Source organism: Tenrec ecaudatus, chromosome 4, assembly GCF_050624435.1.
Source record: "Tenrec ecaudatus isolate mTenEca1 chromosome 4, mTenEca1.hap1, whole genome shotgun sequence".
Taxonomy (NCBI): Eukaryota; Metazoa; Chordata; class Mammalia; order Afrosoricida; family Tenrecidae; genus Tenrec; species Tenrec ecaudatus.
This window is the reverse complement of record NC_134533.1, coordinates 139,049,745-139,193,923: the sequence shown is the minus strand read 5'-3', so window position 1 is coordinate 139,193,923 and position 144,179 is coordinate 139,049,745. Positions and strand designations below refer to the sequence as shown.

At 48.8% G+C, this 144,179-nt stretch overlaps 1 protein-coding gene across 1 annotated transcript; it reads left to right on the top strand.

Annotated features, from left to right (window-relative positions):
• The first annotated feature begins 56,290 nt into the window (after positions 1-56,290).
• On the top strand, positions 56,291-131,474 carry SPSB4 (splA/ryanodine receptor domain and SOCS box containing 4). The gene is made up of 2 exons (XM_075548834.1): positions 56,291-57,126; positions 130,249-131,474. Exons 1-2 carry the CDS (start codon positions 56,433-56,435, stop codon positions 130,374-130,376), a joined length of 822 nt encoding a protein of 273 aa, XP_075404949.1. The 5' UTR covers positions 56,291-56,432; the 3' UTR covers positions 130,377-131,474.
• Positions 131,475-144,179: the final 12,705 nt, after the last annotated feature.

Sequence of the window (144,179 nt, the reverse complement as noted above, 5' to 3'; positions counted from 1 at the left end):
GGGGTGGCCCCATGGGGACTGCTGCTGCTGGGAGGCCACCTGGGAGCTATCAGCACCCTGCCATGTTCCTTGGAGCCACGTGGCTCTGCATTCATGGCCTGTGATTTCCCCGCTTCCCACTTCACCTTTCTGTGTCATCAGCCTGCAATGATGTGAGGCTGAAAAGGGTTCTGGTTATCACTGGACACATAGTCTTGAGTTGGACTGGGCTAGGATGCCTTATTGATACAATGTTCTTTGTTATAATATGCAGGTATAAATGTTTTGTTCTCTAGACAACTCCACCTAAGACAAATGCAACCATCCCCTTTATGGCATTGGCCGATGATGTTCCAGTCAAAGATCTCAACTTGAGCCCAGAGGTGTTTGAGGATTTAGGAGATTACTTAATGATTTTTTACAAGAAAGGAGGCAAAAAATGCATGGACATTTCAGTCATTAATTTACATTTCAATCATTAATTTAAATCCCTAAAATTCTTCTTTTAATTTAAAAATAATATCAAACATCCAGAAAAGTTGGAAGAATAGTCAAAAGAATGCCCTTATGCCAATCACATAGAGCTAGTTTCCTAGTGCCGCACAAAATGCCATAGCAGTAGTTTCAAACAACAGGTATGGCCACTTATGGTAGAAAGAAGCATTCCCCTTCTGTATTAGGCTGGATTGTCCAAAGAAACAAGACCAGTGCCATTCATTTATGTATAAGGATGACCTTTATCTCAATAAGTAATTTTTTCAAAATCACTTTTGGGGACTCTTAGAACTCTTATGTTAATCCATACATCAATTATATCAAACACATTTGTACATATGTTGCCACCATCCTTTTCAAAACATTTTCTTTCTACTTGAGCCTTGGTATCAGCTCTTCATTTTTATCCTCCCTCTCCTATACTCCCTTCCTCATGAAGCCTTTATAATTTATAAATTATAATTATTTTCATATCTTATACAACTGCTGTTTCTATTGTTTGCTCCTGGGGGGGGGGCAGTTATGTGTCCGTCATTGTGATAGGTTCGCCCTTTCACTCCCATACCTTTCCCCTACCCTTATGGTATCACTACTCCCATTATTGATCCTGAGGGATTTGTCTGTCCTGGATTCCATGTGTTGAGAGCTCTTACCTATACCAGTGCACATACTCTGGTCTAGCTGGATTCATAAGGTAGAATTGGGGTCATGACAGTGGTGGAGAGGAAGCAGTAAAGAACTACAGAAATATTGTATGTTCCATCGTGCTATACTGTGCCCTGGGTGGCTTGTCCCTTCCTTGTGACCCTTCTGTAAGGGGATGTCCATTTGTCTACAGATGGGCTTTGGGTCTCCACTCCACTTCCCATCTCCACCTTATTTGCAACGATATGATTGTTCTGGGTCTTCTGATGCCTGATAGCTGATCCCATTGGCACCTCATGATCATACAGGCTGGTGTGCTTCTTCCATGTGGGCTTTGTTGCTTCCCAGCTAGATGGCCACTTGTTTATCTTCAAGGCTTTAAGATCTGAGATGCTATATCTTTTGATAGCCAGGTACCATCAGCTTTATTCACCACAAGAAGGCATCCCAGCCCAGTCCAATTCAAGGCTATAAGGCCAATGCTAGGAAGTGCCCTCTTCAGACTAATATAACTTCAAGCTGATGACACAGAAAGATGATGCCTGGATGCAAGGAGATTATAGGCCAGTGGGTGCAGAGGCATGTAGATCCAAAGTGGGTAGAAACATGGCAGGGCGCTGACAGCTACAGGGTCAGGCTGCCCACAGGGGGCTGCCACTAGAGGAGGACACAGAGTCCCAGCAAACATGAAGCAGAACAGCCAGAGATAGAGAGGAGTCCCCAATGTCTCTCTTACAAAAAGACTGCATTTACCAGGAAGCATCACCCTGCTGTGACCTGATTGACAGATTGGACTCTGCCCCTTCACATGTACAAGCTGACATAAGATCGAACTACCAGCCCAACAAGAACTAGACAACAGTGCCATTTATCAACACTATTATTTAATAATGGATTGCAACTCTGATTCAGAGCAAAAAGACAAGAAAAGGAAGCAAAAGGCGTCAAACTTGACAAAGAAGTATATTTTCTTTTTCTGTAGATGATATAATACAAACACAGAAAACCCCAAACGTTCAATGAGCATACCCCTAGAACATGAAAAATCAGTCTGAGTTGTTTACATTGTTGAAGAGAACTATGAAGAGGAAATCTATTTACAATAGACACCTAAAGGATGAAATATCTATTGTGTCTGCATATCTATCTAGATAAGGTAGGTGGGTGGCACAAACAATCCTGGAGGAGTAAACAAGGTGACCAACAATTCCAGGGGGGACACAGGAGAGGGGCAGGGAGAGAAAGGAAGTGGCTGTTAACAAAACCAGGGACAAAGAAACAAGAGATCTAAAATCGATGGCGAGGAGGGCATAGGATGCCTGGTGGGGCTTGATCAAGGGCAATGTAACCAAGAGGAATTACTGAAACACGAATGAAGGTCTGACATGATAGTGAGACAAGAGGAAAGTAAAAGGAAGTAGAGGAAAGTACTAGGAGACAAAGGACATTTACAGAGGTTTAAATATAGGCACGTATATAAGAAAATATATTTTATATAACTATAGGGACATCCATCTATGTACATATATTTCTATTTTAAATATTAAGGTCACAGATGGACATTGGGCCTCCATTTAAGTACTTCCTCAACACAAGAACACTTTGTTCTCATAACCTGGTATTCTACTAGACTCACCTTCCTGTCACGATCGCTGAAGAAAAAAATGGGTTCATAAGCAAATGTGGTGATGAAAGCTGATGGTGTCTGGCTATCAAAAGATATAACATCTGGTGTCTTAAAGGCTTGAAGATAAACAAGCGTCCATTTAGCTGAGAAGCAACAAAGTCCACATTGGAAGAAGCGCACCATCCTGTGTGATAATGAGGTGTTGAAGGGATAAGGTATCCGGCATTAAAGACCCAGAACCAAAAAATCATACCAATGTGAATGAGTAGTGCGGAGTGGAGACCAAAAGTCCATCTGTAGATAATTGGACATCCCTTACAGAGGGGTCACAAGGAAGAGATGAGCCAGTCAGGGTGCAGTATAGCACCAATGAAACATACAAATTTTGTCTAAATCTTTAATGCTCCACCCCCCTACACACACTATCATGACCCCAATTCTACCTTACAAATCTGTCTAGACCAGAGCATATAGCAGGTAGAGATAAGAAATGGAAGCACAGGAAATCCAGGACAGATAAATCCCTCAGGACCAATAATGAGAGTAGCGATACCAGGAGGGGAAGAGGACAGTGGGTGGAGAAAGGGAGAACTGATCACAATGATCTCCATGTAACCTCCTCCAAGAGGGACGGACAACAGAAATGTGGGTGATAGGAGACATTGGTCAGTGTAAGACATGAAAACACACACACACACACACACACACATATATAAATTATCAAGGGTTCATGAGGGAGGGAGGATGAGGGATAGGGAAATGAGCTGATATCAAAGGCTCAAGTAGAAAGAAAATGTTGGACTTCCAGGAAGGTGTCAAAGGAATGACACATACCAGAGGGACTCCACAGAATCCAGCCCAGGATAGTTGTTTAGAGTGAACTTTAACACAGCTGGAATGTAGGAGGAGCATCGTAAAGATAAGTAGGCACAGATCCATGAGGTTTTGAGGGGTTATGGCCTTTTGGCTTACCTCAGTGGAAGCCAGCTGGGGCTTGACCTTGGCCCAGCCACTGTCTCTGCCGGAGAAAGGAGCACTTGGAGCCTGTAGGGGGGATCTTGGTATCAACACAGCCACAGTTTGCCCCTGCCTGCCTAAGGGCAGGCACAGAACTCTTGCAGCTCCACTGGCAGGGATTGGGGTTCAGCTACCTTATTGCTTCTGTTTATATCTCTGCTCTCAGTTCACCCACAGTCCTGGGGGGCTGCACAGGGGCTTTTTTATTGGTATAGCCACAGCTTGCCACCGCGGCCTCGGGGCAGGGACTAAACCCTCCCAGCTCCACAGGCAGGGATCAGCTACATTGTTGCTTTTATTTACATCTCTGCTCTCTGTCCTCCCACAGTCTTTGAGGGCTGCACAGCAGAATGGCTCAACAGGGAGTGAGACTCGGATACACAGTTACTTTTGTTTCCCTCTCTTCCTTATATTCCTGCACAGTCTAAACGGTCTTACTTAAAAAAATTTTTCCCTCCTCTTTGTCTCTTTCCTGTTCTCTCACACTCCGCTGTTAACCTCCAGACCACTCCCCTTAGCCTAGGGTATTTGTATCTGCACCACTTCCAGCTAGATGAGCTCCACCCTGTGTAGCTAGCCCGAGGCTAGTGAAAGCCTGCTTTCCTTCCAGGGGATACTCTGACCAACTTCTCAACGGGGAATTCCTGCCAGTGTACTTGGGGGCACAAGGCAGCTCTGCTAACAATACTCATCAACATTCAAAGCTGTTGCAGGAACCTCGGCCAACCTTTTTAACACCAAAGCAGGCCACCCACCAGCCTTCTGGGGAACTCCCCTGATAGGGAAGCCACAGGAAGATAAAGTGGTAGGTTAATCCCATAGTAAAACTAGCTGTAGGCAGTTTGAAGAAGCATTCCTACAAGTCTCCCAGAGAGCCAGTGCTCTTCAACTCCCTGGAAAATGGCACCTGGCCCCTCTAAAACAACACAACCAAAACAGCCTTTAGACCCAACAACCTCAATGAAAAAACAGGAGAAACAAAAGGCAATGGCAGAAGATGTCCCGAACATAACAACATCCACAGAAGAAGCAGACATTGAGCTACAACAGAAAGAAATGTTCAGAATGCTGCTTGGGGGGAAACAATACAGAAAAAGGATGAAATGATAGAGGAGATAAAGGTCATACACCAAAGGGAAACACAGGAGCTTATAGAGGAGATAACAAAAACCAGTACCAGAAACACTGACCTCAAGAAGTGACTAGAAGAATCAGAGAACTGCATCAGTGACTTGGAGGACAGCCAAGCATACTTTAACAAACGTGCACAAAAACCCAATAAGATCATCAGAGAAGCTGAAGAAAACCTAAGAGCTATGTCTGATGCTATTAAGCGGAACATTAGAATTATTGGCTTACTAGAGGAAGACACAACCAAGAAGTCATCTACAACAATAGTGAGAGAATTCTTGGAGGAAAACTTACCCAGCTTAATGAATGAAAACCAGGCAAACATTCAGGAGGCTGAAAGAAGACCAACTAGATTGTATTCCAAGAAGAAGTCACCAAGACACATAATAGTTAAACTATCCAACTTTGAAGAAAAGGAGAAAATCACAAGAGCAGCTACAGAAAAACAAGCAATCACATATAAATGTTCCCAAATAAGAACATGCTCAGACCTATCAGCAGAAACTATGAAGAAGTGGAGAGAGTGGAGTAACATATTCCAAAAATTGAAGGAAAACTATGCAAACCCATGAATACACTACCCAGCCAAATTATCGATCAAGATAGAGAAGTAAGAGTCTTGCCAGACAAGGAAAATCTCAAAAAATATGTTAGAAGAAACCCATCTGTACAAAAGATCCTTGCGAACCCAGTATGGACAGAAGAACAACACTCACCAAGCATATATAAGACACTACCACACAGAACAACCTCACTCAGAGGGCAACAAAGAGAAAACACACCCCAAGATAGTATTGGCTTAAAGATGGAAAGAAGTACACAAACACACACACAAATACACACACACATGTACAACACACTAATGAGAAAGGAAAGTAGGAAAACTCCCAACACAAAAGGTATAAGATGACATTACAGAGTCCGCAGATGGAGATAATAACCCTGAATATCAATGGTCTAAAGGCATTAAAAGACTGAGACTAGCAGACTGGCTTAGAAAACATAACCCATCACACTGTTACCCACAGGAGGCACAGCTCAAGGTTACAGATAAAAATAGGTTGAGAATCAAAGGCTGGAGAAAGACACACCAAGCAAACAGGAATTAAAAAAAGAGAAGGCGTTGCAATCCTAATCTTGGATAAAATTGACCTCAAAGTGGAAATCATACAACAAGATAAGGAGGGACACTATATAATGCTCAAGGGAATGGTAGACAAAGAACCACTAAGCATTGTAAACATATATTCCCTGAATGAGTGACCCGCTGAATACAACCAAACACTCCAACAGATTAAAAAAGAAATCACAGCCTCAACAATTATAGTGAATGACTTCAATACACAAGTCTCGGAGAAAGATAGAGCACAGAGAAAAAACCTCCACAAGGAGACTAGAAATCTAAATACCACAATTAGACAATTTGACCTGATAAACATTTACAGAGCTTTTCATCCAAATGAAGAAATTTGCATTCTTTTCAAGTGCACATGAACGTATTCGAAGATAGACCACATGGTGGTGCATAAGGTGAATCGAGGTAAATTTAAGCACATTGGAATCATACAGACCTCTCTCTCTGACCACTGTGCCATAAGGCTGGAAATCAACAAAAGGAAGACGAAGAAAACAAGAGCAAGCAATTGGGTGATGAATAACTCTCTACTGCAAAAGGAGTGCACACTGGCGCAGAACAGAGATGAAATTAGGAAATTTCTAGAAATGAATGAGAATGAGCACACGACATACCAAAACTTATGGGACAAAGCAAAGGCAGTCATCAGAGGAAGTTTCATAGCAATACATGCACACCTGAGAAAGGAAGAGAGACTCATGATATGCTGGCACAAAATTTACAAAAACTAGAGCAGCGTCAGCAGGAGAATCCTACTACAAGCAAAAGAAAATATAAAAATCAGGACTGACATTCAGGAGAGGGAGAATAAGAAAACTATGGAAAGAATTAATACTGCTAAAATATGGTTCTTTGAAAAGATAAACAGAATCAATAAACCACTGGCAAACCTAACCAAAGAAAGGAGGGAACAAATTTCAATAGCAAGAATAAGGGATGAAAGAGGGGACATTACAACAGACCCTAATGAAATAAAAAGGATAGTTAGACAGTACTATGAAGGATTGTACTCCAATGAATTCAACAATTTGGAAGACATGGACAAATTCTTGGGGGGGAAAATCCCTCCTTAGACTATTCCCAAAGGACATCAAGAATCTCAACAGACCCATAGCAATAGAAGAAATAGAAAAGGTTATCAAGGAATTACCAACAAAACATCCCCTGGACCAGATAGCTTCACTAGAGAATTCTACCAAGCATTTAGGGAAGAACTAACACCAATCTACACAAACTCTTCCAGAACATAGAAAAAGATGGCAAACTCCCGAACTCATTCTATGAAGCTATTATAACTGATACCAAAACCGGGCAAGGATCCCACAAGAATCTAGAACTACAGACCAATATCCCCAATGAACACTGATGCAAAAATCCTTAACAAAATACTGGCCAATAGAATACAAAAGTATATTAAACAAACAATTCACCATGACCAAGTGGGATTCATACCAGAGATGCAGGGATGGTTCAACATATGAAAGACCATTGGTATTATTTGTCACATTGACATGAAAAACTATAAGAACCACATGATAATGCTGATAGATGCAGAAAAAGCATTCGACAACATCCAACACCAATTTCTGTTTAAGACACTTGAGAAGATAGGAATGGAAGGAAAACAAGCGATATATGAAAAACCAACAGCCAACGTAGTAGTCAATAGAGAAAAGACAAACACAATCCCACTGAAAATGGGGATGAGATAAGGATGCCCCTTGTCCCCACTCTTATTTAATATCGTGCTGGCGGTTTTAGCTAACAGCATAAGGCAAAGAAGTGATATCAAAAGTATTCGTCTGGTAGAGGTGAAATTATCGTTATTTGCCGATGATATGATTTTATATATGGAAAATCCCAAAAGTTCCACAAAGGGAGTACTGGAAGCATTTGAGGAGTTTGGCTGAGTGTCAGGATACAAGATCAACAAACAAGTCCATTGGACTGTTCTACACATTGGATAAGACCACAGAAGAGGAGATCAAAAAGGTAGTACCCTTCACAATAGCCAAATACAAATGGAAATATCTAGGGATATACTTGATTAAAAGAACAAAATATCTATATGGGGAAAATTACAGAACACTATTGCAAGAAACCAACAGCAACCTCAACAAATGGAAGAATATCCATGCTCGTGGATTGGAAGCCTCAATATAGTCAAGATGTCAGTTCTGCCAAAGGCACTATATAAGTTTAATGCAATCCTGATACAACTACCTCATCTATCTTCAAAGAAATGGAAAAACTGATTACCAACTTCATATGGAGAGGGAAGACCCCAGAATTTGCAGAGAACTCCTCAAGAAGGACACGGTGGGAGGGCTTGCTTTACCTGACATTAACAGATATCATACAGCCACATTGGCCAAAACTGTATGGTATTGACTTAATGACAGATACTCAGAACAATGGAAAAGAACTGAAAACCCAGAAATAAAATCATCAGCATATATACAACTGATCTTCGATAAGGGCCCCAAAAATATCCAATGGGAAGTGGATGCCCTTGTTAACAAGTGATGCAGGGAAAAAAATGGATATTTACCTGCAGAAAAATGAAACAAGATCCTTATCTCACCCCATGCACAAGACTAGACTCAAGGTAGATCACAGACCTTGAAGTTAAACCCCAAACTATTAGGGCATCAATGAGGGAATTGCGACCAACTGAGAACTTTGGCACAGGGATACATACATAGGCTATCAGAAATAGGGAAGGAAACAAACACAGAGGAGGCACAAATTGACAAATTGGATATCAGGAAGATAAAACACATGTGTACATCAAAAGAATTTACCAAGAGAGTAATAAGAAAGTCTATGGAGTAGGAAAACATCTTCAGCAATGACACATCAGACAAGGCCTTATTACTAAAATCATAAATACTCTGCTAGCTTTCAAAAAGCAAAAAACTAATTTCCCACTTGAGAGGTGGGCAAAGGACTTGAACAGAAGTATCATAGGGGCAGAAATCCGAATGGTCAACAAAAATATGAGAAAATGTTCCCGATCCTTAGCTATAAGAGAAATGCAAATTAAAACAACAATGATGTACCACCTAACACCCTCAAAGGTAGCCTAATTCAAAAAATCAGAAAGTAACAGTTTTTGGAAGGGCTTTGGGGAGACAGGAACTCTCATCCACTGCTGGTAGACTTGTAAGTATGTAAGACCACTATGGAAATCGATCTGGCGATATCTAAAACAGATGGAAATCGAGTTACCATATGACCCAGCAATCGCCCTACTGGGCATATACCCAGAAGAGGCAAGAAACAAACGACAGCCAGACATCTGTGCTCCAATTTTCATTGCAGCACAGTTCACAATTGCAAGGAGTTGGAAACAACCCAAATTTCCATCAACTGACAAGTGGATTAAAAAACTGTGGTATATACATACAGTAGAGTACTATGCATCGCTAAAAAACAGTGATGAACGTATGAGGCACATTGCTGCATGGTAAGATCTAGAGGAAATCATGCTACGCAAAGTAAGTCAGGCACAAAAGGACAAGTACAACATGAGTCTGCTGAGGTAAGCATTAAAAAAATGCAAAAGGGGCATAGGGGAAAAGCTACTGTATACAAACATTCTTGGGGTGAGGACCATGTAGCATGGCAGGGACCAGATCAAATGAAGGGATGCACATGGTAGAGGATGTGGGGAAAGGAAAAAAAAGATGAAAAAAAGGAAGAAATGGGTAGTGGGGGCACAGGGCGCTAACTCACCTAATGGGAGGGTATTGTTTATATCTCCACAGGGAGAGACAAGACTTCAACCCAGTGCCCCAAGGTGTGAACGCAGCAGTCTGGCATGGAGTAGGGAACCAGTGGAGAGGTCTGGGGGGCTGGCCCTAGTCCCAAATACTAAGTGGACGCCTGCCCCTGCCCCCAAAAGAATTTATTTTTTAGGACGGCATTGAATCTGCAGCTCCGGGAGAGGGGCATATCTGATCAGAACACACAGGAGCAGATGAAGGGGGAGGAGGAGAGAGTGGAGCACATCCTGGCCCACCAGGTTTTGAGAATGATGACCCCAATTAGAGCAGGCAGTCCACAGAGAGGACCACATGGTCAGCCCCACTATGAGACATGACTCCCCTCACTGACCCATGACCCTGCGGGATACAGCACCGGAGACACAGTTTGGGAATTGCACCTTATCTGATCCTGCCACACTGAGACAAAACACTAAGGGGGTGCAACAGAACAGCAAGGGAATGGAACGGCGAGGTCCCCAAGGAATGCTGACGGTGGACTTTGGGGCCAGGATGTGGTGCCCCAACAGACTGGACTGGAAACACTCCTAAAGGCCAACATACAATCCCTGAACTAACTACAAGCTTTTCTTTCTTGTGTCTTTTGTCTTTGATTTGTTGTTTTTTTGTTGTGTATTGTTGCTTGGTTTTGCTCTGTGTTGTTATTGTGCATGTTATTATCTCCGCAGATCTATCTAAAGAAAATAGGCTGGATGAATAATCTGGAGGAGAAAACAATGGGACCGACAGTGTGGGGGGAGGTCAGATGCTCACAGGCATCCTCCCTGAGAGGGATCACTTGCCAGACTATAGTAGGCCCCACTCCCTGCTGTTAAGGACAATGGATGCCTGCAGTTATCTATTTGGTTCTTTAGGTGGGGTTTACACCCTACTGATAATGGTTCCTATGGAGATCCAGAGAACAGGTTAAAGTTAAGCTGCCATCCCAAATCTAGGATCTGCCCATCTTATCACATGTATACCCCCAACTCCTCCCTTCTTATTGCATGTATGTCCCTAGAACAACCCCTCTCACTGCTGGGTAATGTAGTGTAACCCCTTTCTGTGACATAGGTCTTTACCTGTAATCAGTGGGTTTGCATGCCCCCAGAAGGTATATAGGCCTGGGTTAGCAAGAGAGAGGTCTCTCTCACAGGTCTCTCTTCCCCCTCTCCTCTCCTCTGTTTCCCTTTCCCCTCTCTCTATGTGGACCACCAAGCGGGGCTGAGGTGAGCATGCTACTATGAAATGTGTCTAACTGCATTATTGTAATGTCCCTTCTATCGTTCATGCTCTTGATGACTTTAATATAATATATATACATCTCAACCATACAATTGTGCTTATTGAACCCAAGATTCATGGTGGGGGCTGGCCCTCCCAAACTCATACCACACCGACAGTTCCGGGGAACATGGAAAAGGGAGAGGTGGGGGGAAAGGAAGTGGTGGGGACTGAGCATGATAGTGGGACAGGAGGAAAGTCAAGGGAAATAGGGGAAAGAGCTGGGAGGCAAAGGGCATTTATAGAGGTCTAGATAAAGACATGTACATATGCAAATATATATATGAGAATGGGGAAATAGAGTTATGTGCCTATATTTATAGGTTTAGTATTAAGGTAGCAAAAGGACATTGGGCCTCCACTCAAGTACTCCCTCAATGCAAGAATACTTTCTTCTATTAAGTTGGCATTCTATGATGCTCACCTTCCCAGCACAACCACTGAAGACAAAGAGGGTGAATAAGCAAATGTGGTGAAGAAACTGATGGTGCCTGGATATCAAAAGATATTGCGTCTGGGGTCTTAAAGGCTTGAAGATAAACAAGCGGCTATCTAGCCCAGAAGCAACAAAATCCACATGGAAGAACATACCAGCCTGTGTGATCACAAGGTGCCAAAGGGATCAGTTATCAGGCATCAAAGAACAAAAAATCATATCATTGGGTGCACACCCCCATGATACGATCGCTGAGGACAAATGGGTGCATAAGTAAATGTGGCGAAGAAAGCTGATGGTGCCTGGCTATCAAAAGGTATAGCATATGGGGTCTTAAAGGCTTGAAGGTAAACAAGCAGCCATCTGCTCAGAAGCAACACAACTTACATGGAAGAAGCACACCAGCCTGTGCGATCATGAGGTGTCCACAGATCAGGTATTCAGGTATCATCAGAACAAAAAAAATCTTACCATAGTGAATGAGGTGGGTAGTGCAGAATGGAGACCCAAAGACTATTTGTCGGCCACTGGAGATCCCCAGGGGAGGAAATGAGCCAGTCAAAGTGCAGTGTAGCAACGATGAAAAATACAACTTTCCTCTAGTTCCTAAATGCTTCCTTATCCTCTCCCCCCCAACTATCATGATCCGAATTCTACCTCGCAAGTCTGGCTAGACCAGAGGATGTACACTGGTACAGATAGGAACTGGAAACACAGGGAATCCAGGGCAGATGGTCCCTTTAGGACCAGTGGTGTGAGTGACGATACTGGGAGGGTAGAGGGAGAGTGGGTTGAAAAGAGGGAACTGATTACAAGGATCTACGTGTGACTTCCTCCCTGGGGAATGGACCATAGAAAAGTTGGTTAAGGGAGACGTCGGACAGGGCAAGATATGACAAAATAATAATTTATAAATTATCAAGGGCTCATGAGGGTGGGAGGAGCAGGGAGGGAGGGGGAAAAGTGAAGACCTGATGCCAGGGGCTTAAGTGGAGAGCAAATATTTTGATAATGATGAAGGAAATGGATATACAGGTGTGCTTTACACAATTGATATATGTATGTATTGTGATAAGAGTTGCACGAGCCCCTAATAAAATGAATTAAAAAAAAGAAAGAAAATATTCTGCAAATGACCGCAACAAATGTACCAATGTGTTTGACACAATGGATGTACATGTGGATTGTTATAAAAGTTTTATGAGCCCCCAATAAAATGATTTTAAAAAATAATACATCTAACTAGAGATACAAAAGTCCTATGCAAAGAAATCTACAAGAAGCTAAAAGAAACCCACTAGGTTTATGGTAGGAGAAGAACATATCAGGTTCAAGGATAGGAGAAAAATCTGGGTAAAATATTGAATAATACAGGAAGCATTAAATGAAGATTGAAGGAATACAGAGGTACCATTCCATTCTGGTAGACATTCAACCACTTCAAGAGGTAGCATATGATCAAGACCCAATAGTACTGAAGGAAAAAGTCCAAGACACATTGAAGGCATTAGTGAAATTCAGGGCTCTAGAAATTGATAGAACACCAACTGCAATGTTTCAACAAGCTGATGAAGCACTGGAAGCACTTACTGTCTATGCCTAGAAATTTGGAAGACAGCTACCTGGCTGGGGAAACAGCTGGAAGAGATCCATGTTTGTGCCCATTCCAAAGAAAAGTGACCTAGCAGAATGTGGGAAATTTCAAACAATATCATTAATATCACATGCAAGTAAAATTTTCTGAAGAAAATTTAAAGCAGCTTCAGCAAAAATTGACAAGGAGCTGCCAGAAATTCAACCCAGATTCAGAAGTTGTGGAACAGGGTACATCATTCCTAATACCAGATAGACCTTAGGTCAAAGCAGAGACTACCAGAAAAATATTTTCTTGAGCTTCATTGACTATGCAAAGACATCCAACTGTAAGGCTCATAATTAACTATGGGTCACATTGAGAAGAATAAGAATTCCAGAACATTTGGTTCCTTGTGCTCATATGGAACCTACATATGGAGCAAGAGGCAGTCATTCGAACAGAATAAGGGCATATTGCATGACTTAAAATCAGGAAAGGTGTGCTTCAAGATTGTCTCTTTTCTTTCTTTCTTTCTTTTCCTCAAGATTCTATCCTTTCAACATAGGTATTCTATCTGTGTGTTGAGCAAATAACCCAAGAACTGGCCTACATGAAGAAAGCAGCAACAAGTTTGGGGGAAGAAGACTTAGTAATACTCCAAAATATGTAGGTGACTCATCCTTGTGTGCTGAAAACAAGAACACTTGATGATAAAAATAAGGACTGTTGCCTTCAGTATGGATTACAACTCGAAGTTTAGAAGACCAAATCAACTGGACCAGTAGGTAGCATCATGATCAATGGGGAGAAGATTAAAATTGTCAAGGATTTCATCTTGCTTAGACCCACAGTCAATGCTCATGAAAGGAGTAATGAAGAAATCATGCAATGAATTACACTTGGCAAATCTACACAAGACCTCTTTGAAGTGTTAAAGAGCAAACCTGTCCCTTTGACGATTACGGCTTGCCTGACCTGAACCATGTTTCCAACCGCTTTATAGACATGAGTAAGGAAGAGTGCAGAAGAACTGATGCATTTGAATTACAGTGTTGTTGAAGAATATTAAAAGTACCCTGGTCTGCAAAAAAGAACAAACAAAACTGTACAACAAACAAGTACAGCCAGAATGTTCCTTAGAAGTGAGGCTGGTGATACATCTCACAAGCATGTTATCATGGTTGTTATTCGAAGAGACCAGTTCCGGGAAAAGGATATCATGTTTGATAAAATAGAGCATCAGGGGAAAAGAGGAAGGTCCTCAATGAGATGGATCAGCAGAATGGCCATAGCCATGGGCTCAAGCAGAATGATTGTGAGAATGACACACACCAGACAGTGTTTTGTATAGTATATTTCGGGTCACTATGAGTCAGAACCCACTCGACAGCATGAGCAACAGCCACAACAGTGAATAGAAAGAGTTAACATTGTGAAAATATGACCTACAGATATCATGCAATCCCGATCCAGATTCCAACATCATTTTTAAAGAGATGGAAAAACTTATCACCAACTTTGTATGGAAAGGAAGGAGGTCCCAGGTCTGCAAAGCACGAGTAAAGAAGAAGAAATTGTTAGGTCTCACATTTCCTTATCTCAACATGTACTACACAGCCATGATAGTAAAACAACACCAACAACAAACAACACAGGTCTCGGCACAATGATACCTATGTAGACCAGTGGAACAGACTTGAGAACCCAGATGCAAATCCATTTACCTATGGACAGCTGACAAAGGGCTGAAATGCATCAAAGGAAGAAAACGTTGTCTCATTGACAGATGGTGTTGGCAAAACTGGATATCTACAAGGGGTACTCCACCCCAACCAACAAAGAAACAAAAGCTCCGCTAGGTGGAGCTTTCTAGAACGCATTTTGCCCCCTGCTAGGTGAGCATCCAGGAACTCGCTCTGAGTTAGTGCACCCAGTGACATCACCTGGGAAGGTTCCCTTGGGTCACAGTGAATTTTTTGGTAAAAGTAGCTACTCTCAAACCTCATTTTTTGTGATGGCCAAGTTAAGAGAACAGCATTTGGCTGTGCAATTTTATTTCTTGCTCCAGAAAAATACTACAGAAACTGTTGTGATGATGAACACAGCTAACAAGGACCTCAGTGTATTGCCATATCAATATATGTACATACACCAATACCTCTGTTTATGAATTAATGTATTTACATGAGTGCACACCTATGCTTATCCCTCTACCCATAGCTTTGCTTCCTAGATCGTTCCTCTCCCAAGAGACTCTAGCATATTTCCTCTTCCGTTTTGTTGATCAAAATTCGTTTTGACCACAATTTGTTCACATGCCTATTCCCGAGTCACCCACTAGCAGAGGAAACACAGGCACCAGAAGGTGCTGCAAACAGTTAGGACTCGCTGCCTGAAGTTAGGTCTGTTGCCTTCACATGCTAACTATTGTTCTGCTAGCACAGACGGGGCAGAGAGAGTCTTGGGTGGCAACCAATAGTGATTTGCCACACACATTCTGGATGCTATTTGAAGAGCACTGAAAGTGTTTGTGAGAGCTTGGGGGTGGGAGGGAGGCTAGAAGCAAGCTAAGAGGGTCCTGTCAGACCCAGGAGAGAGAAGATAAGGCTTGAACCTGGAAGTCAGCTAGGACATACTACTCATGAAATCAGTCTAGTCTTTTTCAAATCTCTAGTCTGTAACATTTCCCTGGATAATTCCTTTCCAATATGCATTGTCTAGTGTCAACAGAATGCTAGCGGTGTAACCATAGGTTATTAACCTGCCTGAGCCTCCCCAGGCCTCTTCTTGGCTCCAGAAGAAAGATGAAAGGCTATCTTTATGCACACTGAACCTTTCCAAATGTGATTCCTGATCAATGCCTTGAACCAATGACATGTATTTCTTTGGTTGGCAATTACATATTCCTTTGAATGCTACAGGAATCCCAGGTCTTTTTAATAGATAGGTTTGTAATTACAGTTTCCATCTTAAACCACTTTATTTTCTGAGGGAATGTCAAGGACATAATGAGATAATTCACTGAAAAAGATGAAATGCTTGACTACTGCACAGGTAATAGCTGACAAAAAAGTCTCAGGTGGTACTATACCAGGCAGTGTGCAATGTATGACTTTCATTTGTGTGGGTGGGATATGTTCCCATGTACTAATCTCCAACATGATTATAGCCGCCGTCCTCACTGGCAACTTCACTTGGCCCCTCTCAGCAGAGGCGGGTGTAGTGGGTTAAGTATTGGGCTACCAAGCACAAGGTCAAAGGTCCAAACCCCCAACTGCTCCAAAGGAGAAAGATGAGTTCATTTTCTCAGTGCATCGAGGAAGCCTAGGTCCCAACCCTGGAAATTGCCAATCATTGGGAATAAACATAGGCACCTGACACATCAGTGCACCAAGGATAAGCAGGGTAAAGATTCGGTACCTGAAATACAAGTGCCACTTCGAACTATACCCATCCTCCCTCTGCTCAGATCCCTGCCCTCACGCTGCCAGGCTTCGATGGCCACCCAGCCCACTGGGACTGGATTACCCTTCTCTTGTGTATGAGTAGACCAAGAGTCTGCTTGTTGTTGTTGGGTTCTATGCAGCCGGTTCTGACTCATACTGACCCTACGGACAACCGGACAAAACCCTGCCCAGATCTGTGCCATCCTCTTCATCGTTCTTATGTCTGAGCCCATTGCTGCAGCCACTGTGCCAGTTTATCTCATCGAAGGTCTTTCTCTTCCCAGCAGCCCCACTGTGTCCTTTTCCAGGGACTGGTCTCTCCCGGTGACATGCTCAAAGTACATGAGAAGAAGTCTTGCCACCCTTGCTTCTAAGAAGGACTCTAGCTGGACTGCTTCCAAGACTCATTTGTTTGTCCCTTTGGCAGTCTGTGGCACTTCCAAGATTCCTCGCCAGCACCGCTATTCAATGCAACAGTTCTTCTCCAGTCTTTCTATTCAAAGGGCAACTTCCACGTGCAGAAGATGTGATTGAGAACACGGACTTGGATTAAGCCACCTTAATTCTCAAAGTAACATCCTTGCTTTTCAACACTTGAAAGAGATGCTCTGCCTCAGGTTTACCCAAGGCAATGCATTGTGTGAGCTCTTGACTGCTGCTTCATGAGCTCTGATTGTGGATCCAAGCAAGATGAAATCCTTCATGTCAACCTTTCCTCCATTTATCATGCTGTTTCTAATTGGTCCAGTCATGAAGACTCTGGTTTTCTTTACCTTGGGCTGTAATTCACACTGAAGGCTGCCATCCTTGATCTGCATCAGCAAGGGCTTCAAGTTTTCCTCACTTTCAGCAAGCTAGGTTGTATCATCTGCGTACCGAAGGTTGTTAATAAGCTTTCTTTCAATCCTGATGCAGAATTCTTCTTTATATAATCCAGCTTTTCTGGTGATTTGCTCAGCCTACAGATTGAATAAGCATAGTGAGAGGATACAGCCCTGATGCACACCTTCATAATTTTAGACCATGTAGTATCCCCTTGTTCTGTGCACACAACTGCTTCTTGACGCATGCACAGGGTCCCCATGAGCACAATGATGGTGCACAATGAAGAATCCCCATTCTCCTCAACACTATCCATAGTTTCGCATGATCCACACAGTTGACTGACTTTTCAGTCAATAAAACACAAGTAAACATTTTTCTGGTATTATTTGCTTTCAGCCAAGATGTATCTGACATCAGCAACAATATTCCTTGTTCCACTTCCTCTTCTGAATCTGGCCTGAACCTCTGGCAGCTCTCTATCAATACACTGCTGAAACTATTGCTGGATAATCTTCAGCAAAATTTTACTTGCATGTGATGTTAATAATCTCAAACCAAAACCAAACTCATGGCCATCGAGTCAATTCTGGCTCCTGTGACCCTATAGGACAGAGTAGACCTGCCCTTGTGGATTACCGAGACTGGTAACTTTTTATAGGAGTGGAAAAACACGTCTTTATATTGTGGAGCAGCTGGTGGGATATTAATGATATTGTTTTACAATTTGAACATTCTGTTGGGTCATCTTTCTTTGGAATGTGTACAAATATGGATCTTTTCCAGTCAGTTGGCCAAATTCCTAGGCACAGACTAGTGAGTGCTTTCAGTGTTTCATCTGCTTGGTGACGTATATCAATTGGTATCCCCATCCATTCTGGGTGTCTTGCTTTTTGGCTAATGCTTTCAATGCAACTTGAACTTCTTCCTTCAGCACCATTGGTTCTTCCTCATATACTACCTCCTGAAATGGTTGAACTTGAGGAGTTCTTTTTTGTACAGTGACTCCGTGTATTCGTTCGACCTTCTTAAAATATACTTCCTGCATTGTTCAATATTTTGCCCACAGAATCTTTCAAATTGAAATTTGAGGCTTGAATTTTTTTCTTGAGTTCATTTAAGATATGCTGAGTGTGTTCTTCCTTTTTGGTTTCTACTAGGCAATAGTAAACCAAGTGGACAAAAAATATATTCTTGAGCTAAAGGAGGTGCTAGAAAAGGCCGGGCAGTATAGTGGGTAACATGTTGGGCTACTAACCACAAAGTCAGCAGTTCAAAGCCACCAGCTGCTCCACCAGAGAACAATGAGGTTTTCTATTTCCATAAAGTTTTAGAATCTTGAAGACCCACAGAGACCCTGGCATATAGCATCACTATGGGTCAGAATTAACTCAACGGCAGTAAGAAAGGGCACATTTGCTCATGCTAATGAACACATTGCTCATGCTCAAACTCCCAGCAAAGTATCGCCTACAACAACATGTACTGGGGAATTTATTTGGAAAAAAACTCTTGATAGCATCCACCAGCTGTGGTCAAGCACAAAACTGTTCCAGATGATCAGCTCCCTCTTCAGGAAGAAGACCGTAACCCTTTCCCTGCCAGAACTCCACGAGAGGCATCTGGTTTTCAGGATGGCAATGTGATCTGCTTTAGCTAATAGAATATCAGAGATACAACAGACACAGTGTCAGAACAGAAAGGTTTAAAGTATTTTGATGGTGGATTTGGCCTCATGCTCTTGTCCACAGGAGAGCAGCCCATCTGAGGTGATGCTGAGCTAGCCACCCGAATCCCAGAACGGGAAAGCCCAGTGGTGCCTAAGACTGAGGCAGGCTGAGCCGAGTGGTGACATGTTGAGTTGAACAAACCAATAGACCCATTGCTATAGAAATGCTAGTGCCTGTAAACCACTGAGGCGTGGGAGCTGTTTGTGGCCTCGGTGAAACACGACTAATACAGGCAGTCCCTGGGTTGTGAGCATCTGACTTATACCCTATAGGCAATGTCGACTCGCTCTTTCACGTTGTGGAAATTTACATCATTTCAAAATGATTCGACCAACCCCTATGCTCAACAAATCACTTTCACTTGTTGCAAGTGCTGCGTTTAAATCATTGAAAAGATTCCTGTGCCTTTTCTTGTACCAAAGGAAAGCTAAATAAGAACTGTGTATACCTGCAAATCAGACTAGACCAGAGCGTGTGTACTGGTACAGACAAGAGCCCGCAACACAGCGAATCCAGGACCCCTCAGGACCAATACTGAGAGTAGTGCTATTAGGAGGGTAAGGGAAGGCCGGGCGTAAGGGAGAACCGATCACAATGATTAATATATGGTCCCTTCCCAAGGGGACAGACAACAGAAAAGTAGGTGAATGGAGACAGCGGTGAGTGTAGGACATGAACAAAAAATTATAAATTATGAAGGGTTCATGGAGGAGGGTGGGTGGGGGAGGGAGGGAAAAATGAGGAGCTATCTGATACCAAGGGCCCAAGAAAGAAGGTGTTTTGAAAAAGATTATGGCAAAATATGTACAGATGTGCTTGACACAATGGATACATGTATGGATTGTGATATAAAAGCTATAAGAGACCCCAAGAAAATTTAAAAATAATAAAAAATAAATTTTTAAAAAGAACTGTGTACACCTGTTCTGACTTCATGAACACAGTCTTAAAGACGCAGTTAGGGACAGATCTCGTTCAGACCCAGGGGATCCGCCAGATATTAACATTGATTGAGCACTTGCTCCGTGCTGGCACTGTCCGACATAATTTACATGTGTTCTTTCGCTCAAAACTCATATTAATCTAGTAAAATATTGTTTCGGACAGGAATTTCTATTATAAACATCAGAAAATGACTCTGGCTGTTTTATGTGCAAAAGGGACACACTTCTATTTCTGGCCAATAATCTGGATGTACCTCACATGTGGAAGAAGCAAAAAATATAAAATAATGGTTCTCAGGATAGTGGATAACAGGCAATGAAGGGCAGTGTTTGCTGAGAGACAGGAAACAAGCCTGATCATTCTGGCAATTGCTCCTCCCCCCCGACTCCCCCCCCCCCCCCCCCCCAGTCTGAGGAGAGTTTCCAGGTCATTGCACCGGAGCGAGCAAGCCAGACAGAACTGGGAAGTCGCACTGATTTATGAATCTGGAGCTGGAGTCCGGGAGGCCATGAAGGAGGAGGCTGCACCCAGAGAGGACGATGGGGGTGGCAGAGTCCCCTTGGAGCAGGCAATGAGTATAGATAAGCCTACAGCAGAACACACACCAAACCCACACCAAAGTCATCGTGTGCGCGCCAGTACCGACTCACAAAGATCCTACAGGGAAGAGTCAGCTTCCCTCTGCGCGTTCCCGAGGCTGTGAATCTTTACAGGTGCAGAAATGGCTGGTGGTTTCTTAAGGCTGACTGCTATGAGCAGCTCAACACACAATGCACACTGCCACCAGGGCTCCAGGAAACGGATTTGAGAACACCAATCCCAGAGAGCACACAGGAAGGCAAACAGTGTTGGTGCCCCGAGTCAGAGCGGACACTGAGTGAAATATTCAGAAGGATTTTGCGTCCATAATGGGGGGAAAGACTACACTAACGCTGCTCCGGTCCTACTCAACAACGATGAAAGCTAAAACAATGTCCACATCCTAGAACAGACACCAAGAATATTATCAGAAATTAAAAAATATCCAGTCAACAGGTAAAACGTAAAATGGCTGCTATTGAATTAAAAAAAAAAAGGTGTGATTATATAAAACCAATCATCTCCTGAGATTTCGTTTCTTGGTGTGGAGGTTTAGGTTTAGGCTTATGGTTTCATGGGGCAATTCAATTATTGTCCTAACATTATCTTCAGGGCAGCTGTTGTGCCCGAGGTCTTCAAGGCTTGGATAGAGCCATCCAAGGTCAACTGATCTCCATTCACCTACAGCAACAGAGGAAGGAGAACAGGCAGAGGAAGGGGGCTAGGTGACCACGGCCACCTGTGCTTTGAAATCAGAACTGGACGGCGTCTGGCTGCCGTTATTGAATGTTTGAATACAAGGCTCAGTAGAAGAATCTTGATCCAAAGAATGTGGGTAAATGTCACATTCTCACGGGATCCAGCCTGTCTGAAACATTGTGGCTGATGAACCCCTGAAGCTGTCGCCCTGAAATCATATTTGAACTTCAACCTGGACCAAAACGGCTCCTGGAGTCTTTCTTAATCCAACCAATTCGCACTGCCCTGAGGTCATTCCCACTGGGGCAGAACAGAATAGTCCCTGTGGGTTTCTGAGGTGGATTCCATGAATATTTGACATTTGTACCTTTTTTATTTTGAGGTAAAACATTCTAAATTTATGGATAAAAAAGATAAATCAGTTTTTGTTTCATATTTTTGGTGAGGAGTATACATGTTTGGGTTTGTGTTCCATGATTTATTATATCTTTCAAAAAGAAAGGTAAAATACTTTTCAGACACACAAAAGCTGGAAGAATTCACGACCAACTGACCCGCACTATAAGAAATGTTAAAAATAGCTCTTCAGGCAGAAAGGACATCACACCAGTTGATAATATGGGTCTATGCAAAGGGATGAAGAACACCTACAATGTCATTATGTGTGTAAACATACGGGCTTTAAAATGTCATTTAAATCTCTTTAAGAGGTACACACTTATGTAAAAAAAACCATATATATCTAAAATGATATACACACAATAAGTTATAGCCAATAAATGAACAATGGGATAAAGTATATTGATAAAAAGATCTAATCAAAAGGAAGAAAGAAGAGAAGAAAAGGGCCTAGGAGCAGACGGCACAAAAGGAAACAAATAGTAAGATGACAGGATTAAAGCAAACCACATCAGTCATGGCATTAAATAGACTGTAGACTGAACACCTCAATCAACAGGCAGACTTTATCCAAACAGATGACAAATCAAGTCACAAGTATATACTTCCCATAAGAAGTTCACTTTAAATATAAATACACATATATGAAGGTATACCCCCCAAAATTGGAATTTTTTTCAAAGCTATTTATTATTATTATTTTTTACAAAACAACCTTATCCCCTTCAAAGTACCCTCTATTACACTTAGTACATTTGTAAAATCTGCGATTCCATTCTTGAAAATATTTTTCAAACTCATCTGTTTGGATGGCTGACAGCACCTCCCTCGTTTTTTTCTTCACCTCTTCTAAGTTGGCAAGTTGCTATCCTTTAAGTTGCTCTTCATTCGTGGAAACAAAAAGAAGTCACATGAAGCGAGGTCAGGTGAGTAAGGAAAGTGGGGAAAGAGAGGCTTGCTGTTTTTTGCCCCAAACTGGCACACTGAGATGTCTACGTGAGCAGGTACGTTGTCATGGTGGCAAAACCAGTCCCCCATCTGCCACAAATCAGGCAATTTTGGTTGCTCATTGTTATGCAATCTTTTCAGAACCTCTAAATAGAAAGCTTGATTAACAGTCTGACCTGATGGAATAAATTCCAAATGCCCTGTCCCCCTCACATCAAAGAAACAAATGATGCATTCATGTCTTGTTGCAATGGGTTAAAGTCTGTACCTCTCTCCCTCCCTTCCCTTGGGTGGGTTAATGCCCTGTTCCCCCACTGCCCATGTCTTTTTAATTTTTCCTTCTTTTCCCCTCCCTTTTACTTGGCTTCCATATGTGTCCCTGGATTTGGCTGGCCCCTGACATAGTACCTGAACAGGCATGAAGCAGGGAACCAATAAGAGAGGTCTGTGGGGCCAGCCCCAATCCCAATTACATGGACCCCCTCACCCCCACCCCCACCAAATACTTCCCTTTCCAGAAGAATGCACTACAGAGGACAGCACTGAAGCTACAGCTCAGGGAAAGGGGCGCATCTGATCAGAGCACACACAAGCAAACGTAGATGGAAGGAGAGAGAGTGGGACACATCCTGGCCCACAAAGACTCGAGGATGATATTTCTGCTCAGAGCACCTAATGCACAGAGAGGACCATAGGGCTAGCCCCACCATGAGACTAGGCATTCCTCACTGCCCCATTGCATTACAAGGGACAACAGTGGAGGCACAGTGCGGGAATTGTGCCCCTTCTGACCCCACCACCCTGTGGCAAAACGCTAAGGGTATGCAACAGAGCAGCAAGGGGACAAAGCAATGAAATCCCCAGGGAGTACCAAAAATAGACTTTGGGGCCAGGGCATGGCACGCCATCAGACTCAACCGAAAAATACTCCTAAAGGTCAACAAACATACCTGGAACTATTTATAGGCTTTCCTTTTTTGTCATTTGTTGTTGTTGTTGTTTGTTTTTGTGCTTATTATCGTCTCTGCATTATCTATATAAGATAGCAGGATAAACAATCTGGAGGAGAAAACAACTGGACCAACAGTTCAGGGGTGACATGGGAGGGGGGAGTCAGGGAAAGAAAGTGAGTGTTAACAAACACAGGGACAAGGGAACAACAAGTGATCTAAAATCGATGGTGTAGGAGGCCTGGTAGGGCTTAATCAAGGGCAATGTAGGTGAGAGGAATTACTGAAACCCAAATGAAGGCTGAGCATGATAGTGGGGCAAGCAGAAAGTAAAAGGATATATAGGAAAGAACTAGGAGGCAAAGGGCATTTATAGAGGTCTAAATGCAGGCATGTACATATGAAAATATATTTATATATGATAAGGACATAGATCCATGTACTTATATTTATGTTAAGTATTAACATTGGGCCTCTACTCAAGTACTCAAGTACTCCCTAAAAGCATGAACACTTTTTCTAATAGCCTGGCATTCCGTGATGTTCACCTTCCCAACACAATCGCTGAAGGCAAAATGGGTGCATAGTAAATGTGGTAAAGAAAGCTGATGGTGCCCGACTATCAAAGATATAGCATCTGGAGTCTTAACTGCTTGAAGATAAACAAGCGGCCATCTAGCTGAGAATCAACAAAGCCCACGTCGAAGAAGCGCACCAGTGTGTGTGAACATGAGGTTTCAATGGGATCAGGTATCAGGCAACACAGACCCAGAACAAAAAATCTTATCAATTGAATGAGGAGGAGTGCGGAGTGGAGACCCAAAGCCCAGCTGTAAATAATTGGACATCCCCTTACAGAAGGGTCACAAGGAAGAGACAAGCCAGACAGGGTGTAGTATAGCACCGATGAAACATGCAACTTTTCTCTATGTCTTTAATGCTTCCTCCCCCACACTATCATGGCCCCAATTCTACCTTACAAATTTCTATCATGACCCCAATTGTACCATACAAATCTGTCTAGACCACAGCATGTACACGGGTACAGATAAGAGCTTGAAACACAGGGAGTCTAGGATAGATAAACCAATAATGAGAGTAGTGATACTAGGAGGCTAAGGGGAAGGTGGGGGGAGAAAAGGGGAACAGATCACAATGATCTACATACAGGGGGATGGACAACAGAAGAGTGGGTGAAGGGAGACATCAGTCAGTGTAAGACATGAAATAATAACAACAATTTATAATTATCAAAGGTTGGGATTGGGGAGAAGGGACTGATACCAAGAGATCAAGTAGAAAGAAAATGTTTTGAAAATGACTATGGCAATAAAATAAAATGATGAGGGCAACAAATATACAAATGGATGCATGTACGCATTGTGATAAGAGTTGTATGAGCCCCAATAAAATATTTTTTTTTAAAAAAAGGAAGGAAGAGGATGTTTTGAAGCTAATTGTGGGAGCAATTGTAAAATATGCTTGACATGCTTGAACTATAGATTGACACGATACCCGTATTACCTACCAATAAAATGGTTTTGGAGGAAAAAGTGAGAAAAAAAACCAAAACAAATGAGCAGTGGGGTTTTTTGTATACCCCCTTATATGTTAAAGATGAAAGGATGGGGAAATATATACTATTCTGACACTATTAAGGAGTTGGAAAGGTTATATTAATATCAAACAAAGTACATTTTAGATGTATTGAATCAGAAAAGGCACAAAGAAGGTCAATTTATAACGGAACACAGCAACCAAAACATGCATGCCCCTAACCAAAAGTATGGAACATAAAAGGGTAGAATGGCAAGAAACAGAAGATAAATCTACAATTATCATATAGATGTCAACGTCTTTCTCTCAAACTCGGTAGTACAAGTAGACAGAGAATCAGGAGACAGAAGAGTGGTATGAGGCTAGTAACCAGCTTGGCCTAATTGCCAGTTATAAGACACTCCACCCAACAGCAGCATAACCCACACTCTTGTCAAGTGCATATCAAACATTCACAAAGCTTAGCTATGTCCAAAGTCATACAACAAGTTCCCATAAATGTGAGAGTGTTCAAATCATATAAAGAATGTACTTTGACCACAATGGAATTAAATTTAGAATCAATTACTAGAATGATATGTGGAAAATCTCCAAATATTTTAAAATAAAACAGCACACCTTCAAATATCCTTTGAGTCAAAGCAGATCATTTTTTAAAATTATGAGGCATCTTGATCTGAATTAAATTGAAACACAACACAGCAAAATTGGTAAGATGCAGCTAAAGCAGAACATAGAAGAAAATCTACAGCATTAACTGGCTGCATTAAAAATGAACAATGGAAACAAATGGACCCCAAGTAAGCAGAAGCAAAAGATAAAAAAGAACAGAACAAAAATGAGTGATACATAATCGAGGAATACAATAGAGACAGTAAATGTAGCCAAAAGTTTCATTTATTTGAAATATGACAGAATGAACAGGAAAGCCGGAGAAATGACACAAATGGTTAATATTGGGAATGAGAAAGGTGAGAAAATAACCAGGTTCTACCAGCATTAGAAGGGTAAAGGAAATATCGTGAACAACTTAAAGACAACATGGGAGTCTTCGGGTGAAATGCACAGAGACTACTGCAAAGATCGGAGTCAGAAATGAGCTGCTGGGGGAACACTTGAGTGCCGGGCTACTAAGGGAAAGACTTGTGAAAGCCCGTGCCCTCTGACAACCTGCTCATTGCCACTCTGCTCTGACAGATGTGAGGGTGCTATGAGTCGAGCCAACTAGGGAGCAACAGATTTTTTTACAATTTTATTGGCACATAATCCACATATCATCCAAGAGTTCAATCATATCGAGAAAAATTGTACAATCTTATACAATCAATTTTAGAATACCACCCCCATGGTTGAATCATCTTTAACATGAGTTGTGTAAACACAATCAGCCCCCTCTCCGCACTCCCACATTCATTGTTTACACTCCAAATCCCCCCACCCTCCCCATCTCCCATCCCCCACTCCTACATCCCTGGAAACCCTTTGCATGGGTTATTGTCTTTACGCATCTACTCCTGTGCTTTGCAATCTGGTAAACCGAACAGAAACAATAAAACACAAACATGAAATAGTGTGGGAAGGAGAAGATAATGATAATATAAGGATAAAAATACAAATAATGAGTAATAGAGAAGAGACCACCTTCAATATTTAAAAGCCAGGGAAGACATGTTTGTCACTGAACAAGCAAGAGCTATTTGCTCCTGGAACAACGCAGGTTGGGTCAAGAGGGAGGTCAGTTGACCAAGTATCAAGTCTACCCAGATTAACCAATTTGACAATGATCTCGATCTGATAGTAACCCCTGCCTGCGGCCAGAGGGGATCTGCCAGTGGCTTAATCTGAGCAGATACGCTGCAGATCTGTTTTGGGTCCCCACAGTCCTCCATAACCTTCTAAAAATTGGGTGTTCGTAATTTTAGCTCTGATACTTTTCCCTTCGTCATATTTCAACTTTGTCTTTGTCATCTTTGGATCACACAGGCTGGGGTGCTTCTTCTATGTGGGCTTAGTTGAATCCTCGCTTAGATGGCTGCTTGTTTGAATACAAGCCTTTGAGACCCCAGACATTAATCCAATTGGTAGCAAGGACACCATCTGCTCCCTTCACCACACTGTGCTGCAGCACCCTTCTCTTCATGGGTCATTTCATGAAGGGGAGTATGGAGCAGGGCCATGTGATCAGAACTAACTCTTCTTGGATTGGTGCTAGAGTTAAGTAGGAGCCCAGAATACACATGCTTGTCAATGGGATCTGCATGACTGAGGTTTACTCTGGTGGTTGTATTATGACAAAATCAAAACCACATAAGACCAACTACAGCAACAACAGCAACAACCCAACCAGCAAACAAACAAACAAAAACAAGGTAAAAGCAGGAAAACGAAAAACTATATAAGCAAAAATGTACAACATTGTCAATTATCCCCTGGGACTTAAGGCGATTGGACTGATGACATCATCAATTTTCCCAATGACACAACACACCACACACAGTTGATATGAAGAGTCTATGGGAAAACAGTTCCACCTTGAGCCACAGCCCATGAACGGTTGGCCCATACAATTCAGTCTCCCATTCTATTGAGCTCTGTTCACCCTAAGTATGGGGATTGGTGTCAGGGGGTAACTTCTTGGACCAATTCTTCCAAGTGTGAATCCTTGCCCAACAGATTAAAACCTGTCATGTCACTGCTAGCCATCAAAGCACTAAATATATGATAATTTTGGGTCCCTTTCCATTGGACACCTACCAACCCGGGGGTTCCCCTCAAGGTCCAATGACCACCACTACCAGTCACTGAGGCAGCCCCTCTCTGCTTCCTCTCCCATCTGAGTACCCCAGCCCCCAGTCCAACGGTGCAGGCAACTTTGAGACAGGGCTCAGTTCATTCAGCGTGGCCTCTGTGTTCAGTCCTTCTGGTGCAGCCCTGCATTATGCATGCTGCCTGCACAGTCAGCGCCCAGGGTCATCATGTGTTTAGTCCACGGCATGGCTCACCGAGGGGTGGGTAGAGTCATATTAGTCGTGTCTAACAGGAACATAAAATCTAGATCATTGTCTTCCTAGCTTCCCTACAATCATTGTTAGCATGTGAGGTTCCCTATAGTCACCAACAGAATGCTCAGCTTCTCTTCCAAAATGCAGGTATCCTTCTCCCCTGGTCTTAGCTGGGTTTTCTGGCCAGGATCTCCTTCCATTCCTGTTGGGTCCCCTTGATTTGCCCCAGCCTTGTCTCTATGGAGTACAGCCTCAAGTGGATGGTCATCTCCCACGCCCCGCCCTCTTGAAGGAGTGACCCCAGACAATGTGAGGTCTCCCTCTTCAAGTTGGCTCTTGTGAATTTCGCCAAAGGGAGGTGATGTATGGTTCACAGCCAGTGGGTAGCTTTCTCCCCCTTTGTTCAGGAATTGGTTCCCAAGATTTGTTTAATTGGTGTCTCCTTATATTAGCAAACTCATACTGTACTTGTCCTTTTGTGATTGACTTACTTCATTCAGCACAATGGTTTCCAGGACATCCCATGTCATGTATTATTTCATGCTTTCATCATTGTTTTTTCTTTTAATGATAACATATTCCACAAGTAAATGAGATGGGACATAATTCTTGAAAGACAACTACCAAAGTTGACACAAGAAGAAATAGATGGCCATGATACCTGTTAAATAACTTGCATTTATATTTTAAGAGCTGCCTGGTCATTAAGATCAAATAAAACAAAACAAAAGACCTGGCCATTAGAAGAAAAACCAAACCAAACAACAAAACCAAAAAAACTCCAGAGACAAATTGCTTCACTGGTGAATTCCATGAAAAACGTAGGGAGGAAGTAGTACTATTTCTACCAAAACTCTTTCAGAATACAGAGCAAGAGGAAGCACTTCTCAAACCATCCACTGAAGCCAGCACCCATGTGATGTAAAAGCCAGACAAATTTATTACAAGCGGGAAAGCATAGACCCAAATCCCTCATTAACCTCCTTAAACAATTTTACCACTTGAATCAGCAATGCCCTGTGTGGTAGTTACAGAATCTGTTGTCAATTTGAGACTTACGAGGGAAGGGGTGGAGTTTAGCCTGTCAATCCTCAGTTGGAGGTGCTAAGGAGATAAATAGCTCATTGGAGGTAGGACACAAGCTCACTCTCTGTGAGATATGCTTGTTGAGAAGCCACATGGAGCTACCCGGATGCAGCCAGAGTCCTGGGAGCTGGAGGAGCCACATGGAGATCCATGCCAGCGCTGAGAGGCTCCTACCACCACTAAGTCCACAGGACAGCCTGTGATCTTCTTGCATTTGGTGTCATTGCATGGCTGTGTGAGTCAGAAGAAGAATTTATGGACTAGTATTGACATATGGGGTAATATCGGACTTATGGACTTGATCTCGACTGGGATGGGATGTAGTCTCAATATTCAATTGCTCTTGTATATCAATTTATTTCTTACACACACATGGGTGTCTGCGAATTTGTTTCTCTAGTCTACCCAGACTAACACACACTAAAATGATATCATGACAAGTCGGGGTTTATCCTAAGAATGTAAGTCAGTTCTACATTCCAAACTCTTATCAGTGTAATTCACTAGTTGAACAGATTAAAATAAAAAGGGGGCATTGGAACTCACAAGGCTGAAGAATCAGACACAGAAAAAGAAAACTTAAACAAAACCCACCAGTAGAGCCATTGTTGGAGTCATGGGTTTTATAACCCAGTCAAGTGAGGATTTCATTGCTGCTCCCAACACTGATCATTGGACACATTAGCAATGGACACCACTGTGAATGATACATCTGAAATCTGGATTTTGGTGCTGCCCACCTTACATCCATCGAGATGAATTCGCTACAACTTTCCTTGCTTTTTTGAATAACTGCTTGGGGCTTCAAGTGCCTGACAGGGAGGTTCTAATTGACCTGTCAGGTATAGTGAAGATGACAGTAGGGGTTCTTGGCTGCCAGCAATAAAATCTACTCCAGCTACATCACACAGGTGGTAATTTATTGTGCATATAGCTCATAGTTATTGAGGTTGCTGATATCTAGACTCGGAGTTTTCAGGAATGTGCTTGTAACCACACTGCAGAACAGGCTGATAAGGAAGCTGCTGCCATGGCTGGGATCAGGAAACTGCCACGGTGGCCACTGAGTTTAGAAACAAGCTGCCCCACCTCCCTGACACCAGGCTGAACGGAGGAGTGCTTTAGGCCTAGAGTTTCCTCAAACAGCTCAATTCTGAATTACATAGGAGTGTTTGTTTGACAGAACCCAGATGGTGGCTGCATCCGGTGCCAAGGGATGCTTGGGAATGTAGGGTATTTTGTCTGTTTGGTTTTACCAAAATAAGATGTGTAAAGAGTTTTCAATAATTTTGGTGATTCATGAAGGAATGCTGGAGTCTATTAATGGGAAGTGGCTCTGCTTCCTACTCAGATTCATGGGGTGGGGAGTACCCTAAATGCAGGGTGATGGTTCACCTTCACCTACTGATGTCTCTAGAGATTGGTACTCATTAATTTCATTTTACAGATTAGAATCTGAGCCTCCCCAATGTTTGGGAACTTGTAGGAGTGGGTTTGGTTTTGGTTTTATGGTTGTACAAAGATAGTCTGAAGGATAAGCATTTGCTCAATCCTCCTATTTAACACTTCCTTTAATCCTCACGGTTATATGTGAAAGATAAGGCATTTTTAATAAAAGCAGATTGCAGAGATTAATTAAAAGTGTAAAAATCTTTGGGGGAGGGTGGATGTGAACCTGTTGTAACCCCCCCCCATGCCCTTGCAGCAAGGCAGCTCTAGGACAGCAGCATTCCAGGCCTCCCTTGTTTACACGTGGCTGCGCATGCTTGCAGTATTCTTTCTGCTCATTTTATGAGGGGCTCATACAACTCTTTTCACAATCCGCACATACATCAGTTGTGTCCAGCACATTTGTACATATGTTGCCATCATCATTCCCAAAACACCTGCTTTCTACTTGAGCCCTTGGTACCAGCTCCTCATTTTCCCCCTCCCTCCCCGCTCCCTCTCCCCCTGAACCCTTGATAATTTATAATTATTTTATCATATCTTACACCATCCAACATCTCCCTCACCCAGTTCTCTGCTGTCTGTCCTCCAGGGAGGAAGTTACATGTAGACCTTGTCATCTGTTCCCCCTTTCTCCCTCACCCTCCCTCCACCTTCCTGATATCGCCACTCTCACCACTGATCCTGAGGGGTTCATCTGTCCTGGATTCCCTGTATTTCCAGTTCCTATCCATGCCAGTGTAGCAACAATGAAACATACAATTTTCCTCTAGTTCTTGAACGCTTCCTCCCCCCACACTATCATGATTCCAATTCTACCTTACATAACCGGCTGGACCAGAGATGTGCGATTACAGTATTCTTTACCAGTATTGTAGCCCACACTAAGTTCAAGATGAGCGTGGCCTCTCTGTCTCTGACCCCAAACCTCTCATCTTTCTTGCTGTAGGTGAACTCAAGGATGCTTGTGTTTGTGAACTCAACATGGCTGCCAAGAGTATGGGGACCGCTAGTCTCACCAGATCGGACGTTCTAAGAAGGACAGGGGAATGGAATGGGGTAGAATCAGGACACAAATCACTGGAGTCCAAGGAATGGCATTGGGGCTTTCTGGGTCAACCATTTTTGTCTCTCCAGACTGAGGCAAATGACTTTTCATGCATATATTCACCCCTGCTCTGTGATTGGATTGAAATACTTTTTAGCTTTATGTTGATGAATTGACCTGTGCTGTACAGTCAAAACAGTAGGCAGGACCCAGAAACCCTAGCCCTAAGAAATGACCTAAGAAATCATTAGCATAGATGTACCAGACTACCTGTGCACCAAGTGACCCGTTCAAGTATGTTCATAGCAATACTGTTCATAGCAGCCCCAAACTTTTGGAATAGATAGTCTTTGAAAGAAGTGTGTGTGTGTGTGTGTGTGTGTGTGTGTGTGTGTGTGTAGGTATTGAGACCACTGGGTCTCAGCAGTTGGGATTATCTACAAAAGAATGGGGTGTAGGGTCAGTATACAAATCATTTATCTGTATATATGATCCCAAGGAAATGGCGTTGAGAGGGTCAATCATTTTTGTCCCATAGATGACGCAAATTACTTTTGATGTGCACAGACACACTTGTGTTGATTCCAACTCATGACCACCTCAGGCTTTACATAGTAGTATCGCTCCCTAGGATTTTCTTGGCTGTAATGTGTATAGAAGCAGAGCGGTGGCCTTCTGTTGTGGCACTGCCTGGCGGGTTCCAACCACCTTTAGGTTAGTGGGCAATTGCAAGACTGGGAAATCCAGGGATCTTATTGAGCATAACCAACACACACACACACATACACACACACACACTCACACACTCACACACTCACAGCCATCATGTGGATTCCAACTCACAGCACCCCGGCAGAACTGGGTAGATCTGCCCTGTGGGTTTCCGAAACTAGTGGTTTCGAGCTGCTGACCTTGTTGTGGTCAGCAAGCAGGCCAAGTGTAGCCCACTATGCCATCAGGGCTCCTTCGACCAGAAAACCAAAACAGAACATATGAAGAGTCAGCTGTTATTCATGGTGGCCCCACTGTGTGTCAGAGTAGACAGTGCTCAGTAGGGTTTCCACCGCTGATCTTTCAGGAGATTACCTTTCTTCCAAAGTATCTGGGTGGGGAAGAACCTTCACCCTGCAGTTAGTAGAACACTTAGCTGTCTGTGCCACCCACGGGTGACATGGGTCAGCAGGTGACTCTGGAAAGAGACCAAAGGCAACTCTGGAAGTCTAGGTAAACTTTTACTTTCTCCAGGAAGAGCAGATGCCAGGCGCACCCTCGGCGCCTCTGCTCTGGCCACGCCCTCTTCTTGTCGCTCTGCTCCGACAGGTTAGAAAGCCGTCCCCCATCCGCGCACATAGCCAGCGGAACGGACACAGACCTCATTGCGCTTCGGGTGGGCTGGAAAGGCTCCGGGAAGCAGGTGCAGTATGAAATTGGACTTTAAAAGATGAATTGGAGCCTGATTTTAAAATTAAAGTGTGACATGTGTGTCTGAGGAAGGGGCTATTAAACCATCCTCTTTTCTCAGCTGCTTTTTCTCACATGTTTTAGGTAAAGGCACCAAATCTGCCGAGTGGCTGTGGCTGTCTCCTCCCCCTCAAGGGCACCCACCCACCCGGGCGCTCCAGGCGCGCTTGCATGAATGGGGGGAGGACCCTCGCGCATGAATGAGTGCGTGGAGCAGGCGAGTGAATGGCGACCGCGCCGCCGCCGCCTCGGCCGAGGGGTGCGGGGGGCTGACTCCACTTGGTTCTCCCGCCAGCGGGCAGCCTAGCCGGCCGCGGCCCGAGCGGGGACGGAACCGGGCGCGGGATGGAGGGGGAAGGGGCGTTCCCGGCGGCCGCGCCTTCCTCAGCTATTGGATTAGTGGCCTTCAGGGATGAGCTCAGCCGGATCGGCTTTCAGCTGCAGCCTCCGGGCCGGCTGCGAAGGCGGGGAGCGGGCGGCGGAGGGGGAGGCGGTGGCGGCGGCTGCAGCATCCTGGGCTGGCCGCGGCGGGCGGCGCGCCCCGCGCACAAAGGCGCCCAGCCCCTGGGGAGGGCGACGAACGCGCCGCAGCCCCGGCTCGGGTCCCAGTTCCACTCACCTCGGCGCGCGCCCAGGGCGCCGGGGAAGAAGATTGGCGCGCCGGGCCCCAGCGGGATTCGTCGCCCTCCCGGCGGGGCGCGGCGCTCTCCAGCGGCTAAAGCGCGGGCCTCGGCGCGACCCCAGGATCGGCGCAGGAAGGGGCTTCCCCACTCGGCCCGATCCCCGGCGCCCTCACGCCGTGCGGGAGAGCCAACTTCGCCAAGAGGGCGACAACTCCAGGCCACCCTGCTGGGCAGAGGGGGGCGCTGCTGCCGGGGGCCGACCGTGAGGACGCCTTGGGGAGGGAGCCGGCTTCTGCGGGGTCGCTCGGGCGCCCCTGAGCGGGCGGCGGCAGTAGGCACTTCTGCCCGGAGCAGGGGATCTGCCCGGGCCGGGGATTCCTGCTGGGCTGGAGCTGGCGCTCTCTTTTATGGTGAGTATTCTCCAGCCCTAGCGATCGGCGTCCCGGGGCGCGCGGGGCTGGGGGCTGAAATCTAGCCGCGCAGCCGTCCGGGCGGTCGGCGCTCCCGGCGTTGGTCTGGTCGTGGTTCCCGGGAATGCCTCGCTGCGGGTTATGGAGGAGTCGGAGCTGGCTGGTTCGCGTGCAGCCTGGGGGTGTTGGAGGTAGGCTCTTACTGCGGCAGCGGGTTCGAAGCCTGCGGCTCCGCTGCGTAGTGGAGACATCCCCAAAATGCTGCCCCCAAAGTCGCTCCACTTGGGTTTGGGTTCGAGATCAGTCATTCACTGGCCAGGAGGCCTTGGGTGAGGCACGAACGGGGGCCCAGTCTCCCTATCCTTAGGATGTGGCTGTGGCTGGTCCTCGTTCTGTAGCGGTCCTGGGAGGGTGAGATGGCGCCGGTAACGTGCGTGACCCGGGTCTGGCCCTTAGGAAGCTGTCTATTAAACATAGCAAAGAGCATCATTAGCTAAGTGAGCCCCAGCGTGGCTTCCAACTTCCTGAAGCTGAAGCCGCTCTCCCGTCTGTGTAAAGGGACAACCATTCCGGAGGGTCCGTTCGCTGGAGGAATTTGGAGAGATGGACTCCAGCGCCTGGCACGCAGTAGGCGTCGGTGAAGCGGGGACTGTTTCTGCTGCTTATTCTCGACGCCGGGGCTGTGCGGCCGGTTACAGAGACAAACTTGGTGAGGCTGCGCAGGGGAGAGGTTCGGGCGAGCGGAGTCTCGGACGCGCAGACGGGGAGGGAGGAAGGCCGGAGCATAGCGCTGGGCGATGCGCCCGCCGGAACGAGCAGAGCGCTTCCCCGGCGGGCGCCGAGCCAGAAGGGGACGCCGCGCGGGGACCTCCCGCTGGCGGAGGCGAGGGCTGTGGCTGCCCAGCCTCTCCAGGACTGAGCGCGGGCTGCTGCGCAGCGGAAGGGAGGGGACACCTGGGTACCGCTGTTTTCAGGACGAGCAGAGCTCTGGTCGCTGGCGCGAAGCCGGGGTTCTAATTCCACAGCCACCACCGCCCGCAGTGTGACCTTGGGCAAATTCTTTAACCTCTGCCAGCTCCAGGTTCCTCTGCCTTGCCGCTTGCGTTAGGTGGAGCGTTGGGGAGTGCGGGCAGCACTGTACTTTTCTCTCTGGGATTCTGCTCCCTTCCCACACCCGCGCCCCAGTTTGCTGCGCCTACTATATAGGACGAGACACGTCCTCTTCACCCTTAGGGGAAACGCTCTTGAAAGGAGAATCCGGGATTTGCCTCGCTCCCTTGCTACCGATCGATCGCCCTGGGTCTTTCTGAGTCTCGCACCATCTGTTTCTGGTTCCCCCCTTGGCGCCTCTATCCTCCTACCTTATCCTGCAGTTTCTGTCGCGCAAAGAAAACCTTCCCCTTTGGGGGGAACCTTCGTTTTCTTAGGCGTTGCCAAATCAATGGAGATTGGAGGAAGACAGTGTGGGAAGCATGTTACAAACATGCTCGACACAGGGGCAGCTTCTGAGACGCATTATTCTCTGGTCAATTCTACTTTCAAAAATGTATTTTAAAATTGGTAAAGAAAGAAAAGTAAGCCACTTTTGGCAAACAAACAAAATCTCACTTCCTGGTCATTCCTCTCTAGTTTCCATCTCTCCAGTGTGTGTTTTCATTTTATGTTGAAGTCTGGTACATAATTACATAAAAATAAAATCAGGGGAAAGAGATCACCATCAAGAGTCACAAGACCTCAGAGAAACAGGGGACACAATTGCCATTCATACAGTACAGGGCTCGTTCTTTCATATGTAAAAGATCCTTCCAGGCAGCAAGCAAAAGACCAAGAGTGGAAGGAAACTACACAGTTCTCCTCATCAAAACAACAACAAAAAACCAACAACAACAAAAGAGGGGGAAATAGGCATGACATTTAAACACATGACATTAAGAAAAATGCAAATGAGATACAAATTTTCACCTCTCAATAGTCATCAATGGCATCTTGTAAAAAGATAGAGATTAACCCCTCCCTGGTTTAGGCCCATCTCATCACAGACATAGAGCAAAATCTAGATTATCTCCAACCCCTCCACTGCTCTGGCTTCTGGCCTACCCCTTCCCCCCCTACACACACACCTTTCTCACCACTTCCTCTCATCGCCCTCTATCCCCTGGCCTTCTTGCTTTTGTTCCAACCTTCCGAGGGCTCTTTCCCTTGCTGCTTCCCCTGCCTGGAGTACTTTCCCTCTGCCTTCTAGCCTGACTGTCTTCCTATCTTTTAGGCAGCCCTCCCTTAGAGGGACTTTTCTTCCCCTGGGCACAGTGGCCGTGCCTGGAACCTGTGCAGAGTTTCTCACCCTCCTCCAGGGGAAGACCCATGCGGGCTTCCATACTTACATGTTCCCTGAACAGCCTGGCATCTTGTCACAAAGCCATGTCCTCAAAAGGCCCCTTTTCTGTTGGTACGCGAACAAAGGGGTTCTAAGAAGTGCTAGTCCTCTGGCCACCTGATCTGGAAAATCAAGGGGGTGGCAGGGGATAGGACCTGGAGGTTGCCAGAAATCTGAGTCTTATGGCGATTTACAAAAATACAGGACCAGAGCCATACGTGCTTGGCAAAAAAGATCAACAACTAATAAATAACTAAATAAACCAGCAACATGTTAAAAAAAACAAACAAAACCTAAGTCACTTAGTATGCCAACTGGTTTCCTTGAGCCGTGATCCGAACGGCTGCTGGTCAAAGCTACCAGCAGCTCCTCAGGAGAATGACTGAACTTTGTAAGCAGTTACAGTTCTGAAAGCCCACAGGGGTCGCTAGGAGTCAGCATCACTCCATGGCAGTGAGTTTGGTTTGGGTTCGTCTTAAGAAATAAGTCTGTTTTGAGGCTGTAGGGAATGAGTTGTCTGTGCTTTCAGCAGTCCACCTCAGAGTGGGTAGTAGGAACTTCATGGACCATCAGAGAACTTGCCAGGACACATGGGCTTTAGAATCCCATCCTCATCTGAGACATACTTGTACCCAGTGTTGTTAGCTGCCATGAAGTGGACCCCAATTCACACAGCCGCACGCATCACACATCAAAGTGCTGCCCGCCTGCTTGTGGCCTCCCTGTGGCTTGTGCTGTTGTGAAATCCATGGGGTTTTTAGTCGCTGATTTGGGGAAATAAATCGCTAGGCCTTTCTTCCTAGTCTGTCTTACTCTGGAAGCCCTGGCAAAGCCTGTTCAACCTCAGACGGACACGAGAGCCTCCGCTGAAAGAAAGGTCGTGCGCCTCCCTCACAGAAAGCAGGCATCTACCCCGAAGTCACCCCACCCCAATAACCCTACTATGAAAATATATATTATTAAAAACTCTGGCCATGTACTTGGTATGGCGTGGGCATCCTTTTTCAGACCTGACAAACCAGTTTCTAGTGAATTTCCAGTTAGGGCTGGCAACGGAAACAGTGGCTCTGCCTCACCAGCATGAGACGCAGAGCATGAAGCCGGAGCCAGCCCTGGACTCCCTGGGGCCGACCTGGGCCCAGTGGGATGGAGGCTGCCACAGTGCAACGTCCCTGCTGGGGGACAGCAAGGGAGTGTCATCCAGGCTCACAGGACATCAAGATGTGGACAGGAGACAGGTATCACGAGCCCAGGGTGGGCCTTGCTGGGGTCCTGAAAGTGTGGAGTTAGCTGGGCAGACTGTGCGAGTAATAAGCCAGAGCAGGTGTGGAAGTCCTGTAGGCAAAGCTACCTGGAACCATCTTTCTCTGGGCGTTAATGGGTCAATGCTAAATCCTTGACAACATGGAGGGTGGCCTAGAAAGCTAGGACTAGAGGCTGGCAATCCTTGAGTGTGGCCCTGGAGCAGACAAGGTCTGCCCTAAAGGAAGATGGAAGGAATTGAAGGAGGGAGTGAGAGGCAGAAACCAGAGTATGAAGGGAACAACCAGGCATGTGGGGGAGGGGAGAGGCAGAGTTCAAGTATGGGTTCTGAGATGCCACGGTTCCCGAGGTGTCCAGCAGGGCAGAGGGGCAGCACGCCCATGGTGGGGGGTCCCAGAGCACCCTGGAAATCTTCTGCTTATGGTGGAGAGAGGCCCACTGGTTTTAGAAGGTTATTTGAAGCAATATCTGTCTGGGGTGGCCAGAGACTCCCCAGTGGAGTCTGGTGCTGACCAGAGAGGGCTGGGCTGGAGATCAGCCTGAGAGAGACTGCAGAGGGCTGGAACTGCAAGTCACAGAGAGACTTCACGGAGAGGGAGGAGCAGAAACTGAGGCTGTAACCTTGGGGGTGACTTTATGGGGCAGGTATGGGGAGCCTCAGATCCAGCGGGTGCAGGAAGCTGCTGGGGTACATTCTGTGCCTCCCTGTGCTGGTGTTCATGGAGGGAGAGGCTGCGGTGGGGTCACTGGTACCTCCCACTTCACCCTGTGAGGTGAGAAGTCATCATGGTGAGCCCTTGGCTCTGCCTCGCACAGCTGGGGCTCCACAAAGCTGCCAGCCACATTCAGTGAGATGGGCCCCACCCAGCTTCCTCTCCCCCTCTCTCCTCCCTCCCTGGGATCTCTAAAACCATACCAGAGATATGTCAGGCTTCACAGGGGGGCGGGGGGGGGCAGAGATCTTCACAGCTCCTGTCGCCTAGATGGAGCCCGGGATGTGAATAGCTGTTCTTCTCTCTCAGACATCCTGAATTCTCTAACAATCAGCAATGGCAGGTGGGGAAAGTTCAGCCTGGCCAAGAGAGAGGAAGAATCGTCATAGAAATCTCCCCCCCCCCCCAGGGTCCCTTTATATGTCCCTCCACAGTCCCAGCTCCTCCCCTCCAGCTTCACACTAGAACCACGCTGGGCCCCACAGGGGCCAGCTGCTCAGTGGAATCACCCCCCTGTGCCTGTGGCACCCTTGCCAGCTGTTTGCTCACAGCGGCAGCTGCAGAGTGACCAGGCCTGCCAGGGCCACACACACATGGCCGCTAGATTCTGACTTCAATAACTTAGAGGTGTGTTTCTTTCAAACGACCTTGAAGAACTGGCTAGCCTGGTCACTGCCCAGGCAAATTTCCTGCATCCCACACCCTGCTCTCCTTGTTGGCTGGCCAGCCTTGGAGGCCAGGGCTTAGTCTGGAGTGGGAGGATTCCCATGGAAACCCCACCAGGAGAGGCTGGGGAAGCCTCATTGATTCCCACTCCAGGAAGACAGGCCGGAGACGGGTCCACCTGGAGCTGGACAGATGGCTCTCTAGCGAGCTATGGGTGGAGGGGGTGGGGGAAGGGCCTGCCTGGCCCGTTGTCAGCTCTGTATGCATGTGTAGGGAAAGGAAAAGCCTTCGGATTTCGAGGGCTCAAACTGTGGGAGTTTGTAAATAGAGTCATCAGTGGCATGTCCATTCTGAGTAAGCATCTTTTAAGCAACCAATCCCCGGATGTAATATTTGTACCAAGAAAACCTTACACCACGGCAGACAATGAGGGTCAGGCAACTACTGTTACATTGTTATATTTCTGGTTGATCTTATGCTGTTGTCCTTGTCACTGAGAATGTGCACAGCAGGGCGGCCAGCGGCTTTTGCGTGTGCCCTGCTGGGGCAGCGGCTGCATCCTTTGAGTTGCGTAGTCACTCCCACCTTCTCTTCTGAACATCTGCTCACAGCACCCCTCAGCTGGGCAGAATGGAATCCGGAGGAGCAAGGATGGTAAATTCTTTGCTTGGACTGGAGAAGCTGCGTGCCCAGTCCAGTCCCGGGCGGAAATTCTCTCTGAGGCAGCTTGTCTGTCCCAGCTCCTTCACTCGGTAGATCCATCCCTTTGTCCAGCTCAGCCCTCGTCTGGCAGGCGGGCGGGCAGCAGCTAAGAAATGTTGTGACCTTTATGAGAAGCACTAGGGAGGAGACAGACACAGGGGCTCCGAGGGCACAGGGTAGGGTGCCGACTTCTTAGGGGCATATGCTGCCGATGGGTGGATGCGTGTGAGGAGCCCTGATGGCGTAGTGGGTTACGCATCGGTTTGCTCACCATAAGGTCAGCAGTTAGAAACCCCCAGCCGCTCAGTGGGAGAAAGATGAGGCTTTCACTTCCAGTGTAAGAGTCAGAGTCGCGGAAGCCCCCATGGGAATTCCTACCTTGTCCCATAGGGTCGCGATGAGTGAGCATCAACTAAACAACAATGAGTGTGTATCGGGGGCTGGGTAAGGGGTGGGGGCGAGTAGGGCAGGAGAATGATGTGGCAGCCGGCTTCCCTAAAGGTTTATGAACTCAGAGACCCGAGGGGCAGTTCTACTCTGTTCTATAGTCTATGAACTGGAACGGGCTTGCTAACAGTGCCTGGCGGGGGCTAGGGCTTGTAGGGAGAGGGAAGAGACCGTGGGAGTAACAAGTGAGGACCAGGCTGGCTGGGTGGCGGTGGGGGGGCCTTCATGGTTCCATAGGGAACTGCAGGCTGGTGGGGATGGAGTGGAGGGGGTTTCAGAGGAAGATGAGGCCGAGGAGGCGTCATGGAGAATTCTGGAGGCCAAGGCTTCTCCTGAGAGCTGTGGGGGATTTGAGCAGAGAACATGACTCAGCCAGCTGGACTCTGACAGGGCTATATTATGTACTTGGAAGGAATATGCATTCTCATAAGGAATATCTAGTAAAGGGCATTTCCTTGTAGGCCGGTGCCATTCTTCAGACCTGTCACTGGTCGGACCCTCTGGTGTGGGTTCTTAGAGGGAAGGGATCTGACTGGGTCGTACACTTTGCTGTGGCCCCAGGGCCTCAGTGGGGAGCACAGTTACTGCTGGTTAAATGGAGCAAGGCCATGGATGGCCTTCCCCGTGAGTCCAAACCTGCGGCCACCCTCAGGGGAGGGCACCTTCCAGGTCCTATAGCTGGGGTTAGGCCCCTTTCAGCCCTGGTGCCTTGGAGATGGCCGGCCGGCCTGCTGGGGCCTCTGAAGACGTGAGTCACCCTCCTGCACCCGTGGGCAGCCGTGCGTCACGTCTTCTCATGTCCCTGTCAGCTCCCAGCACTGCAGGGTCCTGAGAAGAGCAAGAGCCAATTTGGGGTTTTCTTTTTTTACTTCCCAGTGCTCAAAGCCCTGGCGTGGAACCTTCCCAATAATGTAATTAAGGCGCCCCATCCAAGCAGGGCCTAAGAAGTTAAATTTAGTTTTAGGGGGAATGTGACGCCCTGTTTGGGTCTTGTCAGTATCCCCGCGGCTTCCTGGGTTGAGAGAGGTATAGGTAGATTCTGCTGCGGCTCTGGTGTGCCTGGCTCCGGGCCACATGCAACAAAGGGCTGTTCCCGCTGGGTGGACAGAGCAGCCGGGAGCAGAGCCTGGCGGGGCCACTACTGTGTCCTAGCTCTCCTTCAGTGTTTGTTGAGTGAATAAATGAGGGCAGGAAGCCGAGAGAGGTCCAAAGCAGTATCTAGGAGAGGGGTGCAGCTCAGAGGTGCTGGCCATGCTCCATCTTCTGACTGGTCCTGCACTCCCACCAGCGCTGCCTGAGGCCCAGCACGTGTTCAGTATGAAGACAGAAAGGCTGACTGGGGCCCCAATGTAACCCCCAGGTTCGCAGTTCAAACTCACCCACATTTCTGCAGGAGAAAGACCGGGCTTTCTACTCCTGTGAAGAGTTAACAATCTCAGAAACCCACAGGGGCGGATCTATCTTGCCTTGCAGAGTCGCTGTGTGTCAGAGTCAACTTGATGGCAATGAGTTTGCGTTTTGATTTTGGTGTTTTTGGTCTCTCAACACCGGCCTTGGCCTTGTCTTCAGTTGTAAATTCTATCCATCGATTCTGAGCCTGACCACCCCCAACTCCCGCCCCCTGGACAGACTCCATGGGACTAACAAGCCATTGAACTACTCTCATCCACTGATTGAGTTAAGTTCCAGGCTTATGGGACCTGGAACTTCCCTAGGGCTGGGGAGGCAGAAGGGAGCCCTGGACCTGGGCTGGGAGATAGGGACCCTGGTTTTAAGGCAAAGCCCTTCTGTGATGGGCTTTCCCTTGATGCCAGTGGACAACCTCAGGCGCCCTGCCTGCCCAGACGGAGACAGAGACTTCGAGGCCCGAGACTACAGCAGGGACAGAGAACACCTTGCCCTTGATGACCCATGTGGGCTGCAGCCAAGTGCTCGTTAAGAGCCTCCCACAGGGCTGCTATGTGGCCGTTGTTTTCAAACATATTATAGGTGTCCCTTTGACAACAGCAAAGTTGGTGTGATCCTTACATGGATGAAGCCATTTCTCTCAGACCTTTCCTCTGCGGCTCCTGCAGAGCTGGTCGGGTACTGCGGGGGTGAGTTGAGAACACAGGCAGGCATTGTGGCCCTGGAGTTCCTTCCAGGCCTGGGTGTGACGCCCAGCAGGTGATGGGACAGCTCTGACGCAGTTTCCTCTTGTGTGTAAAGGCACGCGGGTGCCTGCCTCGTAGTGTGTGCAGAGCAGTCGGCGTGTCATCTGGCAGAGATCTTTGAGGGGAGTTGCGGAGACACGCCTCCGCTCTGTGACTTAGCCATGTGACTTTGTTCTTGTTCATTTCATCGACCAGACTGAGCCTCAGTTTCCTGTTCTGTTCGAATGGGGGCAGAAGTGCCTTTGGGCAAATGACAAAAGTGGCAGTTTGCAATCACTAGCTGCCTCTCCAGCCAGACACAGACGTGGGGAGGGGCTCTGGACACGTGTTGGTTCTCTTGATTGCTTCTGCATACTACGCGCCTCCCACCTCCCACCTGTTCTCTTGCTTTCTTTTTCATGTTTTATGCTGTTTTGGGAGAATGTTCACACAGCAAATGAGGCTCTTACTTGATGATTCTATCAGTGACATTGGGTACACCTTTCTCACTATTTCCATTCCAGCTGTTGTGTCTATTAGTAATGTACCCTCCTTCTCCCCCACATCACCTTTGGTCTAGGACAGCGGTTCTCAACCTGTGGGTTGCGACTCTTCCACAGGGGTCGCCTGATTCATAACAGTAGCAAAATGACAGCTCTGAAGCAGCAATGAAAATAATTTTATCGTTGGAGGGCCACCACGACCTGAGAGCACTGGTTTAGGGTAAAGGAGCCTGGTACTCATGGGTGGTCTTTCCTTGATGAGTCACTCTGTTTTTTGGTTGACAGGTGATCTCTGGTTGTGGCTTGAGATCCAAGTTTAAGAGAGAGCCCAGGAAAATCATTCCAGAGGTTTCTGTTGTCTCCACTCTGGCCTTTTTGCAGGAGTTTGAGTTTTGTTCTACATTTTTCTCTTTTATTATCAAGGGCCATCTCTTGTGTCCTGGGCAGAAAGGTCCATAATTATGTCTGGGCACCATCTAGTTCTTCTGTTCTCAAGGGAGATGATGCCATGGCTCTGAAGACTAGATTAATCCTGGAGACTAATTTGTTTCTTTGAGTCTTTGACTTTTTTTTGGCTCCAGATGCATACAGACCAATAGTTGCACCTTAGGTGACTGCTTGCAAATGTTGAAGACCCTTGATGCTTGAGTTATAGTCTATTAATATGGCCTGTCTAGCCACAATGCCTTATGTGATACTTGCTCATTCTAGGCTTTATGTGCCGGCGACTGCAACTCCATTTTGGAGGACATTTTCTGCTAACAAACAGGACTAGGATGGGATGAATCCTGGCTGTAGTGGAGATGTGAAATTGGCCACACTGTTTCCTTGATGGCATCTTCAAGATTCCACCTTAGAACTTAGCCACCCTCTTTGTTTTCCTGGTGGATATAATGGAGCGCTATCCAATTCCACATATTCATTGCCGCGCCTGGAACACTAGACCTATTTTTTGACTGAGCTTTTGTGGAAGCAAGAGGACCTGCTATGTCTTTTGGAGAGTTGGGGCTTCTGGTTCTAGACCCAGCGTTTGGCTCACCTTTGGATTTGGGACTGAACAGCACCCACCACCAGGTGCGACAATTCCTCCAAGTGTCATGAGTTTCTGTGGGACCTTGCAGAGGTTTCCAGAATGCACAGACACGAGGGCATGTACTCCAGGGAGGAGGGCAGGGAAGGGGGCAGAATAGCGTCATTGAAGACTTGGACATTGGAGGCGTCACTGATCTCAACCTCTTTGGAACTATCTGGACATTAATTTTTCCAAAAGACACTAATTGCCACAATGCTCGCTACCCACCAACCACGATGCTCTCTGTGCCAGCTGACCAAGCTGGTTCCTGAAACTGTGTCCCTCAGCCTTCAAGTCCAACAAGCTAAGCCTACAGGTGTTCTGTTAGTCTAGACTGTATCCAGACCTGTTCCTCCTATGTGTTTTGTTTTATATATGAACCTATACACGCAGCACCCACCATTACCTGTCAGTTTGTTATGTTGCGGTAGCTTGCAGGTTGTTGTGCTACTGGAAGCCATGTCGCTGGTATCTCAAATACCAACAGGGTGGTTGCCAGTAAACAGAGTTTGTTAGGTTTCTCGGGTGGGAAATACCTCGGTTCTTGGCTTCACCTGAGAAGGAATTCACGCCAAAGCCTGGTTTGTGGCTGAGGCCCGAGGGAGAGACCACAGCAAGGCCGAGCAGAAGATCTAGGAGCTGCTGGGAAGAGGGCGGTGGTCTCCAGGTTCCCGTCTCTAGGGCCTTCAGCTGGGAGGTGTGGTCAACGGTACGGGAGGACCCCATTGACTGAATTAGGCCACCTGGCCTAGTTTGGGCTCACCCAGGTGTACCTCTTCCCTGCCTTGGGCCTGAATTGGCGCATGCCCTCTAGCCTTTATCGGCTTCCACCTTCCTGCAGGGGTGCCTGGAGCTGCCTAACAGGTTCAGCCGAGCTTCCAGACTAAGAACAGACTGTGAAGAAGGAATCGACTGCCCACTTCTGAGGGTTAGCCCTGGCAGCCAGATGAAGAGCAGCAGAAAATGGCCAGCTGGGAGCCTCGCTAAACAACACCCGGCCGTGCTCCGAGGCAGCGCCAGAAGAGGAAAGGCCCGCAGGATATCAGTAATGCAGAACTGCCTCCTCAAAGTGGGGTTGACCATAACGACATGGAGCGAGGGAAGCTTTCCAGATGTTCTCGTGCTGATGGGGCAGGATGAACACAAGAGGAAACAGCTGCAAATATCTATGACTAATCAAAACGTGGAATGAACAAAGTATGAATCTAGGGGAATTGGAAGTTGTCAAAAATGAAATGGAACGCAGAAAGATCAGCATCCTTGGCGTTCGTGTGCTGAAATGGGCCGATAGTGGCTGTTTTGACCCAGACAATCATGTGGTTTACTGTGCCAGAGATGACGAATCCAAGAGGAATCCAGTCGCTCTAATGATCAAAAAGGATATTTCAAGACCTGTCTTGAAGCCCAGTGCTGTGTAGGATAGGATAATAGCTAGACACATGAAGGAAACGGAATCAAAATGAGTATTATTCTTATGTGCACATCGACCATTGAAGCTGCTCCTGTTGGGTGCTGGCAAGTTGATCCTGGCTCGCAGTGACCTGGTGCATGACCGACCCAACCACTGCCTGATCCTGGCCCTCTGCACTTGCTATGGGTGAGCCCACTGCTGTGGCCAGTGTGCCACCCCTTCTTGTCCAGGCCCTTCCTCTTTTTAGCTGCCCCCCCACCCCCACTTTACCAAGCACGGAGTCCTTTTCCACGACTGATTGCTCTCGATAACATTTCCAAAGTACATAAGGCAAAGGAACATCCTGGCAGTCCTTCTTCCAAGGCGGCTTTTTGTTGTTGTTGTTGTTCTTTTAGAAGTCTGTCGTTTGTTCTCTTTGGAAGTGCTTACGTCAAATGCACCCATTCTTGTCCAGTCTTCCTTATTCAGGGTCTAGCTTTCACATACATAGAAGGCAATTGAAAAAAAATCGTGACTTGTGTGTCAGGGGCACCTTCGTCTTCTTGCTCTTCAGCATGTGACAAGGTCTGCGCAGCAGATTCCCCCAGTGCAGCGTGTCAGCTGACTTCTTGACTGCTGTTTGCATGAGCCTTGATTGGAGATCTGAGCAAGATGGAATTTTTGACGTTTTCCATCTTTTGTCCGTTTATCATGATGTTACCTATTGGTCCAGTTGTGAGGATTTTGTTTTTCTTTATATTGAGTTGTCATCCACACTAATGGCGGCAGTCCTTGATCTGCAAGTCCTCATCACTTTCAGCAAGCAAAATAGTGTCCCCTGCCTACTGCAGGTTGCTAATAAGCCCTCCTCCAATTTTGATATTCAGTCGTTCTTCACATGATCCAGCTTCTCAGCATTTTTTCTCAGCACACAGATTGAATAAGTATGGTGACAGGCTACAACCCTGACACACACCATTCCTGATTTTAAAAAAATCATTTTATTGGAAGCTCATACAATCCATATATACATCCATTAGGTCAAGCACATTTGTTCATATGTTGCCATCATCATTCTCAAAACACTTTCTTTTTACTTGAGCCCTTGCTATCGGCTCTTTCCCCCCCTCCCTCCCTCATGAACTCTTGATAATTTAGAAATTATTATTATTTTTTTATGTCTTACACTGACTGATGTCTACTTTCACCCATTTTTCTGTTGTCTGTACCCATGGGAGGGGGTTATATGTAGACCGTTGTGATCAGTTTCCCCTTTCTCCCCTCACCTTTCCCTTCCCCTCCTGGTATTGCTACTCTCATTATTAGTCCTGAGGGGTTTATCTGTCCTGGTATTTCTGTGTTTCCAGCTCTTATTTGTACCCATGTACATGTACTGGTCTAGCCAGATTTGTAAGGTAGAATTGGGGTCATGATAGTGGTGGGGCAGGGAGGGGGGAGTATGTTAGTCCGGATAGACAAGAGAAAGAAATCCATAGAAACTCAGATGTGTATAAGAGAGAGTTTTATATAAAGGGTAATGGTACATTAAGAAAGCATCCCAACCCAGTCCACATCAAGTCCATAAGTTCAATATTAGCCCATATGTCCAATACCGACCTGTAAAGTCCTCTTCAGACTCAGGAAACACATGTAGTTGCGCTGAATGCAGGATGATCACAGGCCAGTGGGTAGAAAGTCTTTGGATCCAGTGGCATTGTAAGCACCTCAGTGCTGGCAGGGGTCTCCACGTGGCTCCTCCAGTTCCCAGGGCTGCATCAGGGTAGGTCCATATGACTTCTCAGGGATGTCTCGCAGGAAGTCGGTCTTGTGTCTTGTCAGTAGAGTGTCTCCAAGGGAGCGAAGTAGTGAAAGAATCTGTCTCCCGCCTCCAAGCAGGAAATACCGGAATTCCCAGAATCCTTAGGGGAAGGCCATGCCCACACAGAGGCCTCATTATCTATATCCTGACTGACAGCCTAGACTCTACCCCTACATGTGTACTCCTCAAATTTGACAAATTATTATGTAACTACCACAGGGAGGAAGCATTAAAGAACTAGAGGAAAGTTGTATGTTTCATTGGTGCAATACTTCACTCGGACTGACTTGTCTCTTCCTGTGACCCTTCTGTAAGGGGACGTCCAATTGTCTACAGATGGGCTTTGGGTCTCCACTCTGCTTTCCCCTTCATTCACATCAATATGATTTTTGTTCTGGGTCTTTGATGCCTGATATCTGTTCGCATCAACACCTCATGATTACACAGGCTGGTGTGCTTCTTCCATGTGGGCTTTGGTGCTTCTCAGCTAGATGGCAGCTTGTTTAGCTTCAACCCTTTAAGAACCCAGACAATATATCTTTTGATAGCCGGGCACCATCAGCTTTCTTCCCCACATTTTCTTATGCACCCGTTTTGTCTTCAGCAATTGTGTTGGGAAGGTGAGCATCATGGGATACCAGGTTATTAGAACAAAGTGTTCTTGCATTGAGGGTGTACTTGAGTGGAGGCCCAATATCCATCTGCTACCTTATTACTTAACGAAAATATATGTACATAAATCTATTTCCCTATCGTTACATATAAATATATTTACATATGTACATGCCTGTGTTTAGACCTCTTTGAATGTCCTTTGTCTCCTAGTTCTTTCCTCTATTTCCTTTTACTTTCTTCTTGTCCCACTACCATGTCTGGCCTTCATTTGGGTTTCAGTAATTCCTTTTGGTTACATTGCCCTTGATCAAGCCCTACTATACATCCTATACTCTCCACACCATTGATTTTAGATCACTTATTGTTCCTTTGCCTCAGGATTTGTTAACACCCACTTCCTTTCCCCCACATCCCCATCTCCCATTTTCCCCTGGAACTGTTAGTCCCATTGTTTTCTCCTCCAGATTGTTTATCTCGCCTATCTTATAGAGATAGGCATGCAGAGACAATAATAAGTGCAAAAATAAGACAGAGCAAAAGAAAACAGCAAAACAACCACAAAAATTCATTGACAAAAAAAGAAAAGCCTATACATAGTTCTCCAGGTCTGTTTGTTGACTGTTAGGAGTGTTTTTCAGTGGAGTCTGATGGGTGCTACGCCCTGGCCCCAAAGTCTATTTTTGGTACTCCCCAGGCACTTCATTGCCTTGTTCCCCTTGCTGCTCTGTTGTATGCCCGCCCTTAGTGTTTTGCCCCAGTGTGGTGGGGTCACATTGGGCCCAATTCACGCACTGTGTCTCCAGTGTTGTCCCTTGTAGTATTATGGGTCAGTGAGGGAGATCATGTCTCCTGGTGGGATCAGTCCTATGGTCTTCTCTGTGCATTGGCTGCTCTGAGCAGAAATGGCATCCTCGGGGCTTGGTGGGCCAGTATGTGTTCCACTCCCTCTCCTTCCCTCTTCATTTGCTCCTATGTGCTCTGATCAGATGTGCCCCACTCCCTGGGCTGTAGCTTCAGTGAATTATTCTGGGGGTATGGGGGGTGTCCATGTTGTTGGCATTGTGGCCGGCTCCCACCATTCCTGATTTTAAACCACTCAGTTTTCCCCGCCTCTGTTCACACACTTGTCGCTTGCTCTATGTAGAGATTCTACATGCGCACGACTAAATGCTCTGGAAACCTCACTGTTCTCAATGGTTTGTTATGATCCAGGCAATCAGATGCCTTTGCATAGTCAGTAAAACACAATATCGTTTTTATGTTTTCTGTTTTGAGCCAATATCTAGCTGACATCAAAAATGAGAACCCCTGTTCCATATTGTCTCCTGAATTTGGCCTGGACCTAAGGCAGCTCCCTGTCAATATACTGCAGCAACCGTTCTTAAGTGATCTTCAGAAAAATTTTACTTGCATGTGGTATTAATGATCCCAAACCAAAATTCTATCACGTGATCTCCAGTTTAATTTTTATCACCAAGGCCATATTTTCCAACTACTTGTCCTACCTCTTTTCCCCCTTCTTTTGCAGTTCCATAGCCAATAAATATCAATGCGACTTGATTGCATATTTGATCAATTTCTGACTGGAGATGTTGGTAATATTCTTCAGTTTCTTCATCACCAGTTTTAGTGGCTGGTGCATAAATTTGACTAATAGTTGTGTTGGTTGGGTTTCCTTGTATGAGGATAGATGCAATCTATCCTATCACAGTGTTGGACTTCAAGATGTATAGTGGCATGTCCTTTTGGATGATGAATGCAACGCCATTTCTCTTGACTCTGTCATTTCCCGCATAGTAATGCATGGTTTCTCGCATTCAGAATGGCCACTAGCTGTCCATCTCAGCTCACTAACACCTAGGTATTGATCTTTATGTGCTCCATTTCTTTTACGACTACTCCCAATTTTCCTGGCTTCATGTGTTGTACATTCCAAGTTCTAATGATTAATGTCTGTTTGCAGCTCTTTATTCTCATGTGAGTTGTGCCCTGTGAACAAGTGGAGGTTCCAGAGGCTTAACTCCTACAGTCTTAACTCCACCAGTGTCATTGTGGTGGACTCTACTTTGAGAAGGCGGCTCTTACTCATATTTTGAATGCCTTCCGACTTGGAGGCTCATCTTGTGGTTCTGTCTCCAGCAATGTTCTCCTTGTATTCATTAGGTTTTCCATTTCTAACAATGTTTCACGGTGATCTATGAGGTTTTCAGTGGCTTGTTCTTCAGAAGCAGACGGTCTATCCCTTCTTCATCGTTTGTTCTTATTCTGGGAGCCTGTTCACTGTTGGTGACCCTGCTGATAATTGAAATGCCGGTGACCTAGGCTCACACACAGTATCACAGCAACACAGCTACCATAGTACAACAAACAGACAGAACAGTGGTGGCCACTAAAGCGAGAGATGAAGAAGTAAAGAAATACACCTCCTTTTTCTCAGGGAGCCTTAGTGCCATAGTGGTTACAAGTTGGGCCACAATCCACAACATCAGCAGTTTGAAACCAACAGCCACTCTTTGGAAGAAAGATGGGCTTTCTACTCCCATGAACAAGTCAGTCTTGGAAACTCAAAGGGACAATTCTTCCCTGATGTATAGGGTTGCTATGAGTCAGCATCGACTCGATGGCACTGAGAAAACTCTTCAGTCTGAAGTTAATCAAACATCCGATCAAGAAGCATCTGCTGTTATTGGTGAATGGAATTCTAAAATGCAAGGAAATAGGCCTTGGTGATAGAGATCACCAAGCTGGAGATCACAAGATAGCATTTTACAAAGCAATGGCTTCTTCATTGGTGATAGAACTGAAGTTGGAGATCACAAGATAGCATTTTACAAAGCAATGGCTTCTTCATTGGTGATAGAGATCACCAAGCTGGAGATCACAAGATAGCATTTTACAATGCAATGGCTTCTTCATTGCAATACCCTTCTTAACACCAGAAATAATGACTGCACATGAAGACCTCTCCAGGGGAATGCGTAGAATTCAAAGTGACGGCCTCACTGGGAAGAGACAACGGAGAAGCTCACTGTCAGCAACTAAACTGAAGGCAGGGCTGCCTTTGGAGCAGGCAATTGATAGCTCATAGGCAAGTTGAAGTTAAAAAAAGTTAAAACAAGTTGACAAAAGTCAGAATCTGACCTTGAGTCTATCCCACCTGTATTTTGAGAACACCTCAAGAACAAATTTGGTGTATTGAACACTATGGACAGAAGACCTGAGTCCTGAGAGAACATCAAGGAAATCATACACGAACAAAGGAACATTTAAAAAACAAGAAAGAAAAGACTAAAGTGGATGTCAGAGTGAACCTGCAGGTTACCCTTGATTGTAGAGTAGCTAAAGCAAAGGGAAGAAATGATGAAGTAAAAGAGCTGAACAGAAATTTTCAAAGAGCAGCCAGAGAAGACAAAATAATACAATGAACCATGTAAAGAGCTAGAATTAGAAAATCTCAAGGAAATAACACACTCAGCATATTTTCAGCCGAAAGAAATGAAGAAAAAGTTTACACCTTGAATCCAAGCTGCACTGAATGCATTGGCCAAAGACAAGGTGCAGTCTCAGAAACCTGCACCAGGCAGTTTACCCTATAGGTGGAACTATAGACCCACAGTCACTATGGGTCAAGCTTGACTCGATGACAGTGAGTTGGGGCCTTTTTGTGCGTTGGTTTGGCTTTTCTTTAAAGAATTGGTGAAATGCAATGGGGAGTGCTCCAGTAAGCCGACGTAGCACTGGAAGTACTATTCCAAGGAACTTGGAACCAATCAGAAGAGATCCAGACTTGCACTCACTTCAAAGAAAAGTAACTCAACAGAATGTAGAAATTATTGAACAAGATCAGATCTCAAATGGAAGTAAGTTTTTGCTGAAGCTCATTCAGCAAGTGCTGCAGCAGTACATTGCCAGGAAGCTGCCGGAAATTCAAGCTGGATTCAGAAGAGGACATGAAACACGGGATAGCACTGCTGATGCCACGTGGATCTCGGCTCCAAGTCGAGAATACCAGAGTTGACTTGTGTGCTATGACGGTGCCAAGGCATTTTCTGTGTGGGTCATATCAAACTATGGAGAACCTTGAGAAGAATGGGAATTCCAGAACACTTCATTGTGCTCATTCAGAATCTGTCCATGGACCACGAGGCAGTCTTTCTAAAAGGACAAGGGAATAATGAGCAAATTAAAATTATGACAGATGTACGCACATCAAGGTTGTATCCTTTCACCACTCTTATTCAATCGGTATGCTGAGCAAATACACTGAGAAGCTAGATTATATGAAGAACTAGGCCCCCAACTCGGAAGAAGTCTTATTAACAACTTGTAATATGCAGATGGCACATACTTGCTTGCTAAGAATGAGGAGAACTTGAAGCAACTTTCTGGTGAAGATCAAGGATTGTAGTTTCAATACGGATTACAACGCAATGTAAAGAAAATTAAAATCCCCATAATTGGACCAAGAGGCAACATCATGATAAACGGAGACAAAAATAGAAGTTGTCAAGGATTTTGTTTACTTGGCTCCACAATCAATGTTCATGGGATCAGTAGTCAAGAGATCATATTGTATTGGGTACATCTACTGCACAAGACCACTGTAAAGTTGAAGAACAGGGATGCTGCTTTGAGGACTGAGGTGAGCCTGACCCAAGCCGTGATATTTTCAGTTGCCTCATATGCATGTGAAAGTTGGACATTGAATAAGAAATACAGAAGAAGAATTGTGTTGCTGGCAGAGAACATTGAAATTACCATGAGCTTCCCAAAGAACAAACAAATCTGTCTTGGAAGCGGTACAGCCAGAATGCTCCTTAGAAGCAAGACGGCGAGACTTTGTTTCCCGTACTTTGGACATGTTAGTAGAAGAGACCAGTCCTTGGGAAAGGGCACCATGCTCCTTGGAAGAGGATGTCATGCTTGGAAAAGTGGAAGACCCAAAGAGATAGATCGACACAGTGGCTGCAGCAATGAGCGCAAAGATAGCAACGCTTGCGCGGATGGCCAGGATTGGCCAGTGTTGGTGGTGGTGTACATAGGAACCGACTTGACAGCACCCAACAGTGACAACAGCAATACATAGCACACATAAACTTGTACACGTATTTTCCTCCAGAAGCCCCAATACTTATAGATGCTTACTTTCTAACTATATTTTTGGTTATTACTCCAATCGTTGCAAGGGTGTGCAAATGGTGGCCTTTACTAAAACCATCCCTTATCCCTGTAGAATTCACAGTGCCTTTCTTTTACCTCACTGCCTTTATTTGGTATATTACCTTTCCCATCCGCAAAACCAGCAGGGGTCTGCTATCTAGAAAGTACTATCCCCTTTCCTCTCCCGCGCATTCCTGGTACCCCCCAAAGAATGTTGCTTTCTGTATGTGTGTCTTTTATTTTATTTCTATAATAGTGAGATCATGCAATACTTGTCCTTTTGTGCTTATTTCACTCAGTATAATGTCCTTCAGGTTCTCCTGTTATATTGTGAATGCCCATCATTCATTATGACCGCGTAGTGTTCCTCTGTGTACATGTACCACCGTTTATCCACTTACCTCTTTTTGGTCAGTTGGGTTGTTCCCATCTTTTTGCCATTGTGAATAGTGATGCAATGAGCGTAAATGTGCTATCTTAATTTCTTCTCACCTATTTAAGGTTCCAGGGCTGGGTGAAGGTCTAAGTAGATAACAGCAAATGATCTTACATATATAACGTGCTCAATTCCACTGAGACCTTTTGAATGAAATCCTTCCTCTTTCATCAGATTTATGTGATGTGCTCTGGGTAAGACTGCAAAAGAGGAAATCACATACTCTTCTACTTCTCAGATTTTCTCTTTTCACTACCCAGAATCCACAGTGCTTCCATTTATAATATTCATATTCTCTTGTAATATTAATTTTATATTTTACCCTAAACTTAAGTGGATTAACGTTTCACTGCCAGTCCTTTTTAATTTTTTTTACATTTTATTAGGGGCTCATACAACTCTCATCACAATCCATACATATACATACATCAATTGTATAAAGCACATCTGTACATTCTTCACCCTAATCATTTTCAAAGCATTTGCTCTCCACCTAAGCCCTCCGCATCAGGTCCTCTTTTTTTCCCCCTCCCTCCCCGCTCCCCCCTTCCTTATGAGCCCTTGATCATCCACAGATTGTTATTTTGTCATATCTGGCCCTATCTGCAGTCCACTGCCAGTCCTTTTGTAAGTTTCCTGTAACATGTTCTCTAATGGTTTCTTAGCAAGTTCTATTGCCATCGTGTTTAGAAAGAGTCATGTTTTATTCATTAGTGATCGTTTAGCTGCACCTGAAATCCCTTCTCTGAGGGCTCTGTGAGCAAGAAAAAAATCCCAGCCCAGTCCAAATCAAGTCTATATGTTCAATACTGGCCCGCCCATAAGTCCCTCTTCAGACTCAAACAGCCACCTGCAGTGATACAGAATGCAGGACCATCACAATCTGGTGGGTGCAGAGTCTCATGGATCCAATGGCAGAAGCTGCATCACAGTCTCAGTGTGGCTCCTCAACAGGAAGGTGAAAGTAGAGAGAGGGATGGCTGACAACACCAGGACCCTCTTTATTAGAAGGCCACGTCCATAAGGAGGTACCATTAAGCTGTGACCTGATTGACAGGCTAGACCCCACCCCCATCTTCAAGGTGACATGAAATTATGTAACAACAGCTTCATAGGACTTTCAATGGCTGTGGTCATCTGCAGGCAGATCGCCAGGTTTGCTGCGACACCTCTGGGCGTGTAACCATTGCCCAGTTAATAACCACAAAGAAAGAGCTCACCATCCAAAGGGAATAGTCGTGGGGGAATGCTCAGAGAAGAAAATTTGCCTGCTGAGTCCCTTGGCCCTTTATAACATTGCTTCTCCGACCGTTACCATCACTGTGAGAGGCGTTTCATTGCCATCCATAAAGGAGGAAATTGGCATTTCAGCGAGGCCAAGCGCTTCCTATAGTCACTCAGCTACGAGATGGAGAGAGGGCTTTGGGTGCACCTGCTGTCTGGCTGGACGCTAGTTTCTTTGTCCTCTCTGTACCTCACCATCCTTAACGTCCTCACCCCATCCTCAGATGGCCACCCTATGAGGGGTACCCACCAGAAACAGAATTTTTTTTCAAAGCTAGGTATTTAATTTTTTTTTAATATATAAAGCAACCTTATCACCTTCAAAGTGCTTTCCATTACACTTAATACAGTTGTCAAATGTGCGATTCCATTCTTGGAAACAGTTTTCAAACTCATCTATTTGGATGGCTTATAGCGCCTCTCTTGTTTTTTTCTTCACCTCTTCTATGTCATCAAATCCCTGTCCTTTCATGTCCCTCTGCATTCATGGAAACAAAAAGAGGTCTCACGGAGGAAGGTCAGGTGAGTAAGGTGTGTGGGGCAAAAGAGGCATGCTGTTTTTTGCCCAAAACTGGTGTACTGAGATGGCTGTGTGAGTAGGTGCATTGTTGTGGTGGCAAAACCAGCCACAAATCAGGCCTTTTTTGTCACAGTTTCGGCAGCATTTTCCCCCCAGCAGGAAACAACGTTTCACAGCCGCATGCTGTTCTCTTAAATCAGCCATCACAAAAAACGAGGTTCAAGCGAAACTGCTTTTACCAAAAAATTCACTGTGACCAAAGAGAACCTTGCGAAGCAACGTCACTGGGTGCACTAACTCAGAGAGAGTTGCTCCCTGCTCACCTAGTGGGAGAACGCAGACTGTCAAAGCACCGCTCAGCGCGAGTCCGCTGGTTTGGCTTTGGTGCCCTATGTGTCCGTGTTTGGGTTGACTCTGCTCAAGTTTTGGCTCTCAAACTTGGCTGCACTTTAGGATGCATATTTGGGCACCGGATTGGGAGCTATTGGGATTACACGGGGATCAATGCCTCTAAATTCTCTTCCAGACTGTGGTCTTGGGCAAGTCTCTTAACTTCTCTGGGCTCAGCCTGATCTCTTAAACAAGATTATGATGCACTCAGTGCAGACCTTGGACCCTGAAGTCAGGTGGCCTTGGTTTGAATCTTGCCTTAAGAGTCTCTGTGGGATTCCAGCTAATCACCTACTCTCTTCCTTCTTAGTGTTCTCATGTGTGACATAGGAATAGTGTATGTGTAAATGCCTTCTTATAGAGAGGTCCTAAGAATTCATGGAGCTCCCAAATGTGAATTGTTCAAAACTTTCTAGTACACAGCAAGTCACTGTTACATTGTTATTAATGCATGTAAAAGGCTGGGGAGACATGGGTGGACATAAGGAGGCCAGTCATTGATTACCGGTGCCTGCTGCTGTAACCCCTGTCCTTTGCTTCCTTCTAGGAGTTCGAGCCCCGTCCCCAGCCTGGTAGAGGCTGTGGAGCTGTGCGATCCAGAAGCGTGGTTCCCAGCCCTGTGGCCCATCCCTGGCTGCAGGGAGTGGAGGCCCCCACAAGGTAGCGGTGGCCTGCAGCGGCCCCTTCCCTGCAGCGAGCCATGGGGCAAAAGCTCTCGGGGAACCTCAAGTCCGTGGAGGTGCGCGAGCCCGCACTGCGGCCGGCCAAGAGGGAGCTGCTCGCGGCAGAGCCGGGGCGGCCGGCGAGGCTGGACCAGCTCCTGGACATGCCGGCGGTGGGGCTGGCTGTGCAGCTGCGGCACGCGTGGAATCCCGAGGACCGCTCGCTCAATGTCTTCGTCAAGGACGACGACCGGCTCACGTTCCACCGGCACCCCGTGGCCCAGAGCACCGATGGCATCCGTGGCAAAGTGGGCCACGCCCGCGGCCTGCACGCCTGGCAGATCCACTGGCCGGCCCGGCAGCGCGGCACCCACGCTGTCGTTGGCGTGGCCACAGCCCGTGCACCCCTGCACTCGGTGGGCTACACAGCACTGGTGGGCAGCGACGCCGAGTCGTGGGGCTGGGACCTGGGCCGCAGCCGCCTCTACCACGATGGTAAGAACCAGCCTGGAGTGGCTTATCCCGCCTTCCTGGGGCCCGATGAGGCCTTCACCCTGCCGGACTCGCTGCTAGTCGTGCTGGACATGGATGAGGGCACACTCAGCTTCGTCGTGGATGGCCAGTACCTAGGCGTGGCCTTCCGTGGCCTCAAGGGCAAGAAGCTGTACCCGGTGGTGAGTGCCGTGTGGGGCCACTGCGAAGTCACCATGCGCTACATCAACGGCCTTGACCGTAAGTGTGCCTGGTCATGGGGCCTGGGGTCCTAGGGGCTGCGGGGGCCCAACAGAATCAGGGAGGGAGGCAGGCAGTAGGAGAGGCTTCGCCTTCCATCCTCAGGGACCAGGATACCGGGTTGGAGTTTTGGCTCTATGGTTTGGGCTAGCTGCCCTGGTGTCATAGTGGTTAAGCAATTGACTGGGATCCACAAGGTTAGCAGTTTGAAACCACCAGCTGCTTCAGACATTGGAGAAAGACAGAGTTTTCTACTCTGGTAAATAGTTACAGTCTCGGGAACACACAGGGTCAGTCCTACCCTGTCTGATAGGTCGCTCTGAGTCAGCGTGGCTGGATGTCAGGGAGTTTGAGTCTGCTAAATGATCTTGAGCAAATGGTTTTATTTCATGTTTATAAAAACGCACGTGCTACAATTTTTGCCAATCTACTGATATCAATTGCATTAATCTTTCTGCCAATAATTGTTGCCAAGTTTTCCATCACCATAAAGAGACACTCACTGCTTCTTATAAAAGAACCTCTTGGGCGCTGGTCATCATGAGCCTAACACTGGTCTCTCTACAGTTGTCTATTCTAGATAGACAGTTTATAGACGTGGTAGCATGCCTATATAAGTATGCCCTTTTGTGATCTACTTAGATGGATATATCTTCTGTGTCCTTTTGAGATGTACCTATGTAGATATATCTTATATATGCCCTTTTTTTAAAAAAACATTTTATTAGGGGCTCATACAACTCTTAGCACAATCCACACATATACATACATCAATTGTATAAAGCACATCTGTACTTTCTTTGCCCTAATCACTCTCAAAGCATTTGCTCTCCACTTAAGCCCTCTGCATCAGGTCCTCTTTTTTTTCCCCCTCCCTCCCCGCTCCCCCCTCCCTCATGAGCCCTTGATAATCCACAGATTGTTATTTTGTCATATCTTGCCCTATCCGGAGTCTCCCTTCCCCACCCTTCTCTGCCGTCCATCTCCCTGGGAGGAGGTCACATGTGGATCCTTGTAATCAGTTCCCCCTTTCCAACCCACTCACCCTCCACTCTCCCAGCATTACCCCTCACACCCCTGGTCCTGAAGGTATCGTCCAACCTGGGTTCCCTGTGCCTCCAGCTCCCATATGCACCAGTGTACAATCTCTGCTCTATCCAGTCCTGCAAGGTAGAATTTGGATCATGGTAGTTGAGGGGAGGAAGCATCCAGGATCTGGGGGAAAGCTGTGTTCTTCATCGGTACTACATCGCACCCTGACTGACCCATCTCCTCTCCTAAACCCCTCTATGAGGGGATCTCCAGTGGTCGACATTTGGGCCTTGGGTCTCCACACTGCACTTCCCCCTTCATTCACTATGGAATATATTCTTTTTTTTTTTTTTTTTGCGTGATGCCTTATACCTGGTCCCTTTGGCACCTCGTGATCGCACTGGCTGGTGTGCTTCTTCCATGTGGGCTTTATTGCTTCTGAGCTAGATAGCCGCTTGTTCACCTTCAAACCTTTAAGACCCCAGACACTATCTCTTTCAATAGCTGGGCACCATCAGCTTTCTTCGCCACTTTTGCTTATGCACCCGTTTGTCTTCGGCAATCGTATCATGGAGGTGTGCAGCCAATGATATGATTTTTTGTTCTTTGATGCCTGATAACTGATCCCTTCGGGACCACTCGATCACACAGGCTGGTGTGTTCTTCCATGTGGGCTTTGTTGCTTCTGAGCTAGATGGCCGCTTGTTTATCTTCAAGCCTTTAAGACCCCAGTCGCTATCTCTTTTGATAGCCGGGCACCATCAGCTTTCTTTACCACATTTACTTGTTCACCCACTTTGGCTTCAGCAGTTGTGTCAGGAGAGTGAGCACTGTAGAGTGCCAATTTAATAAAAGAAAGTATTCATGCATTGAGGGAGAGTTTGAGTAGAGGCCCAAGGTCCTTCCCCCACCTTAACTTATATATGCCCTTTTGTGATATACATATATGGATACAGTATGTGCTCTACCTACCAGTACATGTAATATATACCTATAGGTGCTCTGGTGGAGTAGTATTTTCAAGTTGGGCTGCTAATCACAAGGGTGAGCACTTCGGAACTACCAACCATCTTCTACTCCAGTAAAGAGTTCCAGTCTCAGAAACCCACAGTGGAAGTCCTTCTCTGTCCTATAGGGTCACTGTGAGTCGACTTTGACTCGGTGGCAGCGAGTGATACACCTATACATAGCTATATATCCTTTTAGGATCGACTTGCTTCTCTCAGCATAATATTGTCAAGGTTCACCCATGTGGCATGACTGAGGAATAACCCATTGCATGCATACCCCACATTTTGTGTATCCATTCATCTGTGATGATCTACTGGGCTGTTTCCACCTTATGAGAATGGTGACTAGCGCTGCTGTGAACACTGGCACACACATACACACACACACACACACACGGTGTGGACCTGCTTTCAAGGTCCTTGGGGTGAAAGCACTGGGTCACAGGACCGCTTAACTCTTCTACAATGGCTATACCGTTTTGTATTCCAACCAGCAGTGGATAAGTGTTCCAATTTCTCTATAGCTTCATCAACATTTGTTGTTGTCTATTTTATTTTTATTATGAATCCTACCCATTGTAGTGGGATTGGAATGTCAACCCACTGTGATTTGGGTTTGCAGCTTCCTGGTCACTGTGAGTTGGAATTGGCTCAACAGCAACTAGCAGCAACAATGGTTACTGACGTTGAACATCCCTTAGGAAAATGATTTAACCGCCCTGTCTCAGTTTTCCCACCTGCAAAATGGCCCAGTGACAGCAATCTAGTCAGAGCTGTGTTCAGGTCTGAATGAGACAGTACATTCAAAAGTACTCAGAAGAGTCACTGGCCTCTAGTATGGCTCTTGAGTGCTGGTTGTGATGCTGAAGCTTTCCGTCTAGTGGAGGGTTGCCCAAAACGTTGTCTTCCGTGTGCCCAATCCCAAGCTAGTCCCCGAGGGAAGAACATGACAAGGAGCAGGCATCGCCCCGGGACTTGAATGCCAAGCCCTCAAGGTACTAAGTAGTAAGCTCTGCTTTATGGACCACCTACTGCCTGCAAAGGCTGACTGCCCACACCTCGGCTTTCACAGGGGGACTGATGGCCAGGGCGCCTCTGCCTGCTAACAGGGCTGCTGCATCTTACCTGTCTGCTCACTACCTCCTGAGATGAGAGCCCTACAGTTGGGTTGAGTGCCTTCTGATTTTTTACCCCCAAGAGAACCAGACATTCAGATGTTGTATGAGCTAACATAATTTTGAAGGTTGGTAGTGTGTGGCCAAACCCTTCTAGGCTACACATAAGCCTCCGGGCTGTTGGTTTTGACACCTGACAACTGAGTCCTCCTCCAGTATGATCTGTCCAACCACCTACAAACACATGGCGATAGTAGCGGTTCTTGGTGTTAGGGCATCACTCGAGTGACCCTTGCAGCGCCATGTCCCTGGAGGAGACCCAGCTGATCAGCATCTGGGGCTCCCCACTCAGGGGCCCTCACGCACCCTCTTGCCAAGCAAAATGGACTTCCTGCCACACCCCTACTGGAGGTCGTTGAGGCTGTGATTATAGCTGGATGGCAGATTACTCATTTTAAGTGACAGATATATCTAATTGCCAGCCAACAGGATGGCTTCAGGATCCCTCTTTCAGAGATAAGGAAACTAAAGGGCAGAGCTGGAGAGAGCTGGAATTGGAGCTGAACCAAGTCTGTTAGTCTCTGAGATCCATCCCCCCCTCCCCCATACCCTTTGTTGAAGAATGACACTCGGGAGGTTGGGGCAGGGGGGGAAATCAAGAATGAGATTTAACTCAAGTCCAGTTTATCTTTGGTCAAGATTGGGTCAATGGAAGGTTTTTAAGGATGCAAAGGGACTGGTGCGTCCCGCTCATTGGTATAATTGGAGACCTCCCTGCTCATAGTTTATTTTGAGGCCTTTTGGACCAAAGGCCTGTTGAACGGCAAAGTGCTGTTCTGTTTACCTGCTTAACGGGCTATCTTTAGGAACAGGTGAGTGTGTGCTGAGATTTGCTAGTTTAGTTAGCACTGTTGCTTGTGGAAAGATGTCTGAAATCCTCAAAGACATGGTGACTAGGCAAGCCCCAGTCCTGCAAACAACAACAATCCTTTATTTAATTTGAATGGAAATGTCATTTGCTAAATTTTATTTAGTCCAATGGAAATGATCATTGGACTAGAAGGATGGCCTTTGGGGACCGAGGCTCTGGGGTTTGATGTGCTTAATTTCCAACTGCATCCCGGTGGTTTATGTCTTTGAGGAGTCAATCCAACTTCCTAAGGCTCATTTTACTCACCATCGAAATGGGACAGCATCGCATCCTCCTCATGGCTGCCACGAGGGCTTGAGTGGTGACACCAGTAATGTGGCAGGACGTGAGAGGAATTAGCACCATGGCTGCGGTAATGGGCGGACGCGTAGGAACAGTTGTGAGGACGGCGCAGGATGGGGCAGTGTTTCGTTCTGTTGTGCACAGGGTCGCTGTGGGTAGGAAAGGCTTCCCATTGATACCCAGTGGGAATAACAGAGCCAACAGTTGGGTCCTGAGCTAGGCTTCATCTTGAGTGTTGATTTATTCTCCTGGGCAATTCTTGCTCCCTGGTTCTCAGGGACAAAGCTGAGATGCCAATGAGGCTACACCCAGAGGCCCCTTGGATGGTGCAAAGGGAATCTGCCCAAGCCTGCCCTCCTTGGCTGACTGCTCAGAGAGATTGGGTGGAGAAGGGTAGCCGTGTCCAAGAGTGGCTGTGCTCATGAGCCCTCCGGGTGCCTGGAAGAATGTCTAGGCAATGAGTCTCGGTGCATTTCCCATTGTTGATAACTCTCCAGGTCGAGTGAAACAGGCCTGGCCACTGGGTGGCCAGGGGAGATTAGTGTGCATTGTGGTGGGAACCTATGGCACCTCCTATTTGGTGACAGGGTTGCTAGTTTTCCAAAAAGATGTAACATTCTTTGCCACAGTCGGTGGCATGATTGCAGAAAGGAGGAAGCTCGGCTTCCCTGGGCTTTGAAAGGCCTACGGTCAGCTTGGCATAGGTGGAAAGATGGGCCATGGGGTGTGCTGAATGGAGTCTTGTGGGCGGTAGAAGGGCTGTGGCATTGTGAAGCCCATTGCTGGTGGCCTGGGCTAGGGACTGGGCGGGTTTGGGTCCGGAGATCCTGCTGACAGGAAGACTGCGGGACTCTCCAGCATGGGAGACACAGAAACGGCTGCCCACTGCTTTGATTAGTGAGGCGAGCAGGCCAGGTGGTGGGGTTCACCTGTGGATTGAAATAATGTCCTTAATAGTTTTTCCTCTAATGAGAAGAAAGTTAATGGATGTCATTTTCGCAGCTTTTGAATATTTATGTCTGAAGGAGCAAGACTTGGGAAAGGCTAAGGTATTAACTCTGAATCACCTGTTTGTTGGGACAAGAGCTCTTTGGAGTGCAATTTCCTATTGCAAATGCATGATGCTGTGGAAACTTCGCAAGTGAAATTATTCCCAGCATCCCCGAGTTTCCTGCCAGGAGCTGCAGCCTATGATGGCATGCTGGGGCCTTGCCACCTGAGTGAGCCTGAGATGCACAGCTGAGTCTGGACAAGGGGGAAAACTGTCCCCAGGGAACAGGGCCCAGGACCCCAAGAGAAACAGCAACAACACTATACCAGTCTCCACGCTAAGCATTTTACAAAGGTTGTCCCATTGAATTCTCGTGACAGCTCTTTGGGCCAATCACCCTTCTCTTTGGGCTTTGGGCCAATCGCCCTTCTTTTCTGTCGTCTTCATTTTACGATGGAGAAATTGAGGCACCGAGAACATGAGTGAGCCACTGAAGGTCACTCAGCGAGTCACGGGGGCCACTGCCATCCACACGGAGCTGGGACCCAGCAGGTGGGGAGAGAGCCCGCAGCAGTGAGTGAGGCTGCATCCCCTCCCGGCTGGCCTGCAGGAAACTGCCCAGGCAGAGTTTGGTGGAGGCCCCGCGATGCCCATGGTTCCTCGCAGCTCCTAGCTGAGCACAGCGCACTGTGGGTGTTTGGAAAAGCTGTGTTGCCTCAAGGCAGCCCCGCGGTGGCCTCGATTCAGGCATGCTTGATGGCTGATCACCCAGGGAGAATGTCCCTACTAATGTCCTTCTGCTGAGAGTGAGGCCAGGCCCTGGAGGGAGTCTGTGGCCGAGTGGCTCCTGGCCTTCCTGGGCACTCCGTCCAGGGGCTGGCAGCAGGAGGCCTGGTCAGAAAGCTCTGTCTGGGGACGTGGAGTTCTTTGATGCTGAGAGGTGAGTGACAGAGACAGGTGGGCTGAGAGTCCTTTATTTGGGGCTTATAATCATTGCAATGTCAGTGCACAATTGCCTATGTTTCGCGCCTTGGACTGAATGTTTTATTAATGTAATCTTTCAACTTACACAACCAATCTCGAAGGAACGCTACTTTTACTATCCCCCTCTGACAGATGAAGAAACTGAGACTTGGGGAAGTGTGGGGTTTTCCAAGCTCCCCACAGCTAGCTAGAGTGATGGGCAAACCCAGATCAGCCCCGCTCACTTCCCTGCCCTGCTCCGTGCCCCCCAAGAGTGGGTACGGGGCTCCTGAGCTTGGGCCACCCCACCCCCCACCTCATAGAGTGGAGAGCTGTGCCCCACAGTCTGCCCTGGCCCCACAGTTCCTCCTCAGTCACTGCACTGGGTGGTGGGCAGCGCTGACCTTCCTGTCCCGCTGTTTTGATGGCCCCACCCTGACGTGCCAGCCCACCCACTGCCACCACAGACCGTGCCTGCCGTCATTTTGGCGTCACCCCTCTGACTGCATCAGGGCGTGCAGGGCACAGCCCCGAGGGGCCCTGTTGGGGAGGTGGAGACTGAGGGGCCAGGGGCCGTGGCCGTGAGGCACTGGAGAGGAGGTGGGAGGTGGAGGCGGGGCGCCCGGGGGCCGGTCTGTCAGTGCCAGACGGTGCACAGCAGAGCTGAGCTCTCTGGTCGAGGTGAGGGATGCTTCTCTTAGGGCTGCTGTCACAAAGTGCCACAGTGGGGTCGCTTAAACACCGGACAGGCCGTGCCTCCTGCCACTGGGGACTAGAAATCAAGGTGTCTGCAGGGTCGGTCAATTTTGGAGTCTTGGAGGGTGAGTCCACCCCAAGTCTGCCTCCTCCTTCTGGCGCCTGCTGCACTGCTTGCTGTCCATTAGCTCTGTCACACAGCCTCTGCCTCCTCCTCCACTCCGCCTTCCCGTGTGCCCCCGTGTCTGCGTGTGTCCTCTCTCCTCTCCCATAGGGCTTGTCATTGGATTTGGGACCCACCCTAAATCCAGATGTTCTCATCCTGAAGGGCTTCTGCATAGACTCTTTGTTCAAATGCAGTCACAAGTCCAGGTGCTGAGATTCAGCCAGCGTCTATCTTTTGGGGACACAACTCTTCCCAGCATGGTGATGAGTCCAAGCAAGGATGTGACAGAGAGGGGGCTGCTTTGCCAAGATGCACGGTGTGGGGCTGGGCTGTGCGTGATTCACTTATTTATCCACGCAGCCATGGTAATGTGAGTGAAGGCGGGCCCACCTCTCGGCAGCCCTGGTCTCTCCAGGCTGGTGGCTTCTGCTTCTTCTAGCTGTACTGGCAAAAGAAGGGACCTGGCATAGGGCACGCCGTTAGAGAGCTGTAGACATTACCGTGTCATTTTTATTAATTATTGTTATCAGGGCATTGCTTCCAGCCCAAGCCTGTCGGAGATTTGCTTGGTGGTTCTGGGCAAGCCTCACAAACAGGTCGTCTGTTTCCTAGTCTAGGAGATGGAGCTAGTTATCTTGTCTTCCCAGCATGGAGACCGAATCCTTCTCTGTGTCTAGAAGTTGTGACCCCTGCTTGTCTCTTCTGGATGGCCTGGAGGGACCTTGGAAGGTAGCATTAGGGGTCTTCTGGTGGGGTGGTCTGAGGTCTCCTCCAGAGGGCTCACTGCCATCTGTCGTCCAGGTGTTGGGTATGTTTGGAGGACCAACTTCCGTCTGGTGACAATGGTCACTGAGAGCTTTTTCCTGGGGGACCTGGGGTTGGTGGGGAGACTGAGAACCCAAGAGGGAGCACGTACCCCTTCTCTAGCTGCACTTGATGGAAGTCCTCGCTAGTGGGGATAAGGCCTCAGCCTTCCAAGGATCCCCAAGACCTCAGCTCAATAAGATGTCTTCTGTCAAATTAAGCCATTGAAACAGTCACTTTATCCACATTGCAGGCCCCAGTGCAGCGGTTCTCAACCTGTGGGTCGTGACCCCTTTGGGGGGTCGAAAGACCCTTTCACAGGGATTGCCCTATTCATAACAGTAGCAAAATTACAGTTATGAAAGAGCAACAAAAATCATTTTATGGTTGGGGGGTCACCACAACACAAGAAACTGTATTAAAGGGTCTTGGCATTAGGAAGCTTGAGAACCACTGCCCTCGAGTCTGAAGACCACCATTTCTGGCCCCTCTGCTTTCTTACCCCACCACCCTATGCTCCATGGATCCCACAAAAGGCCACTTCCAAGCTTTTATCTGTCCGGTTCACCCTGGGTATGCAGGCTGGCACCCAGAGCCCGGTGTAGGAGAAATAGATGACCTGAGGATAAGCTTGGGGCCGAGCTGTTTCCACATCAGCCTGGTCGATTGTTGAGGATGTTTCCTGGCCACCCAACTGACTGACACCCTTCCACTGCACGGCTCCCTCCCCTCATACTTTCTGGAATCAGGCCTGGGCCTGGCTAGTTGCTTGGCATGGGGAGCCCTGGTGGCACTGTGGGTTATGAGGGGCTGCTGACCACAGAGTCAGTGGTTTGACCCCCCAGCTGCTCCTCGGGAGAAGGATGAGGCTGTCTCTGTTCAGAGGTCTGCAGTCTTGGAGACCCACAGGGGCAGTTCTCCCTGGTCCTCTGGGTTTGCTCTGAGGGAGATGGATGCGATGGCAGTGAGTTTGGTTTACAGGGAGGAGAAGATGGAGTGGGGGGCTTGAGCCAAATACTTCTTTTAAGCCCGAAGTATCCTGGCTAGAGGGTACCTGTGACGTGCTAGCCACAGCGGGACGCACATTTGCTCATCCTCCCAGCAGGCCCACCTGGTTCTACCACTGGTGTTGTTCGCTGCTGCCTGGCCGTGTGGCTCCTGGTGCTCTGTGCACACAGAGGAGGACTGTGCTCCACAGGGTTCCGAAAGGCTGTGGCCTTCCTTCCGAGGGCCTTGGGGTTGGCGCAAACCACCAGCCTTCCAGTTCTCTGCCCAGTGTTTAACCATGTCTGCTGCCAGGGGCCCTCCTCTCCCTGTAAGGGGACACTTTCTATCTCCAGCCCACATGCGGGAGGCCGGAGTTCTAAACATCTGTATAATTTGGTCTCTAACTAGCATCCTCTACTGGGTCAAAAGTCGATGTCAGCGGGCTTTCCTTCCCAGAGGAAAAACTAGCAAGTGGCGTGGTGTGCCGCCACAAGAGAGGGAGCCGCACACAGCAGAATGAAGACGAGACGGGATGAAAAGATAGTAAGCAGAGCAGAGATTCAATAAGCAGATACACCCCAATCAGCTTCCTCATGATTGGAGCAAGCTGAAGGCATAAGGCTATCACAGTGGATTTTATAGGGGTCAGGTAGCAGTACCCCAATGGCTCCCCTCATGCCCTAACTTGCTTTCTCATTGGCCCTTCCTCCTGTCTCCTGATTGGTCCTCATTCCTGCATAATGGTTGGTCTCATAATCCAAGGCTTGGGCACCCCATTGTTGCGTATGTGGGTGTGGAGAGGAGTTAATTGGTCATCTGGATGTGATATCTAGAATGGATAATGTCAGGAAATTTGGGATGCTTCATCTAAATCTCTAGATGTCCTTGAGATGATCAGTGGATCAGGTCGGGTGGGGTGGGGATGAGTCATCTGCATATGATCGGTGGGATGGATCAATGAGATAATTCAAGATAAGCTGTTCAGACCCCATAGGCCATCCATCCAGGCCTCTAGCTGACCCTGGCAGATCCCTATCCAGAGGACCCTGTTTTGTGCTGCCTCTGCTTCCGTCCAGGAGGGGATGAAAGACCTGAGACAAGGCAGGGGCTCAGCCCGCCTCTGCTCTTATTGCTCAGGCCGGCCTGGAACCACCAGCACCCACGCTTTGGTGGGGAGGTTACTCTCCATCCACACTCTCCAGCTGGGACTAGCTTCTCCTGCACACCCCCCAGCTCTCAGGGGACGAGATGCCATGGGCAGATATCAGGTCTTAACTCAGATCCTGAGAGTGAGCTCACCGGCTTCAAGTGCTGAAGATGGCCCTTCTAGCCATAGCCTCTGTGGCTCCCACACAAGGATTGGCTGGGAATATACCACTAAGGCATTTGTGGCCCGCTAGGGGATTGGATAGCTTATTAAAAAATGCAAATAAAATGTATGAAACTCTAGCTAGGACATTGATGAGTTTTGACATGTGCTAAGCGTTACAAGTGGAGCCCTGGTGGGGCAGTGATTATGAGTTGAGCCACTAACTGCAAGGTCAGCAGTTTGAGAATAACAGGCACTGGACAGCGGAAAGACAAGGCTCTCTCCTGTCGTGAAGAGTTACAGTCTAGAAATCCATAGGGATAGTTCTCCGCTCTCCTATAGGGTCACCACAGACAGAATCGACTCGAAGGCAGTGAGCTTGGTTTGGCTTTAGGAAGATTTAAAGGCTGGAGAAAGGCCATTTCATCTGCTCCCCTAGAGATGACAGTCTAGGGCAGTTGTACTCTGTCCCGTGGAATTACTGTGAGTCAGGATCCAACAAAGAACCAATCCCGGAGTGGAGACTAGACAATAGCTCACTACCACAAGGAGAGCTAGGGTGCAGCATGTCTGTCGGACCCCGTATTTCTGTACAAGACCCAGGAGACAGAGAGGGAGACCTGTAACACCAGAGGCGCTAAGGGGCTACAAGAAGCAGAGGCAGAGAGATGCAGCAGTAGAGGGAGCAGAACCAGCAGCCGGAGTGGGTGGAGTGAGAAAGCCGAGTGCCTTTGGGCAGGAGACTTACCGGTGGCATGGGGTACCTCCCGGTATTGGTGGAGTGAGGCATGCAGACACACGGAAGGAGAGCTGAGGGATATTAGGCCAGTGCTTTCTGGAGGAATGAGATGTCTGGGGGCTTATTAGTGAAATGAAAGAGCTTTGTAATTCTTGCCCAAGCAGGGCTGAGGCTAGACTAGCCTCAAGGGCCAAGGGCCCAGGGAGACACAGGTTTGTGGACATGGTCAAGAAGCTGTCCCAACCAAAGAACTGTCTTTTGAGTTGCTTCTGATCTTGAATTGTAACCTGTTATTTCCCAGATTTACCTTGTAATGATAACTGTTGCCTGTGACTTCTGTGTGGCCACTGCAATAAACTTGCCAAGCCCAGCAGCCAAGTCGAGAGTGCCATGGGAGGGGCGGCGGGGTCAGAATTGCTAGAGATGTTGGAGAGAGGGGGCGAATCTGAAACTTGCCTCCTAGGAATCAGCTTTGGGCAATTGGTCTCCATTTTCTCCCTTCCCCTTGTGAAAGGGGATCAGCGCACCCTGTAACACCCTGTAAAAACACCACTGTTTTTTACAGCCCACTCGGTTCACTGTATTTCCAGACGTTGTTCCTAGATGGTTTAATTGATCTGCCAACAAGTATTTATTGGAGCTTGACACATAGTAGAGGGAGCTGGCTGGCAGCCAAGGCTTCCGGTATTGATGGCGGCCAAAGAGTTTTCTAGCAGGAGGACTGCAAGGACACAGTCCCCTTGCCAAAGCCACCCTTTGCTCAGCACACAGCTTTCCTGCTCACCTGACCTGCAAGTGTCCCTGAGCTGGATGAACTCCCCCTTCCTGCTGGTCCAGGCCAGGGAGCCACGCAACCCGCCATGCCACCCCCCACCCCGGTCTATAGCTCCATCCTGATCCAGGCTTATGCCTTCATGCCAGGCCACGGGCCACCTGTGACCTCCTCAGTTGCTTTTTCCCTCCCTTGTGGGATGAAGTTCCTCAGGCAGGGAGCGCACCCAGAGGTGCTGGATGGGAAGCAGGAAGAGCAGCAACTCTAAACTATGCGTATGTATTTTTTAAGGTGTGTATGTGCTGGGTTTCAGAACCACAAAAGGGTGACGCGCCATCACCCCATCCCTCAGTCCCCCCCTCCCCCCAGTCCCCTCCCTCTAGAAATGACCATTAGCAATGCCTTGGGTATCTTCCTAGGAATATTTATGACAGTTTCTTTTACCCACATGCAGATGGTTCAGTGGCAGTAAATAGAGATGCCTTGTTGTTTTTTTAACAGCTTCATGGTTTTCCATGCTATGGTTGTATCATGACTTAATTGTTCAAATTACTATTTTTGGAACTTAAAAAAATCATTTTATTGGGGACCTGTACAACTCTTGTCACAATCCATACATCATCTATTGTGTCAAACACATTTGTACATTTGTTGCCATCATCATTCTCAAAACATTGCTTTCTACTTGAGTCCTTGGTATCAGCTCCTCATTTTCCCCTCCCTCCTGAACCCTTGATAACTGATAAATTATTATTATTTTGTCATATCTTATACTGTTCGATGTCTCCCTTTACCCACTTTTCTGTTATCCATCCCCCAGGGAGGGTGTTATATGTAGATCCTTGTAATCGGTTCCCCCTTCTACCCAACCTTCCCTCCACCCTCCCGGTATCGCCATTCTCACCACTGGTCCTGAAGGGATCAACTGTCCTGGATTCCCTGTGTATTCAGTTCTTATATATATACCAGTGTACATCCTCTGGTCTAGCCGAATTTGTAAAGTAGAATTGGGGTCATGATAGTGGTGGGGGGGGGGCGGGCGAGGAGGAAGCATTTAAAAATTAGAGGAAAGTTGTATATTTCATCCTTGTTACACTGTACCCTGACTGGCTCCTCTCTTCCCTGCGACCTTTCTGTAAGGGGATGTCCAGTTGTCTACAGATGGGCTTTGGGTCCCCAATCTGCACTCCCCCTCATTCACAATGATATGATTTTTCATTCTTCGATATCTGATCCCTTCAACACCTCGTGATCACAAAGGCTGATGTGCTTCTTCCATGTGGGCTTTGTTGCTTTTAAGTTAGATGGCTGTTTGTTTACCTTCAATCCTTTAAGACCCTAGGTGCTATATCTTTTGATAGCTGGGCACCATCAGCTTTCCTTACCACATTTGCTTATGTACCCATTTGTCTTCAGCAATTGTGAGCATCATAGAATGCCAGTTTAATAGAACAAAGTGTTCTTGCTTTGAGGGAGTACTTGAGTGGAGGCCCAATGTCCATCTGCAAACTTAATACTAAACCTATACATATATGCACATAGATCTATTTCCCCATTGTCTTATATAAATATATCTACATATGTACATGCCTGTATTTAGACCTCTATAAACGCCCTTTGCTGCCTAGTTCTTTCCTCTATTTCCTTTTACTTTCCCTTTGTCCCACTATCATGCTCAGCCATCATTTGGGTTTCAGTAATTCCTCTTCATTACATTGCCCTTGATCAAGCCCTACCAGGCCTCTTACACCCTCTTTGCTACCAATTTTAGATCACTTGTTGATCCCTTGTTCCTGGGTTTGTTAATACCACTTCCTTTACCCCACCGCTCCCTCTCCCATGTTCCCCCAGAACCATTGTTCACATTGTTTTCTCCTCCAGCTTGTTTATCTAGCCTATCTTATCTAGATAGACCTGCAGAGACAATAATATGCACAAAAACAAGACAAAGCAACAAAACAAAACAACAAAAACCAATGATAAAAAAAAAAGAAAAGCCTATAAATAGTTTAAGGTCCGTTTGCTGACCTTTAGAAGTGTTCTCTGGTCGAGTCTGATGGGGTGCCAAACCCTGGCCCCAAAGTCTATTTTTGGTATTCCCTCGGAACTTCCTTGCTCTGCTCTCCTTGCTATTCTGCTGCACGCCCATTAGTGTTTTGCCTCTGTGTGGTGGGGTCAGATAGGTCACAATTCCCACACTGTCTCCAGTGTTGTCCCCTGTAGGGCTATGGGTCAGTGAGGGGAGGGATGTCGTGTCTCATGGTGGGGCTGGCCATATGGTCCACTCCGTGCATTGGCTGTTCTTAGCGGGGATATAGTCCTTCAGGTCTGGTGGGCCAGGATGTGTTCCACTCTCTCTTCCTCCCTCTTCATTTGCTCCCATGTGCTCTGATCAGAACTGTCCCTCTCCCTGAACTGTAGCTTCAGTGCTGCCCTCTGAAGTGAATTCTTCTGGTGGGAAGGGTGGCTATGTGTGTAGTTGGGATTGGGGCCAGCCCCTCAGATTTCTCTACTGGTTCCCTGCTTCATGCCAGTATGTATTTTTGGAATTTTTGAGTTTCTAGTCATTGAAAATAAACTTTTTCTTCCTTCCTTCCTTCCTTTTTTTTTTTTTTTGATGAATTGTTGTAACTATATATCCATGTAACAAAACATTTGACATTTCCACGTTCTTCACATGTCAGTTCAGCGACATTGTTGTCCAACTATCACCCTTAATCATATTCCCACACAACACCATCTTCTTTAGCAGAAGCACAGCAACCCCCATGTAAGGATGCCTGCTCCGCCCTCCCTCCTCCACACCCTGGCCACGAATGACCCTCATTCTCTGTAGCCTGCCCCTCCTGGATGCGCGCCCAGTGTGTGGCACTCCCTGAGATTAGCCTCGTTGTTTTTGAGTCTCATCTCCATTCCCTTCTGCCTTATCGACACCTTTGGCCTCAGTGCCCCCGTCTGTTCAATGGGAATAATGATCAAGTCTTCCAGAGTCACTGTGTCTTTAAGGAGCTCTGATGATGCGTTGTGCTATAATCCTCAATGTTGACTGTTCAAAACCACCAGCTGTTCCATAGGAGAAAGAGGAGGCTTCCTACTCCCATGAAGAGTTACGGTCTCAGAAGCTCGCCGAGGCAGTTCTACCCTGCCCTACGGGTTGCTGTGAGTTGGCACCAACTCAGTGGCAGTGACTTTGGGGTGTAGTGTGTATCTGACCTGAGGTTAGGTGGGTGGTTGAGGGGAGCTGTTGCAGCCTGTCAGGTGCTGCCCAATGCTGAGCTCATCTGCACCCTCGATGCTTAAGATCTTTTAGCTGACAACCCAGGAGAAGCCCGTCATTTTGATCTTAAGGGCTCCTCAGACACATTGTTGGACTAAGAGCGATTCCGTTATGCCATTCGCTCCATCCTTGCGTGGGGTGCACGCTAGCAGACTGAGCAAGCCGGCCCCAGCACAGCGGAGGGCCCCTAATGCCTGTGCCCCGCTGTTCCCTTGTGATTGTGCCATGGCCGTGGGAGTGGCTCGTGGAGGGGGGAGTGCTACCTTCTCAACCACCCCTCCTAGCCAGCACCCCTGAATGGAGGGCCTCGTAGATGTCAGTAAGCACCCACTAGTGTCTGACTCACTTTTCTGAGGTGCCATCGTGTGGGAACGGAAGGAGCTGGCTGTTGGCCTCTTGGGAGCCCGACCCCTGTGCTGCCTGTACCACAGCTCACTGGGGCTGTGCGCAGCCCAGCTGTCCCCATGCACAGCCAAGCGGAGCAGCATGATGGCCTAGTGTCTACATCCAAATCCCGTGTTAGAGCAATTGGCCTCTAAGTTACACACAAAAGCAACAGACTTTCAGCCGAGAGGAGGTTCTCTCTGAGTGCAGTTTTCACACACAACAAATGCAGTGGTGAGCAGCGGAAGCCAGGAAGTCCTGCCTGCACCCCAGGGCTTTGAAATGCATGCCAGTGTTGGGGGTCAGGCTCCTCCAGGAAGTGTCATGCGAGTCGAAGTGGACATGTGTGGAGGACATTGGAAGTCCAACACCCTTGTCACTTTCCCTTCTGGGGCGCAGCGATGTGGTCTCATGCATAAGGCCTGGGCCCCTCAGCACTGGGCTTGCTCTGATTACCTGTGAGCCCTAAGGCAACTCATTTGATCCCTGAGCCTCTGTTTCCTCATCTGCAAAATAACCAAGAGAAGCCAAGGAAGCCAAGCTCGCTGCCAGCCAGTCGATGCCGACTCACAGCGACCCCATAGGACAGGGTCGAACTCCCCCTGTGAGATTCCCACACTTTCCGTGCTTGGGGCTGCTGGTAGTTTCTTACCGCTGACCTTGCCATCAATATCCCAGCAGGACCTTCTGCCACCAGGGCACCTTCATAGTTTCATTTATAGCTTTCTTATGTTGTTCTAAAATAAAATTGATTTTGAAAGAAATTGTATCTTTCATTCACATGTCCATAGAGAGAGGTAAATGAGAAATGTCCATAATCCTAGTGTTAAGATACATTATGGAAATGCCTCCAAGTTTCCAAGACTTGTTGCGCTGGGAACACTTAGTCTTCCTGTAAGCAATTGTAGAGGTTTCCTGCTAACTCTCTGGGCTAGGCCTTTTTTCCTTGCCTGCTGAGTATGTGTTCAGCAAAGGTACCCAGCCAAGCAGTGTCCTCCTTTCCTGGGCCATGGTTTGTATCCACTGGGGATGCGCACTGCAGTGGTGGTCCTGAGGGAACTGAGTCTACACAGGTAGTTTACCTGGTCTGCACCCTGGACATGTAGGGGAGACATTGGGGAGCAGTCAGGCAGTCTCCAGGCTGTGGGCCTGGAAGGGGCACCATCAGGCAGCAGCTGGAAGACCGTACTTGCAGAGTAGAGCAGGATGGATGAGGGAGCTGGAAAACTTGCCCAAGTTTACCTGCGAGTCATGACAGAACCAGAAGTAAAGCTCAGGCCGTCTGTCATCTCCCTGGGGGAGAAAAGCACACCCACAGAATTAAAACCGGAGATTCACGTGGTTTGTGATGAGTCAGTGACTGACAGATGTTGAGATGTCCGGTTGAGGAGAAGAGTGATGGGTGGGGGTTGGAGGAGCCTCTTTGAATCTTGGGCAGAGTTCAAACATCACCACCACCCCAACACCAATACATGAAGATTCCTATGGTTTCCCAGTACCTGTTATGTGTCTGACACCCCACCTCCTCCACACCCAAGCAGCAGAAGGTTGTTCACACAGCCACAGAGACCCGGGGTGAGAGCTGGTCCTGTGCACTTCCTACCTGGGAGTCCTAGGCACACATGCCCCACCTGCTCAGTCTCCTCACGGGTACAGTGCGTGCAGTGATGGGATCGCCCCATTGGTTGTTGTCTGCAGAGCTTCTCAAACCAGGATGCAGCCCTGTCACCTGAGGAGTGATCCAAATGCAGAATCAGGTGCTGGAGGTCCGGTGGGGTCACGGGTTCAAGTCTGCGGGCCCTGAGGATCCAGTGAGTTCACAGGGTTGAGAGCCTGGCACAGGGCATGGACGGGCCCACTCCTGACAGTGGGCCTGCCTCCACCACTACCCCAGCGCGCGCGCGCGCACACACACACACACACACACACACACAGCCCTCTCCATCCCCCACTCTGATCCTGTAGCCAAGCCACTGTGCATCTATGCCTGCCATGGGGTGTTTGTTTTCTATTTACCCCACTCCCACTCCCCTATCCTGCCCATTTCCCCACGCCTCCACCCCTCCCTCCCACAGCAGCAAAGCTGGCACAGTGCTGAGCAGCCTGGCTCTGCCTGCTCCCTCACCGCCCAGTGAGGGCAGTTCCTGGGCCTGGCTTTACTGCCTCCTGAAAGTTCAGGGGTGGTGCCGCCAGCTGCAGTCCCTCCACCTCCCTCTGGCCTCACCCTCTGCAGCCACCTGGAAGGGAATTCAGTTTCTGGGTGTTCTGGAACCCACATTCTCACAGTTGCCAACGAGGGATGCACCAGGAAATCCACCTTATTACCCATGAGTTTTCCCGGGAGGACGACTCTGTGTGGGGAAGGATTAGTGCGCACGGAAACGGCTCTTAGTTAAACAGTCCCTGATTGAGCACTCGCAAAAGGCCAAACACTGCTAAGCGTTGCACAGGCACCATGGGATCGAAGCCTTTGCAGTCCCCAGCAAGCACTGTGCGCGTTCTGGGCATCTCCACTCCTCATCTCTAGAGGGTGAGGCCTGCAGGGCGGCGGGAATGAAGAGTCAGTTCTAGGACTCACCGACTGGAGATGCTGGACGCCACCTGCAGAGCTCACCGCCCTCACCTGTGTGCTCGGGTCACACTTAGCCCTGTCACGGACCAACCCTCGGTTATGCACACCCTCCTAACGACGCGGGCGTGGGCGGCTGTCGCAGCCCCAGCGCTTAAAAGCCCTGGAGCACAGAATGGCCGGACTATGATCATTTCCATCCTTCCATTTGGAATTGCTGATGAATCCGAGGGGGTCGCACTGGGAAAGCAATGAATAGAGCAATCAGATTGTGAGGGGGAGAGTTTCGATGTCTGGGGGGGTGGGGGAACAGCGGTGTGCTGGCCTGTGGCCAGGGAGCCAGCTGGTCCCAGGGCCTTGTCTTTTGGTTAAGGCTAGGGGACGGTTAACATGAGTTACGACCTAGCCCAGACACTAATCAGGCTGCGTTTCTGGGGCCCTCCATAATTCAAGTTAAGGTTGTGGCGTTTCATAGCCCTGCTTCATCAGCTATTCCAGAACCCGGTGCGTCCTTAATGATTTATTTGCTCGCAATGGAATTAAGCTGAGCCCACGTGAGCTTGGAAAATACTGCCGCTCAGCTCCTCTCCGCAGCCCTCCATCCGGCCGGGCCGCAGCTTTCCATAAATAGAGCTTCCAGCCCACGTGGGCCTTGTGAATCGCCTGCTGGGAGCCCCACTCCCACCCCCGGAGAAGAGCGTGGGCTGCCCCCACCACCCCTGGGATCACTCTGACAGGCACCTGGTGCCTCCCTATCCTCCAGCTTCCCTCCTACCCAATAGGGGAGCAGCAGGAGGGCGGAGTTGTCAGCAAAGACATCCTGGTCCCCCTGACTATTAAAAAGTCACTTAATAGATGCTGTTGAGTGGATCCGTCTGATCGACTGAGCTGTGTTCTGGATCTCTGTAGCTGCTTCTCCCTCAGGGGACCTTGGGCTGAGAGTGTGCTTGCTATGGGCACTACTGACTCTCTCTACTCAGTTTCTGGGTGGCCAGCCTTTCCAGGAGGTGGGTGGGAGAGCCTGTGCATCTGGGAGTGGCAGCCACTGGAGTGATGGGCCAGGGTCACACAGAGGCTAGGTCAGGGCCCAGAGCTGGGGTGATATGTTAGTTGAGTTCCTTTAGAAGTCTAGATCTCATCAGACATAGAAGCTTTGGGAACGGGGGTGAGTTGGGGCAGAGCAGGAACAGAAACGTGCTCCAAGCCCCCTTTGATGCATGTATCTCCTCCTCCTTCTGTCTTTCTTCCTCCCTCAAAATTTGAGGTGCGCTTTGGCTTTGGCTCACCATGACCCTGGACCTGCCCTTTGCACCTCTACAGTTTCCACCTCTCTATTAGCTGGCACCTTCTTTTTCCAGTTCTCGGGTTCAAGTCCTGGGAGTTTCTGATTGGCCCAACTCTTCAGGAGGGATCCAAGGATCGGCCCGCACTCCGATTGGCTGCTTTTGGGTGGGGTCCAGTTGTTGGCTCACTTAGCAGAAGGGCCACGAGACTTGCGGGCTGATCCCTTACCACCCTTGGTGGACATCGGCATCCCTCAGGGAGATCTGTGCCTACTGAATTGGAGATTCTTACAGTGGTCCCTGGGTGGGTGGGTGCTTCCATCCATTCCTGTTGGTGTGTTGCCATCACAGAGCTCACGAGAAAGAGGCTGCTGGATAGTGAATGAAGGGGGCAGTGCAGAGTGGAGACCCAAAGCCCATTTGTCGGCCACTGGAGATCCCCTTGCAGAGGGGCCCAGGGGAGGAGATGAGTCAGTCAGGGTGCGATGTAGCACCGATGAAGAATACAGCTTTCCTCTAGTTCCTAAATGCTTCCTTCCCCACAACTACCATGATCCGAATTCTACCTTGCAAGTCTGGATAGAGCAGAGATTGTACACTGGTGAAGACAGGAGCTGGAAACACAGGGAATCCAGGGCGGATGATACCTTCAGGACCAGGGGTGTGAGGGGTGATACTGGGAGGGTAGCGAGTGAGTGGATTGGAAAGAGGGAACCGATTACAAGGATCTACATGTGACCTCCTCCCTGGGGGATGGACAACAGAAAAGGGGGGAAGGGAGACATGGGACAGGGCAAGATATGACAAAATAATAATTTATAAATTATCAAGGGTTCATGAGGGAGGAGGAGCGGGGAGGGAGGGGGAAAAAAGAGGACCTGATGCCAAGGGCTTAAGTGGAGAGCAAATGCTTTGAAAATGACAAGGACAATGAATGTACAGATGTGCTTTACACAATTGATGTATGTATGGATTGTGATAAGAGTTGTATGAGCCCCTAATCAAAAATTTTAAAAGAAAGAAAGAGACTGCTGGGTAGGTGGGGGTACAGAGTCCTGAGTGGCCAAGCAGTGATGTCTCAGATTTTCGGGAAGCAGCCCACTGTAGAGGCAGGTTGGTCTCCAGTTGGTTCCAGTCTTAGGTGAGAGGGCCTGGGGAACCAGCTGCCCCTCCTCCTCAACTCCCGCGCAAAGGAACCAGGTGCTCAGAAACTCAGCCTGTCCGCTTCTCCAGTGGGAAACACATGTGGGCAGCTTCGGTGTCTGTACCATGCCATCACCTGTCTCATGCTGGGCAACTGGAAGGAGTCCTCGGGGTGAATGATGGGGGCACTACCCACAGCCCATCTCCTCACTGCACGTGTGGGGTGCTGCTGCACCCTCAGAGTCACACGGGTGAAGTTGTGAGACCTCCTAGGAGGCTGGTTGCCTCTCTCCCCACTGGCAGGCGATGGGCAGTCCTGGTTGCTCTGTGTGTCCGAGGCACCTGGCGCTCACATGTTCTTACTGGGTATCTGTTGAGCGAAAGGCTGGACAGCGCAGAGGTCAGCCCAGGATGGAAAAGCATTGCATTGAGTTAGTAGGTGAAGGTTGAGGCCCAGTGAAGTTCAGAACGCCCACCTCCCACCACATCTGCACAAGACAAAAGGCATGTTCAAGCTTCCCGTTGGCATATCAAGAAAGGGAATCCTGAGAAGTTTCCGGTGTGTTCGGAAGAATAAATTGGAATTGGTTGCAGTTGCCATAGCTACTAATTTAATGTGAGCATGAAGATGCCATTGCTGTTTCCTCAGCCACACACAATCCTGCTGTGACTCACCCCAAGGCTGTCACTGCCCACCGCTGTGGAGACGGATGATGTCATGTGCCCATTTGCTGCCTATAGGCAGAAGCCTGGTGGCTTGTGGCCTCGCCGGAGCCACAGACTTGATGGAGAGGCTTTTTCAAGATTTGTTCTTGGAGCATCTACTCTGTACCAGACACTGGATACGGTGATGGCAACTCAGAGAGAGGCAGACAGACAGATAGCATGATGGTTACTTTTATGTGTCAACTTAACTAGGTTATATTGCCCAGTTATTTAGTCCAACATTAGTCCAGCTGCTGTTATATAACGTAATTACATGTGATTGAATCATGTGGTGTCCAGTGTTAAACCAGGCACAGATAAATGTGATTAGGGGTATAAAATAGAATATGATGGAGGAAGGGTGTCAACTACTGACTTGACCTTTTTTCTGGAGAGGAGTGTTTCAGGGACCTCTGCAAGGAGGAAGGGACAGCCGTGCAAGGGTCTGAGGGCAGAGTGAGTCTGTGAGGATGAGCAGCCGGTCCGTGGCCCGCAGGCACTGGGTATGGTGAGAGGAGGAGAGCCGGGAAGCTCAGGAGTGTGGGCATTTCTCTCCATCTTTCAACACTAGTTGTTACACTATTAGAAACAAGTTTTATTTTTTTAACATATATTTTATTGGGGAGATACATCTATCATAAAATTTGCCATTTTAAAAATAAATCATTTTATTGGGGGTGCTTACAGCTCTTATAACAATCCATACGTCCATTGTGTCAAGCACATTTGTACATATGTTGCCATCATCATTTTCAAAACATTTGCTTTCTACTTGAGCCCTTGGTATCAGCTCCTCTTTTGTCACTCCCTCTCCCACCCCTCCACCCTCGTGAACCCTTGATAATTTATAGATGATTATTATTTTCAGATCTTACACTTTCCGCTGTCTCCCTTCCCCACGTCTCTGTTTGTAGCATTGATTATATCCACATATTGTGTCACTGTCATCATCATTTATTTCCCCAAACAGAAACCCTGTACCCATTAAACAATGGCTCCCCATTTCCCCATGCCGCCCGCCCCCGGTAACCTCTAGTCTACATTCTGTCTGTGAATTCTCCTACTCTAGATACTGCATGTAAGCGGAGTCAGAGACATGTGTCCTTTTCCGTCTGTCTCACTTCGTGCAGCCTAATGTGTTCCAGATGGTCTTCCTTTCTGGATGGAGCTGAGAGAGGCCCACCCACTGGATGCGAGTGGCAGGTCTTGTTTACACCGTCATTTGTTAGTGGACACTGGGCTGGCTGCTTTCATCACTGGTGCTGCTGTGGACTTCACGGCCAAGCCTTTGATTGATTGCTTGCTTGTTTTCCATTCCTCTGCGTACATAATTAGGGGATGAATTGCCAGGTCAAATGACAATTCTGTTTAACTTTTCAATATTCATTGTTATGTGAAAGTTGAAAAATAAGTAATGCATTCTTGACCAGAAGTAATTTGATTTACCAAAGTCTGGTGTTGGGTATAACTGAGGGAGCAGGGACATAGGTCCTGGGCTGGGAATGAGGGAACCTGGCTCCGCCATTTCCAGCTTTCCCCTTTCCAGTTTATCACTGTGTGACTTTCGGCACATCACTTCCCTTTCTGTGCCTAGTTTCTCCATGTTATGTGGAGTGTCACAGTTGGCAGTTCGAAAGTGCCAGCAGCTCTGCAGAAGGAAGGGGAGGCTTCTGCTCCCGTAAACCTGTGCAGTCTCGGAAACCCACGGGCAGTTCTCTATCTTACTGGGTCTCGGAACCAGACGCGACTCAAATCTGATCTGATTCGAGTCTGTTTACACTGCTACACTGTTCAGTATGGTAGCTACGAGCTACATGTGGCTCTTTAAATGAAAATTTAGATGAAAGGAAATCCAATCAAATGTACAAATAAAAAGACCAGTTCCTCCATTGCACTGGTCACCTCTCAAGGGGTCAGTGGGCACATGTGGCGGTGGCCGCTATACTGGACCTGCAGATATAGATCATCTCCACATCACAGTGAGGTCTAGGGGGCAGCGCTACTTTAAAGACAATGGGAGGTTGGGGACCCTCGTGGAGAAGTCTCAGGTCACTATCTCCATCTTGGGACTGTGTCGAGAAGGGTCAGCGCCCGGCAGTTACTGTACAACCCAGAGGAGGGGTGGGTGTCGAAAGAAGCTTCAGCTCAGATTCTGGTGTCCAGAGTGGGGCAGCCCCGCCAAGCAGAAACCTTGGAGCATTCCAGAGTCCCCTGTGTAGGCATGCCAGGAATGTGGGGGAGTAGTGGGCCCCTAGAGAGCAAGAATGTGGTGTTCCAGGCTCTGTGACCTGGGACAGTCCTCTAGCCTGCCGAGCTTCTGGTTCCTTGTAGGTGAAATGCCACCGAGATGGAACACAGTCACCAGGAAAGCTCCTGGTGCTGAAGCCCAGGGTAATGTCTGAGACTGCTCAGGCTAGCACTCGTAGCCACTTCCCATCACCCATCTGTCAGTTTGCCATGTCGTGGTGGCATGAATTTTGCCTCAATACAAAGCAGAAATTCCCAGGGACAGTTCTGCCCTGTCCTAGAAGGTCGTTATGATTTGGCATCCTCTCAGGAGTGGTGAGTTTCATTTTATGGGGAGTTAGGCTACTAGTGTTTCAAACACCAGTGGGGTTATCCATGTAGATCAAGTTTCAGCAGGGCTTCCACATTAAGGCAGATTGAGAAGAAAGGTCTGGCCAACTCTACCCCGATTTAGCCAAAGGAAACCTTATGGATCACACAGAATATTGCCCCCTGGGTTTACATGGCACCCCGCAAGCACAGCGAGCATCATGGTCCCTGGTGGGGTGTGGAGGGCCATTAATGGATGGCACCTGGCCGGACACCAGAGGGTTGGTCGTTTGCGCCTACTCAGCAGCACTGGCTTAGTGGTGCTGGTGGCGTAGTGGGCACATGTCGGGCTATGATTCACAAGGTCAGCAGTTCAAAACCACCAGCCTCTCTGAGGGAGAAAAGTGGGGGTTTCTACTCCCATGAGCAGCTAACAGTCTCAGTAATCCCCAGGACAGTCCTGTGGGGTGCAGTGAGTCGGTGTTGACTCTGGCAGTGAGCTTGAGCAGCGCCACAAGAGTGGGTCAGAGATCTGCTTCCGCCTAATTCCAGCCAAGAGAACCCTATGGAGCAGTTTGATTCCAACACATGGAGTCTGTGTGAAGCCACAAGTCAGCAAGACAGAGAAAAACACAATCAATACAAACCTCATTCTCAGGGCTGCCTTGACCACGGAGACGGCGCCTGGCTGGACGACACTTTGTTCTGCCCTGCAGTCGGGGCCGGCTCAGCAGCCGCTGACCTGGTGGTTGTCCATGTTGGCTTGTAGTCACACATGCTCCTGGAGGGCCCGTCCTCTCCTTCCACCAGGGTTGGCGATGCCATGGGGAGGAGGATGTTTTCCTCAGCACAGAAGCAGCTCTGGGGGCTGCCCCTCGGGCTGGCTTCCTTGTCCTGCCTGCCAGGTGGCCTCCCGAAGCACACACTTCGGCTCTGGGAACTGCTGCTTCCCCTTCTGCATGGCACATGTGTGCGGTCGACCCAGCCCCGCGGGCTGTGAACACAGGGCAGAGCAGGCCTTTGTCAGTGTCTCCTGAGGGTGCCCTTTGGCAAGAAGCCGCCTGGTGTCAGCTTTCATGGTGAAAATGAAGCCCCACCCCCAGCCCCCACAGTCCTAGCTGGGAGGTGACATTTCTGGCTGACTTGCTAGGGTCAATGACTCAGGTCTGCCTGTGGTTTTTCATGAAGTCCCCACTACAGAACTGTGCTATAGATCCAGGTCTCCATGTTAGTGGTCTCCCTAGAAAACGGACGGTAGAGAAGTCAAGTAACCACGTGATGAGTAGCTCCAGCACCCCAAACTAAGTACTTTCTAGTAGGAAATCTATTTTAACCGTGGCAGGCTGTGCTAAAGTCCCCGTTGTACAGAGGAGCAAACTGGGGCTGTGAGTGGCCATAAGGGGTCTGAACTGGAATTTAGACACTGGTCTGTGGATAGCAAAGTTTAAAAGTATCCATGCCGGAGTGTCCCCAAAGACCTCCTTTCCTGCCCCTGCAGCAGGGTTCACGAGCCCCTGGAATCTTCCTGGCCCCCCAGCTTCTTATGCTCAGCTTCTTCTTGGCAGTTGGGACTTCTCCAGCCTGGAGAGTGTGGGAACAGGCTCAGCAGGCGGGCCCCTGTGAGCCCCAGAAGGCCTCTCCTGGCAGCCTGTTTCACACCTCAGGACAATACAAGCAGGGCACCGGCATTGTGCTTCCTGGAGCCCACCACCCCCATTGTGCCCACGGTAGCCAATCCCAGCAGAGCCCTGGGCAGTGAAGGCTCAGCCCCACCTGGGCCCTGTGTTGTCAGCGCCTGCTAAGAGGGAGGCCACAGCTGGCTCGGCTTTGGGGGCCCTTCACTGTGCCCCTTGCATGGGGCAGACCAAGGGACATGTGCCCTGACTCTGGCCTTCTCCCCAGAGCCCACTTCTCTAGTGTCCCCCACAGCAGCCACTCCTTGGGCCAGCCCACAGCCCAGCAGGCACGTCTCCGCTTGTGCTGTGGCCCCTGTCCAGAAGACAGCCCTGCCCCTGCATCTGCTTGACGACCTTTTCCAGGCCCAGGCCCATTTCAGTTTTCTGTCTTCTCTACTGACCCCGGGGAGCCCTGGTGGCCCAGTGGTTACGCACGGGGCTGCTAACTACAAAGCCGCTCTGAGGGAGACAGACAGGGCTTTCTATTGCTCTAAAGACTGACCATCTCGGAACCCCACAGGGGCAGTTCTGCCCTGTCCTTTAGCGTCGCTGTGAGTTGGCATCCACTTGGTGGCAGTGGGCTTTGTTTGTTTGCCACTGACCACAGTCTGTATTGACCACTGTGTTTCTGTGCCTCCCGAGCACATGTGGGGCGTAGGAACGGGGTCCGTGGGTCTCCATAGTCCCACAGTTATAAATCCAGGTCCCCATGTTAGTGACCAGGTTCCTATGTCCCTGCTCACCTCTCCCTGCTGTGAACTCTGGAACATGCTCAAGGCTGGGCCGAGCAGAGGGGAAGTGCTCGGAGACGGGACACAAGCCTGGCCTTGAGTTCTGCCTCTGCCATCACAGGCGCCCTGGTGCCATCCTCTGCAGCTGTAACTGACAGTGGCTCTGCCCGGGGGCCGCCGAGAGCTCACCCAGCAAATGCATCCTCCGTCAGACCAGGTAGACCAGGAGGCCCGGCAAAGGCTTCAGAGCACATTCCAAAGGTTCCTTTAACTGTGCTTCTCTCTGAGAGGCAATCTGAGGGGAGGGTGTCCGCTCAGCATTGGAGGAGCCCCTGCATGTCCCTTCCCTCCTCCCCACCCTGCCCTGGCCTCTTCCTGCCCTGGCCCTCTTGCTGCTTGGGTGGCAGCACTGGCCTGTAAATCAAACCGACCCTGGAGACCTTTGACCCAGACCAGATGGCAATACAACAGCCTGCCTCTGGGGGCCTCCAGCCCACCCCCGGGGGCTGTGAGTTCTTAAGGCAGCTGCCCCGTCAATCACCGCCCCTTGGTGATCCCGGCACTGGCAGCACCCGGGGTCACAACCTCTCCCAGCCCTGCGGGATCCGTGTCCGATTACCCAGTATATAAGGGAAGCATGGCTCATTTATGCTGACTTACTGGTTGGTAGTGAGCAAGTTCAGGTTTGTTTGAGACATGTATCTCCACCGCTCCTTCTGACCGAATCGAACCCCCTTTCGTATCCAGTCATCCAGATAAGCTGGAGTCCACGTGTGCTTACTGATCTGCAGTGAACAGGTTCACATGTTCTTCACCACACTTTAAGTCAACACAAGTAAACCTGCGCTTCCTTGTTGATAATTCGCCCCTATCAGAGCCCGACTTGGAGGCACTATATCAAACCACATCAACATCCCCTAAGTGTGTGTGGTAGCTCGTGTCGCTTTTCTTTGTCACAACCAGTCACCAGGCCCAGTCGCCCAAGGAAGTATTCCCTGTGCCACTGTCTAGCCCTCCCCCTCCTCCAGGAAGCCCTCCCTGGCTGCTGTGGGGGCTGCAGCCTCTACAGCCCAGAGTGCCTCGCCTCTTTGGGCCCTCATTCACCTACTGCTCACTACCAGCTTCTCCTGCCTGCGCCTTGGAGTGGCTCAGAAGCTTCCCTGGAATGACAGGGATGTGTGATGGGGCCTAGAGTTGACAGGAAGCCCAGGGAATGAAGAAGGGGGCTGTACTGGACTCACCTCTGCATTCAGCCTCCCAGAGGGGAGCACCTGGAGTCCTCTTGAAAGATGAGTCCGTATTTGCCAAAGCGTCGGGGGAATGTTTCCGACAGGGAGTGGGGTGCTGCCTGCGCAGACATGCAGCTGGAAGATTCAGTGATTGAGAGAGACTGGAAAGCTGGAGTGGGTACTGGAAGTCTATCTGGGGGGGGGTGGGCATTGGAAAAGTATCTGTGAGTAGTGGGTCTGGCAGCTTGCAGCGAAACACCCTAATAAGCGCTGGTGGTGAAGTCAGGTAAGCGCTGCATTACTAACTGCAAAGTTGGGGCTCAAATGAGAAAGATGGGGCTGTCTGTTCCCACAACAGTTTACAGCCTCGGAAACCGTATGCAGGGACACTTTGAATAAAAATAGACTTGATGGCAGTGGGTTTGTGTTTGTTTGGGGATTTTTAATAACCATAGAAATTCATGTTTTGAAAAATCTCTTAAAATGTCGTTCTGATTTAGAGCTGCAGAAGACTCCACCAGGACTGTGGAAAAGAGCATTGTGATGCCCACCTGGGGGTGGCCTGGAAGCCCTGCACCCCAGTGTTTGCCTGGCTGGCTGCAGCCCAGGCCTCTCTTCAGAGATTTCTCCAGATGTTTGGTGGAGTACCTGTAGCCAGGGAGAAGCAGATGACCAGCCACTCTCTGTAGGCCTGAAGTCAGGCAGACTTTCAGATCTCCCGGTAAAGGGTCTCTTAGTGCTTGCCAGTCTTTAGGCATCCGTTGCCCTCAGCAAGGCTGGACTCTGATGACTGCTCTTTGAGGTGGTTAGTGCCTGCATTGGAACTGTGTTTCTCAAAGTGGGTGCCCCTTTGGGGTGCTGGACCAGTCCAAGGGGTGGAGGGAGGCAACCAAAGCAGATAACTACATGTTATCCTGGATTGTGGCAATTGTACACAAATTTTTAACTGCAGGAGGTACCAAGTTGTTGTTGTTGTTTTTCTATAAAAGAGGATGGTGGGTCAGAGAAGTTTGAGAACCTAAGACCTAGAACATGGTCAGCACAGTGGCTCGAGGGTCATCTGTGGCTCTTTGGATGTGTACATGTGGCTCTGAAGTAACATGGGGAACTTTCAAAGGATAGTATTCAGATAATGCCGAATTCATTGTTTGTAAGAGTATACTTATGATGCTTGAATACTTATTAAATTGTACGGGACAGGATTGGCCCTTCCAACTCAAAACTTTGCCGACCCAGTCAGTTAGAAGGACAACAGAAAAACGTGGTGTGACCAAAGTAGCTGCATCCTTATGCCCCAGGTGAAAGGTTTTCCATAATGTAGCAATCCAGAAAGATTTGAGGAAAATACTAGTCATGTTATTTTCACACCTGAACTCTCATTGGCTCTGGCTGTGGAATGAGGCTAACACTAGCCAATTTGAGAGGTGCGCTAGGTAAAAGAGGGCAAAAGAGGGCAGGCAGGTGAGTGACGCGCTGTAGAGATGAAAGGCAGGGCTCTGGCCCCTAGCTGCCCGGGCTTCCACCTGGGCTCTGATGCTTGCTTTTCCGTGACCTTGAAAGGGTTATTTCACTTCTCTGTGCCTCAGGTTTCACCCCTGGGAAATGGAAACGATAATACTAGCAGTCTCGTCAGAGGGCTGTGAGCTCAGGCACAAGGCAGCTGATACAAAGGACTGAGACCCCATCCAGCACTGGATGTGGGTCCGGGAGTGTGTAGATCAGCCCTTGAGTTTGGGGAGGTCTGGCCCTCCTGGGCCTGTATGCCTCTGAGCAACCACTTCCTTATTTGTGAAAGGGGACCTGCTGTGTGGCTTAGGGATTAGTGAGCGACAACTGTGAAGCCTGAGCCCCAGGACATACTCAGTAAGTGGAGACTATTGTGGAGAGTCTCTTCTGACTAGGTGCATTTCTATTAACATTCCTCTGGAGGAAGCTGAGCCTTGCCCAAGGTCACAAGGTCACGACAATGGTGAAGCTGCATTTGACATCCGGTCACCTGATAAAGAGCTCCAAGGAGCCCTGGTGGTGTAGTCCTTATGAGTTGGACTGTGATCACGGCAGTGCGGAAAACCCCAGCAGCTCCAAGGGAGAAAAACTGGGCTTTCTACTCCTGCAAACAGATGCCATCTCGGAGACCCACAAGGGGGCGCTGTGAGTCTGCACTGACTCCTGGCAGTGAGCTTGGTTTGGTTTGGTTTGGTGGGACTGAGTTGGAGCTGTCCTGTCCAGGAATGCTGATTCTGAGGAGCAGCAGGCCTGGTTGGTGTTTCAGGGAGGAAGGGTGAGAGGTGACCAGAGCCTCCAAGGTGACCAGGGCAGCTGCCCCTCACCGATGTCCGAGAGAATGGGCTCCCTGGGCCTGTACAGGCTGTGGGCAGAGCCCTGAGGGGTTGGAGGGGTGATGAGAACCAGGCTTTTCTGTGAGGTAGGTTGGCATAATGGGCTGTGCCCAGAGCAGCCTGGAGAAGGAGGCAGGCCCCATAGGGAGGGATGGGGACGGAGCCCAGGAGGAGCAGCCCGCCCAGCAGGGTGTGCTGGGGGAGCCCCCTGTTTGTGAGCCCCCAATATCATCAGGCACACGGCAGCTGCTCTTGTCCTCGGTTGATTCTCAAGTAATCAGGAGGTGGGTGTGATGTAGCCTTAAGAGAAGTAGCCCGATAGAGGTTGCCCAGCCGGGATGTGGCAGCGCTGGAACTGGGTTCTTCGTGAGTGCCGCAGGGCCCGCACTGCCTCCTCCTCCCTCTCCAAAGAACAGGGAGCCAGCACCTCCCACCACCCATTGGAGAAGGCCTGATGAGTTTGGGTCTTATGATGTACAACAGGGGCTGGCGGTGGGGCATCGTGCACTTAGAACCTTGCTTGTGTTCAGTGAGCAGGAAAATGGAAGCGACCCTCCAGCAGAGATTTAAAGGCCTGCTGGTCACTTGGCAACACTACGTTTAATAGCCAGGACCATGGTGACATCAGGAGATAAATCCGAGTGGCGCCCAGGGGGAATGGGCCCACAGGGGTCTCTGCTTCACAGATCTTTCTGGACTCGGGGCCTACCCCTTTCCTCTGGTCTGCGGGCTGTTCTTGCTGGCTTCCTGGGAGGCATTGCCAGGGTCCCACATGATTCTATAATCACACTCCCAGCTGGGGAGGCAGTCCAGACTCACCGCGACCCTGTCGGACAGAGAAGGCCTGCCCGGAGGCGAGGCGGCCACCTTTGCAGAGGCCGACTGCACGTCTTTCTCCCCTGTACAGAGGGTGTAAGCACTGATGTCCGTAGGCAGTCCTCCTAACAGTAGGTTCTCAGAAGAGAGTTCTAGATAGCAGGCGAAGAGAGGTGCTTTTATGTACTCCAGATCAGCACATTTAAAAACACCTGGCCCATGGCTTTCAAGTTTATTCCAGTTCTTTGTACTGCGGTGCCTTGTGTGTTGCTGCAATGCTGAAAGCTGACGCTGGTATTTCAATACAGCCAGGTCACCCAAAGTGAACTGTTTGGGCAGAGCTACAACTACGAAGGACTAGACTGTCCACAGCTAAGCAACTCGTTTCTGCTTTGCATGGAAACACTGTCTGTTGCTGCTGCTGCCTCGTGCTCTTACACACAGGGTTGCTCCCTAGGAGCCAGATTAGCTGATATTGGCACCTAACAGGAGGGTTTCCTAGGCTGAAAACCTTTCCCGGAGCCGAACGCCTTATGTTTCTCCTAAAGAATGGCTAGTGGGTTTGAACTGCAGGCCTGTGGATAGCAGTCCAGTGCTTACCTGACAGTGCTCCTTAACACCGACAAAAAAATCTGGTGTCTTCAGCCCCATTTCCGAGTGGTTTCCTGTGGCTTCCAGGACAAAGCCTGTTAATCTTGGTGCCTTAAAACCACAGAAATGAAGTCACAGCTCTGGAGGCCGGAGTTCAGAATCAAGGTGTTGGCAGGACTGGGCTCCCTCGAAAGGCTCTAGCAAAGAATCTTGACCGCATCATCCAGCTCCTTTTGCCTCCAGGCATCCCTTGGCTTGTGGCCGCATCATTTCGGTCTCTGCCTCCATTTTCACGTGGCCCCCTTTTCCAGGTCCCTATCCTCTGTGCATGAATGACCATTGGATTTAAGGCCTGCTCAGAAAATCCACGATGCCCTTCCCTTGAGTGCCTTAACTAATTACATCTGCAAAGACACTGGTGCCAAATAGCGTCACACAGGCTCTGGGGCCTGTCGGAGGGTGTTTACATTTCAGGAAGCCAACCACAAGGTTGGCAGTTCAAAACCACCAGAGAAACATGAGGCTTTGTACTCCCATAAACAGTTCTGAGGGGCAGCTACACGGTTCCTTGGAGCTAATGAGCCCCAGTATCTGACTCATTGTTTAAATGACTGCTTAAGCACCCCCTTGTGTGTGAAACAAATTTGGGGGGATTTTACCAACTGCCTGCTCCATAGAGTTTTCAGGGCTGTCACCTGTTGGAAGCAGATTGCCCTGCTCTGCATGGGTTCAAGCTGTGAACCTCTGCTTGTGCTCAAGCCTTTACAATCTGCACACCCAGGATAACTCCAACTCCTGAATGCACCTTTTATTGCTCTGCTCCATTCCCTGTCTCCCTCGTAACCCCTCCACCCTCCCCACAATGCCTCCATTTTATTTCTTAAGATGACTTCCCATGAGAACCATCTGCACCCAAGGCCTGGCCTCAGGGCCACCCAAAGACGGGCTCCTCTGACTACTTTCTCACGGAGCCACTCGGAGATGGTCTAAGCATGCACAGCACAGCCGTGCCCACAGCTAGCGGCTCAGAGAGAGGCCTGGTATTTGCACAAATGGAACCACACTAGGTGCTCTGCAACTTGCTTGCCTTCTTCATGGCTGTATCTGGGGGTGCGGGCCTTGGGGGCTCAGCTCCGCCTGTGAATGTGTTCGCATGCCCCAAGTCTAGGCCCACCCCTGGAGAGAGTCAGGCGCTCTGGGAATGGCAAATCCTCACTCTGGACCAGCAGCTCACTCTGGCTGAAGCCCCTCCCCCAGCAACCACTCAGGATAAAGGTCCAGTTCGCACACCCTGCAAGAAGTAGAGCAGTCTGGTGATGGTCTCAGGCATCAATTGGCCTTGGAAGGGACACGGGGTCACAAAGACAGGAAGGATTGGACAAAGGGGGCTGTCTGCAGGAGTGCCACTCCGAATGCTGAGGTCTCGGTGTTCGCCCTGGGATGGAGCCCAGAGGACACGGGTCAGCTGAGCAAAGGCCAGGAGGCATGAGGGCATTGGGTAAGATGGTAAGCAGGTATGCAGCTTCTCAGGGCTTTAGCTCATTGTCTTCCTGGGTTGCAAGTGAATGCTTCCTCCTCAGAGAGGAGAGGAGACTCGAAGGACCATTCTGGACCACCTACAAGCTGTCCCAGTCTGCCAGCTGCCTGGGGCAGGAAGCAGATGAGCTGATAGGTGCATCTGGGATGAGGCCTCTGTGAGGAATCTGAAAAGCCAGTTACCGTTCTGAAACCAATTTGGGGGGATTTCAGAAAGCACTCCAGAATTTGTGGGTGTTGACAGCTCAGCCGCTAATCACTGCGGATCCTTCTCTGGAATCGCTCGGTTTGCTTGTTTGGAAAGCAGCCCTACAGACAGCGCAGAGGGGAGGCCCCATGAGCACGTGGTTGGGGGAGTAAGTGACTTCTTCTTCTTTCTGCCCCTGCGCCCATTCTACGAAGGGCACCCTTTTCCCCCTCCCTCCGCTTCAAAAAGGTTGTGGGAAAATAGAATGAAAAGTTGACGGAATTTTCCAATGGACTCTTTGAAGCGCCCCGGTCCACTGGGTTCAGCCCAGAGTTCAATCCCCATATCTACTGTCATATGACCCTGGGAAGGTAATCCTTTCTAAAAACTCGTTCTGTACCCATGATGTGCCCAATACTGTTTCAGGCACCAGGGACAGACAAACTCTCAGTAGGTGGGGATGAACAATTGGCCAGCAAATGAAGAATAAAACATCCTGCAGAATCATATGCTACAGAGAAGAATAAAATAGAGAGGGGTGTGCCTGTGTTGAGGGAGCTTGGAGTTTGCGATCTAAACTAAGGTGGTTGAGGAAGGCCTCGCTCAGAAAGTGACCAGTAAGCAAAGGGGAGGCAGTGAGTCCTGCGGATCTCTCTGGGAAGGGCTGGTGAACCAGCAGGAACCGCAGGTGCAAGGGTACTGAGGCTCCTGGGCTGAATGAGGAAGCAGGGATGAGGCCAGAGTGGGCCTGGACTTGGGGCAGCAGATCGGGAAGGACCTGGCTTTCTGGCTGGGAGAGATGGGGAGTTTGGGGGGATGCAGGATTTGGGGGAGAGAGGTGTCACGATTCACTTTAGGCTTCAGCAGAATCGTGTTGACTTGGCCTTGAGGGTAGATCAGGGGTGAGCTAACGGGAGCTGGCTGAGAGTTGCCAGGAGTGGAAGGGAGGATCAAATGGGAGATACTGTTTAAAGGTATGGCCAACAGCATGGAAGGGAAAGGGAAGAGTTGGTGAGGATCCCAAGGGTTTGGGCCCAAGCAGCCATAGAGCTAGAGCTGCCACAGGGAGAAGGTGTGAAGGGGCAAGCCAGGAGGCGAGGGTGGGGGCGGTGGTGACTGAAAGGAAGTTTGATTTGGGGCCTAGCAAGTTTGAGAGAGCCAAGAGGAGGTGGGCAGCGGAAGGGCCCTGCACACGGTGGTTTCTACAACCCTGACCTGGCATGAAGTCACCCGGGCAGTGAGTGAGGCCCTGAAGAGAAGGGGCGCCGCACTGCTCAGGAGCCTAGCCCCCCTTCCTCGTTCTGTAGACCAGAGATAAGCACCACAGTCCCTGCCTCGAGGGGGTTGTTGGGGAGATGCTCTGCGCATGTAATAACAAAGGGCATCGTGTAAGAATGCCATAAACCTGAATTAGGATTAAAAATAGAAGTGATTGTCTCAACAAGAATAATGCCTCCTCCATAAGAGCTTTTCTACCTTGAAAGCATCTTCTATTATTTTTGATCACCAAGATGGTCCCGAGCATTTAAGCAGAATGAGTTATTATCCTCACCTGACAAGTGAGAAGTGTGGGTTTGGGGAGATGGAAGGAGGCCCCTAGATCCCCGCTGCACACTAGCGGCAGAGCCGGGCTCTTGGAAAGACCCCAGGCTGCCGATACTGTGAGCTCTGCACCCCCAGCCTGTCAGTGCTGATGAATGGCCTAATTAATGAGAGCAGGTGTCTTTGCCAGCAGGAACTTGGATGCCAGCATTGGGAGCAGTGCCAGTGGCACTGCGCATGCAGGCCACGCCAGGGGCCCAGGTTTGTGCTAAGCAACTGGAGAGACTCAGGCTGGGGAGGGCAACTTCCTTTTGACTGGCAACTTCCAGTTTTAGAGCAGATGAGCCAGCGGAGCTCATACATATACCAGCTTGAGCCAGTAAAACCCCAGGAAACGGAGCCTGCTCAGCCCAGCCCCCCTCTCCCCTGGCAGACCTGTAAACCCAGAGTTAGCAGGGAAGTGGCCGTGAGTCAGACTGAGCTGGGCTCACATCTCAGCTTCCACTGACTCCCACTGAGCTAACAGGCAGGGGTCATCTCGCCTCTCTGAGCTTCAGCGCTTCTCTTCGGCCAAACGGGAGAGTAACCTTTGGTCTCTACACTAAGGACTAAACATCATGTATGCAGACCTCATGGCAGGACTTGCTCGGCGTGGGACTGACTCTGACCCTCGTGACCTTAGGTAGATCAGGGTCAAATACTGCCCCGCCCCACACCAGCCTCACAGTCAGCATCTTGGAGTCTGGGGTCATTGTGGTAGCTGCTGTGCCAGCCTGTCTCACACAGAGGGGCCCCTCAACCAAGCCTGTGCCCTCTTCTAACACCTGGCCTGTCCCGATGAGGTCGGGCACTTGGTGCTGCGATGGCTTGTGTGACGCTGGAAGTTATGTCACCAGCACATCACACACCAGCAAGGTTGCCCTTGGTGGACAGGCTTCAGAGCTTCCAGACAGAGGGAGACTTGGAAGAAAGACCTGGCAATTTTCTTCCAAACTTATCCAGTGAAAACCCCATTGAAGGTCAATGGTGGATATTATCGCTATCCTTAGCACAGTGAGCAAACAGAAGGCATCCTGCAAACACCTTGGTTCAGCTGAAGCCCTTCTTCACTAACCACATCTTCAGCCAGCCAGGCCTTGGGAAACACTGATTAGCACCTACTACATGGCCTGCCTCTGTGCGTGCGTCCCTGTGGGCCAGAGCATGGCTTGACGCTGGGAGGCAGCCAGCCTCTGCCAGGGCGTTTAAGGAGCCCTGATGGCCTACTGGTTACGAGATGGCCTGCTCACCATAAGCTCAGCAGTTGGAGACCAGTAGGCGCTCTGAAGGAGAAGACGAGGCTTTCTATTCCCACAAAGATTTATAATCTCAAACCCACAAGAGCAGTTTCACTCTGCCCTACAGGGTCGGTATGAGCCAAACTCAACTTGATGGCAGTGAGTTTGGTGTGGGAGACTTCACTAGGACAAGGCTGGCTTGGAGTCCTTCCCTGCACTGCCCACATGCCCGCCCTTTGGAGTGGCTGGGCTTGAGGTCATACTCCTGCTCGGTCTCCAGCCACCCCCTGAGCTTGCTGACTGCATCCGAATGAACTGCTACCCTCAGCCCCGTAGACAGGGAGGGCAGCGGGGCACACAGAGGGCAGGTGTGTTGGCTGGGGCACTGCCCCCAGGCAGGGAGGGAAAGGAGGCAGTAATGCCTTACTTCCTCCTCCTGTGAACCAGTCCTGTGCTGGACAACGAACAGCACCCTCCCCTTGACGCCACGGCTCCACTGCCGGCTCTATGGGGCACAGAGGACACACATTGGCTCCCAGGCCAATTTGATGCTCTGACCTGTGCTGCTTCCCAGCGGCCTCTCCCTCCCTCCGTAGGTCCTCTGGTGAACTACTGTCCTGGGGCTGGGCGGGGTCTGGAGGCTGGCCAGGAGCCCCACTCTGGGAGGGGTGAGGAGCTGGCAGGTCTGGCAGCAGCTAAAATGTGGGAGCATTTTCAGAGGTCACGCAATGAGATGAAGCCACTTCCTTTCATAATAGAGTCTTTAGGGGCTAACTCCAGGCTTCTCGGATCTTCCACCTAAAAACGTCAGCCAAATTTGATGACACCAACCATAATACAATGTGTCATTCTGCCATATCCTGTAGCAGGCACTTCGCGTGCTGTAAATCTCCCAGCAGCCTGCCTGCAGGCACTGCCGTCTCCTCCACTCTGCAGGTCAGGTAACCAGGGCCTGGAGAGGTTACGTAACTGGCCCAAGGTCATTCAGCTCATAGTGGCAAAGCCAGGACCCAAGCCTGGACTCCTTCATCCCAAAGGCATGCTTTCCCTGCTACATCGATCGAAGGGCGAACCGCCAATCTTTGGTGACACAAGAGGCCCAGCAAGGCTACAAAGTGACAGCTTCTGGGTCTCCATAGACTCTTACCACCTCCACTGCCCGTCCTGGTTGTGGGTACCCAACACTCATGTCCACGTGCCTCCACAGGCAGTTCAACCTCTGCAAAAGCTTCAAGCTGCAAGGTGGGGATCCCCTTCCAAGGTGGGTAGGAAGCAGTCATGTGTCCTGCCCTTCAGCCATGTGCCTGAGGCCAACTTGTGGGGTGCCCAGTACCCGATGGCTTGACCTCAGCTGCCACACCTGCGTTTCTGGACCTGAAGGTTTTCCCTGTCTGAGGATGCTCACTTTACCACCCGGTGTTCTCCTGGGAGCAACCCACAATTGGTGTCTGACAGGTTGGGACACAAACACCCCAGCACCATCGCCCCTCAGGTGGGGGCGCTCTGTCCCCACCATGGGATCGAGCGCTCGCTGCTCTCTGTGTGACAGCCTAGGAGCGACCCCTTCCCAGTGCCAGCCTCCCGCTCCCGGCTGGGTCCTTGGACTCTGAGACATTGTGTCCAAGCTCTGTACAATGTGCCTTACAGTCGTTCTGCAGGGAAGATGTAGAAGAAAGCCTTCACTATCTCCTATCTCACGGCGCGTTAGGACCCTAATCTGGGCATCACCACCACAGGAGTTGCCGTGACTCACCCATGGGTGCCAGGGTAGGACTGTGCTCCTGAGCGTTTCCAGTGGCTGATCTCCCCCCTCCCCCCAGAAAGAGATAACCAGACCTCTCTTCTGCAGTGCCTCTGGGTGGATTCCAGCCATTTGCACCACCCAGGCTTCCAGACGGGGCCTGGTCCTCTCCTCTGTGAAGAATGCAGAGCCCTGGCTGTGGCTGCTAACAAGGTCAAGGGTTAAAACCCTGCAGCCCAGGCTCTGGAGACAGATGAGGCTTCTGCGTGGGAAGGGTGTACAGCCTCAGCAGCCCCGAGGAGCAGTCCCACTCTGTCCTGACCTGTTGCAATGCGCCGGACTGGATGGGGGTCGGGGGTTGGGATTTTGGGTTATGTGAAGGATGCGGCCGTCCCTGTGCTGGGGGAAGGGGGAGGGGAGCAGAGAAGACAGCCCCTGTCTCTGCAGACTATGCGAGAAGGGGTGCGTGCGGGGGGCTGGTGGGGGCTCTCTGCCCCAGGGGGAAGTCCTCTGCACTGGCACTGTCGAAGGCATGTTCCAGAAGGGATTTCTGTGAGCTCCTCCACAGCTGTGTCCCCCAGTATTGTTTGGGCGCTGCCTGGAGCACCATGGCTACGGACTGAATACAAATGCTGAATGAAAGAGGCTGTCCCAGGGCCCAGACCGGACTTATTCATTCTGCACGCTCCCACCTGCTCCAGCCCAGCGCCCTTGAGACTCTGCTGGGCATCACTGTTGTCAGAAGTTGTTTAAATACCCTTGTCATCTGGCTCTGTTGTCCGTGGGCCCTAGATATCAAAAAGGAGGGGATTTCCACAGGGGAGTAAGTGGGGGAGAGCCTGGCCCCCGCACTGACCCTGTACCCCAAACTTGCTGCAGTAGTAACCAGGACCCTTACGGGACTAGGCGGGGTGGGGCTGGCACAGGGCACAGTTTCCCCTGAGATGAGGAGGAAGCAGGCAGCACTGGTGGCATGGCTGGAGACCCTTTGGGCAAGTCTGGGCTGGGAGTTGGAGCCTGGGTTTGCGACCCTGCTGGAAGGGAGGGGAGTCACACACCCTATGCAGAAGAAATGGACTCACCTTCTGCGCAGTCGGGCCCTGGAAATACAACCACATGTGATCTACCAGCCCAGGGCCATCGGTGAGAGCCGGGGGCCGCGTACATGCGGTGGTGGGCGGAAAGCAAGGCTTCCCTGGGAACATAAGAAGTACCTTCACCTCCCTTCATCTGGGCCTCATACTTCTTTTGATGTAACCTCTGTTAATCCTGGGCCAAGGCACAGCCAGGTCACATTGCCTGGCCCCAGGGAACTTGTGATCCTCTTTCACGGAATCTACTCAAAAACAAAGACCAAATGCACTGCCACCACGTCAATACTGCCTCATAGTGACCACACAGGACAGGATGGAATTGTCCCTGTGGGTTTCTGAGACTGACTGTTTGCAGGAGCAGCACGTGCCTGTCTCTCTCCTGTGCGGTAAATACCAGAGCTCAGCAATCCCTGTGCTGCCAACTGGTCCAATTCCCAGGGTGTTATAGCCATCCCTGACGGTATCCCTCTTGCTGTGTGCACGCGGCCACCTTCCTAGGGGAGGGAGACCATGTGTGTCTGCCCTTCCCAGCGTGTGTTGTCGATTATGCCGTAAGAGACTGCATTGAATCGGAGGAGCTTCACAGTGTGTGGAGAAGCGGCTTTTAGGGACCGGGGAGTCCCGTGCAGCCGCTGTGCAACTGGGAGCTGAGTCATGTGGGGCGCTGCACGTACCTCTTGACATAATCACCCCTCTGCCAGATAGTTGGTTAACTATGTGTTCATCCTAAGTTTGAAATTTTCTTACCATAGGTTTTGGAGTAATAAATTCACCTAGGTCTCACAAGATGTTTTAGCATCCTTGAAAACATGTAGGTCCGAGGCTGAGCCTGGAGTGCCCATGGTTAAAGCCTTCCTACTGCATCCCCCCTCCCTCCGAGTCCTCTGCACCAGTCCCCCAACTACCTCCTGTCACCCCTCCTCCATCTGGCCTCATCCTTACTTGACTGACAGTGGCCAGAGTGAGGCCCAGGTCACTCCACCTGCTCCCCATCTCCCGCTCCCAGCCCCCAGGTGTCACTAGGCCCTGCCCAAGGCTCTCAGAGACCCTGGGATGCACCGCACTGTACCAAGTCCTCCCTCTCCACCATTGTCCCTGCCCTTCCCCAGCCCAAGAGCGGGAGAGCTGCTGTCAGACTCTCCAGGGCCGGGACACAGACTTTCAAACAGAGACTGCATTTCTGAGGCCGCCTACATTTCTCTGCAAAACCCATATTTCTCCAATTTTTTAATTCTTTCTCGGGAATCTCTCCTTACGCCCCGCCTCTGGAGCAGAGAAACTGGCCTTCCCTCCTGTTCCGTGAGAAGGTGGGCTCGGGAACCTGCAGGCTGCGGGATGTACTGGGGAGGAGGACCAACTGGGGAGCGACATATGGTTAGTGGCGCAGGCAGCCAGTGGGCTTGCTGGAGGCTGGCAAAGGGATACTACCCAGTCACTGAGAATAGGGAGACCCATCATCGTAATGAAAACCGATGGATAGTTTCCTTCCATTCATTCGACCGAAGACCACATCCTGAGACCTCTCCATCCATTTACTTGTTCAGTTCTCACAAAAGTCACTGGAAACAGAAAGCAGGCACAGAGCGGGCGTGGACACACCCAGATCACATGCTCCGGGAACAGACTAGACCCTGGTTCTCGGAACCCCACCCCCCCAATGTCCCACCATACCAGAGAATGCCTGCTGCTTCCTGTAGTGCCATCGTTGACCCACGGGCCGTGGGCCTCGCCCTTCACCGTGGTCACGTGTCGTACTGCCTCTGCTGCTACAGTTGGGGTCCTGGCTGGTACAAACGAGGAAGGAACAGAACCACTTCAGCCGGGAAAGGCTGAAACTCTACTCAGGAAAAGGCGGCCATTGGAAGCCCGATGGGGCGCAGTTCTATTCTGAACTGACCCCATGGTAGCTGGTCTCAACTGTTAATTTTATATTAACAGCCATTAGGCCCCAAGGAGGGAGCCCTGGTGGTGTAGTGGTTATGTTTTGGACTGCGAGCCACACGATGCAATCCTGCTCTGTGGGAGAGACCAGGCGTTCTACTTCCGTAAGCAGTGACAGTGTCTGGGACACCCACAGGGGAGGCTTTTCTATGAGGGTCATCTTGACTCGGTGGCAGGGAGTGTAGGGTTTTGTTTGAGACCCTAAGGCGCTCTGGTGACACCATTTTTACATGCTTGACTGGTAACCGGAAGGCCCGTGGGAGGAAAGACCAGGGATTGGCTTCCATGGATGGCAGCCTCCCAAGCTCCGTGGGGCCACCGTCCTCCGTCCTGTAGGATCACTGTGACCCAGAACCGACCTGAGGTCCACAGTCACAGCAGGGCACGAACCTCCTCACTGTCTTTATCCATCTTCATTTTTCTGAGGTAAATTCCTCCAAAAATCCTACCTTAATTGCTACCAGTTCACATTTGTACATAATTTTAGAGGATCTGTGATCATTTTTGCAATTTTGAATCTTCCACTCCAAACACCGAAAATGTCCTCACATTATTCAAGCATTCTTCTACTATGTCCTTTAGTAGGATTTAAAGTTCGAGACCTGGCAACCATAGACATTTCTTGCCCTGCCTGTTTCCAGGTACTTAACTCTTTTATGTTGCTGTGGCAAAAGCCATCCTATCTTCCATGACATTCCCTAACTCATTATTTGTCTAGAAGGAAGCAGTTGAGTTTTGATTACTGTGTGAGTCTGGGTACTTTAAAGAGACAAAAATCACAGAAACTCATATGTATGAGAGAGAGTTTTATATAAGGGGTAAGTGCACATCAAGAAAACATCCCAACCCAGTGCTGCCCAAGCCCACACGTCCAACATTAACCCATATGTCCAACGCCAATCCACAAACCCTCCTCCATCTCATGAAACACACACTACGATGCTGACTACAGGAAGAAAGCCGAATCAGTGAATGTGTAAGCACCTCAGTGTGTTTTGTGAGATGGAGGAGGACTTTGTGGATTGGTGTCAGACATATGGGTTAATGTTGGACTTGTGGGCTTGGGCAGCACTGGGTTGGGATGTTTTCTTGATGTGCACTTAACCTTTATATAAAACTCCCTCTTATACATGAGTCTCTGTGGATTTGTTTCTCCAAAGTACCCAGACTAATACAGATGTCTTGTAGGAAGTGTTTATTGGCCAGGTTGGCACAATAAACTAGCTAACTCAATTACCAATTTTATAATTACCTGCCTGAATTCTTATTTTTCTGGTTGCTTCTCTGGGTTGTTCCAGGCATCCGGTCCTATCATCTGCAGTGAAGGACAGTTTTGCCTCCTTTCTCTTATCTGATGGTTGGGCCAGTACTTGTAGAGCAGCGACAGGTAATGACAGTGTCTGTGGCATCATGTGCACGTCACTACCATTGGGTGGTGCCGTAATCTCACTCACCAGGCCAGGCTTTTGCACACTGATTGTTCCTGTCCCTCTGTGTCTGCAGAACACGGTAGTGGATGCTGTTGCTTACACGTCCACGGTCCTTTTATTTTATCTTCATGGTAGATTGTTTGGTGTGAAATGAATGACTCCAGGAACAGAAACTGATCCTGGGATTCTGGTAATTAGTGCCACCTAATTTCTATATATATAAAAATTAATGGTCTCTGTTACATAACTAATAAAACAGCTTCAACTGTGGGTTGGTACCTTGCCGAATCTCAGGGTTGGGGGACAGAGGGTCAAGTATTTCCTTAGAGGGGAGTTATATTAAGTGAACTTGGGTGTTCATCTTATTGGGAAGGCATTTTGTTGTGAGCCTAGATTTGGTGAGGAACGAGAAAACATGACATGAAAGCAGGCTGTGCGGATGCCCAGTCTGACCCCGAGGGCCTCCTGTGCTACGGTCAAGCCTGTCGGCCTCCTTCTGAGAAGCCCCTTCTGTTTGGCAGTCACTGCTATCAGTGGCACACCCCTCTGATGGCATCTCCACTCTGCTCTTGACTGGTCTTGTCTGGGCCAAGTCTCCCTCAGCCCCTGGCAGGGGTTGCTGTCAAGCCCACAGCCCTGTGTGGCCTCCCTTCTTTGCCTTTCAGGTGCATGATGACTGAGCAGGGAATGTCAGCTTCCTCAGGGGCTGCTTTCTCAGGGGAGTGCACCTCTGCCAGCGCAGGTCACGGTGAGCTCTCACAGGTGAGTGCCACCCAGAGCCCCAAGGCTGGCAGTGGAGAAGGCCCCTGTGGAGAAGGGTGGGTGAACCTCAGGGCCCAACCGTGGTCCCCTGGCAGTCACTGGAGCCAGGTCAATGCAACCACACTGTGGGGTCCTGCTCCAGGTTGGTCTGAGGGCCCACCTTTCCATCTCTCCCTCCGAGTTGGAGACCCCAGGCCTGGAGATTGGAGAAGACCTGAGTAACATGGTGAGAGGCAGGCCTGGGGGATGGGAGGACGGGAGCAGGGCATGACTGCCGTGGTAGTTCCCACGTCAAGTTCAATGTGGGACAACCGGCTGCCCAGTGCCTGCCCAGCACCTCACGCTGCAGCAGCAATCCCACTGCCAGGCAGAGACCTGGCCAAGTGTAGAGCCTTGGCTGTAGTAGTACTCGGGCATCCCAGCCTCTGCCCAGAGGTTCCACCTATCAGTGTTTGGAAAGGATATAGTGGGCGTGAACTGCCCCCTGACACTGGCACAGACGCCAGCTGTCCAGGTGACTTTATCGTGACCTGCAGGTTACTCTGTTGTTCTCAGTTGCTTTACGGTGCCCACGTGTTGGCGTGGAACGTGTTCCTTAGGGGGTTCTTGGCCAGGCTTCTTCTGGAAGCTGGTCGCCAGGCCTCTGCCACGTATCTGTGGGCAGGTGGGAGGCACCAGCGGGTTCGCAGCAAAAGCCCTGTGACTGGGCTGCACACAGTGGCCCCTGCTTCCTGTCCCTCGAAGGACACTGAACCTCCCAGCGCAGAGCATCAGACAGCACTAGCGATGCAGCCCCCCTAAATTAGTCATAATGGGCGCCACACTATTCATGTCCACCCACAGCCCAAGCTCGATGGAGACAGTTTAGAATCTCCCTAAAGCGCCTTAGGAGGGTGCTTGTGGATTCATGGCGTGCGGTCGTAGGCAGTACTCCCACTCCACGATGCTTCTTCAGCCGCGCGGCCCAGGGAGGGGGTGTAAGGGTGCAGGGCTCAAGTGAATGACCTGACATTTGAATAATTCGTTTATTTGCTCATTCATTGAGGAGCTGGAATGGCGCCGGTGAGGGGGGCATCCAGGCAGCACAGAGCAGGAAATCAGTGACGCAATGCCAGGGTAAGCGGCCAGAGTCCCTGATGGCACATTCTTGCAGAACTCAGCTGCTTGCTAACTGAAAGGCTGGAGGTTCGAGCACACCTGGAGTACCTTGCAAGGATAGGCCTGGCGCTCTCCTGCCCCCACATCAGCTGTTGAGAGGCAGTGGCAGAGAAACCATGGCGGCAGCAGAAGCAGGCGCTCAGAGCAAGATTGGTACAGGGAGCGAGGTGGCTATCGTTGCGTGCTGAGCCACAGAGGGAGAGAGCTGGGCACCTTTGCACCAGGTTTAATGGCTGGGCAGGGTGCTTCTGAGCACTTACTGGTGGAGCCAGAGTTCTGTACCACTTGCTGGAGCAGGGTTGAGACCAAGCTAGGAGCTGAGAGGCCAGGGTCCAGAAAGAGACCTGCCTGTGGGAACAACTTATGAGAAGCTACCCTAATCAAATAACTGTCTCCCGGGTCGTACCTGATCCTGAATCGTAACCTGTCGCTTCTCTCATAAACCCCTAACTTCGAATAAGGTGTGTGAGTTATCAGAGCCATCAAAGAAGTGGAGCGTGCTGTCGGAGGGGAGGCTGGTATCGGAACCGAAGCCGAAGATCAGCCGTGGGCAGATGCTGATGATCCTGATTCTCTTTCCTCCCCCGGTCGAGCTAATTGAGGTCTGACGCCTCTGTGCCAGTTCTTCAATCACAACTGGGTGTCTTAAAACACCCGAAGTTTGAAATCAACTTGTGGGCAGCGCATGTTCCCAGGGAAGGGTCTCTCTGCACCTCCTCCAACATCAGGTAGTCCCAGGCGCTCCTGGGCTTGTGGCAGCATCCAGCATGTCTGCCTCCCGCGGCCATCACCCCTTGTATCTGTGTCTTCACACGGCACTATCCTGTCTGTCTCTCTGTCTCCACATCACTTCCCCTCTTCTTTTAAGGATACTAGGCATAGTGGAAGAGGCTTCGTGTTGGGCCGCGATCCGCATGGTCGTCCGTTCAAAACCTCCAGCAGCTCTGTGGGAGAAAGACTGGACTTTCTACTCCCGTAAATGGGTACCATCTTGGAAACCCACAAAGGGGTCACAGAGTCAGCAATAACTCTAAGGCAGTGAGTTTGGGGGATTTGTTTACTTGTTTTTTGATTCACATTGGAAGGAGCCATAGTGGTGCTATTGGTAAACACTGGGCTCTAAACACCAGGTTGGTAGTTCAAACCCACTTGCACTCCAAGGGAGACCATTGAGGCTATCTGCTCACATAAAGATTGGTAGCCGCAGAAACCCTATGCAGAGTTGCTATGAGTTTCATCTGTTTCCCATTATATTGGATTGGACCCACTGGACTCCGGTATGACCTGGGAAGAACTAATCACATCTGTAAAGACTATTTCAGATCAAGTCTCATTCAAGGTGCGGAGCTGTGTATGAACAATATTCTCTGGGGCAGTGAGGGTACGGACCTTCCCTACCAGGATAATAGGAGCCCTTGGCATGGAGCAGTCTGGGGCCATTCAGCGAAGGAGCACGCACCAAGGAAGGTCTTCAAAAAGGGCTAAGGCATGTGTGCGTGCTCGGGTTGCCTGGTTTAAGACAAGGGCAGAGTGTGCTTTAGGAAAAAACCCCACCCAAAGGCATTGGCTGAGAGGGGTTGGTGCTTAAGAGGCCCGTGTATGAGACAAAGTCATAGAGGCAGAAGAAGCTCTTTCCCCCCACATTTCCAAATAAATGAGGTATCCATGAAATAAATAATCCCAGCATTAAATAATAACCATGGCACCCTCAGGAGGGTGTGATTCGTTATTCAGTGAGGGACATCGACTGGGGCTGTCAGCCTGGGGCTGTGATGGCCCCTGTGGGCACAGAATGAAGAAGGGTTGGCCTAAAGTGGCCCCAGGAGGGTGGGGATGCTGGCGATGGGGCGTATGGGCCGTGTCTCAGCAGAAGCAAAGAAATAGGAAGCAAGTACATGCATCTGGCAGGAGGGCAGTTCTTGGGAGGGATTCTTAAAGGGAGTCTGCAGGGGCCAGACGGCCCAGGCAGGCCACAGACAATCTCACAGGGGCTGCCTGCTGACCATCCCAGAGAAGCTGCTTTAAGAACCCCCAGGCCCTGCACAGTGGCTAGGAGATGCTTCAGCAGCTCAGGCTCTGGAGGTCAGCAGAGGTGATGGCCTCATGGTCAGGGTGAGATGGCCTGCTCACCCTGTGTTTGCACACAGTGACAGCATCAGTGGGCAGTTGTGCCTGTGGCCGGCTGTCACTGCTGAGACCTGGGCAGGGTTGCCAGGGCATCCTGGGAGCTGGGGCAGGCAGAGCGGCCGCCCATCACAAGGAAGCCATTGTGGTCCCAGTTTACGAAACCAGCCAAATATTTTCCCTGTCACTTTATGAGGTGCTAGTTCTGCCCTTCAAACTGGAGGGGGAAAAAGAGTCGCATAATTTGCTCCATTCGAATTGAGGAGGTTGGAAGGGAACCAACACTCCATTTAAGAGCAGCCTGTGCCACACGGAAGTCATGTAAGCCCAGGGAGGAACCTAGTCCAGGAGCCTAATGCCACCCCTGTGGCACCACCCATGCCAGCTCTGAATTTAACAGATGAGAGGGAGGCCCTGAGCCTGGACGGCAGACTCTTTAGCACTAGGCTTTCAGGGTTCACAGGGGAAGCCAGGGGGCCCAGAGAGAAGGGGGAATCCTACCCAACTTGTCTCAGAGCAGAAACAGTCCCCAGGGTCTCAGGGGGAGGGTAAGCAGCATGGTGGGCTGGGGGTGTTATACACTGAGCTTGGGAACTGTTGGCACGTGTACTAAGCATGCAGGTGGCACGGTGGTTCCTGGCGGCCCAGTGAGTGCCCCCACCCCCCACATACAAAGCCTCCTTTTTCATTCCCAGGGCCTGAGATTTCCCTGATAGATCTGCTCCCATCAACAGTGCCACTTAGGGGCACTTGCTGTACGCCAAGCATGGAACCTCATTCACTCATTCAACTGCGATTTACAGCGCAGCCGAGGTAAAGTACTCTGCTGATAATCTGGAAGCTGGTGGTTCAAATCCACCCAGCAACTCCAGGGGGACAAGGCTTGTCAGTCTGCTTCCAGAGAGATTTCATCCTGGAAAACCCTGCAGGCCAATTCTGTGCCACGTGGTTTGCCAGGTGTCACATCTGCTGGGCACACGATACTGCCGGCTGTGGGCCAGCCTCAGGGGATGCGCAATGCTATGCTTCACAGCAGGCCTCCACAGAGAACCCCTGAACCCATTTTACAGAGGGATCGATTGAGCTCAAAAGGGAAGCCACTTGCCAAAGACATGCAGCTCATATATGAGGGGATGCCCCTCCCTAAACAGAATGTCACTGGGTGAAACAGAGCTTTTGTAGTACGTACCTTAAGGGTCCCTGGGGATGCCGCGGATTAGGCATTAGACTGCAGCATGCACCTTTTCCTGATCGGAGAGGACAGAGCATCTCTCTCTGTGTGAGTGCACCCAGTCGCTCTGCCTGGGAAGGTTCCCTCGGGCCACAGTGAATTTTCTTGTAAAAGCAGTTTGGTCCAACCTTGTTTTTTTGTGATGGCTGATTTAAGAGGACAGTGTGTGGCTGTGAAATTTCTTTCCTGTTTGGAAAAATGCCATGAAAACTGTTGGGATGTTGGACACAGCTTAGAAGGACAGCGCTGTGGGAAAAGCCCAAGTGGACAAGTGGTTTTCTCGTTTCAAAAACGGTGGAATGTTGATTGATGACAAGCCTCGTTCTGGACGTCTGTCAACTTCCCGAATGGACTAAAATATCAACTCATAGTGAATTTGGAGTTCATTCCACCAGGTCAGACTGTTAATCAAGCTTTCTATTTAGAGATTCTGAAAAGATAGATGAGTCTGGAAAATGTTTCCAAGAATTGTAGATTTGACAAATGTATTACTGTATATATTTGAGCATAAGCCGAGTTTATCAGCACATTTTAATGCCTTTTTGTGGTAAAATTAGGTGCCTCGGCTGATATTCGGGTCGGCCTACACTTGAGTATATAGTATACAAAGCTTGGGGGCGTGACTCCTGGTTTTAGGGGCACCCACTCGTATGACAGGGTTGAGTTTGATCCAAGGCCAGTCTGACTTCAAAGCTAATCTGCTTCCAGTAGCCTCCTTGGCAGGGTTAGAAGGAGGCAAGGAATTTGTAAAGAAGAGACATGTATGTAACCCAGATTACGCAAGGGGAAGTCAAAAGGTATTGCCACACAATCATAGAACCCTTTATTAAACAACAACAACAGAACATCGAAGTGTAAAGCTGTGATTTCTTGACACGTCCTCCATCTGCATACTTTTGAAGGCAGTGGGGTTTTTACACTCACTCCTGAAGACGCGTTTCTTACTCCTGGAAAACCCGGCACCCTTTGCTTTGCACCATGTCAAATGGCGAGTCAGACTGCATCCGCTTTCAAGGCTTTTTGTGTTTGGGGAACACAAAGAAGGAAGAAAGGGCAAGGTCCAGGCTGTAAGGTGGGCAAGGTGAGGTTCCCCTGAAGTTCTCACAGGACACCCTTTGCTCATACTGACAAAGTGGCAGGTGCATTGTCAGGAAGGAAAACGATTCCTCCTCTGAATGACTTCCCTGGCCCTTTTCTCACCAAGACCACTGTCAAGTTCCTTAAGACCCCTTCCTAGTAAGCCCCACGAGTGTCCTGCCTCCTTCCAGGGAGTCTATCAAGATGAGCTCTCTGGAATCCCAGACAGTGGCCAGCCACACCCTCCTGAGCGGACCACTCTGCCTTCAATGTCATGGCCCAGCAGAGCCCCTGGACAGCCACTGTTTGATGAGGTCTCTTTTTTAAAAAAAAAGACACCGAAGGAGACTTTGTTTGAAATAAACCTGTGCATGTAAGAACTAGCACCCTAGTAACAATATTTTTTTCACTTAGCCTTGTAATTTTTTCCTTTGTCTCAGAAGTTATATTCAAATTGATAATAGTTGCACATGCTAATTACCTTTGAGATGAATAAAGACTTATTTACATAAGTGAAACAATAGTCGCACCTCCATTCCACGCTGTATGCAGTGACTCCACGTCGCCACCTGGTGGCAGACCTTGTGCATGGCAAGAGAGTTCAGAGGAAGCGCAAAGACTAGGAGCCCCTGGAAAAGGCCTCTGAGTTGGACGTGAGGTCCAGGGCTCTAGTCTGAGCTCCGCCATTGACAGGCCACATGACACACAGGCGGCCACTTCTGCTCTTGGACACAGGCTCTTGATGTGCAGTTCCTGGATAGACTCCTTCCTGACGTGGACATTCTCTGACCCATGTTGTCCCTCTTATGTTACACTGCACTCCAAGAGAGGTGCTCTTTTGGGCTTTGAGGGATCTAGAAGTAGTAGTGGGAAGGAGGGCTTTCTGAGGCCCTCAGGCCACTCCATGAAAGCAGCACCCCCCTCTGCAAGTGCATGGCCTAGCCTGGCCTCAGGAGGTCCAACTAGACCCTTAACAATTCTGCCCACCTCAGGGACCCACACTGGTTCTCATCCCAGAGACCCTGTACTACACACTAGCCTGTCTTCATCAGGAATGACCTTCTGACCTCAGTTCAAGGACGGAAGCACGTGTCCAGAGCTCAGTGAATTGTATGAACTGCATTGTCAGGTAAAGAACGAACCGCTGGAAGATAAAACAGGATTACTGTGCTCAGACCACTTTCAGTCCTGGGGAAAATATGGCTTCTTCCTCACTTGTGTCCCAGGGAACCATCACGTACAAGAGCTGCTGCGCAAGATGTGACCCCTCCGAGATTGGTGCTTTCCCCAGGTTTGCGGGGACTCGAGTCCAGGGGGACTCATGACCAAGGCCCGAGGCGGTGTGCAGGATGGAGTTCAGAAAGAACTGGGGGTGGGGGTGGGGGCAGCTGTGGCATCAAGGAAGTGTCTCCGAGAAGCGATATTCAGAAGGTGGCGGGGTGGGGTTCGAGAAAGGCTTCCCAGGAGAGGGCAAAGCACCTCACTGCCATCAAGTGGCTTCCGACTCGGTGACCCTATAGGACAGGGTAGAACTGCCCTGCGGGTTCCAGAGGCGGTCACGCCTTACAGGAGTAGAGAGCCTCATCTTGGGCTCTCAGTGGCTGATTTTGTGGATGTAGCTCACTGGGCGTTTCCCCCCGAGCGCCTCTGGGCAGATTCGAACCTCTCACTGTTCTGTTAGCAGCAGAGTGGGCAAACTGTTACCACCACCCAGCGACTCCTCTGCAGGTCATCAAGTATGCCCAGCATTCCTTCCCCACGTACTTTATTTTAAATGTTTATACAATGTAATAATCACAGTGTGACAGTGAGAAGTCTGCTGACCACTCCTGTTCCGGCCACCTCGCCCAGAGGCAGGCGATGCCCTCAATGTGTGTCCTTGTAGAGCCACTGCCTGCGGGCCCAGCTATGCGCCCAGAGCTCGCCTGTGTCCCCCTCAGCGCCTCTTTTCACAGTGGACGTCCACAGGTCCAGGCAAGGGGACCTGCCAGGTTCCCTTTCTTGCCCCAGTGGCCCTCTTTGGTCTGACCACATGCTGGAAACAGATGCCTTTTTGGTGGCCTGTTTTACAGGCAGTAGGTTGATGTGTTGGCCGGCCTCTTGCTGTGCGATCTCACACTCCGGAGTGATCTTCACCGGTGTGCTCTCCATCCTGGCCCTCCTTCCTCTCATCCTGCCTTGGCCGCCCCAGCTCTGAGCACGTGGTCAAACCTTCCGGTGTCCAGCCCCAGCAACTGGTCACTATGGCAACATAGGCCTGTTGTAAAAAAAAAAAGTGGCCTCACAGATATTTTATTTTGAGGCCCAATTAAGCATGGCAGGCCGCAGGCTGGGCACAGTGCAGAGAAGTGTGTTTTACAGCCTGTGAGAGAGCCCAGGTGCTATTTATAGCTCCTTAATCGGTGCTGCTAACTGGGGTCTGAATGCAAGCCCTTGGCAACTGTGAGCGTTTGCATGGCAGAGACTCCCCACAGCGTCTGTCGCTGTGACGTCTGTCACTGTGCCGGTCTGCCCCAGGAGTGGTGCCTGCTCCAGACTGGGCAGCTGTCGGAACCCTGCCTGGCCTTCTGACCTCCTCCCGACACAAGCAAGCCTTTAGCAGTCCCATCTTTGAGGACATTTGGTCGACAGCTGTCAGTGTCCATTAGGGAGCTGGTGTCCTCAGGAAGCTACCTGCCTCAGCTCCCAACGCCTCAGCAGAGCCAGAGTGCATGCAAGGAGGAACAGGTGTGACTGGATACAAAGGCGTTCGGAATTGTACTGTATCCCCAGTGAGGTTATGTTGAAGCCCTAACTCCTGTACCTAGAACACACCCTTGTGGGAAACAGGGCCTTGGGAGCCGTTCGTGTAACGTGCGGTCCTATTGCAGGAGGTGGGCACTGATGAAGCATGAGAGGTGGCTTTGTCAGAGAGGGGAAGGGACACAGAGGGAAGACGGCCATGGCTGAGGAGAGATTGGAGGGACACATCGTCAGGCCGAGAAATGTCAGTGATCATTGCACATCACCAGAAGCTGGAAAGGAGGGTGCTGGTACAAGCTCTTCCACAGCACCCTCACAGGAGTCAACACATCTGACACCCTGATTTGGACTTCTAGGCCCCAGATTTGAGAGACAGAACCTTTGTGTGCACTTCCTCATGACAGTCTTACGAATGGATAAATAAGGAAACATCCACTTTTTTTTGGTAGTCGTGATCCAAGCCATGGTATTTTCAATCACCTTCTATGCATGGGAAAGTTGGAAATTGACTAACGATGACCAAAGGAGAGTTGATGCGTTTGAATTACGGTGCTAGCAAAGACAATTGAAAGTGCCATGCGCCATCAACAGAACGGACAGATCTGTCTTGGAAGAAGTACAGCCAGAATGCTTCTTAGAGGACAGGACTTTGTCTCATGTACTTTGAACGTGTCTGCAGAGGAAAACAATCCCCGGAGAAGGGCGTCATGCTTGATAAGGTAGCAGGACAGCGAAAAAGAGAAAGGCCTGGCCAGATGGACTGACGCGTGGCTCCCACAACAGGCTCAAACACAAGAGCAATCGAGAGGATGCCGCAGGGCCTGGCGGAGTCTGATTCGCTGGTACACAGGTTCGCCATGAGGCAGAACCGGGTCAATGGCACCTATGAACCCTACCGCATAGGTTAGCCACCGGTTTTACACATTGGAACAGAGCAAGGTCACCGTGTTCCTGTTTCTTAAGTTGAAGAAACTGAGTCTGAGACTGAAGAGAGATTAACGTACATTCATAGACAGGGTGGTCCCAGAGCGGCGTGTGCCAGCTCGTGCAATCTTGCACAAAGAAGGGACCTGCGTGCGTCACGGTGGGCCAGATCCAGCCGCACCCACAGGCAACCCTCAAATACCACGGACTGAAAGCAACAAAAGCGTGAGTTTGGTTTTACCTGAAGTGCATGTCCATTCCTGGTCACCTGGCTCTGCGCCACAAAGTGTTTGTTGTCGCTTCTGGTCCCAGGCAGATGGGACAGCCATAAAACCCTCTGGAACGCGATGGTCCCTGGCAGGGAGCTGGGCAGCATAGCAATGCACATGCTGCCCTGAGCTTCCGGCTGCCATCACTTCAACTGACATTCCATCAGCCAAAGCAAGCCCCGTGGTCATGCCCAACTTCAAGGAAAAGCTTATTATGTGCCCAGAAGGCAAGCACTGGCATTCTTAACACCCATCCATCTCTGAGGTCTGACCATCTTTACGCTGTGGCCCCCCAAGGGTTCTCGTTTGGTAGGGTAACGGTGAGTGCTTCCATGGGATGGCAGCGAGTCTGACATGCAACCTAATCACTCTGCTCCGGGACTTGCAGAGTTTGGGACAAGAGGCCTTACCCCTGGAACGCTTGTGGAGCTGTGGTGAGGATAGGGGAGTAATGCGTCCCCACTCCCAGTGCGGCCTAGCAGAGAGTCAGTGTTCTGTTAGCCATGCCCCCTTGGCTCTGACTCAGGGCCACCCCCGCGTGTCAGAGTGGACGGTGCTCCGGAGAGGTGTGGTGGCCGAGTCTGCAAGGCTGAGTCTGCTGGAGGGGTCACACAAACAGATCGCCAGTCTCCCAGAGGCCCCTCCCTGTGGATGAGAACCTCACTTTTGATTAGCAGCTTCATTAACTCTTAGTGCTACCCCTGCAGAGGTCCTCAAACTTTGTAAACAGGGGGCCAGTTCACTGTCCCTCAGACCCGTTGGAGGGCCGGACTATAGTTGAAAAAAAAAACTATGAACAAATTCCTCTGCACACTGCACATATCTTATTTTGAAGTAAAAAAACAAAACGGGTCAAAACCGCCCGGCGGGCCGGATCAATGTCCTCTGCAGCGCATGTGACCCGCTCCTAGGCTGTAGTTTGAGGACCCCCTGCCCTAGGGGCTCAAACAAACAAACACCCAAGCTCACTGCCACAGAGGTCGTTCATGCTCATAGCAACCCTGCAGGGCAGAGCAGACCTGCCCTGAGGGTTCAGAGACTTACTCTGTGGGAGTAGAAAGCTCTTGTGCAGCAGCTGGTGGTTTCAAACTGCTGACCTTGTGTTAGCAGCCCAACAACACTCAACCACTATGCCGCCAGGACTCCTTCCCAGGGAGGTTCATCTTGCTCATTAGATTGCGCTGACCAGCAGGAAAGTGACCTGGACTCGTGAGAGGCAGGCAGAGAGCTGAAGCCCAGGTGAGGGGAAGTGGGGACATTCCCATCTGCACATCGCTGACATCAGCAAATCTCCCTGGTTCCGGACTTTTCCATCTCAGCAAACAGCGGTTCTCCAGGGCCTCATTAACCCTTGAATGTGTCTATGGAATGATTTCACCCTGACGGCAAATGAGGTGTTTGTGAATGTCATCTGAGAAAGACACAATGCTTTGTAAATATAAGGTATTACTCTTGTGCTTATTAAATTCAAAAGCAAAGGAGCGGGTCCTTCCCGTTAGTACTGTGTTATAGGATGACCCATCACTTCTCCAAGCCATGGAGTTAGGGATGGCAGGAGGGCTCCCAAACCCCGTTTCTCAGAAGGGCCCCCTTGAAGGCTGAAGCCAAACTTCCCACCCACCCTCTACCCCAAGCGACTTCCATCTGCTGAATAGATTGGGGGGCTACATAAAATTTCACAAGGAAAGGGGTTCTCTTGTTGAAGAGAAAAAAGCCCAACCTCCCTCACGGGCTGAGGACTTTGACCCCGAGAGGCATAATGTGAGGTCTAGGATCCTGGATGGAATCCCAATTCAACGGGACAGTCACTGTGGGGCTGTGTGACTTTTGCCATTCATGGGCTCTCTGTGACTCTGTGTCCGACCTGTGAATGGGCACAGAAAGTGAAAGAGCCACCCTGTAGGTTGATGGGGGGCTCACTTGTCACTGTGAATCACAGCGCCTTGCAAGCCTCTCCAGCGGAGTTATTGCTCAGTGGTTTCTAAGCCAAACTCATTCTGAAGACGGATTGTCACCTCTTTCTCCTGAGGAGCCGCTGGTGGGTTTAAACTGCCGACCTTTCGTCCGGCAGCCAAGTGCTTAACCAGTGTATCACTAGGACTAGTGTGAGGATTACATGGGTTCATTTATGCACACTTCTTAAAACAGTAGCTGGTGCAAAGCTTGCTAGAGAAGCTGGCTGCTAGTAAGATGGCCTCAAAGTGAGTTTGTGGCAGAGCCAGGGCCCAGGACTTCTGTCTCTCGCTCTAGGAGTCTTGTGCAACTAAACCCCATACATTTGCCACCAGCCAGCTCAGACGGTCATCTCGTCAGTGCCCTCCAATGACATTATGGGGGTGCTGAAATGATACTGTCCCCAGCCTCTGGGACAGGCAGGGCAAAGTTTGTAGCAGAGCCCTGGACAGAGCACTTCGGCTCCCAAGGGGCCTTTTCCAGGAGCTTCCCTGCAGGCGATCTGAGTAGAAGGGTTCTAATGGGCTCTCCAAGGTCCGGGACAGCTGGTACATGATTCTAATGAGCTTTCCCACCATTTAGAGGCTGACAAAGCCCCCACAGGTTAGCCCAGTCGCCATCAAATAATTTTCTGTATGTCTCATGGTAAACAAGAAGTCAGGAAGCAGGACGTTGAGGAGAAGGCCCCCCAATAAGCTACCCCTTCTCACCCTTCAAAGATGGCTCTTCAAAACAAAAGAGAATAACAAGGTTGCAAAGATGTGGAGAAATTGGAGCTCGCATCCATTGCTGGTGGGATCGCAAAATGGCCCGGCTCCTTTGAGAAAACGTGGGAATCAAAACGTTAAATGTAAAATTATTTTCAAACCAGCCATTTCACTCCCAGGTACATGCGGAGGCTTCAAAAAGTTCTTGGGAGATTGAAGGGATGGTATATCCAGGGTGCGTATAGCACTGATGAGTCACATAACTATCCTCTAGTTCTTTAATATCTCCTCCCCTTACTATTAATTGTGGTCTTAGGTTGTTTCTCCTTCATCCTGTTAGACCTGCGTATATTCATTTGTATAATTAAGATCATTCAATGTATGAAATCCAAGATAGATAAACCCTTCAAGAAATAGTAACAGGAGTAACAATTTCCTGAGGGTGTGAGAAGAGAAGGAGGGGGGAGGGGGACTGATAGCAATGATGACTGTATAACCCCACCTGAGGGGAATGAATACCAGAGCTGTAGGTGAATGGATACATTGGATGCTGGAAGATACAGCATATATATATATATATATATATATATATATATATATATATATATATATATATAGTGTTCGTTAGGTTTATTGTGCCAACCTGGCCAATAGGAACATGTGGGATTAATCAGGTCACAGTTTGATTGGAGGGCAGAGAGATAAATGGCTCTGCAAGGCCTGCTCCCATCTCTCTTGCTCCCTGGTGATCAGAGCATGCTGCTGCTTTAGCTTGTTTCTGCCTTAACCTGTGAGTTACACTACCTGTGGGACAAGCCAACCGTGGATCATGTGCTTAAACTTGAGACTCCTTCAAGACCTGCTTTACCACACTACTTGAGCTTGAGCCTTTGAGCCTGGTGGATCCTGTTACCTTGCATTGCTTGTGTTGTATACCCCATCCCAACCTGCTTCGCTAAGCTCCTGAGCTACTGACTGTTGGTGACCCGCCCTGCTGCTTGCTGCCTGTGGGCAGACTCTGCTTGCCTTGCCTGAGGACTCTGCTGTCTGCTTCTTTATCTTGGGCCCAGTAGCCCATGTGAGTTGAAGGACTTCCAATATATTAACTGTTGCATGGAAGTGGGTTGAACTGAACCCTCTGTACTGCTGTGTGGACTAATTAGCTGCTATCTATATATACATGTATATATATTAGCTGATGTAGATATATAAATATATGTAAATGTCCAGGTTTTATTTCTCTAGAGAACCCGGCGTAACACATAACGGTTCCTAAGAGTGGTAGTAGGGGAGGGTGGGGATAAAGGGAAGCTGATATCAAAGAGTTTAAGAAGAAAGAGTGTTTAAAATGATAGTGGTAGCAATAAATCGTGGATTGTTGTCGTATCTGTAGCTGCTAATCAAATGATAAAGAATTAAAAAGTTCGTGGGAGAATTTCATAATCTTTACATTAGACTTTTCCACAAAGCCAAAATAATTGAAAGCAGAGACTCAGATTCGTGTATACAAGTGTTCATAAACTGTTACTCAGGATAGTCCAAAGATGGACGTGTGTGATGAATGGGTGAACAGAGTACGATGGAATATTCTACAGCCACGGATGCAGGAAGCTATGGCACAGGGTGCTATGTGGACGAACACTGCACACGTTGTATGAAGTGCTCCAAGACCATATGCTACGGTTTCATTTATCAGAGTTGTCCCAAACAGGTAAATTCCTAGACAGGAAATGGACCAGTTGCTAGGGGCAGAGGTAAAGATGTGTGGGGTCCCCTTTGGGGGGGTGATGAACAAGTTTAGGAACTTCAGAGAAGTGACGTTTGCACACCATTGTGAATGTACTAAATGCCCTGGACTCGGTGTTTTTTTTAAAAAGAGTTGATATTATATCCTAGGAATCTTGCCTCAAAACAAATTTTAGTAATGGGGTACAGGGCAGTGATTTCTGGACTTCGGTAAGCAAAGCAAATGTGTTCATGGACAAAAGATCTGTGGGGTAAAATAGTCACCCCAAACATAACACGGTGGGAACACCCTTCACTCCCTGCCACCAGAACCATGACCGCCTCAGGAAAACTGTGAGCCCCTCAAATTGAGGGTGTCTGACCATTTCTGACTCTCCTGCACCTTGCCTGGCACGCATCAAATGCTCATGAAATCTGCTTCTCTTGGAAGCAGTTCCCAAAAGCGTAGTCTCCTGACTGCTCCCCACCAGCTAGGCAGTCCTACGCATGAGCTCCATCTCTGAACTGCGTTTTCCCCAGGGTACAGTCCCATAGGACAGCGGTCCCAGCCCAGTGATGGTGATGACACATTGCTACTGTCCCTCTGCCCTGATCCCCAGAGCCCCTGGCCCCCAGGCGCTCTGCCCCTGCACAGTTCCCCTGCTGTAAAGCCCACTAAGGAAGTGGGGAAGAGGAACGAGTGGGCTTGGCTCCTAGCCCGCAGAGCCTCTCCCAGGCAGGGTGCCCAGGATCCACTCCCAGAGACCAGGGAGAGAGGAAAGGAGAGTCTACTGGCCGCCCTGGTTTCCACTCTGAAGCGACAGCACTGTGGCCAGTATGGGCAGTGGCACACACCTCTGAGGGCAAATCACACTTGGGTGGGTGTTACGTCCCTACTTCTGATCCAGACTGGCAGTGAGTTCCACTCGGCAGCAGAGGTGACCCGGCGGCATGAGGCCGCCCCGGGCAGAACTGGACCAAACCACACGGAAGTGCACACAGCAGTCTGCGTTTATGGCTCTTCGGAGAAGTGCCAAGGGAAACCTGGTGACTGAGCTCCATCCCCGTGGGAACTGAGTCCCAGTCCCCTCGAATGTGTTCTGTGCCCTCTGGTCACCTGCCAGGCCCCCTACGCAGTTCTGGGCGGAACATTCAGACTGCTTTAGATCACCGAAGTCCGTTTTCAGTTACGCATTAACTTTCAAAAAGCTTACTTAAAGAAGAAATGCCATTTGCCTGCGAACTAAAAGAAGAAACAAAGCAGTAGTCCCCAAATTTGTTAGTTCCCATCTGAATCATGTCTGCACACTGGAGATAAACACTCATTCGCCAACCTAATTCTGTAACACTGCTTAGCAGACACACGTTTCCTCCTCAGGGCGCCCCCAGAAGTACTGGGCTCCTCTCACCCCTAACTGGGTCCCCTGACTGCAGGAGGGCAGGCGAGGGTGGGGCTCCCGGAAGGAACTCCCTTTACTCGTCAATTTTGTTTCACTTAAGAGAAAACAGCCTCCCCGGCCCTCCTTTGGGTCTCTTTCTGAGCTCACACTTGGGAAAGTCAAATGAACACAATAACTGCATTAGCGGGCCTTCCGAAGAAACCCCAGGGGCTTTGGCTGTTCCCTTGGAGGCTGAAGTAGAAGGAAGTCTGTCTGCCTTTGACTGCTGGCTGAAGGCAGGAGTCAGCAGACCACTGCTGGGAGCAGAAGGAGCCTTTCTGGGGACGGCTCGGGTGGCCAGGCCTGCAGGATGGAAGTAGCTCCCTGCTCCTCTACAAATCCTTCTCGTCAAATCCCAGAGGGAGCCAGGCTGACTGGACCAGTCAGTGGGCAGGATCTTCATGGTGGGCAGCCGCTCGGGTCACCTCTGGCTAGGCTGCACTGGGATCAGCCTAAGCGGGGGTCCACAGTGGGCAGAGAGCCTAGTGGTCCACAGGGGTCCTAGGGGTCCACAGTGGGCAGAGCCCAGCCTAGTGCATGCACAGAGCAGGGACCGGGGGCTCGGGGCATGAGGTATGCAGATCTAGTGGCAGACCTGTGGTCAGACGCGACCCTGACCCTGTGTTCAGCACCATCTTCACACGGGTTATGTTTGAGTTCTTTGCCACAGTCCCCATGCCAATCATTGTCCCCTCCTTCACAAACGGAGTTTATCTTAGAGGCTGCCGGGTCTGGTCCTGCTCCATCGGCAGCGCTTTGCTCTGGTTCACATGGTCACTGCCTCAACTGGTTCTTCAGCAAAACAAAACCAGTGGAGATCACGTCTGTCTATGGAAAGACCTATCTCAAGGCAATGGTTCACACAATCGTGGGGGTAGGCCCATTGCTTGTCTGTGGGCCAGCCTGGAGGCTTATTTTGACTCAGATACCTGCCGGAGCTGATGAGTCCAAGATCTGCGGGTCAGACAGCAGGCTTCTGGCTGCAGAAGGGCATGCATCCAAGCTGGGCACCTCCCAGGATTCCTTGGTTCTTTTCCTTGTAGCAGTGGTTCTCAAGCTTCCTAGTGCCACGACCGTTTAATACAGTTCCTCATATTGTGGTGGCCCCCAACCATAAAATTACTTTCGTTGCTACTTCATAACTGTCATTTTGCTACTGTTATGAACCATAATGTAAATATCTGATATGCAGGATGTATTTTCATTGTTACAAATTGAACATAATTAAAGCATAGTGATTAATCACAAAAACAATATGCAATTGTATATTGTGAAATATTGATTTATAATTAAAAACAAGCGACATTTTGTTCTGAAGCATGGGTACTCATGTGGGTGTATCTGCATGTGGGCGGACCCTCCTGGAGATGGCTAGAGCTGTGTCTCCGTTCCTATGACCATCGGAAATCTGTGTTTTCTGATGGTCTTAGGTGAAAGGGTCGTTTGATCCCCAGAAGGGTCACGGCCCACAGGTTGAAAACCACTGCCTTATAGGATTTTCCCATGCAGACGTGAGCTTAAATACTGTACTGTCTAGTTTTACTTGGTCGTGGACTTCCTAGTTCTGTTCCTATGCCAACCACACGTTATAAATTGCCAGAGCTTAATAGTAAGTGCGGAAATCAGGAAGGAAGATCCTGCTGCCCTTCACCGCTTTATTCCTTAGATCCGGGCACAGCAAGTGGGCGGGGCTCTCATCCCAGGGGGGAGGGAAGAGCTCCAGCTGACCCTGCAGGTGCCCAACCAGGCCAGCTGGCTGGTCTCCTTCCGTAGCCGGCTGCTCTGGCGGAGAAGCAGATGGGGAATTTAGGAAGATTCGCGGTTCAGGGTTCAGTTCCGTATGACCAGGGCTGTCCTCATCCAAGGCCAGCAGGGCTGGCCACCGAGCAGCTCCGGTAGGCCCAACGCTAACTGTGATGTAGTGATCTGCCACCAGTCATGAATTTGTAGCCGTTTCCTTTGTTCCAGACCGTACTTATCTAGCTCCCCGGTTGTGAATCCTGGGACGTCATTGTGTGGCTGCTGCTGCTGCGTGCCATTGAGTCAGTTGCCACTCTTAGATGGCACTCTGCCCGGTCCTGCGCCATCCTTACCCCGTCACACACTCCAGTCCCCTGCTGCAGCCCCTGTGCCCATTCACCTTGTCGACTTTACCAAACATGGTATCCTTCTCCAGGGGCAGCCTCCCTCATCTGGAAAAATGGAATATTCTTTACTAGCACCTGTATAAATCCTTCTCCTAGCTCACGTCCTCGTTGTCCGGCTTCCACACGCACAGAAGGCAATTGAAAGGCCTGGCTCGGTTAAGCGCACCTTAGTTCTTAAAGGAACAGCTCTGAGTTTTATACTTCAAAGGGCTCTTTTGCAATAGAATTGCTCAATACAACATGTCACTTGATTACTTGACTGCTGTTTCCCCGGACATTGATGATTGATCCAAGTAGAATGAAATAAATTTTTGTACATCCAGCTTCAAAAAGATTGTGGAAAAACAAATTATAAGATAAGATTTTTCCATGAACTTTTGGAAGCCCATTTGTTTTTTGGTTTCTGTGTGTGTCTGCATGCCTGTGTCTGTGTGTGTGCCTGTGTGTGTTTCTGTGTGTGCCTGTGTGTCTGTGTCTGTAAGTCCATGTCTGTGCCTGGGTGTGTGTCTGTTAGTATGTCTGTGTCTGTGTGTGTCTGTCTGTTAGTATGTCTGTGTCTGTGTCTCTGTCTCTATGTCTCTGTACATGTCTGTACCTGGGTGTGTGTCTGTGTGTGTAAGTCTGCGTCTGTGTGTGTGTGTGTCTGTTTCTATGTCTGTGTCTGTGTGTGCCTTACTGCTTCTGTGTCCCTGGAGAATGTTGGCGGGTACATCTAGATAACAGGGACTAGGATCACACATCTCCCAAACCCAAAATTTTAGACAGTCACATCTGACACTTGAACAAGCTTGTCCCATAAAGTCCCCAGAGTATTGTTACTGTTAGTGGTGGTGCTAAGTCAAAAGAATGAAATGCTGCCGGTCCTGTGCCATCCTCAGAATGGGTATGTTTGAGCGCACTGTTGTCAGCACGAGTTCCCTGAGGACCTTCCTATCTCGCTGACCCTCCACTTGGCCGGCTAGCCCTCCTGCTCCAGAAGGCGTGAAACACTCTCTTGCTATCTTCATTTCTAAGAAGACTTTTAGCCGTACTTCTTCCAAGACAGCATTGTTCGCTCCTCTAGCCGTCTGTGGTAGATTTCACATTCTTCACAGGCACCATGATTCTAAAGCTTCAGTTATTCTCTGGTCTCCCTCATCCTCACTAAGCCCTCACTCAGCCCTCATCCTCACTCAGCCCTAATCCTCACTCAGCCCTCACTCAGCCCTCATCCTCACTCAGCCCTCATCCTCACTAAGCCCTCATCCTCACTCAGCCCTGATCCTCACTCAGCCCTCATCCTCACTCAGTCCTTATACTCACTCAGCCCTCATCCTCACTCAGCCCTCACTCAGTCCTCATCCTCACTCAGCCCTCATCCTCACTAAGCCCTTATCCTCACTCAGCCCTCATCCTCACTCAGCGCTCATCCTCACTCAGCCCTGATCCTCACTCAGCCCTCATCCTCACTCAGCCCTCATCCTCACTCAGCCCTCATCCTCACTCAGCCCTCATCCTCACTCAGCCCTCATCCTCACTCAGTCGTCATCCTCACTCAGCCCTCATCCTCACTCAGCCCTCATCCTCACTCAGTCCTTATACTCACTCAGCCCTCATCCTCACTCAGCCCTCATCCTCATTCAGTCCTCATCCTCACTCAGCCCTCATCCTCACTCAGCCCTCATCCTCACTCAGTCCTTATACTCACTCAGCCCTCATCCTCACTCAGTCCTCATCCTCACTCAGTCCTCATCCTCACTCAGCCCTCATCCTCACTCAGCCCTCATCCTCACTCAGCCCTCATCCTCACTCAGCCCTCATACTCACTCAGTCCTCATACTCACTCAGTCCTCATCCTCACTCAAAGTCACTTCCATCAAGTAGATTCCAATCCATAACAACCCTCTGAGTCAGAGTAGAACTGCTCTTCAAGGGTTTGCGACTGGAAATCTTTCTGGAAGCAGACAGCTTCATCTTTCTGCATCAGGACAGCTGGTGGGTTGGACCACCCATCCTGTGGGTAGCAGATCAAGGCTTAACCTGAAGTGTCCCCAGGGCTCCTTTGTTCACAGAATAGTCAGCCATCGCTGGGAGGAGGGAGAAAGGTCCGCAAGGCAGCAGGGTGAGCTCTGCGAAAGGGGGAGGGGGAGGCTTGGAGACCAGCATGAGGCTGTTCTCAAAGGTGGAGTCCAGACGTGACCCATGGACATGGTGTGAAAATGAGACAACCCTGCCGTCCACATCCTGACTGCCGGTCTTGCTTCCCAGCACTCTGACCACACCACTCTTCACGCATGTGCGTGCGCGCGTGCGCGCACACACACACACACACACACACACACCTTCCCTGTCAGTTCAGGGGGAGGCTAATTAAGAGGGGAACAAGTGTGGGGCCCACACTGCCTCTGAACCCCCTACCTCAGCCGACAAACAGCCCTACAAGAGTCAGATGGAATTCTTAAGCACTTGCTGTTCTGGGTTCTGGCCTGGGGAGGCCCCCGCCCTTTCTCTGTGGTGCTACCAGGGGATGCTCTGCAGTATTAGGACGCCTTCGCTGCTCTGCACTCCAGTGATATGATGCGCTCTCTATCCCAGGGGAAAGTTGGGGCCCCCACTGTGGGCCCAGGGCCGTCTCCATCTAAGACGCTTAGTCACACAGGGTTCATCGGCAGATATCACTCATGCCCTGCTTACAGCCACAGCAGTCCGCTTGGAGAAACTATGACGCTGCTCAAGAGAAAACTCTCCACATTAAAAATGCTTCCTCCATGTGACGGCTTCCTCCTCTCTGACGGCCATGACTGCTGGGCCCAGTGGTACTAGGAGGGCAGCAATGAGCAGTGAATGAGGCACCTGCCCGTATAAGTAAGTATCCGGTGCCGTGAGCAACCCAAGAGGAAGAGGAGCCACATCGTGGAGGGAAGCCCCTCTGCCTGAGACCACGTCTGGGGGTCTTTGGCTCTGAAGTGTCAGGATGAGTCGCAGCACAGCGCCCAGCATAGAGTGTGCCTTCTCGTTTCTCACCCTGAGAAGAAAAAGGAGAGTGCCTAGGTGTACTTTAAGGAGCCCTATTGGGCCAATAACTGCAAGTTCACCAGTTCGAAACCACCAGCTTCTCTTTGGGAGAAGGACTGGGCTTTCTGATCCCTTAAAGAGTTACAGTCTCATTAACTCACAGGGGCACTTCTAGCTTGTCCCATTAGTTGGCACCGACTCGATCGACTGTCGTGAGTTTGGTTTGGAGATGCACTGTAATTCAGGTTGCAGCGTGTGTTCGTCTGGGTAGACTAGAGAAACAAATTCATAGACACTCATATGTGTTTAAGAACCAGCTTTATATACAAGAGCAATTCAACATTGCACAAACAACCCAGCCCAACCCCGATCAAGTCCATAAGTCCAATATTAGCCTATATCTGCTACCAATCTATAAATTCTGCTTCAGACTTATGAAACATGTACAATGATGCCAAATATAGGAAGATCACAGGCGAGTGGGTGGAAAGTTTTGTGGATCCAGTGGTGGGGTAAGCATCTCAAGGCTGGCATGGGGTCCATGGGGCTCCTCCAGCTTCAGGTTTTGTGGATCCAGTGGTGAGGGAAGCATCTCAGGGCTGGCATGGGGTCCATGGGGCTCCTTCAGCTCTAGGGCTCTAGCATGGCCCCATGTGTCTTGTAAGCAGGAATGTCTTGCATGGAGTGAGCGAGTGCCCTGCCTCAAGTGAGCTATTTATCTCCTGAGTGCCTCCAAACGAGGTCATCAAGCTGCAACCTGATTGACAGGCAAAACTCCACCCCTTCACTCTTACATCTCAAGCTGACAACAAATTATGTAACTGCCATGCATGACTATGGACAAAACCCTCCTCTGTCTGTGGCCCATTATCTCTAACTACCACGGAGCAGTTCACCTCTTGATCTGAAAATGATTAATCTTTTTCTAAATCAAATAGATGTTTGGATGGGAGTGGGGTGGAGAACCATGGCTGGGCATTTGTAAGCAGGAAGCCCCCCGCCCCCCAATTCTGTGCCAAAATCCCCACCAGTTCGCATTGCTTACAGCTACCTTCAGACCCAGAGGAAAGCAGAGCCCTGGGAGGTTCACTGGCTCCACAGGAGTGTGGAGTAAGGGCAGATCCAGGTCCCTGGAGCGTCTGTGTGGTGCTTGCTTTGTGGTTCTTTTAGCACAGAACCAGCCCTCCAGCCCTGGCTCCAATAAACGTTCATCAAGAGCAGAACACAGGCATCAATTACTATGGTGTTCTCAGGCATTTTTAGAATAGTTATTAAATTATTGTTTTCAAGGTATCTCTTGGGCTGATGACTTCGAATAAGGCAGACTTTGAAGGACCCCTTTAAGGCAAGGGGCTTGCTGTGCCGCACGTTACACGGCAGTCCAGGAATGCTCACCTCCCCTTTGGACACGGGAGAAAATTGTGGATCTGGAAGAGTGAGCCATGTGTCTGGGCCCACGGAGGTGGAGTTGAGGTTCCACATCAGTCAGTCAGTCCCCCCACCCCATTTTCTTTGCCCCTTCCTGGCAGATGGTTCACTGCACCCACCACCAGAGGCACTCCTGACTCCCTCGTGATTTGTCCTGTTTAATGTAAAGGGCGTTTGAAGCACATCCTTTACCGAAGCTGGTGAGTTGTAGGTGTACAGATGGGTAGTTTCTCCAACGGAACCCACTGGTGTCATCAGAACTCTAGGCGCAGCTACTGCAGGCCCCCGCACCAAAGCTCGTGTGTCCCTTCCAACGACTGCCTTCCCCCAAAGGCAGCCACAAACTGTGAAAATGGAGCCACAAACTGTACACGGCTGCGTTGGACCTTTCACTGAAATTTCTGTTTGGAAATTATAAAATTGAATGATGTTGCATGTAATTGTTGTTCCTTCTTTCTTGTGTCTGATTTGCATTCTACCATATGAGGTTACATAATGAACTTCTATCTTGTACTGTTGGTTGTCTCCAGTTTAGGGCTACCACAAGTAATATATCTGTGACCATTCCTGTACATGTTTTAGTGAACATACAAGGGGTCCCCCCCCCAAATGGAATTACAGAACACAGCTTTCTAATATGCATTTTCCCTGCTAGGAGAGCATTGAGCAACTTGCTCTGAGTTAGTGCACCCAGCGGCATCTCCTGGGAATGTTCTCTCTGGTCACAGTGAATTTTTTTGTAAAAGCCGTTTTGCTCAAACCTCATTTTTTGTGATGGCCAATTTAAGAGAACAGCATGTGGTTCTGAAGTTTTGTTTCCTAATTGGGAAAAATGCCACAGAAACTGTTGTGATGTTGAACACAGCTTACAAGACAGGGCTATGGGAAAAAACGCCATTGTATGAGTGATTTTCTACTTTCCAAAAAGGTGAAATGTTGATTGATGACAAACTTCATTGTGGACATCTGACAGCTTTCTGAATGGATGAAAAAGTCAACGCATAGTGCATATGGAGTTCATTCCACCAGGTCAGACTGTTAAGCTTTCTCTTTAGAGGTTTGGAAAGATAGCATAACACTGTACTACCAAAAAAGGCTTTTTGTGGCAGTTGAGGGGCTGGTTTTGCCACCACAACAATGTGCCTGCTCGCACACCCATCTCAGTGCTCCAAATTTTGGCAACAAACAGCATGCCTCTCTTGCCCCACACACCTTACTCACCTGACCTCACTCCGTGTGAATACTTTGTGTTTCCATGATTGTAGAGGGACATGAATAGAAAGCGACTTGACAATGTAGAAGAGGTGAAGAATAAAACAAGGGAGGTGCCATCAGCCACCCAAACAGATGAGTTTGAAAAATGTCCAAGAATGACATCACAGATTTGACTAATGTATTAAGTGTAATGGGTAGTACTTTGAAGGTGATAAGGTTGTTTTGTTAAAAATAATTAAATGCATAGTTTGAGGGGGGTGGAATCTGTTTTTTGGGAGGGTACCCACTCGTGTGTACGTTTGCTCTGAGGATATGAGTAGATGTCTTTCCCTACCGTGGCTGTGCTGGCACACACATACACACGCCCAGTAGCATTATGAGAGCCCCAGTGGACCCCACAGCCCCTCCAGCACTTGGTGTCATCTCATTTCCCTTTTAGCCATTCTGGTTGGCAAGTCAGAGAGACCCTTTATGGTGTTCTTTTAATGAATAATGACCTTGAGCAATGCTTCTTATATCTATTTGGATAGCATTCACGTTTGTGAACAGTGATTCCTTTTTAGTCTTGTCTTTCATTGGAAAATATTCCTGAGCGTGGCTCCTAGGTCAGGAAATTCTGTTCTTCTTCCTGTGGTCAGTGATCTCCAAGTCTTGTTGTCTGGAGTTCCTAGGAGGGCTTCCAAAGCCACAGGGCTGGAGGGTGAGGTCATGGGCCCACTGTGGACCGGCCTTCTGTGCAGTGGTGAGAGGGCAAAGGCTTTCTGTCTGCAGCAGAGGACTGCTGTGTGGCCCTCAATCCAAAGTGCCCGAGGAATCAGGGGAGCTCATTTCAATCTAGCATTTAGAGCTAAAGAGGTGCTCCAAAGCCCAGGCAGCTGGTTCTTTCTTCTTTTGGAGTGTGGTCTCCAGGTGGAGCTCAGGGACTGTGGCGGGAGGGGAGTCGCATGGTCCTCCCCCTCTTCAGCTCCTGACTGGGCAATGAGCACACGGGGTCGGGCTTGGTTACAAGGCGGAGCAGTTTGGACACTAAGGTGCTCCTGTCTGCCTAGAGCATTCAAATCCATGGAATTAATGTCACTAAATTGGACATGTAAAAATATTAAAATGGCAAATGTATATGTATGGGCATTAATGTATATATGTGTGTGGTGTATATAGACTTCAAAACATTCATGGAAAAAATTCCTTTATCCTTTTATTTAATTTTCCCACAAACTTTTTTAGTAAGCCCTATTGTGTTAGTTTGGATACATTAGAGAAACAAATCCACAGAAACTCAAATGTATAAGAGAGACTTTTATATAAAGGCTAAGTGTACATTAAGAAAGCATCCCAGCCCAGTGCTGCCAACCTCTAGAAGTCCAACATTAGCCCATATGTCTGACACCAATCTACAAAATCCTCCTCAATCTCACAGAACACACACAACAATGCCGACTGCAGGAGGAAAGCTGAATCAGTGAGCGTGTAAGCATCTCAGCGCTGGCAGGGGTCTCCACACAGCTGCTTCAGCACCCAGGCCTGCATCGGGGTGGATCCATGTGACTTCTCCTTGGGGATGTCTTGAAGGAAGTGAGCCTTGCCAGCTGAAGCAGGGGATTGGCTAAGGCAGCTGCACCCTGGTCTGACCATCACAAAACAAGAGACCTGAGAACTCTAAAGGCGAGGCTCACTGAGCCATTTATCCCTCTGCCCTTCAATTAATCCCACATGTGTTTATCGGCCAGGTTGGCACAATAAATTTAACCATCTCACCTATCATATGTATGTATGTATGTATGTATGTATGTATGTATGTATGTATGTATGTATGTGGATCTATAGTCCCTCTTTATATATATAGAAACTCTGGTGGCATAGTGGTTACTTGTTGGGCTGTGATCCGCAAAGTCAGCAGTTTGAAACCACCAGCCATTCTTCTGGAAAAAGATGGGATTTCTACTCCTGTAAAGAGTTACAGTCTCTGAAACCCCCAGAGCCAGTCATCTACAGCAAATAGATGGCAGTGAGTTTGAGTTGTGTGTGTGTGTGTGTGTGTGTGTGTGTGTGTGAGAGAGAGAGAGAGAGAGAGAGAGAGTGTGTGTGTGTGTGTATGTGTGTGTGTGTGAGAGTGTGTGTGTATGTGTGTGTGTGTGTGAGAGAGAGAGAGAGAAATGTTTCATTCAACAGACAATTCTGTGCCATTGTCAAGGTTGCTGGCACGTTCTAATCGGGTCTCCATCACTCTCACGGGCACTCGTCAAAACGTCATGCCCTCCTCCAGTGATTGGTCCCTCTTGATCGTGGCAAAGCAAGAGAGGTGGGCAATGTTCTTTTGTGAGCCATTCATCTTCTGTGGCTCATTTCTAGAAGTAGGCCACCAGGCCATTTTTCCTAGTCTATTCTCAGTCTGGACTCCACTGACACCTGCCCCGCTGGGCAACACGCTTGGTATTTGAAATGTTGGTTTCACTTCCAGCATCAGAGGAACATGGAAGCCACCGCAGTGCAACAAACGGCCCACAGGCTCCGCTTTGCAGAAGAAACGGGAGCTCGGCATACCCTTTCCAAAGGCTCCTAGCAGGAGTGCACAGACAGACTCTCCAGTCCTCAGATTGCCATGGGGCATAGTAGATTATAAGTGGGTCACAGCCCTGGAAAATTCAGCCTCCGAACCCCACAGGGCAGTTTCATTTTGTCCTGTATGGTTGCTACGAGTCAGGACTGACGATGACAGTGAGTGTTTGGAGGTGAGTGAGCAGTGGCAGGCGGAGTTTGGAGGCCCTATTGGGCAGTGTTGCGCTGCTAACCACAGGTTGGTGGTACAAGCCCACCAGGTGCTTCTTGTGAGAAAGATGAGACTGCTCCTGTGAAGATGCTCAGCCTCGGATTGCCTATATGGGGTGCCTCTGAGTTGTCATGGACTCTGTGGCAATGGGTTGGCTTGGGGACTGGAGAAGGCGTGGCCTCGTATGGCCTAGAAAGACTTGAATGGAAATATCACTGTCAAGGGTCCCCACAGTAGCACTTAAGTCCCAAGGCAAAAATGCTCAGGGTAGCACATTTAGGGGGTGCAGACCTCACAAGAGTGAGGGGGCAGCAGGGAGCCGGTGAGTAGTGGGAGCTGGAGGGTGAGACTGTGTCATGGACATGAGCCTGGGAGACAGGTATGGTCCCCTTCCATCCTCACCTTAAAACAACCTGCCATACGGCTCGAAATGCCAACTTTGATGCCCTGTGACTGTGACGCTCCACCTCTCTGAGCTGCACGCTCCTTATCCCTCACATGGTTACAGCCCCCTCTACCTCTGCGGGCTGTTGGAAGACCGCAAGGAGATACCCATCAAAGCTATGACGACGAGGCAGGTGCTCGTAAGTGTGATTAAGATAAAAATCAGATGCCAGCTGTCAGCTGCCTGGGTCCTAGTCCTAGCTTTGCCACTTTCCAGCTGTGTGTCCTTGGGCAAATGATTGGCCCTCTCTGTGTTTCCATTTCCTCCTCCGTAAAACTCACGTTTTCAGAATATCTTCTGGCGTTTCTGTTACATACATTTGATAGATTTATTAATATGACTGTGATGTCCGGCCTCACAACCGAAAGGGTCCTGAGGAGCAGCTGAGCAATTGAGGGAAAATAGACAAAGCGCACAAGGGCTCGCCTTTCCAGAAGTCAGGCACAAGAGAGAGAGCGACTGTATTCTCCAATAGACTCATAGAGTCTTAGGGCATGCAGGCCCTGTCAATCACACATGGGACAAGGTAGGCAGTGTCTTAACCTTAGATGCCCCCGAGTTTACTGGGGGAGTAACTCAAGACCAGAATTGGAGGCAGGCGAGGGGACTCAACTGCCCTTTGAGTGAGGAGAACATGACATTGCTTTTGGCCACAGAGAGAGCAGCCGTGTGCTTGTTGCTTGTAAGAGGCATCTTTAAAGAAACATTATTATGGGGATATATTGTGGGGATGATTTTTAGAATGGAGAACGTGACTGGGAGTCGTCCCTACCTCACGAATGTGAAGGCCTTCCTCCACCAGGGTTGGCCTTCCAGACTCATAAGTATGAGCACAGAGAATTTGGCCGCATACATTCTCCTCCCGGTCGTCAGTTTATATACGGGTACGAGGCCTGGTGTGCAGTGGTTAGGCACTCACCTGCTGGATGAAAGGAGGGTGGTTTGAATTTTCCATCCACTCCTTGGTATAAAGATTCGCAGCCCTGGAAACCCTCGGGAGCCAGTTCTACTGTGTGAGTTGGCATCGCTTCACAGCCACGAGATAGATTGGGTTTTTATTAATATGAGTTAACGCAGATAAAAGACACACTTGCTTGGCCACCTAATACGCCTTTGCCTAAGATTAGTTAGAATGATCTTTTCTCTCTTACACTGCTTCGTTCCAGTTGTACTGGTTGCTTATCCTTCTCCCCGGCCTCTAGTGCAGGCAGAAAGCACTGGAGCGCAGTGGAGACCCTGGCACCCTGCAGGGGAGGGGCGGCTTCCAGCAAGATGGTGGGGGATTTGGGCTGGGCCAGGGTGATCACAGAGACATGGTTTGGGAGCCGAGGGAGAAAATGGTTCAAAGCTTGGGCCAAAGTGGGATGGGGAACAGAAAACAGGGAGGGGAGCTGCGGGCAGGTATTGCTGAGGTGGAGATTTTGGGGACTCGTTGATGGGTAAAGTGTTGGCGTGACGCAGTACCGGTGTTTGGCCTCCTGAGCCTGGGAGAGAGGGAAGCCCAGGCCTCCTGAGGCCACCACAAGGGTTTCCATAAGACCAAACAGAATAGCTGGGACCAGTCACCCAGAGTTGATGCTGGCGTATGAAGCCTACGTGTGTGGACACACAGCAGTGTTCCCTGTGACCCCAACAGCTGCTTTTAGCTGTGATTACCAGGCCCCTTTTATCACATACCTCTGGGTGAGCTTGTTCGTTTCCACTAGCAGCAGCGTGCTTCACTACACCTGCCACACAAAGACCCCCAAAAGAAGATACCCCAAAGCACTGTCACTGAGTGGAAGTGCCCTGCGGATTCTCGAGACTGTAGATCTCTACAGGAGGGCACCCAGCCTCTTCCACAGCCTTTCTCCTGCAGAGCAGCCGGTGGGTTCGATTGGCTACTCATGGCGTTGGCTGCCAGTGTGTACTCTCCAGCTCTGCCCGGGGCTCCTTTGGAGAGGACGCGGAAGAAAAGGCTGCCCATGCCTGACTCAGGGCGGAGTTGCACCCCTGTGGTGGAGAACAGCCCTCACACTGGGGCGTCAAGGCTCTGACATGTGGGGCCAAGCCCACTTTAATTTTTTTTGAAATCATTTTATTGGGGGCTTGTGCAACTCTTATCACAATCCATACATGCATCCATCGTGTCAAGCACATTTGTAAATTTGTTGCCATCATCATTTGCAAAACACTTTCTTTCGACTTGAACCCTTGGTATCAGCTTCTCATTTTTTGCCCCCTTCTTCCCCAACCCTCCTTCCCTTTTGGACCCTTGATAATTTATAAATTATTATTATTATTTTCATGTCTTACACTGACCGATGTCTCCCTTCACCCACTTTTCTGTTATCCATCCCCCTGGGAGGGGGTTATAAGTAGATCATTGTGATCGGTTTTCCCCTACCTCCCCCACCTTCCCTTTCCCCTCCTGGTATGACTAGTCTCAATATTGGTCCTGAGGGGTTTATCTGTCCTGGATTCCCTATTTCCAGCTCTTATCTGTACCCATGTACATACTCTGGTCTAGCCAGATTCGTTAGGTAGAATTGGGGTCATGACAGTGGGGGGGAGGAAGCATTATAGAACTAGAGGAATGTGTTATGTTTCATCGTTGCTATACTTCACCCTGACTGGCTTGTCTCCTCCCCGAGACCCTTCTGTAAGGGGAAGTCATTTGCCCACAGATGGGCTTTGGGTCTCCCGCACTGTGTCTCCAGTGTTGTCCCCTGTAGCGCTATGGGTCAGTGAGGGACATTGTGTCTCGTAGTGGGGCCGGCCCTATAGTCCTCTCTGCATTGGCTGAACTGAGGACTTGGTGAACCAAGATGTGCTCCACTCTCTCTTCCTCCCCTTCATTTGCTCCTGTGTGCTCTGATAAGACATGTCCCTCTCTCAGAGCTGTAGCTACAGTGCTGTCCTCTGCAGTGAATTCTCCTGGGGGTGTGTGTGTGTGTGGGGGGGCTGTCCATGTAGTTGGAATTGGGGCCAGCCCCGCCCACTTTAAGTTTAAGGACTATCCTTATTAACTCTGTAGCTCTGAAGGAATAACTAACACTCACTACTACTTTCCAATCTCTGTGGTACTATCCTCTCATAACTGGAGTGTTGGTATTTACCACTAACAGTTGTATCTGAGTACATTGTCGAATGCTTTTCAATTAACCCCTCGTTTTGCTACCAAGAAAGGCTTGCACTTTAGCTTCAAGTCCTGCAGCATGCTCCTGTCTGCTTGGGGAGAAAAGGCCTGGACATTCCACCTCCTTTCATTCCTCATCCCGCTCCTGACAATTGACCGAGGCCATTTCCTCTCCTCCGGACCTCCCAGCCCATCCAATTCCATTCCTCTGTGCTTTTGCCTCTTCTTTTTACCCAGAATGCTCTCCCTAACCAGTTGTGCCCTCAGCACTCCTGTGCACCCTTCAAAACCCCGTCCAGGTGTCATTTCCTCTGTGAAGCCTTCACTGACCCCCTCCTTGCAGGGATGGCTGATTGGTGCCTTTGTGTGTTTAGGGATGGCTGCATATGTAATGCTCGTTTACGGTGCACCTGTTCAGACTCCCACACCGTGAGCGCTCTCCCGCCTCTCTGCTGCCTGACTGATTTCTAAGCCCCCGCAGACCTGCCCTAGGCCCGTGGCTTTTAAACCTTGTTGATCAGGACTTGCAGTGAGACCCAATAAGCACCTACATCTACTTAATGCGTCCGAAACTAAGCTTTCAGACATTCCGCTTACCGTGGAGCCTGCACTTGCGCTTCCCTTTCTAGTGGCTGGTCACCATTCCCTGCCGTGACTCCACAGTCCTATAGCTCAGAAAGGGTTCCTGTGTTGAAACACTCCAGTGCTGGCACTGGGGCACCGGTAGTCGGGGGTACAATTCTGGCTTTACGAGGAGGTTCCCCGCCAAGGCACCACAGGCTTGCAGACTAAGATGGCAGAAAGATATGGTGCTCCACCTCCAACAGTCAGCGAATGACAGCCCTATGGATCCCAATGGCATGCAGGAGAGATAGCATTTCCTTCTGCTGTCTCAGGGTCACAAGAAGCAGCGCAGCGCACCTTGACAGCCACTAGGGACAGCGTTACCCTGGGCCCTGAAGCTGGGACTCAGGCCAGCAGGCTGGGGAGTGGAGGGTCCTGGGGGGATGGGGAGGGGCCAGGCGGGCACTGACCTCTTCCCTCTCTTTGCAGCGGAGCCCCTCCCGCTCATGGACCTGTGCCGAAGAGCCATCCGCTCCGCCCTGGGCCGCCAGCGCCTGCGCGACTTGGGCTCCCTGCCTCTGCCTCAGTCTCTCAAAAACTACCTGCAGTACCAGTGAGGCGGCCGGCCTGTCAGCCCACCTTGGCACGGTCCATTCAGGCAGGGCCTTCCCCTGAACCCCGGTGCCCCAGGCCGGCCTGTCTGTCCCCCGAGAGGCTCGGATGTGTCACCCACTTGGCAAGGCAATGTCTGCTGCTGGCGCAGTCATCTCTGCTGCAGTCTGAGCAGCGCTCCCTTGGCACCTTCCCGGGAGCCTTGGAGAGCCTGGCGCTGGCAGCCTGCCCGGCCCTGTGGGGATCCTGCTTCCTGCTCGCTGTGGAGATCGCCCCCATGGATCACAGCGAGGAGACTGGCCGGCGTGCGCCCCGTGGCAGACAGGGCAGGAGAACATTGCCTCCGAATAATGGAATAATGAACGCTGCGAGCAGCTGGCACCAGCACCCCTGCAGGCGCAGCCCTTGGCCAGGCTTCAGGATCCGCATGCCATCTGAGGACTTTGAAAGACTTACCCAGGGATGGCCACGGCTGTTCAGACACCACCCGGCTTACCTCTTTGAATGCTGTGTGCTTGTCCACTTCCACATGCCTCCTTCCCGTGCCACTACCCCTGACCCCCACCCGTCCGCCCTTGAGGGCTCCTGCCGGGCCCTCTGTTCAGGGAAGCGAAGTCTGGCTAATGCACCCCAGAAACAGACTAGATCCTTTGTTAGTCTCATCTCCAGGGGAGTTTCCATTTGAAAAGAGACGTGCATGAGGGTGGTACTTTGTCCAAAGGTGCTAATGGGCGCACATGGGGTCCAGTCGCACCAAAGTTGGGTGATGTCCTTGGGCTGGGGATCGGAGGGTCGCAAGTAACCATTCATTCAGGGTACAGCCTGGCTGTCAGCTTTATTTGAGCAGATTATTTTTTCAGGTTCAGAAACGTGTACAAGTTTTGTTCCCATTTCAAATGTGTGTGCGGTGTAAAGTTTATTTATCAGCTCGGGGCAGCGGCAGCGGTGGCGGCCTGGTAACTGGAAGGCGGGCGAGGGAGGCTCATTCGGCTCAGTTTGGCATAGCTCTGCCCAAACTATCCCTGACTGGCAACAGTCCCAAGAGTGGATGCCAGAGCCCCAGACGGTACTGCCTCCCTGACTTTAATGTGAATTTGATGAATGAGGAGCGTTTCTAATAAAGTTTGTCGTTCAATCCTTCACCTGTTTATTCAGTGCTCTTGGGGCGAGCCTGCGGGAGCTTCTGACCCAGGACCCAAATAAGGACAAATGTGAGCTGACCTCCAGTCATATCTCCTCTTCTCTGCCTTCTGGCTGCCCAATCCCCAGAGCACAGAATGCAAAGCTTGGTGGTAGGAAAATGGGTCAGGGGTTGCAGGGACTGAGGGACAGACCCAGAGGGCCCGTTTCAGTGCATCTGGAGGCAGCAGTGGCTGCAGCTGTGGTAAGGGTGTGCTCACGAAGGCACCACTCAAGGAGTGCACAGGTGGGACTTGGGGGTGGAAGTAGGAGTCAGAGTGCAGGCGGTGGTCTGGGCCAGGCCTGGCACCGTATTCATTCAGGACACCGACCACCAGCATGCACTGTGCAGGCCTCCCGGGACCCAGCATTCAGGCCCATGGAGCCTGCCCCCAGCAGTGACCCCTACCGTGAGGTATACAGTGGGAAGGAGGCTCGCTCCAGGTCTGCGGTTTTTAGGAAGGGTGACAAGCTCAGTGAGACTAGAAGAGTATCCCCTCCGCCCACCCCCAAATCCAAAACCAAACTTACTGCCAGCGAGTCTGTTCTGACAAACGGCAGACTTATAGGACTGGGTAGAACTGCCCCGTGAGTTTCTGAGAGTTTACAGGATAGGAAGTCTCATGTTTCTCCCAAGAAGCAGCTGGTGTGTTTCGAACTCCCAGACTTGTGGTTAGCAGCCCAAGGAGTAAGCACTGCCCTGTGGCTCTCCCTGGCCCCAGTGTACTCTCCTGGGCAGTGTATTTCCTCTGCTCTGCCCTTGGGCACTGGGCTCAATTGCAGGTTTCAATCACTGTTGCAGGAGGCAGCTCCATCATGTATATCCTTGTGACCTTGGGTGAGTCGTTTCCACTCTGCACACTTCAGGGGCTGGGCTATGGCTGGATAGAGACCTTTCCTCTTCTGACTCATGGTGTCCAAGCTCGCCTCCTATTCGCCAGGTTGAAAGTATCATTCTCACCTAGGCCCCGCCCCTCACCAGTGATTTCCCTCACTGGCACAATGCCCGTGCCATCCTCCTGTGGCCCTCCCCAGGAAGCCTTCCCTTAAACACTGCACCAACCTCGGCCTGCTCCAAGCAGCCAACTCTTCCGTCCCCAGCCTGAAGATTCTGGTTTTATGCCCAGAGTCGAGTGCTTCCCTGCTCTGGGGGCTCATCTGTCCAGCAGCTGCCGGCCTCAGGAGGCCAGGGCCCATGGCTGCTCCTCCCACACAGCCGAGATGGGCCAGACACAGAGTTAGCAAAGCCTGCGGGCATGCAGCGCAGGCAAGGAGGTCCGTGTGCAGCTGGGACACCCTGGAAAACTTCAAGAAAAGTCCTACATGGGTGGGGCGCAAAAAGATCCTGTTTTAATGATCCAGCAAACCTGGCGGGAGCTGAAACCTAAACAAATAAGAGAAAGGAGACATTGAGCTTCTTCCGTGCAGGGGCAGTGGTGGAGGCAGCCCTTTGTGTTCAAGTGTGTCCGTGTACCTGGGCCCCTATATCAGCCTCCCACCCAGCCTCTACTCACACACACTGCCTCTCCCAGACACACATCCTGGACGCCTCCTGACCCCCCAGCCCTGTCCTTCACTGGCCCAGTCTGAGGTGTGGCCTCTCCAGGCCCCATTTCTGGCAGAGGGCCCCAACTTGCTGAAACAGCTTGCTAATTGCTTTTTGATTGTCTGTGAACACAGCATATGGTAGGCACAAGACCCCACAGATCTGGGGGCCTGTTGACCCCCCACCCCAGTTCACTTACTCCACATTCTAGATTCAGCTCATTCTTTCTTTCCCTTGCATTCTGTCTCCGTCACCCACGCTGGCAGCTGGTTGCTTCTCGAGCCAGCTGTCACTAATGAGCACCAATTTCTTCATGTCACTATGTTATAGTAAAAGTGGATGCAGGTAGCCAGTGACATAGTTCATGGCTGGTGAACTGTGCCAGGACAGCTGTCCCAGTCGCCAGGCTGCAGCCTGTAGCTAAACAGAAGGTACATCTGTGAGTTGGCATATGGACAAGGGGCCACACTACATTAGTCTGCAGCTCTGAGATCAAGATCACTGTTTCCACTAGTCCTATTCCAAGTGTGTTTTATAAATATGTTTATATATCCCACCTTAGCATGTGTGTGCGTGCACACATGCCTGTGACCCCAACAAGGAAGAATTCAAGCAATTTAGCAAAAAGTCAAGTTCTTTTGAAAATGTAGGAAAGAATGATTCACATTTCTTCATTGTGAGGCTGGCGCCTTTGAGAAGGGCCCCCCCCCCCACGCCTCCTCAAACACATGGTCACCGCCTCTCGTGAGCACCTCCCCTGTGGGCGCTGATTTCCTGGCCTTGGGTCAAGTAGACTATTAACATAACTCATATTAGTGGTCATAAATGACGCGCACGACCCCAGGGAGGGTTCAAGAAGGGGGTGCATGCTGGCCCTGGACTTGACGTCAGTGTCTCGGGGCCTCAGTCACTGCTGTTCAAGAGTTTGTGGCGCCAGGATCTTCACACAGACACAGAGCGAAGGTGTGTGGCCCTGGTGGCCCAGTGAGCCCTGGACGTCCAGGATGGACGGGAATGCTGAGGCCCTCTTTTGAGGGAGCTGGATGCTATGATTGACAACACTAGGACTCCCCAGCCCTGGAAGCACACTAGCATCCCTTGAGAAACGTCATTAAAAGTCCCAGACGACAACCTTTCCCCAGACGGATTCCATCAGAAGCGCTCCAAGAGGGGGCCGGGTTGTGGTCTAGTTTTAAAGCTCCCCTGGTGATTTTAATGTGCAGCCAGGGTTGAGAAACACTGGAGGACATGTTTAATTAAGTCATCTCAATGGAGACGTGGCTGCCGTTGGTGACAGTGCGCATCCTAGATCAGGAACGCCTGCCCCCTCTCCCCGACTAAGTGGTAGGTGGCACCATGGGGTCCAGTCTAAAGTCAGAGTCCTTCCCACATCTACTTCCGTCCCTCCGGTCATGCTGAGCTGGGCACTCTCCAGGAATGGGAAGCAAGGACCTGAGGCGACACAAACTCCTGGCACACTGGCTTCCACCCACCCACTGACTCAGTGGAGCCTATTGTGTGTGGAGAATTTTCTGGAGACTACTGTTCTGGTGGATTAGGATAACTGTATAGTAAGAAATAAAGACTAGATGGAAAATGATCTTGTCGTGAATGTACTGATTGAAACAGAAAGTGTGGCATAGTGAGACCTAGCTGTAAGAATGGTTTAGTTTCTAGCACTTCCAAATCTTGCAGAAATAGAAAAGTAACATCAATGAAATCTGAATGTTATAAATTTCTAGCATTAGTTGGGTCATGGTAAAGATACTAACAAGATATATCTTATTAAATGAAATGTATATATTTCAATTCTTTGGATAACCATTAAAAATACAAAAGAACAGAATGTAAAGTCTAGAAGTTAATGAATCAATTTCTCATGGGACCCAGACTTTCTGAAATCCTAGAAATGGAATAAAACCAAAATTATTGCCATAAGATGAGATCTAGACCTTAGTTAAAAATTCCCCAGAAGTCGTCTAAACAATAGCTTAACTTAACTAATAAAGAATGTCTGCCATGAACATCATTCTGTCTCTATAACTCCAAAATCAAGTAGCAATATTAGAGGGAAATGTGTGGATGAGAAAACTTCAACAATTTCATGGAAAAATGGAATTAAAAGATAATGGGGGAGATAAAAAGATAAGGAAAGATTTCCAGGAATGTTTTGAAGCCCTTGTATGTTGCAGGAGAAGCAATTCATAGAAAGAGGATGAGAGCCGGTGTGATCACGTGTCGACAGGATCGAGTATCAAGATCAAAAGATTTAAAACAAACAACTATATATGAGGGTTGGAGAGGAGATTCTACGCCCATCTGTAGACAACTGGATATCCCCCACAGAAGGTTTATAAGGAAGGGATGATTCAACCAAGGTGTATGTAGCATAGCACCGATGAATCACACATCGTTCCGCTAGTTCTTGAATACTTCCGCCCCCGACCACCCCACTACCAAGACACAGTTCTACCTTACAAATCTGGCTAGACTGAAGAACACACATTTGTACAGATAAGAGCTCTCGACACATGGACTTCAGGACAGATAAACCCCTCACGGACAGTAGTGGAAATAGCGATATCAAGAGGGTGGGGGCATGGTCAGGGAGGGGGAAGAGGGAGAAAGGGAAACCCATCACGACACTGGATGTATAGCCTCCCCCCTCGAAGGGGATAAATAACAGAGAAGTGGATGAAAGGAGACAGCGGAGAGTGTAAGATATGAAACAATTGACGAAGGATTCACGAGGGTGGGAACATTGGGCAGGGAGGCAGGGAAAGGATCTTATACCAAGGGCTCAAATAGAAAATGTTTTGGAAATGATAATGGCAACATATCTGCAAATATGCTTGATACAATTGATGTATGGAATGTTATGAGCTGTAAGAGCCTCAAATAAAATGACTTTAAAATAAGGAGGGTGAGAATAGCAATCTAACTTGAAGAACATAATTAATGTCCCTGAAATGTACCTGTAGAAACTTCAAGTGCTGTATGATTCCACTGCATATATTCTCAACAATAAGAACAAAAAAACCTATATTTTAGTTAATGTAGTCAGAGCAAAAGCCATGAAAACAAAAAATTTCCTGAAAGTAAGAATTAAGAAATAAGACAATAAAAAACAGATAGGACAAATAGAAAATATAATGAATACAGATTTAAATTTCAAATAAAAGTCAAAAGTTATAAGACTGGAATTTTTAAAAGACAACTATATGCCATTTATATGATTCACATTAAAATATTAGGGATAGCATTGAAGTAAAAAATAAAAATATTATAAAATGAAAATACTAACCAAAAGAAAGTCGACATAAGACCAAGATTTACCAGAGTAAAAATTTAACATAACCATGATGAAAGAATCATATCAACAGGAAGCTATATTAATCCTAAATGTACATGCTATAAGTAACATAATTTAAAATATATATAAATCAAGTGTTTATAGAGATAAAAGCAGAATTAGACAAATGTGAGACATGAATATACTCTAAAAATGTGAGATATTTACATACTCAAAAAAACTGATGGAAGATTTGAAGATATTTGGAAATCAAGTTAAACTTTTTTAAGTAGTCCATGAGTCAAAGAGGAAATTAAATTTAAAAACTTTTAATGTTGAAAAAAAAAACACTTCATACCTAAATTGAACAGCTATAAAGTATTATTTAGAGAGAAATTTCTAGTTTATCATACTCATACTAGAAAAATCAACCCATCGTGTAAGTTTCCCTCCGAAGACAATCAATAGAAAAAAAGTAACATATGTAGAAGTTTGCTTGATATAATTGATTTATTGATTGTTATCTCTAAGAGCCCCCACTAAAATGATTTAATAATTTTAAAATAATATATAAAAGCAAAAGAAAACATTAAAAAATAAGAAAATCAGTAAAGCCAAATATTGATATACTCAAAAGTTTTACAAATAATAAACTCCTAGTAAGCTTGACCACAAATTAAAAGAGAAAACACAATTACTAGCATAATAAATTTAAGAACTGGACATCACGATCGATCTTACTGTCAGGTAAGTCTTGGCCGACTAATCCAAAGTTAGGCAGTTCAAGTCCCCAGCCGCTCCCCAAGAGTCAGATGAAGCTGTCTGCTAGGACACCCCATTGGGGGCTCTGGAGGGGCTGTGAGTTGGAACCGACAGACCGCGTGTCAGTGGTTTGTGGCTGGTTTTCTCCTACGTCGTACAGATATTTTAAAGAGATTCAAAGTTATTCTCGAACAACTTTTAAAATTAAAATGAAATGGAAAATTATTTGAAAAATCACCTTATTGAAACAGGTCAAGAAGAGATATAAAATCTAAATTCCTAAGTCCATTAAAAAATTGAATAAGTAGTTTAAGAATGAACTTTGTACAAAGGAAATTCCTAGCCAATGTGACTCCTTCCACTAACAAAATCTTCCAAACTTTTAACTAAAAAAATAAACAAAATCTTTTGGAAAATAGAAAAAGAGAAAACTCTCCTCACACATTTGAGGATCCCAAAGCCTAACAAGGACATCATTTAAAAACTCTCACTACTATCAAGTTGATGCTGACTGGTAGCAACCTAGAAGGCTGGGTAGAATTGCCCCTGTGATTTTCTGACACCATAACTCTTTACTGGATTAGAAAGCCTCCTCTTTTCCCCAAAGAGTCGCGAGTGGTTTCAAACTGCTGACCCCTGCAGTTATCAGCCCAACACATAACCACTATGCCACCAAGGTTCCTGACAAGGACATCATTAGAAAGGGAAATTACAGTCCAATATGGTTCAAGATAGAGATGTAAAACCTTAAGCAGAATGTTAACAATTTAGAATACAAAAAGGTTCATTATGAAGTAAACAATTTACTTCATAAGTTCAAGGCTATTTAACAATAAAAATGATGCAATTCCCTGTAGTAACCAAATAAAGAAGAGAAAAATATGATTATTTCAATAAAGTCTTTTATTGAAATTTTATAGACTTAGAAAAAAGTCTATACCTATTCATAGTTGTTTTTTTTTAACTATCAGGACACAGAAGATGAGAACTTCCTTAGTTCAATGAAGGGTATCTACAAAATATCAACTGATAAAATATTTAATAATGAGTCATTCAATGTTTATTTTTAAAAATAAAAGTCCACTATCACCACTTTCATGTAATGCTGTACAAAAAGGTACCAGCAGTTCAATAAGACAGGAAAAAGGAAAATTTTAAATGATCAAAATTGCAAGGAAATAAAGCATTTTTATTTATAGATATATTTGTATATATAGAAAAGAATCTATAGAAAAGCTCGAGAATTAATAAGAACTTAGATCATTTAGTACAAAGTCAATATAAAATTGTGTTTCCACTTATTAATAGCCAATGAAATTCAAATGAGTTGTTGTTAAGTGCTTGTAGTAGTTACATAATTTCATGTCAACTTGATATATAAAAGTGTAGGGGTGGAGTTTAGTCTGTCAATCAGGTCACAGCTTGGTGGTGACTCCTTGTGAGCGTGGCCTTCTCATAAGGAGGATCCTGGAAGCCTGCTCCCACCTCTCCCTGCCTTCACCTTCCTGCTGAGACCTGCCATAATCCTGGACATGAGTTGACCCCTATTGGATCCATAAGACTTTGCACCTGTACATGTTCAATCTGTATTATGAACAAATCATCAGAGAAGCTGGAATATATGAAGAAGAATGTGGCATCAGGATTGGCGGAAGGCTTATTAACACCTTGAAATATGCAGATGACACAGCCTTGCTTGCTAAAGTGGAGAGGACCTGAAGCACTTGCTGATGAAGATCAGGATCGCAGCTCTCAGTATGGAGTACAGCTCAATGTAAAGAAGACCCACATCCTCGCAACTACCATTACAAATGGAGAGAATCAGATCGTCAAGGATTTTGTCTTGCTTTGGGCCACAATCAGTGCTCATTGACAAAACAGTCAAGATCCCAAAATACGTGTTTCATTAGGTAAATCTGCTGCACAAGACCTCTTTAGAGTATTGAATGCAAAGATGTTACTTTGAGGATTAAAATGTGCCTGACCCAAGCCATGGTGTTTCCAATGGCCCCTTCTGTATGTGGAAACTGGGCATGGAATAAGGAAGGCAGAAGAAGAATCGCTGAGTTTGGATTATGGTGCTGGCAGAGAACAGTGAAGTACCATGGCCTGCCTCCATCCCACCCACCAAAAAAAATCCTGTCTTGGAAGAAGTCCTTAGAAGCAAGAATGTCAAAAACTTCATCTCAGGTACTTTGGCCATGTTGTCAGGAGAGACCAGTCCCTGGAGAAGGACATCGTGCTTGGTCAAGTAGAGGAGCAGCGGAAATGAGGAAAACCCTGAAGGAGATGGTTTGATCTAGTGGCTGCACCAATGGCTCAAGTATAGGAACGACTGTGAAGATGGTCCTAGTCTGGGCAGTGCTTCATTCTGTTGTCCACAAGGTCACTGTGGGTTATCACCAATGCAAATGGCACCTAGCAACAATAACATGTGTTAGGGTACGGACATCTTTGGGACTAGGAGCTGGAGGGAGCAGTGGTCCACCTACCACAGGAGGATTGGGTGGCAAGGGGTGCCAGTACTAAGAGAGGTCAGTGTTCCATCTAACTTACAATTTTGATGACTTACATTTTCCCAAGTTTCATATTTCCTACATTTCACATTCCAGTTATTAATGGATGTCCGTAGCTGTTTCTTCTCATTCTGAATCTTGCCCCATCCACAGATGAAGGTCTCAAAACTTCATCTATGTCATTGAGGTAGATTCTGCTGGAGGAAGCAGTTCCCAATCTGGGGGGCTCATCTTCTGGCTCTATATCAGACAATGATACAGCTCCTAGCATTTGCTTCAGCAGTGGACCACCTCTTCCTTCTTCCTTGTCCAGTCTAAGTGGCCCTGCTGGTCCTTGAAATTTAGTGGCATAGCCCCCAGCATGACAGCAACATTTAAGCTACCTCAATATTGACAATCGGACAAGGATGGCCAAATGAGTTATAAAGTAAAACTTAACACATACCATTTATAGTAACAAAACAGAAAACACCTAATGGAGAAATGCAAGACCTCTACACTGTAAACTGAACAACGTTGCCAAGTGAAATAGAAGATCTAAATAACTGCAGAGATATACCGTGTTGGTTACTAACAATAGTAAGAGATTTACTGTTGCTAAACTGCTGATTCTAAACCAAATGATGGATAGAGCCAATGCAATAATGATAAAAAGTTTTCTGAGTTTTGTTGTGGAGATTAACAGATCAGTTAAATTAAAATTTTTCTGCATTTAAAATGAAAAGGACATAAATTAACTATGACAATCTTGAAAAAAGAGGAACAAAGGTTTACTTACACTATCAGGTGTTAACATATATTCTAAGAAATCCTGGTTGTACTATCCCATAAGAGTTGGACTGCTAACCACAGTGTCAGCAGTTCAAATCCACCAGACATCCTGTGGGAGAAAGATAAGACTGTCTGCTCCTGTAAAGTTAAGTCTTGGAAACCCTGAACAGGATTGCTAGAAATCAGAATCAACTCAATGGCCATAGTTTCAGACTTATTTTAAAGCTATAGTGGTAATTGAGGCATAAGACAGTTTGATATAAACAAATAGACTAATAAGTAGAATGGAATCCAGAAACAGACCTACATTTATCCATTTGTTTCTACAGTTCAGTGAGGGAAAGATAATCTTTTTCAAAGATGGTGCTGAACTATTGTTATTTGCAGACAACATGATTCTATACATTGACAATCCAAAAAGCTCCACATCAGGAGTACTGGCAGTGATAGAGGAATATGGAAGAGTGGCAGGATACAAGATCAACAAACAGAAGTCTGTTGGTTTGCTATATATAATGGACAAGACCATGGAAGAGGAGATCAAGAAGGCAGTACCCTTCACAATAGCCAAGAACAAACTGAAATATCTAGGAATATATTTAACAAACAAACAAAACCCTAAAAGACTTATACAAGGAAAACTAAAGGACCCTACTACAGGAAACCAAATGTAACCTCCACAAATGGAAGAATATCCCATGCTTATGGATTGGAAGACTCAATACAGTAAATATGTCAATCTTACCCAAGGAACTATGTAAGTTTAATGCCATCCTGATTCAAATACCAACAACTTTCTTCAAATAATTAGAAAAACTGGCCACCAATTTCATTTGGAGAGGGGAGAAGCCCAGAATCAGCAGAGAACTCCTCAAGAAGAAGGACAAAGTTGGAGGGCTCACTTTCCCTGACTTTAACACCTACTACACAGCCACAGTGGTCAAAACAGCATGGCAGTGGAATAATGTCAGATACTCAGACCAATGGAAAAGGACAGAAAACCCAGAAATAAAACCATCAGTATATAGACAACTGATCTTTGACAAGGACCCTGAAAAAGCATCAAGTGGGAGGCAGATGCCCTCTTTAACAAGTGGTGCTGGAAACAATGGATATCCAGTTGCAGAAAAATGAAACAAGACCATTCCCTCACCCCATGCACAAGAACAACCTCAAGGTGGATCACTGACTAGAAGTAAAACCCCAAATTATCAGAACAATCAACAAAGGAATTGGGACAAATCTAAGAACCTTGACTCAGGGAATACATAGGCTAACTGCAATAGAGAAGAATACACACGCAGGTGAACCTGAAATCGACAAGTGGGATATACGAAGGATAAAATGCCTGTGTGCACAGAAAGACTTCACCCAGAGAGGAACAAGAGAACTCATAGACTGGGAGAGGATTTTTAGCAATGACACAACAGACAAAGGGCTTACTACTAAAGTCTACAATACTCTCCTAGCCTGCAAAAAGAAGAAAACAGTTAACCCCCTGTGAGAAAGTGGGCTAAGACCTGAACAGAAGTTTCAGTAGGGAGGAGACCTGAATAGTCAATAAATATATGAGAAAGTGCTCCCAATAATTATCCATCAGAGAAATGCAAATTAAAACAACCATGAGATACCACCTAACACCCTTGAGGATAACCCAAATCAGAAATCAGAGAGCAACAAATGTTGGAGGGGCTCTGCTGAGACAGGAACTCTCCTCCACTGTTGGTGGCTGTGTAGGTACGTACAGCTTTGGTGGAAAGCGATTTGGTGACATTTAAAGCAAATGGAAATTGAGGTACCCTGTGACGCAGCTGTCCCTCTACTGGGCATATGCCCAGAAGAGGAAAGAAATAGACCATGACCAGTCACCTGCGCCCCAATGTTTATTGCAGTGCACTTCACAATCGCAAAGAATTGGGAACAACCTAAATTTCCATTGCTAGATGAGTGGGTTAGAAAACTCTTATACATACACACAGTGGAATACTATGCATCGCTAAAAAGCACTGGTAATCACATGAAGCACATTGCTTCATGGAAAGAGTTGGAGGAAATTATGCTAAGCAAAGTTACCAGATCACAAAAGGGCAAGCACAATGAGTCCCCTGAGGTAAGTATAATCAGTAGAGTAGGGAATAGAAGAAAAGCCACTTATCTCACACTACATATGTTGAGGTAAAGGCAGGCAGGTCGAGGACAGGCCAGACTAAGGGATGTCCATGTTATTCCAACACGAAGAAAGGGAAAAGAAGGAGAAAAGGAGGGGGAAGGTGGGGAGATGATGGAAATGGGGGATTAGGAGAAGAGTATTGGCTGTATCCCCACAGAATTGAGAGTGAGCATGCAGACCCCACCACGGCGCACCAAACCTTGAGGGCAGCATAACCACATGGAGCAACTCATGAACAGAGTGGGCTACAGGGCAGGCCCAATCAGAGCCAAACTGACCCCTCCCTAGAAGTATGTGCTACAGAGGACCACACTAAACCTACAGGTTGGAAAGAGGGGCCAGCCTGCTGCACCCCAAACCGAAGCAACTCAAGACGGACACCAAGCCTGGAGAACCATGTCCCTGCACAAAGCTGCTAAGGCACAGAGGACTGAAGGACCGACAACAGGTGGAGACATGATGTCCCCTCCAGGGAGCGTACCACAAAGCGGACAATACTGGAGACATGGGAGTGAGTCCAGTCGGAACCCCCACAGAGGGGCGAACCAAGAAGGAAACAACAGATCAGCAATGGGAGCAAAGCCAAGTCACAGAGCTCACGAGGAGCCCCAAAATAGACTTCAGGCTAGGAGAAGCAGTTCCCAGAAACTCCCAGGACCAGTGAGGAGATACTCATAAAGGTCAGCAGACAAACCTGGAATTATCTGTGCTTTTCCTGCTTGCTTGTTTGGGGATTTTTTTGCTAGTTATTATTATTTGTCTTTATTTTTTTCCTATTTCTTTTTCCCCTTTTTATTCAATTTTATTGTCTTTTTATATTGTCTGCATTATTGTTGGTTTGTCTACCTGTATAAGATAAGCATGAGAAGCAAGCCTGAGGAGAAAGCAATAGGACCAAAGATTCCAAGAGGGACTTAAGGGGAGGAAGGAGAAGACGGGGAAGAGAGCGTGAGCAAACAACGCCATAGACAGAGGAACAACTAGGGAATTAATATCAGCAACGAGGAGTAGGTAGAGATCCTGGGGTTGCTGCAGCAACATCAATGTAGCTGAAAGGAAGTAATAAGAGGCAGAAGAGTGAGCATGACGGTGGAGCAGGAGAAAGGCAAAGGGAAACCGAAAACTTATGTAAATATATTAATTCATGAAAATAGAGGTATTGGCATAGGTACATATATTTATATGGCAATACATTGAGGACGTGGTCAAACTTTGGGCCTCTGCTCAAAGTGCTCTGTTCTAACAACCTGGCACTCTGCGATGCTCATCCTTCTGACTCAATCGCTGAAGACAAAATGGGTACAAGTAAATGTGGTAAAGAAAGCTGATGGTGCCCGGCTATCAAATGATATAGCATTTGGGGTCTTAAAGGCTTCAAGTTAAACAAGTGGCCATCTAGCAGAGAAGCAACAATCCCACGTGGAGGAAGCACACAAGCCTGTGCGGTCTTGAGGTGTTGACAGAATCCGGTAACAAGCATCAGAAGACCCAAAACAAACAAACAAAACATATTGTTGAGAACACGGAAGGTTGGAGCCTAGACCCCAAACCCATCTGTAGACGGCAACATCC

Bases quoted from the DNA above. Each gene is read 5' to 3' on its own strand.
- SPSB4 (XM_075548834.1), top strand. From the start codon at position 56,433: ATGGGGCAAAAGCTCTCGGGGAACCTCAAGTCCGTGGAGGTGCGCGAG. The intron at 57,127-130,248 runs GTAAGTGTGCCT...CTCTCTTTGCAG, and splicing joins CTACATCAACGGCCTTGACC to CGGAGCCCCTCCCGCTCATG.